A 139075-nucleotide genomic window follows, 5' to 3' on the forward strand; every position below is an offset into this window, starting at 1 on the left:
ATGAGCGCTATAAGACTTAGTCTTTGGTCTTAACTCACCTTATTCTTATGAGCATTGATGGAAGCATATCGCACAGTTCCTCTAAAGCCTGCCACAGGACGAGGCTGAAAGATATGGAAAAGAGTCACTGAAACACAAACAACACACTCTTTGTCCTTTACAAAAGGTTTATAGGCCCTGACTGGTGGGTGAGTCCCAGGCATTTAATTCTTTTTTAAGTTCTTTTTTAAGTTTATGTCACATGAGGGACATTGAGGTCACGTGAGTTCTTAAGGTCACACTGCAGTCACTGGATAGTTGTTACTTTAATATGGTGTGAAATGTAAATTTGCATGCTTTTAACTTTGTATTTAAAGACATCCTGTCACCTGGACGACTCCCTTGTGCTGGAGGAGTAGGCTTTGATTGACCTATGATTTTACTAATAGACCAACAAATGTATAACGTCATCATAAAGCAAGTATGTCTCAGTATATCGATAAGGAATTATAACATTTCCATAAAATCAAAACACACATTTATATCACACACAGTGTCTGACTGTATTTTCTTTTGGATCCATTTTGTCACAACAATATTTTGTGTTAACAAAAAAACAAATACTTCAACAGTCAATAGAGTATGCTTTAAAAAAGCTTTTTCAGAGGATAAGTAACTTGTAGGAAGTTTGATTATAGAAGCTAAAACAATGCTTTCAGGAAGCTGGCACAGAGTACTCACTGGACGGACTTCCTGGCTGGAGTTGGTAAACTGACGGGCCAAACCAAAATCAAGCATATAGCAGCATCTGCAGGTACTGGCTAGTCTTCCCATAGCAAAGTTAGACTGAACAGAGATAAACACAAACAAGTTCAAATTAAACAGTAAATTGACAGCTAGCACACAACGACAACTGATTAACAAACAATCAAGGGTTTCGGGTCAACTTACTGGTTTAATGTCACGGTGTAGAAAGCCTACAGAATGGATGCTTTCGATGGCCTCTAAAATCTGCTTGCCAAGTCTCAAGGTTGTGGAGACAGAAAAGGTGCCACGGGTCATGGTTCTGCGCAGATCTGCCAGATTCCTCCCCTTTAGACAGGAAATCAGCGTAGCATAAAACATTCATGATATAGGGTGATATGTTGTCAGAAGCCAATTAAATACTTGACCAGCATTCACTGGTGAAAATTCCTACCTGGAGTTCCATCACCACATAGTTGAAGCGATCATTCCTGCCACAGCCCACGAATCGACACACGTGATCTTTGCCTGTCAAAGAAATATATATTTATATGCATCAATAAGTTGATTGGTTGATCACTGCTGTTGTTCATGACGGACAACACCTCTATTTTGACTATGTGTGCATTTCTCAGTACTTAAAATTATTGATACTGTTACAGACACAAATATTAGGTATAAATTTTGTGTATGCAAATTTCATATACCGGTTGTAATAGTGTGCATTAATTGATTTATTGAAATATTAAAACCACTGCTGGAATACTTCAGCATTAGCAGACCACCGCTACTTACGTAATAAAAAATGTATTAATTTTTATGGAATGAAACATTAACCATTATAAAAAATTTAAAAAACGAGCACAGAAGCTATTATAAAACAGTAAATGTCATCATTTATTTCAGGGTTCCTGCAGAGTTCAGCAAATTCAAGACTTTATAAGATTAATTTAACACCTGATAAAAGGCAAGGTCTACACTTACTTATTAAGACCTTTAATTTATTTACATTTATGTCTCATTTTGGTCTGTACTTCCCAACTGTATAGAACAATAACTCCTAATATAGCTTATCAATTAATATGTCCTGGATCCATACTAATGGCAAAAAATTGATGTATTTATCAATTTAAAAAAATTATTTCATTTAAGTTTTTCCTAAAATTGACACTTGCTGATTATGAATTGATGAGATTCATAGTAACTGTAGCTAGTAGAAATGGTCTGATAGTGCTGACTGAACCGCCACAGAAAAGAGCAGAACAGCCTCCTGCGGCACATGCACTGTCACAGCAATCCGGCTTTTAGTCTGTAGATATATAACATCTCTGGACAGCTTGCAATCGGATCCAAAAATATCTTATAACATATATTATCACTCATGGCAGGCAGGAAAAACACATTCAACACCTTTGTTCATTAGATTTTAGATGTAATACCTTCAAATGCCTTTTAATGCTTTTCAAAACCTGCAGATACCCTGGCTAGGCCATCACCCACTTACCACACTGACAAAATTAGTCTTGATCTGGGTGTTACAACTGGGCTAAACGTGTTGCACAGTAATTCTCTGTGACTTTTCAGGTACTCTGTCACTGACAGGATCGAAAGCATCACTCACCCTGAAGCTTCTTCAGCACAGCTACCTCCATCTTCAACACCTGTTTGGGTTGCTGAGCGGACTCCACCTTCAAGGCAACAGTGGCCTGGCTCAGCTGATCCAAGACCTCGTAGATCTCCCCAAACCCACCTCCACCTATCTTCCTCAGCTGATGGGAAGGGATTAATTATTATCAACCCAAAACACAGATGTGGATAAATGACTGATCTTCATTCAGCTATCTGTGTTTTATTGAAATGACACTTACCACTTTCCATCTGTCTCTGACCACGTCTGCCACTGACAGGATGTCTGTGTGCTCTCCAGCCCCACTCATCCTGAGTGCTCTCAGCTACAGCCTGCACCTGGCATCAGTGGCGCAAGCCCTTCACTGAAAACAGGGAACAGATTTTAAGACACACTTCAGCTTTCTATTTTATAACTACTGTATGCTGCGGAGCCTGCAGCTGATGGAATGCGAAACCATTCCTCGTTAGTGATTGTAGCGAAACATCTGGAGAATAACATTTAAAGGTTAGTTAGCCACACCTCAAGTCTCCAAGCCTCATAGAAGACGCTAACCGATGCTAGCTGGTGGTCCAGAAAACACAGCAGTTAGCATTGTCTGGTTTGTTTGACTCTGTGCCAAAACACTACCATGACTAGCGCAGCGGCCACCACTGGTAAATCTGGAGAATAACCGGTCGTTGGACAGGATTCGCTGTCAAGGTGCTAGCCTCGCTGGTTGACCGTGTTCAACGCGGCAGCTCCGGTGGTCCTGTAAAAACAAGCTAACTAGCATGTTTACTAACGATAACCACTGTGTAGCGAACCTCTCTCACCTCGCTCCGTTGCACCAGTGCGATCCCAGTTAGTGTGTGAAATCCAAACAGCCCCCATGCTCCCGGTTTGGCTGGTCAATCAAAGCGATTGTTTATTTCAGAAATTAGGTAACGGTAACGGACCATAGCTGACGTTCGCTACAGTTAGCCAGTTAGCCTGCTAGTGGATGCGGACTGATGCCCCGTGCTCTGGCTCAGCGGCGGCGGCGGCGGTGACGTCACAGCGGGACTAAACTCCTGCATCCTCCGCTGCTGCACCGACGGTGTGGAGCAGCACCGACTGAAAGGCACTGACAGATACCTAAATGTGGTCAATACTCTGTACATTAACACATAGCACAGGGGTGTGAGGCACCCACAGGTGCCTGAATGTGGTGTCAGTGACGCAGTGGACAGGAAATAATAGTCGTACTGCATCAAAAATAAAGCAGCAATTGCGTAGCAAGGAATTTTGGTGCACCCATCAGCCCCCACACCCCCTGTCACCACCACAGCCCAGGCACGCACATCGCATACAGCCGAGAGTGAAAGTTCATTGTTGACCTTGAAACAAATTAGATGAAAAACAAATGACTGCGATTCTTACCGAGGCTATGCTCCCACAGACACCATGCTGTCTTCACACCATATTGTTTAAACAGTAATCATGAGCAGGCAAGTGGGAAAAAAAACTATTTACCTCAGCCTCTTATTTTGAGTCGGAGATAATGGGGTCTTCTGTCACCGGCTACATCTTCTACTTGGTGGGAAAAAAACTACAAACATAATCAATAAACTGTAGAATTGCAGAATGGCTGCAAATGCACCATCGATGGCGGTTACAGTTTAGCAAAAATAAGCTACCTGATTTATTTTGCATTTATTTCCTTATTGTTTTGACGCAGTGGGAGATATTAATGTCAGTGAGTACTGTTGATGGTATTGTTCGGGAGTTTTTTTTTGTGTTTTCCTGTGTATCTATACGATGAATAGAATATTTAATTTTTTTTTTCAACAAAATACTGTTACGTTAAACATAAAAAATCTTTATGTGAACAGATGTAAACTTTTACAAAAAACATTAAGTATAATGTTGCCAGGGATTCAAAGTGACACTGTAAACTTTAACATGAGCCCCAATTTTTTTAACCCTTAATGTATTTTTTTCTTTATTTCTTTATTTCTTTATTTTTGATTAAGTAAGCCGAATTAGCTATTAACATATCCCTGTGTACCATTGAATGCACTGACAACTGTGAATAAATCACGCTGATACTGAAGAAAATGTTCAAATCTGATTATTCCCAGGAATGTTCTGATGTGCTCTAATTCTTGTCCAATTAGGCTTCATTAACTCGTAATCCTGGAGTCATAATTACGAGATAAGTATTTCTGTAGTAGGCTGATGAGGCCAGTAGAACTATACCTTATTCCTGACATTACCAAACCAGACACTCCCTACCTATCAGCATCACCTTGAGATTTTGCCCATAAAGGAACCAGGCATGCACACAGATGTGTCTATATTCTTATGCAAAGATGGGTGCCTTATGTCAAAGTAACTGTTTTGATAGATGTTTTGTTTGAAAACTTCAATGTCTCACTAAACTTAAGTGGTGCAGCAGCAGGACAAAAAGGAGAATATAGCCTACACATCAAGCAGATGAATATTGTTAATTTATTGTTTGCATCCAGGTTAAGAATGAATGGTTTTCTTGATCAACCTTTTCAGAGTAAAGATCTTCCTGATTCAGATTTTCCTTAATTCTTTTGTTGATGTTTACTAGACTATTTGCAGTAGAGACGTAATAACCAAAAGTGAAAATGTGAACATATACTGTACATACCTTTATATAAGGTAGGCTACCACAAGTGAATTATTTTGGAATAGCCCTCCTCATAATCATTACCATAAAGACAAACTTTAACAAATGTGGTATAAATAACTAAAAGAAAACACCACAGGTTTGCAGCTACCACAGTGGACACATAGGTCATGGTGGTATTTTTGCTGAGAATATTAGGGTCCTGAAGTGCAGATAGTGGATTTTTATGAAGGCCAACACCAAGATTTTTTAAGCTTAGTGTCTTTAAGTTTTAGGGTTTGTAGGCCGAGTACGAGGGAAATGAATAAATATATAAATACAACGATTAAACAGTTTATCAGAAAAGTATATTCCTGACAAAATCAAGCCATGTACAGAAACTCAGAGAAACTAGAGAAAGTATAAAACACGAATTTAACAAGGAACAATTATCTGAATTAATAGAACATTTAAAAAAAAAGAAAAAAAAGTGAAGTTATCTTCTAAATTATCGGGGGGGAAGAGACTGAATGCTGGACTGAATGACTAAAATCCTGGCTAAGGCCCTCAACCCACCACAAACTGTTTCCGTGTGTTGAGCTGTGACTCCGCTTTCCGGTGCAGCCATGACAGCAAAACAAACGTACACGGATACAGCGATGGGAGTGGTCAGACAATCGGATTGGATAACAGGATGTGAGTTGAGCTGTTTTGGGGTGAGGCGGTGCGTTTGGGGGTGCACAACTTTCTGCGTGTTTGCGCAGTTTCGCGGCGTTTCACACACTGCGGATAGACCGAAACAGCGACCTTTAGACCGACGGGGCTCCGCGGCGCAGTGTTGAAATCAGCGGAAATACCAGCGCGGGCCGATGCACGGCAGCGTTTTCACACTTTCGCAGTCTTATGTGTGGTTTTACTCGTTGATGCGGGGAGAAAGTTGTGGACATGTTTTCCTGGAAGTGCACGGCTTTACGGACACACTGTGCAACATTGTAACTACGGTGTTAATGAGACTTTCCAGCTCGTGCGGACTTTGGAGTGTATATTTGTTCCTTTTGATTGTAAAGCCGCCTGTTCGCCATATTGTGCGCTGTGAAACTCGGGGGAAAGTTGTCAGAGTTATGACATTTGCTGCGCACAATCCCTTCATGGAGCTGCATGCAGTCGACTTTGATCGAAACCAAAGTGACTCCATGGAGCTGGCCATGGAGAGCTCTGTGCACCATTGAACAGGTATATACACTATGTTTAACTTCTGCTCACTAATCTGCTGTATTGCCTAACTGCATTTGGCTCTTCAGGCGCTTCCTTATTGCTGATTTTTTTTAACATAACATCACTGGCTATCGCTCGGGTGATTGCACGAGCCCCTTCGTTTCCTGTATTTCTTGTTATGCCAAATGGCAGCTAAACAGTAAGCGCCTCCTTGTTGCTTTTGGCTGACGCTTCAAAAACTTCTGCTTATAAAATACCCTTCACACGCACCTGGACGTTTATGTCGAAATATAGCCTTTTCTGAGCCTGAGCTCACTTCACCAGACGCGCTGTCTGATTCATTTCTACTCTTCTGATTGGGCTATTTGCTTGTGTAGGCCTCAGTTTCCTCTTTGCTGCAGACGAGTCAAAGCCGACTGAAAAGTTTGTGTGCTTGTCTTGAGACAAAAAGAAAGTGTCTAACCCCTCCTTTCTCTCATAAGGTCCTGCACCCTAAAGAGGATGAGAAGAATGGACAACAATCCTCAGATTTGATTCTGGAAGGAGGGTTGCGTGTTCCCCACCCTGCACTTTCCTTTGGGATTTATATTTCCTCCCAAATACCTCTGTGTACACAATTAAACAAAGAATTTCAAAACCACAGGCAGTGAAAACACACTAACTCCGTTTTGCACACTCATCAAGACTTAGACCTCTGAATTATTTTCATACCTTCCAACATTAGTATGAGTCTTCCTCCTCAAGTTAATACTGACAAGAGCGGCAAGCATCGGGCTGCAGCCATGAAAGAGCCTGTGCAGCATTCAGGGGAGGTTTATTACGGTATGGCGCCTCCGGCTTTAGAGTCAAGCCACAGTGACTCTGCAAGCAGCTCTGGTGTTTATAACCCAGAGAAAGGGCCCCAAGGTGTACAGCACTATCAACAGACTACTCCAGTAAAGTGGATGCAGCAGGACTCCATACAGGCCCCTGGCTGGTCTCAGGAAGCCCCTGTGTCGGGCTGGGGTCAGAACTTTGGCCCCTATATGGGCGGAGTGAACGTCAGGAGTCAGATGGTGTTCCATAAAGGAGTCCATGAAGGCGTAGCTCTGCCGATGGGGGGAGAAAATCAACTGCCAGGGGGACCTGTTCAGGTTTATAGAGATGCCAGCCAGAGTCAAGCTCAGGGAAGGGGGCTTGAGTGGGAGCAGCACAGTGCGGCTGGAGTGCACCAGCTGCAAACCTATCAACACGGCCACAAAGGTGTGGAGATCCAGGGTCAGCCCCATGTGCCATCTCACACTTTGCAGGGGCCAATGCTGCAGCCCTTCCAGCCAACATTTAGGCCCAGCAAGCAACAATTCTCATCTGGTTATTACCCTGTTTTTCCGGCAAACAAGGCAATGCCAAACCTGGCCTATGGTGAACAACCTCAAACTCAACAACAGCTGCTACACCAGATGCAACAGCAACAAATGCATCAACAACAGTTGCAGCAACAGCATCACCTTAAGCTGCAGCAGCAACAACATTTACAGCAACAGCAAATCCAACAGCAACAAATGCAACAGCAACAGCAACAACTGCACCAGATGCAGCAGCAGTATCACCAGCAACAGCTGCAGGAGCGACAGCAACAAATTCAGCAAATGCAACAACAACAACAGCAGCAGCAGCAGCAACTGCAACAACAAAATGTGCAACAGCAAGAAACAACACAACTACAAGTGCAGCCAAAACAGCAACAGACCCAAAACTTTGCAGCTTATCAGTCTCCTGAGCCTTGTACGCCTGACACGGTGTCTAAAAAGGAAGATGTTCCGTCTGCGGAGCTGCAGCAGGAACCAGAGGCTCAGACCTGTGATGTGTCGGCCGTACCTGATCCATGTCCTGAAAAGGTCGTAGCAAATCCCGCAGAGAGCTCAGATGCACAGCCGGCAGCCCCTCGGCGCTCGCGGCGCCTTTCCAGAGAAGGACAGTCCCCACTGGGTCCCCCTTCGACAAACATCTGGTCTCAAGCCTCCAAAGAGCCTCCACCATCGCATAATGGAGTAGCAGGTGGACAGAGAGGAGGGGAAAGCCAAGTGACTACGGGAGGGGTCATCCAGATCACCAGCAGGAGGAGGAGGGCGTCCAAGGAGATCAACTTGGAGACTCTTGCGCATACGGCATCAGAAAGACAAAAAATTGTCAAGGTTAACAAATCACTCATTACTCTGGGGCTGTAGTTCATTTCCTTTTTTATTTATTTATTTTACAGCAAAACAGCATTTAAATATTTGCTATAGGATCAATTCACTTGAGAAAGCTTGTCGGTGGGTGGCTAATCTGTGCAAGTGAGAGCAAAGTGGCTCATCTGGCGAAATTGGCAAGCAGCTGTACAAAGAGGAAGAACCGTGTTTCTATGCTGAACTTCCTTATGGTTTACAAAATCTTTTTCTTGGGCCTGTTTATTTGATTCCTACAGCTATCGAGTCTCAGCCATAGCAAGCTGTCTTTAAAGTGTGCACAGTCCTTTTGTCATGCACCAATGTACTGGTGTAACCTGAAAAACGGATATTATTATATAAGATCGCTCTTTTTGGATTTTAAAGATTGTTCATTTTTATCGCTGTGAGAAAGATGATACCCTAGCCTTGTTATTCAGGATTTATAATGTTTATATTCTAAGGGGCACACCCGTGGAACTACCTTCTTTATTTTTTCCTTAGCAGCTCCATTAAACACGCACTAAACAAGAAGTTACATTGAGTTTTCCTCAGTTTTTTTTTCTTTTTCTCAGCGCAGGGATGTTCTGTGCTCTACCCTTGGGGGGGGGGTTACCAGGCTTGTTCGTAGGGTTTTGTGCAGAATGAGCATGCTGGATACAGTTGGAGCAGCTGCATGTCTGCACACCTCCACATTCCTCAGGCTCTTTCCTAGTCATTCAGCAGAGCCAGGGAGGGGCCGAGCTGTCAACCTGCACAGCTACACTCCTATACTCAATAAAACACGCACGTACGCACCGGACGCACACATGCACACACACGCACACACACGCACACACACACACGCACACACACCAAACAGGTTTAATATTGCTATTCACAACCCAGAGGTGTCACATTGTGGTTGGCAAACAGAACTTTTGTGGGTTACGAGATGAGATTCACATGTCTTAGCTGTGGCTCTTCACTTTGCCCGAAGAATAAATCGTAAAAAAAACTGATTTATTTATTTCATTGCCCCTAGTAGAATATGTGGTTTCTGGAAATGTTATCATCTTAATCAGCGAGACACGGTACCGGGGAGGCGCGCGCACGTGAACATTTCTGAATAGATATATGGTGGTAATAAAACGTGCTACATTTGACTGCTGCAGTTTTTAAGCTTGTTGGATTGTAGGGAGTCAAAATCTACTTTCTGCGAAGTGAATTCAGCATTTATAGTGAAGAAGGTGATCATTTGCTTCAGGATTTTGATTTTGCAATTTAGAGCTGAAACAATTAGTTGATCAATGGATCAGTTCATTGACAGAAAGTTAACGCATAACAGTTTTGATAATCAGTTTATCCTTCAATCAACTGAAAATGCCAAATTTTCACTAGCATCTTACATGTGACAATTGCAGCTTTTCTTACCCTTTATAAAATTAATTTGTGGTGGGAATTTTCCCCTTTTTTGAGTTCATTGTTTAAACAATAAATTTCAAAAGATCAATCTACAAGGAAAAAAAAAATCTGTAGTTGCAGCCCTGATGTAATTTCTTATATTACACAACATATGAATTTCAATGAAGATGAAAATGAATGTTGTAGGTGATCTGAAAACGAGCCTTTATGTGTAGATGACCATGTGTCCTCACACCCATCTTCCTCTTTTTTATATCTTAATCCTTTTTCCATTTTCCCTGCTACTTCCCCAATTTCCCTGCGATGGTTCTCATTTCTCCTCATCCTCCCACCTTTTTTTTTCTTTTTGTGCCCCAGCAGGAGGACGGTCCCCCGGGCAGACAGGCCACCATGGTGCCCCTGGTTATCCCTGTGTCTGTGCCAGTGCACAGGAGCCAAATAGATCCTCAGGGTGGCTGGTCTCAGGGACGACTCGGCCAGGGTGAGCGGCCTGCAGGACAGTCTGACCGCAAACCTTCTGTCATCGTGGCTCGCCGGCGATCGCTCCGTAACTCCATGACTGAGAGTTTTGGTCAGGTTAGTCCTGTGAAGAGATATTGGTGCCCTTTCAGTCAGTTTGAAACTAGTGGTGGCAGCTTCATTATTGCAAGTATGTAGGGAGATCAACAGGGAAGAAACCCTGTGATTTCTAGACTTCATATGCCACCACGAACTGTTTACAAAAATCACGTTTGGAGATGTTCATGTTACAGACCATGTTACGTAACTTCCTCCCCTTTAAAAGGCAGGTTTGTGGTGAGTTGTAAGCAACCACAATGTAATACCACAATTACACGAGACACCTCACAGTTCTCATGAGTACAAACGGCCAACCTTAGATATTTCAGTCTGGAAAATGTCCACTGAGGAACGTCTGAGGTCTGCTGCTGAAACCTGGGCCAATCAGTGATAACTCTGGGTGTGGATTTAATGATAATGTGACTCACCAGCGTTATAAAATTCTGAACATGTACAGCTGTTTTTTTAAGTGGGCGTTTAGGTTCACAATGAGGTTTGATTTAGCAAATGGACATTATACTACTGATGTCATGGTCAGGAAAACATTTTAGGAGCAATGTGGTCATGTTTTTGGGTCAGCAATTTATGTCCAGTTGTAAAAGTGAGAAATGAAGACCAATGACAGCTTCACAAAAGGTGCGTCATTCCAGTCAGGTGCAGGCAAAGTGCATCTTGATTCTGTCTGTTTAAAGTTACACTCACTGAGCACTTTATTAGGAACACCATAGTAATACTGGGTAGGGCTCTCTTTCCAAAGTTCTTTGTGGCATGGACTCAGCAAGATGTTTTCTTTTAGATTCTGCTCCATGTTGACGTGACAGCATCACATCATTTCTGCAGATTTGTCAGTTGCAAATCCTCCTGTTCTGCCACGTCCCAAAGCTGTTCTACTGGATTCAGATCTGGTGACTGGGCAGGCCACTGAAGTTCACTGAACTCACTGTCATGTTCATGAAAACAGTTTGAGACGACTTTTGCTTTGTGACATGGTGCATTATGACGCTGGAAGCAGCCATTAGAAGACGGTAAACTGTGGTCATAAATGGATGAACATGGTCAGCAACTATACTCAGATCAAACCATGATTTATTGGTATTAAGGGCCTGAAATGTGCCAAGAAAACAGTCCCCATCCCATCGACACCTCCACCAGCCTGGACTGTTGACACAAGGCAGGTTGGTTCCATGGATTCATGCTGTTGACATGAATCGGCATGAAACGGCATGACATAAATAAGCAGTTGTACAGGTGTTCCCAATGTAGTGCTCGGTGAGTGTATAGTTTTTAAGGTTTCAGTCCTGGTTGATTTGGCGACACCCATAGTCACGGAGAAACCGGTGTATCAGTAATGCTCAATTAAATGCTTGCATTGTTTCCACTGAATCCCTGCACCTCAATGCTTCTCCTGTCCAGGATGGTGAAAACGATCCAGGCCTGGACGAGGATGGAAAATCCAAATTTAAGCGCCGACCCCGGCCAGAGCCTCTCATCATCCCTCCGCCCAAACCATCCACCTTCATCCCTCCATCCATCTACTCCAGCATCTCTTCCTTCCAGAGCAACCTGCGCTCCCCAGTTCGTCTGCCGGACAATCCCCTCACCCTCCCCCCGTACACGCCTCCACCCATCCTCTCTCCTGTGCGCGAGGGCTCAGGACTCTATTTCTCCACCTTAATGACCAACATAGCCGTAAGCAACCAAATCCTGCCTCCGCCGGCTACACCCAAGTCTGCGACCCGCAGCCTGTTGCGCTCCAGTAAGTCTTTTGGCCGTCTATAGTTACAGTCAGAGGTTAATTCTACTAGTGACGTTTTCTCAGATGATGTGTAATAACTTATTTTATTTTATTTTTTTTATTTGGGTTTTTCAGCCAGTTCAGAAATTACACCTCCTGTCCTGCCCTTGATCTCTGATGCCACACCTGTTAGCCTCGAACCGTGAGTACCACCTTAAACATCTGAACAGGCTTCTGAGGTTTTTCAATACTTGTTCTAAAAACAACAGAACTTTAATAACATCTCCCTAACTCTTCTCTCCGCTCTTACTTTTTTTTTTTTACTGTCCAGGCGCATCAATATCGGGCAGAAGTACCAGGCAGAAATTCCAGATTTGCAGGATCAACTTTCCTCCCAGTTTGACCAGCACAAAGCTGACTTGGTTTGGGTCCCTGTGGATAACTCCCACCTTAAATACGGTGACCAAGAGAGCAGTTAGTATTTTACTGTACTTGTCATCCACTGAGTGTTGTGTCACGTATTTTATGTGAGCTTTTGTTCACCATCTCTCTGACACCGTCTTTTTCTTCCCAGTAGAGGATTTGATGAACATGGCGTGTTGCAGTGTGCTCAGAGGTGGAGGAACCAATCAGGAGCTGGTCTTACACTGTTTACATGAATGTGGAGGTGATTTTCTTGTAAGTACAAGTTGGTCAACTTACTGAAATGCAGTTTGCACGGACAGGTTTCGGCAAAAGGATCAAAATGAAAACAAACTCCTGAGAATGACAGCAGCAGAAGCTTAAAATGTATTCATTAACACGCATTATTGTTAATATTTGATTCACTCAAATGAGTAACACTGATCATGTTAATGAATGATTTACTCACTGTGATGCTGATTTCAAGGAAACACTGGGACGTCTGATGTTCCAGGAGCCAGTTTTCCCTAGAGGCCATCACCTGGCAGGTTATCACTACTCAGGTGAGTATTTACTTTAAAAGAAAAGGCTTTTCATTATATATCACCTCTATCAAAAAAAAAAAAAAAAATCTCTAAACAGATTTCCTGATTACCTTTTATGTCTTCCTCTTCCTGTCCTTTTCTCTATAGTTTTATTTATGCCTCTTTAAATGTTTCTTCATTCTCATAAGAACACATTAAATTATAATGCGTCTGAATGAACTCACAGGCTCTGACAGCTGGACCGCAGAAGAGAAGCGCTACTTCAATAAGGGGATCTCTGCTTACAGGAAGGACTTCTTCCTGGTGCAGAAACTGGTAAAAACAAACATCAGAATCAAAATGAAGATTTTCAGTCATTAGTGGACCCTGACTGTATTTTATTGAATGTGAAGGCAGAGTCAGATTTATTGGAAAATGTGCACGATTGGAAACAGGAAGAGGCATCTCTTCTTTCAACACAAACAAAACTAAAACTTAAAAAAAAGAAAAAAAGAAAAATGAGGAAAATTGGACTAAACAAGCCACATCCTCTTTGAGACAGGAAGTAACAGGAATTATGGGAAATGTGGTCTTCATTTTATAAAAAAAAAAACATTAACAGTATCAGTACCTTTGGGATGAGACAGAGTCTGTCAGTGCTCCAATTTATACGTTTTGATCCTGTATATAGGAATATCTCATTATTTGGCAACAATGACTGGATGTCAGAAAATCTTACAAATGCACCTTGTACAACACGTGTGAATGAATACTAGCCTGAATCTGCCTGTGCATGTTTTTTAAAGGTGCGGACCAAAACCGTGGCTCAGTGTGTGGAGTTTTACTATACGTACAAGAAACAGGTGAAGATCGGTCGGAGCGGGATTTTAACCTTCGGGCCTCCAGATTCACCAGTGGAGAAGCACACTGAGGCCGTGGTGGATGTCAAGGTAGAGTGGAATTAACTTGACTCTACTGATTTTTGTGGTTAAATATTTCAAATATTAAGTTAATTATATATAAATGTATGTTGATATGTTAAACAGTAGTTATCATTTGTGAATTTCTACATTTAAAATTTTCTGTAGTCACGAGGACGAGTGAGGCCAAATAATCATTTTTAAGCCTTTAAAATGTTCAAATCAGAATTTTGAAATGAATTTCTAATAATGTGTGTATTGTATTTGTATTTGTATTTTTCTGCTATGATTCATTACATAGAGTTCACAGCAGTCGAAACTGACTAAAGGAGAGACGGATGCGGATGACAAGAAGGATGTTTCATACGACCAAAGCTATGAGCAGGCGAGGGTCGCTCGGTCACTACAGGCTCATGATTATGTAAGAGTTTCACTATATATTAGAGCTACAACTAACATTCATTTTTATTCTTTTCTTGATGAATCAATTAAACGTTTTGTCAATAAAATGTCAGAAAGTGGTGGAAAACTGGCCGGTTGAGGCTGAGTTCCACTGATGTATGAAGTAAGAAAACGTCACAACAACAAAACTACTTATTTTTTTTCGTTGCTCCAGGCGGGAACAGTGCTGGTGATCAAAGAGGAGTCTCATCACCCGTCAGCAGCTCACAGGCCTCGGGCCGAACCTGCAGCAAAGAAGGGCAGAGCACCAGCGAAGCCGCCGCAGGATCCGGACGCAGTATTTCCATGCAAGAAATGTGGCAGGTACGAACAGATCAGCACAGAGATTTACTTTGTTCTCATTTACAACTGATCTGAGAGAGAGGCAGAGAGGATGTCTCTGTTTTGCTGTCATCACTAAATGGTTCTTTCTTACGGTTAACGACCGGAGATTTTAATGGTCAAAGGTCAAAGGTTAAGGTCACTTTGACCTCCCAAAACACTGTTTAGGCCTTGTGAACACAATATCTGGGGAAGTCCTCAAGGGAATCCCTTTTGGCACAAATGTCCATTTGGACTCAAGATTAGATTTTGGTGGTTAAAGGTCAAAGTTAACATTCTGGTCAATGTGATATATATATATATATATATATATCTATATGTAAATCTCATGTGTAATAATCTGCGCTGATAATCGCGTTATGAAATAAAATAGCAGTGTGACATTGAATTAAGAAATGCTGCAGTAAAACTAAAAATAACCTGCAATAAATTGCTACTGTGAAAATAAGCAGGGTGAAAATAGTTTGATTATTTCTTGAGAATTTCTTGGACTTTTTCAAGGTTTTCATGGTTATATAATAAACAATACCATATGATTATGTATTTTATAATGACTTATTTATTTTATGCTTAATATTGTGGATCTCCATGCAGAAACACAACCAAAACAGGCAGCAGGGGTTGTTTTTCTTACCATATCAAATTCAAATAACTCATTATAGTAACTATTTTTGAGCTCTGATGCCCTGACTGGCTGCTCTGTACACTCTTTTTCTATTCCTTTCATGGTGTAATTAGAGCTTGAACAAGAAATCGGCCCATATACTGGCTGGTGGTGTTAACGCCTTGCAGATATATTGTTATTGGCGTGAATTTGAGACAGGGCATAACAAACAGTGTGAAACAGAAAAGCTAAATGTGCAGTATGTTTGAGGTAATTTAGAAACACCGTCGCTGTTACATGCTATATCCACCAGAGTACAGACAAGTTTATTTTTCAGCTCCAACGTGTATTCTTTAAAAAAACAAAAAGATATTTCTCAAAAGTGTTTGTTTATGTGACGTGTCAATGTAAAACCAATTGATAAATCATTATATTTTTTTTTACCTTTTATTATCATTATGTGTATTGGCCTCAAAATCTTATAATGTAATAATGCTTGGGTTATAGTTTTTAACTAGCACAAATATCAATGATGTGCTTGCCTTAATGACCCAGACCACTTAGACATACTGTAGCTGATTGACAACATCTTCACATGGACCATGATTGATTATTGAAATGGTTGCACAACTTATGCAGGCTGGGACAGACTCCAGCCTCCAATGACCCTAAATAGGCCTGAAGCGTCGACGCAATAGTGATTATTTATGTGTATTTAAAATTCAATGCACCTCTTTGCTGTACAGTTTAGCAGACATGGTGATTTTCCTCTGTCAGTTACATGTGGCGTGCTGCATCATTACAAACAGTTGCTATTGTGTCTAATGTTGCATCATTTTTCTTCCCGTGCTCTAGGGTGTTTTATAAAGTGAAGAGTCGAAGCGCCCACATGAAGAGTCACGCCGAGCAGGAGAAGAAGGCCGCAGCGCTGCGTCAGAGAGAGGAAGAGGAGCAGGCAGCAGCCGAAGCTCGGGCCAGGAAGGCGGCTGCGGTGGCGGCGGCAGCGGCAGCAGCATCAGCAGTGGCGGGTCATCAGGGAGGAAATGGGAACGGAGTGAAGGAGCAGGAGGACGCCGATAGCCACGAAGACTCATCTGAGGGAGAAGATGATGACGATGAAGACTGGCACTGAGAGAACAAAATAAACAAGGAGAAAAATCAATGGGGAGATGGATTGATGGGTAAATGGAGGGTGAAGAGATTGAATCCGAGAGGGAGGAATGGGGGGGGGGGAGATGTACTTGGCCACAGACAGCAGCACAAGAGAAACAACCTTAACATCTTCCTGTTAATCCTCACACTCCTTTTTTGGCTGAAACTGTTCAGCCAGGCAGTCACACTCCAGATTGTCACCTTTGTATCTTTTAAATATTCAGAGGAAGTTTATTTTTTGTAAATGCACTTATACGGTATGCTTCTGCTTTTGCCAACATTGCCTTTTTATATCCATTATTTAATTGAATATGTCAAAAATATTTTACTTTTTCATTGAGCGGACTTCATTAGATAATCAGGATGTCTCTATAGCAATAAAAGATCAAGATCAAAGCAGTCTTTCACTTTATAGTCACAGCCGTTTTGAATAAAGATAGCTTGTATTTAAAAACTTTTCTTTAGGAAAATACTCTGCAGAGTTTTTCAGATTTCCATCAGAACTTTAGGTTGGTTGTACACTTACTTTTGCAACTAAAGGACCTTTTGAATATGTACAAAAAAGTATATATGAGATTGCCATATATTTATGATACTGCATTTTTCAATGATTTTGGTAATATAAAAACTAATCATGTCAGCTGCAATATGACTTGTGAATTGAAAAGTTTATTAAAATCTCTACTGTTTCGAAAAACGAGTCTTCATTTTCTCAGTCTCACAGGAAGTGTGTGATTGCGAGACGTTGATGAACCAGCAGGGGGAGGTAGAGGTTCAGTGTGTTGGATATTTTCCTCACACATGGTTGTGTGTAGATTAATGGAAATGTTGTGGTTTATATGGATTTAGACACACTGACATTTTTTTATGGATTATGTCAAGATCCATTTTTCATTTTATCTCCTTAAATCAAAATCTTAAAAACGCTGTCCTCACACTGACACGTCTATCTACTCAGCAGGAGAGATTTACCACAATAAAATATAACGGCTCTGTTTCAGTATGCAAGACAGACTCTACAAAGCTGTCATTTTCAGATTAAAGGCCAGGGAACCAACTCATCTTCAGACACCAGGGGTGTGGTGAAGTTTGGCACTGATCAATGGTGACATAACTCAGCCATTTTGAGATGTGCTCAGCAAAGGGAAATGTAGCTTGTTGCCCTCAGGAGATGAGAGGCAAGGCTTATTGCCCTGAGATCAGGGAGGACAAAGTGGCCCTGTCTCTGCCTCCCACTCATCATTGAGAAGTTGGACTCTGACAGCTCTCATTTTCTTCCCCTCTACTGCAGAAGTCAGCTGGGTTGTGCACATGTGTAGCTGCTTCTTGTCCCAAAACAAGAACAAGCGGAAAATCTACTTCCTCGTGATACTAAAGGGCCTTCAGAGGAATTAATTATCACACTATGGAAGTTAAATCATTGTCATTATATCAACTTCAATTTAACCCTATACACACTTAGCACTCAGTTAGATGTCCTGTTAGTGGTGCCATCATTTTCAAAAATATAGCTAAACTAAGAGTCTACCCTGTGAGGTTGTATTAGTGACAGCAGTGCTTGGAGCTAACCATGCTTACATGCTGATGTTTATATGTCTGTACATGTGAATCCAGCAGGTGTTGAGACGTTACATTAAAAGAATAAAAATGTCAACCTCATGGTGGTTCCAGAGGACAGAGGTCAGGGGTCACCAAAGTCAGGATTCATCCTCTAGGACAGTTGTTCCCAACTAATGGTATTGCAAGTTGGCCGACAAATCATTTGCAAAACAATACAATTTTGAAACTCCTTTCATAGTTTTTTTTCTTCTCGTTTTAAAGCGTCTCATTGTGATAAGTCGCTTGGAGACTGTCGAGCTTCCTACGTGTTTCCCCCGCTTTCAGTTCAGTCCTGAACGTTTGATTATCATTAGAATAAAAAGTGTTCTGAGAACGCATTATTTGCCTTCTGTATTGTTATGGGGTTGGATGTGGGCTGCCAACATTTTTGACATTGAAGTGGATCATGAGTTGGAAAAGGTTGGGAGCCGCTGCTCTAGGATGAATGTCTGAACAAAAGCTCATGGCATTCCATCCTATATAGTTGTTAAGCTGCATCAGTCTAACACAGTGGTAGACTAATGGACCATTACTATCCCATCCAACATTTCTAACCACAGCGCTATCGGCCAATTACTTCACTATATCAGTTGTTCTTACAAATATGAAAACCTTACAGCCCTCCACCTTTTCTGAGTCTATGCCACTCGTTTTAGTTAATTCCCTTTGCTGTTTTTGGGGACAGCTGAGATTCATTACAGGGTTCAACTTGTTTTTTTAATTTTTTTTTATTTTGATTCAATTCACTGCAACTTTCAAACAGAGTTTCATCCTGGAAAATATATGAATGCAGAGACACCAAATTAATTTAATTCTGTGGTGTTTTATTCTGTCTCTAGCGAAACCTTTTTTTAATAGACTGTAGACTGAAGTTTAACAGCTGCTCATTTGACACGTCCACATCTGCATTTGGAGATAAATGAAGCCGACGGTGTAGTTTACTCAATGTCGTCAGTGTCGTTTTGTCCCTGAGCTTGTGACAATGTGTTGGAGGTTTACAGTGAGGATCATATGTCTTTCCTGAGCACTGGTCCTTCTAATGAGGTCCTATTAGAAACCCCAGCTACGAAGACATAGTAAAATATGTTAGGAATAGAGGAGAGGATAAAGACATTACAGGGCAGACAGGTGTGGAGTGAGGGAAACAAGGGCAAAACACTGGATCAATGTCACTAAATGCCTGGAAGACAAATGAGAAGATCGAAAGTTCTTCTCCAGTTGGGCCGTCGTTACATCTGATGCCAAGAAGAAATATACACTGGAAAATGCAATTTTTAAGAAAACGCAGTGGGATCGCTGACTTCTGAACAAGCTGAAGCTAAACTGTGTTGCTGGCTTGGATTTGTATGAAGAAGCAGCAGAAGTGCTGTAGTAGTAAGCAGTGATAAAAGTTGGTGTGAGTCATATCGTGTAAGTGAGTTAAGTACATGCTGGGGGGAGGCAGCGCTCAATCACTGAGATAGCTGCCGGGGGGGAGACTAATCCCCCGATTTAAGATTATTTATGGTCAGTCACTCAGCTATAAAACTGTTCATTTTCTGGATGTGACCTGTGAGGTTGAAGGTCAGTGTCATTCTTGTTAAGTACACAGAAAGAGGCAGAGGTAGGGACACGGAAATGTAAGAAGAAAACAAGGATCACACTTTGCTCTATTCATTAAGATGTGGTGAAGATGTTCAAAAGATTCAAATTAAACAAATATTCTTCTGATCCATCAACAGACAGAAATTGAATAAACAGCATTTGTGTCCATGTCACTTAGATGTAAGAAAAGTCTGCTGTCAGTTTTAAAACATTCAGCCTGTCTGAACCTTTCTGTCCATCAGAACTGATGTAGATCTGGCAGAGACAGATATATTGATAGTCTTCATCAACTGGAAAACAATTAAAAACAAATATAGACATAACCAACAGAGTGGTGTTGCAGCACCACTAAACTCTCCTCAGTGGATACAACACAGCCTGATCTGAGCTCTGTTGTAATTCCATACTGTACACCAAGAAGTGTGTTAGTGGTTAATAAATAATTTACTAATGTTTTATAGGCCAGTTGTAAGCCATTAATAGAAACAAATTTAAGGTTTCCACGTTGAGTAAAATACCTTTGGCTGGTTCTCATCCTTTGTTTTCAGCAGTACTGCAGTTATAAATGTTGGTGATCCATCCCAAGTGCTCAATAAGTTGTCTATAAATATATTTGGTGCAGATTCTCTAAAGCCTTTTATAGAACATAAATGGCCATGTTTTGAAAGCGATTTTTGAAAACCTAATGACCCAAATGTTGGTCTTATTAATGGCTTATACCTGATCTATAGAGCCATTAGTTATAACATACAAAACTTTTACAACGCATGCCTTAGAAAGTGCAGAAGCAGTATACAGTGGAGAGTACTGTAGTAGTACATGTAGCAGTGAGGAACTGGGACATAGCACTTGTTTTGATTCATTTCCTTCACTTTGCATTTACTAAAATCGTTCCGATCTGGCACATTTACAGCCTTTGAAATGAAAACCTTCAGTCAAATAAAAATGAAATAAAGAGGCTGCTTCCCTTTAACTTCCTGTGAAGGCATTCTGCTGCATGGAATGCACATAATCTCCCCAGCATTGCTTACATCCAGCTGTCCTTGATGCCGAACCAGAATCACTTCATGTAATGAATATAGCGACCATATAACTGCCAAACCTCTCAGCTCAATTTCAATGTGCGGTCAATGGCCTTGAGGGATGTAATCTGCGTAGCTGACCTCTTGAACCGTGACACCTCTCGCTATGATTGGTTATCTGTCTGTCATCCTTATCAACAGCTCTCCAGCATTTTACAGTCAAGTCCAGTGCAGTGAACATAAAAGAGCCCCGCACTTTGCTGTAGATCAGCTGTGACTCTGTCCTTACACAGTAGCTCACTTAATGGAATTAAAGCCATCTGTCAGTATTTTAGCTGAAGTCAGCAGTTGCTCTTTCACAGTTATGCAAATAGCCCTCCACTACAGTCCATTCATCCCTAGTGCAGCGGGGGGATGTGATGCCTCAGAAATACGAGGTGTTTGTGACTGACACCGGTATGTTTTGTGAGATCCGCTTCTGTTTCTCATTTTAATGAAACATATAGATCTAGCCTTCAAGATACATTGTGATGTGTTGCCTCTGCTTTTGAGTGAAGAGGCTCTTTTCCCAGTTGCCAGCCACAGCAAGAGGAGATTTTGTCTTCTCCAGGGTACCAGGTCCATCAAGTCCTGAGAGGTGGTATTGGCTTCCAGCAGCTTAAAGGAATAGATTTATTTTAGGCAACATGCTTATTCAGTGTCTTACTAAGATGGATGCCTCTCTCATGTCTGTACGGTAAACATGAATACCAGCAGATGGTTAGTTTAGCTTAGCATGAAGATTGGAAACAGGGGGAAACAGCTAGCGTAGCTGCTGTCCAAAGGTAACGTTCTACCTACCAGCACCTCTGAAGCTCACTAAGCTCAAGCTATATCTTGTTTGTTGGATTTGAACAAAAATCAAGTGTAAAATAAAGTTTTTGTGGTCTTGTGGGGGTTATGAGATATGAAGAGTTCATAATTACCTTTGGACAAAGCCTGGTCAGCTTTTCCTGTTTGTTTTCAGTCTTTATGCTAAGCTAAGCTAACCATCCGCTGCCTGTAGCTTCATATTTACCATATCATCAATATATATATATATCGTCTCATTTAACTGTCGACAGGAGAGAGAATAAGTGTATTTCCCAGAATGTCAAACTGTCACTTTGAAAACGACATTGCAAAAGTTTGAGGGGTAGGCTCCACTGACAAGTTTGTGGCCAGAGGTATGAGATGGATACTACACCTCTTGTTATATGCACATGCAGTAACTCTTTGAGTGATTATTGCAGAAGGTTTGAATTTAATAACTTTTGTGGTTTTGTTTCAGTGCAAATTGCAAGTCAGCACTCTCTATGAATGGACATCATTGGTCTTTGTGCAGTTATCCACCACCTTGGTCTAATGTACGGTGGCCCAGAGGTCAACACAAATACAAAAGCCACAACACAAATAAAAAATCAACAGTATGAGTGCAAATTAAGCCACAATGCAAATGCAAAAGCAACAACATGAATGTAAATTAAGCCACAACATGAATACGAATGCAATTCTTTTGCATTGTGTTGACCTGTCTGGGTCAAAGACTCATACCCAAGTAAGTCCATGAACACGTGGTGGCAACACTATGGAGAGCGCCCCTTCTTACAGCATGGTGAAGAGGTGGGCTGCTGAATTCAAATGCAGCCAGGAGAGCCTGGAAGATGACTCTCACCTTGGAAGGTCAGTGACTAAATAGAAATACCACAAACGTTATTAACTTAAAACCTCCTGCATAATCACCCATGCAGTTGAACTGCATGTGCCATGTAACAAGAGCTGTGTAAGTTATTTACTTCTACCTAAGGCCACAAACTTATCAATCACCCCTCGTACTGTGCTGTGCTGTGATGTGCTGTGATGTGAACAGAGGGCAACTTGACATTTAAATGATGTGGTCACCAGCTGTGAAGGAGTCAGGGAATGAGAATTTAATCTAGCTTGAATACTGAGACACATTTAAACAGAAGGATTTAAGTCGCTCAGCAAATATTAGGGAAGGAAGAACCATCTGCACCATCCTTGTCCCCAATAAAGTCACTCATTGTTTATTACAGGAGATGCGTCCTTTGTTATGACTCTGCAAAATAAGCAGCTTGGGACCTTGCACCTTGCTGAAATATGAAATTATCCATGAGTGAAAGAGGTGTTGTCTGTAGTCCTGCCAAATGCAGTCCCTCACTGTAAGTGCTCTCAATTCAGTCCTCATTTCCTGACTCCTGCCAATCTTCCCATGAGAGAACCATAGCTTTTGGCCCATCCTCCACTGAGTCCCCGCTTTAACAAAGACGGTCTCTATACAAGGACATTATTTACTGCTTATGCTGCAATAAAACAGGCTTGCTTCACCAGAAATAAGCAAAAGAACAGCACAAAAACAGGGTTAGGGTTAAGGTAATGTGTTTTCGTTTAGCTGCTTGAGGCAATAAATGTTTGACACTTCATAAAGCCACATGGCTCTTGAGATAGCATTGTCACCTGGATGGTCCACCACTTTGGTCCAAACCTAAATATCTCAAAAACTATTGGATGGATTGGCACAAATGTTTGTATAAACCATCTTGGTCCCCAGAGGATGTGTCCTGACTTTGGTAATCCTCTTCCTTTTGTTCACATTTGTGTTTTTCAGTGAAACGTTTTAACAATTTTTGGATGGATTTTCCATGAAATCAGTCATGTCCCCCACATTTCACACCATCATCATCTTAAACTTTCTTTTTTTCCAGTAATAGTATTCGAGAAATTCCCATCATCCTCAGCTGCAATTTGTCAGAAAGATGTGGGGGGTTTTGAAGCTATTTGACCACCCCACAAACAGTTCTGATAGAGTACACTGCCGCCTTTAGTCTTGTTATTTAATGTCCATAATTCATTATGTACAGCACTTTAAATTTTTTGAATGAAATGTGCCCTAAAAATAAACTTGTCTTGCCCAGGCAGTCTTGCTGCAGCTGATTATCGTCATGGATTTATCCCCCACCACACTGCCAGTAAAGCATTAATTTATCGTGCTCAACAGGCCCTGTCCTCAAATAACTTACATCTGTTTAATCTGAAAGGTATTTCATCTTGCCAAATAAAACAGTCTGCACATAAAAGTTTAGGTGGGTTTACCCTCCACTACATCTCTGTCTTCTGTGTGTAAATCAGGTTGTAATGTATTCTGAATAAAACTCTAGTTAAATACCTTTACAGTCACATCCATATTAGGTCATTTTAAAGATGTTTGTTGAGTGGAAATATGCTAAATATACCAAAACAGTCTAACGCCCCACTGAACTTACAGTTGATATACATAAACCACATCAGCATGTTTTCTTTCTGCACAAGGATGTTTCCTTCAAATCCCTGAGCTGACACTTTAGCTTGGCCAATGTCCTGTTCAGTTTTGCTGTGATCCATCACCAGATCTGATGGAAATTGAATCAGTCATCCATCACAAAGTCATCAACATGCAGCCTTCTCCTCTCAGAGGGGAGGTGATGTAGTGGCCGGGATGTTCTGATTTATCTGTGTGATCCACTGCTTTCTGTCCGTCCCGTGTTCGCCTCCCCCGTCCGTCTCACCTGCACATTTCCCCCAACACCACCACCACCAGCACGATTAAGCAGACTTCATGCATCCAGGCATGATGGAGTGTCAGCCTGCATCAATCGGGACGTAAAACTGCAGTTTCGGTCCTGATTCGCTGAAATTGGGAATTCTTCAGCCTTATGGCCCGGTGATCGATCCAGGCATGCAGCCAGAGCTCCATTAGTGAACAAGCTGTACTGAGAGCTGCTTGATGAGGGACCACTGCTATTTCTCAGAGGGGCTTTCCTCAGTTTGCCTCTTCACCATTATTCATTAAATGCAGTTTTTAGCATTACATCATAAATTATTGAAATTGCATATGGGCTTTTTACCTGTTTTATTAAAGAGGAACATCACCCATTTAGGAGCATATACTGTATGTTATTTCTGCATACGGGATAGTACATACAATTTGAATTTAAAAAAATGCTAAAAAATAAAATATACACACCCTGAAAAAAGTTATCAGTTAACAGTAAAATTTAAACATCTTACTTTACAACAGAACCATCAGTGTTGTCAAGACATACTGAATATTCTGGACTCTTTATTGTGCAAATGTTTTAATTTCATGTCAAAATCAAAATTATGATTTTAAAGCTACGCATGCAGAAACTGCATACTTCCAGTTTGTAATGTAGGCTTTTGTCTAACCCTGATGACATGATCTGGGTTATTCCCCTCAGCCATGACAAAGAGACACTGTACGAATGTTTTCACCAAAGACTTTACACATGATTCCTTTAACCTGTTTTATCTAGAGAGTATTTCTTTTCACACTCTTCCTCTCCAGATATTTTCCAGTTGTAGGTCTCCTTGCATGTTTCAGACAAGCCTACATTTTCAATAATGACTGGATTTGAGGACAGTAACAGTCATTTTGCAGAATCTTTATTTTTCTTTATCGCCAGCACCTCGGTTAAGTATGAGGTAAATCTTCTTAATTGCCTTGATTGCCTCTCATAAATTAGCTTTTTGATATTACCTGTCCAATATTTCCACAGAAAGTGTCCTTAAACACCTCTAAAGAGGATTTTTTTTTTTTTACAACAGCCCCTGTCTGCTACAGCTAGATATGAATAATGTTACTGACTAAAAAATAATGGTTCATGTTCACTGGAATGTATTGCTTAGTTTTTAAAGTTTCCCCATCTGTTATGAAGGTGATTTTCATACTTTACTGGTCTGAATTATAAAAGCAAGGTTTGCTTTTATAATATCTGGCATAACAGTTTAAGGTTCATGGACTAATAGATGTAAATTCACAGCTGTAGTCCTTCATATCAACCAACGGACTTTATGTCTTCTTCCAAAACAATCTGTCGCTGTTACTGTAGTTGAATCTTCACAGCTCCAAAGTCTTATTCAATCAGGCAACAGAGTTTATATATCTACAGGGAGGTTTCAGGTTTCAGACTATATCTTTGTTGTAACAGGAGGTACCTCAGTTTGTAAAACACGATACGCTTCTTCCGCTGAGCAACATGATCCTGGCTCAGACCCCCCACCCCCACCCCCCCATCCCACAAGGACAACAACAAATTATTTGTTGTAGAGTTTACAAATCTACAGCACAACTTTTGGTCTATAACCTTTCGGCAGTGGTTTTCTGATAGACCAACACTCTGCTGATAAACAGTGTTCATTTTGTTGTTTTGACACATTTGTATGCAGAAATGAAGACGACGTCCCATACATCTTCTTTTAGGTTCACTTTATTGCACAGCCAATCAATAGCAACATTTTCTCTGGTGCCCGGGAACAATGTAAATCAGACTGATTGTCGCCTAATGACCGCACAGTAAGCTGTTATTTTCAGTCTCTGCTCCGTGTCCGCATTTTGCACCCAGTGTGTTATTGGACAAGACAATTGCTCTGTCCAAGAGCGCTTTCTCTGTTTACATATTCAGATAAATACACGGTGCCTGTCCATTACACAGAGAGAGACTTGTTCAGCTCTTATTTAAATTGAACTGACAACTCCAATAACGTCCATATCTGGACTCCAACATAAACAATTGTGCTCATTCTCTGCAGCCACAAAGATTCTGTGTTTGTAATAGTATACGGATTCTGGAAACATGTTATGCAATATGTGATGAGGATGAAGTGGTGACTTTAAATGTATTCTCTTGCTGGTTGACTACATGATATAATTCAGTGAATAATAATAAGCAGCAGTAGGTTGCTGAGTACAAGCAAAGAATACTAAAATACTTTCCTGTGATAAATGTAGCCTGTGAAGTTCCTCCAGTAAATGTATGAGATTGTGGGGGAATCAGGGTCATCTTTGCTTTGCTGAAGTCTGAGGAAAAAATTGCATTAGAAACTAAGATAAATTGATTACATTAATCAAGAAAATGTAAATCAATAGCCTGCTGACAACAGAGGAGAAGTTGCTGCTTTCATATCTAGGCTTTATCTTAAGAAAACGGAGCCAAAATGCCCCAAAATGAACTGATTTATCACTTTGGCAAGACCCCCCAAAAATAATTTTATGGATCACCAGACCAGAACAGCAGTCCAGGATAGCTGTGCCTTATTTTAAATGACCTTACTGTGTTCAGTTATCACATGTTAACAGATAAAAGCTACTAAAAGGAAAGTAGAAACAGGGGCATGAAAATGAGCAGAATTAGAGAAGAACAAGTTGAAACCGCACACAGTAGCTAGATGTACTTTCACCTCTGCAAATAAGATTTGTAGCAGCTTTTATCACCCAGCAAGAAATAAAAATTCACTCATCAATTATCTACAAGGTCATCTCGGACTAATCAAAGCAATCGCTGGGGCACAATAACGCCAAGCAATGCAGTGGCCAATTACTCAGCGAATAATGTCTTCAGAGCTTTGTTAAGTGCTTTTGGTCTCACAGCACACCAAAGTCGATTTCCATTTTAATGTCAAATCGACGACGCAAAGCAGCGCTGCTTGTAACTGACACTGACTCACTGACACCTAACAGGGGCAAAGCGACCTTGAGAGGCTGATGTGTCATAACAGGCAGTGTAAAAAGAAAATAGTAATTTAGACTGGGGGAGAGAGAGAGAGAGAGAGAGAGAGAGAGAGAGAGGTGACCCTGTGAGGCAGAGGCCAACCTGATCTCAACTACACAAAAGGAACTTTTCTGGTGGTTTTGGAGGTAATGGAGACGGCAATTCCCCGACTCTCCGCCATTACTGTGGTTATTCAGCAGGTGCTCTGGATATACCTGATAGTTTGTCACCATTAAAGTTGTCAGCTTCACTCACTTCCACATTGTTTCTGTATGATTTGCAGATTGTCTTTATAGCGCTTCATTCATCACTCAATGACAGAAGCCCTTTTTTTTTTCTTTCCCATAGAATTCGCACATTTTCTCTATCTCCATCACTTTTGCAGAAACTGACAGATATCAAGACTGCCCTCATTCAAAAATTACCTTTAATGTGTCGCTTCTTTTTTCCACTTCTCAAAGCACTTGTTCAAGGATTAAGGGCAGTGATCATAATTTCAGCACCATCCTTATTAGATTTATTTGATGGATGTTACTTCCCTGAAACAACTGCCAAAAACTGGCCATTGTCATTCACTCCAGATCCTGCAGTGAGGACAAATGGCACAAGATCTTAATAAAATAACCCCTTTGACATAAATTAAATCATGTTGCATAAAACGGACTGAACTGCAGCTAAAACAGAATTTAATAAAGCTTTAGATTCTCATTGATTTTTAATTACAAACATTTCTTAATGCTCTGAAAGGCTGAGTGGGCACAATTTCCGAGAACATGCATTACATGGCACCAGCAGTAATATCAGATGACTATAAAACCTGCAGCTGAGGTTAAAAAAAAAGAGGCATGCTGCAGTAACTTTCAAGCTCATCCTGGATTTTATGGGTGCATTTCATCATTATGGGCCTAAATAAAATAAAGTAATAAAACCTTACATCTTATATACTGTATGACTAAAGTGTGAGACTTTATTTACTCTCCAAATGCACTTGTTGGGGAAATTTTATTACAGCTGTTCTGCAATTGTTGATTCCTAAAGTGTTAATTTGGTTTCTTCCTGAGGGATCATGCAACTATTTTGACAGTTTACTGCATGGCAATTATTAGTGGAATTGATGAATTGTGTAAATTAGTAAAAATGCTATGAAACATGATAAAATTACAGCTTCTGAAATGTGACCATTTGCTGCTTATTGTGGTCGTACATGGTGGTAAATTGATTATCTTTGGGTTTTGGGCTGTTGGTTAGAATCTGGGGAAACTGGGATGGCAAGTCTTCACTGTTTTCTGATGGTTTATAGACTTATAGACCAAAACAAGTAATCAGTCATCATCAATAATGAGGCTAATCGTTAGCTGCAGCCCTTTACTGATAAATGTACAATACCTTTTGGTCTAACTCTTGTTTATGGTGTCTCATCTTTCTCTGGTTTTTAATCGCAATCATTGAATTTGATGTCAGATAAAAATGTTTTTCACAGTTTCAAAATTGCTTCCAATAATAAACTTCGAGGGCTTCAACCTTTGTTGTAAGTGCATTGAGCTTTATCAGCGCACCTATATGAGTAGTGAAGGCAGAGGACTTCCATACGTATCCATGTCACAGTGATAATCTGCACATGTGGTGTGTTTGTCGTCTTGTCTTTCACTGGCCCATCCCTCCTCTGCTCAGTCCCCCCCCCCCTCTGCCTCCTCCCTTCCTCTGATTCATTAGCAGGACTTGGAGCCCTCCTGCCCTCTTTTACTGCCTCCATTAAATCCTTGCTCTCTCCATTGCAACTCTCCATGGATAGCGAGGGCGTCAGTTCATCATCTGAGCTAAGAGCCACAGCAATGTACTTGTCATTTTTCAACCTATCCACTTTATCTTTACTTGGGCCCTGCCTGGCCCAGCTCAGCTCTCTGTCATTCTGAAACACATTAATGAAATGTAAATTCAATTCATATAATGCTTGTGAGCCTGTGATTAACTGTGAGAGATACAGTCTCTCTGCAACTCTTTCAACAAGTATTTCACACCTGCTTTTGTTGTACCAGCTGTACAGACAAATTTTTTTTAAATAAATAACATTATTTGTTCATAAATACACAGTGTTTATTGGAGTAAATAATGAAACGGGGAAACATCAATAAAATGCCCCATAAACATTAATTAAGGGGAAGTAAATGTGCAGTATAACCCAGTTAATTTCAGCTGTTGGGAGAGATAGTGGTGGGAAATCCCTGTGCACAGAGGCGAAACAAGGCTTAAGATTAAATGCAAAACCGAAGCAGGGGAGCACTCCATGTAGAGGATAATGAACTCACAAATAATGGTCAATTGTGCAGCAAAAATACGGTTTACCTGCTGGAAAAAAAACAAAAAACAGTTCACGGTAGAGGAGTACGCAGTTTCCTGAGCTTGATTTTTGGCTGAAGCAGAACTTGAGTATTAAAAAATTAAGCAGCAGCCTGTTGCTGGGTCGATCCAGTCAAACTCCTGCTGTGCAGAAAGAACATTGTTCTGACACTTGAAACTTTATTTTAAATTCCAATGAAGATCCAAAATGTTCCCAATGATACCAAATGTGTCTAAAATGATGCACTAATCATCTAGAATATTAGTTTTTGATGTGATGGGACATAATTTTCTGTTAATGTCATACAGCCTCAACGAAAAGTTGGAGCAAACCAGTACAGAATATATGTATGATACTGTAAGGGGAGCAGTGGAAAGTACAGTTTTAAATGACAAATACATTTGAGCATTACAGTGTCTCCTTACTGCTTGTAAACTTGGGTGTTTAAAGCTCTGCAACCTTGCAGTGTTTAGACTGTAACCTCATTTAACCTGTCCAAACAACCAGGAATTGAATCTGTCTGCAAAGGCAAATACCACTGGTCCCAGTGGAGCTGATGCTGCTGTGCGTGGTGAACTGGAGTTGTGCTGAGAGCAGAGGACTGAGGTCAGGCTGTGTAAAGGCCTGAACCCACCTCCCCGTGAGAGGGATACAGGGCTACACATGGGACACTGGATTATCTGCTTATCTCTCCCTTCGTAATTGCTGAGGGTTTCCTGGGCATGACTGTAATGGTGGACAATAGGCATGCCCAAACAGCCTAATTGAAATGCTCCAGTCTTCCCTTGTTCTTTAATCGGATAAGTCACACTGCAGTGTCCAAGGTGAGGTGAAGGTGAGTTTGGCCTGAGCTGGTAATTTTTTTTTTTTTCTCGAGCTGGGACAATTGAAATGTGAATCCTCTGCATTATTTAACAAAGGCAAAAAATGCTACATGTACAAAGATCCAAGTCAACAGATTTATCTCCAAACACGAGGACCACAATCATGTGCTTGAAAGCTCCAGGTAAAGCTAGTAAGTGGACCTTGAGTTCTGATAGTTTTTTGTCAAAGTAGATATGTTAAATTTTTGATTGTTTCATTAAATCTAATCATAAAAATCGGTGTGCCTCGTGGCTCACCTGGTAGAGCGTGTACCATCAAGGCTTAAATTGCAGCGGCCCACGTTCAAATCCGACCCACGGCCCTTTGCTGAATATATCACCCCCCCCTCGCTCCCCAACTCTCCTGTCCGTCTCTCACTGCATCTACAATAAAGACATAAAAAGCTAGAAAAAAATAACATAGGAAAAAGCACTTGATTATTTCATGAAATTTGCTAAATATTAAACTTACCCATGAATGTCTAAATAATCAGGGTCCTCAGGGTGCACCAACAGAAATTACAGGGTTCCTTTTCATGAAACTGTTCAGGAGATCAATATGTGCAATTTGTAACCCACAGACCTCAACCTGCTTTATGTCTCAGATCATTTTAAATTTGTTTTTAAAGCAGATTGGTCGTGTAGTCATATATAACCAGACAATTTTCATTATGTTTTTATTTTACTGATGTCTGTGCCAGGGGTTTTCCTGTCAGTGTGTATTTATATTAGGATCCATTTGGGACAGGCATTGCAGATTAGCTTAGGCTATAAATGCTGTGTGTGTGGCATTGGTCCATGTTAGTGTTGCTACAAAAATAAACATTAAATAAATAAATACTGTATGTTTTTGGCAAAGACAGATTTTTGTTGGTTTGTGATGGAAAATAAAGTTTTTTCTGTGTCTAAGATGCAGAGGAGTACGCAGGTTAAAGGATGACTACAGTAAGTCATGGTTTTTGCACATTGTATAAATAAATGTAAAAGGGTAATGCCTGACTGAATTACAGCAGATTTATGGGTTGCCTAGCCAAAACCTTAGCCTTTGTCAGTAATAAATGGTTATGGACATGAACAATAACAATATCCATCCAACCTCGGTGTAATAAACCTGCATGAGGGGAAAAAAGCAGGATCCAAATATAAACAAAGTGGCTTCGTTGTTATATCTGACCCTTAGCTGAAACCACACAGCTGCTGGTAATGGCTGAGTGAAAGTGATATGGCTGTACTCTGTGGTGAGCTGTACCATGTAATGACTGTGATGCAAACATAATAAATTAGCTTACATACAGAAGCTAATGGAAACATCAAAACTGTTTCTCCCAGCTGGGGTCTGTACAGTCTTTGATTCACTTCAGGAAAAAACGAAAACACAAAACTTTTTTTTTTTTTTCCAGACAAGCATCACAGAATCATGTTCCAGCTCATTAACATTTTACAATTTAGAAACAAGTCTTTTCTTTTCAGATGTGGGTCATTATTTTGATAAATGTATCTTTATTACACTGTACCACCCCCGCGTTTCTCTCAGGTAATAACACATTTTTATAATTGGTCATCAACTTGCTGATAAAGCCTGTCAGGTAAAACTGATTGGGAAGCATTCCTTCACATAAACATAAACACTAGGTTTGTATGTAAAGTTAGCAACTACTATCTAAAACTAAACACTTAAGATGTGTCTTAGGGAAAACTATCTTTTACTAGAAGACCAACTTCCAAAACATGTTAAAACTGCCAATTCTTTGTAAAACTTTGGTTCACAGTATTCATATGTGCTCACAGAGTTAGAAGTATTCACTGTAGAATCAGTGGGAAACATCTGGTTATGCTAACCCAATTAGCATAATGTTTTGTAATTTGTGGTGATGTGTTTTTTTTGTTTTCTTTATGAAATGTCATTTAAAATCTTCCCAGATAACCTCTATATTAAATACCACTTTGATCAAGAGTTACATCAGATGTCAACTGTATTTTATAAAGCTTTTACTCTTCAATCTAAAAGGGTCATATGTTAGTGAGGTAACGTTAGCTACGTTAGTTTTGTTAGCTACAGGTCAGCTACAGCTGGCTGTTCATGTGAGGTATTGTTATTTTTGAGAAATGTTATTTAAAATCTTCTGTTTACATTAATATCAAACACCCTATTGATGAAGTGTCAGATACGTTGACTGTATTAATATTAGAACTCTTTTACCCTTCTTCCTCTCTCTCTAATCTTAACAGGTCATGTTAGCAATGAAGCTAATGTTAGTTTTATCATTTAGTTCTGTTAGCACCTTAGTTACACTGGGCAGTTTTTAGGTGTAAATTTTGTAAGAACTAGTTTGTGTGGTGCAACCAAAGAATGTATGTATGTATGTTAACACTAATGTCATAGCCAACCTAAGCTTGAACTTACAAAGAGCTGGTGCAACAGTGACAGCAGTCCCATTTGCCTTTTGCACATTCATCACTGCATGCAGTGACCTTCTCCTTCTGTGTGAGGTTCAGGGACAAATGCCTCTACAGACCCTTAGGCTTTATGTAATACCGAGTTCATACTCTTACCTGAAAACAAATGTCAGTTTTCAAGGAAAGATTTTTTTTCCTCCTCAATACCAAAAACTGCACACATGAACAATGTGAGAGCCTGGCATGTTTAGCTCTCTCCATCACTCTCTGCAGTGACTTTTGTTTAATATTAATGTTGAGCAGACTCTGCAGAAGTGTCCCCTCCTGACAACAGTGCAGAGTTGAGAAACATCACTGTCTATTCTGCACCCAGACAACTCACTTCAAATCAGCATCAAAGTACTGGCCAGATTACAAATATACATCTCAAAGAGAAAGGAAAAGAAAAAAGTGTTTCAATGAAATGTATTGATTTGTTTGTACCCCCCACTCATGAAACTGACCACAGTGTTTCTGACAGGAATTCAATTGTTCAGTGACACCTTTTATCCTAGTACTTCAATGCTCCACCACATCCACAGCTTGGATTATTCATTTGACCCAGCAGCAGAATTGCTGTAGGCAACTTCACCTCAGCCTTCATATAATGAAGGTTATTGTTTCATTAAAGAAAAAAAGCCTAAAGGGGAAGTTTGAAACATAACTCTCCCACAGTGACATTTATGCTGACACGCTCACTGTGACCTTAACAGGTAATTTGGCAGTTTTTTTTTCCTTTACATTAACAACAACCTGACCAATGTCCTTCACTATCCTGTACATACAGGAATCGCCACAATATGATACAGAGTAAAGCCACACCTGTAATAAGTACATTTCCTTTTTGTTAAGTACACACAGTACAGCTGACAAATTAAAGGAACTAACTGAGGAGGTCACACTTAATGGTTTGATACAGGGCTGGATAAACCTGCAATGAGGGTTAGGGCATCGATGAGCTGTGAGCCCCCACTTCAAAGCGTCTCACGACATCTGTACTGCAGTAATGAACCCAGAAGTAGATCTGTCAAATGTCCGAGAATTGTGGCCGTCATGGATGGTGACCTCAAAAAGAGTCAGAAAAATACTAACTGTCAGACAATGTGATTTTGAACAAGATACACATGTGGGTTTTCCCCATATTACCATATTTCATGTTTTACTTAGAGAAGGCTTCAAAGATTGTGCCATATTCAGGGTAGTACAGTGTCTTGTTTCCTTTAAGTACCCTCCAGGTCCAGCCTATACTGCAGATTATGAATAACAAACCAACTGCAACAACTACAACAACCCTCATAATAAAGTTTGTGGAAGTCAGATGTCACCAGCAGCTGTGGAAAATTATGGGAAATATAAAATACCCAGCCTGACATTTGTTCTATATGTGAATGCATTCTTGCCGGCAGCAAAGTGACAGAATATTGAAATCCACTTCCCTCAACAGAAGGGAAGCCTACAGTCATGAGCCTGAGAGTAATGGTGAGGAACACAGAAATATCATTATCTGTTGCCGGTGGTGCTGGATCGTCATCAGCAACTCGTGTGGTGGATTCCTCAGCACAAAGACTGGTATCACTGATCGCACAAACATTGACTAAAGATTACAGATTTTCCCCAAGAGTCTTTACACCGAATATCTGAGTAGAAATCAATTCATGTTGTTTTCCCACAAACACTGCTATTCTTGTTTTCACCTCACATACTGTAGCCAGTGTGTGAAAGTTACAGATTTCTACGCTGCTGAATTAGTCTTTTATTCTAATAAAGGTGTCCTGGGATATTCATTGCATCAGCATTAGTCAGTGTCAGTCTAGCAGCCCTAATGATCATCATCTGCATCCATTATCGTTTCATGGCAGCCATAGTTCATTTTTACACTTTTGTTTACACTTGAATCCAGCAGCGCCTCAAGCACTGTTCCCTCACTACCTACACTTTTATTTTGTCATTTTAATCCATATAAAGACGACACTACGATACTCAATGTGCTCTGCATCTGTAATCTCTGCTTGTCTGTACCAGTTCTTCGGGGGTTTCCCCTTTACCATAAATGGCAGCTGATAAAATTAAAACACAGAAAGTGTGGATAAAGCAATATGCTAATCTCCTATGTGACACACACCTGAAGCCCAGTGATCGAAACTCATTTACAACTATTAACAAATAACCAGAGAGTAATTGGCTTATCTGTTCACGTTAGTCTGCAGTTACCCTTAACACAACCTGCTGTAAAGTAAGAAGTGTGTATCTTTACAGAAACCAACCTCCTCAGCTCCTCACTGATGTCCGTTTATAACCTTTTGCTCAACTGCCATGAGATTCGGCCCGTAGATAAGAAACCATCTGAACATGCAATCAAAAAATAATTGGTTCAAGTACAAGTACATGTTAGCTTTGAGAGAAGACGCTTCTGGTGAACTGTGTGAGCACCTTTGAGACCCCTGCATCTCTGGCTCTATAGGACAGAAGCTCGTCCAACCGAAGATGATAACACAGGACAGGAAATCCATGGAAAGGAAAGGAATGGGTAGGTAAAGTTTCCTCTATATTTTCAATACATTACATATTTTCATACTGAAGAAAAGACATTGTTGATGATTTCCATTTAGATGTTAAGAGTCACTGTATCCAGGAAGAGCTGCAGTGGAATCCTGCACATTGTCTGATAATTTCAGATATATGGTGATGAATAAATGCCGCAAACCTGAATTTAAAAACCTTTTCCAGAACGAGTGAGTAATACGACTTATTGTATGGCCTGTGACAAATGAGAGGCATATTTCTTCTGATTCACTTCACTGACTTTTATTTCATGTCCACATGAGTTAGCCCCCAGGAGTCACCCAGCATGCCAACACAATGTCCATAAGAAAAATTTTATAACAATAACCTGGCATATCATTGCTTTCCACAGTGCTGTGAGTGAGATGTGTGGCTTCTCTTCATCAGCATCAATGATATTGCATAATTCTACGCAACTATTTATATTACTTTTATTTTTCTTCATGCAGACTGTGCAACATCAGTCAACTTAAGAGATCTATAATGCCATTTTCAAGCATCAAACAGTGTTGTTGTCATTCTAGACTTTTGTATTTGCCAAACTCTCAGACAAATCGATACAGGACATTACTTTGAAAAACATTAACATTATGGCCTCCTACATGCATCATTGCAGTTTTCTCAAGCAGAAAATGGGCTTTCAAACCTCTGAGCAAGGTTCAGATAATTCCCTTTAGATTTCCGGGTTTTAGCGAGGCTGTATATTTCACAAGCTATTCCCTTGTAAAAAAAAAAAAAAAAAAACATTGGCCACGATATTTCTCTGTAAAATATCAGGAGGAAGACAGTGTAGGAAGGCAGGGTCAGTGATGGAGCGCTCTGCCCTGAGAGGCACAGAGTGACTTGCAGTCGTAAAGGGAGCGACACTTGGTGAAATGGCAGAGATCTCATTTTGTTGCCCCATTTTCACAAGTGTCATTATCATACACCTCTATGTCCTGGAGACTGGAGGCATCTGTATCGTCCCCTGCACTGCTCTCACTGTTCCTGAAGGCGATACCTCCAATGAAGGGATACACGCTCTCTGTGAACAAGTCTCTGATGTTATAATAAGGGAGTTCTGGGTCCTGTCTCTCAGGCTTAGGGATACATTGTCCCTCCATGGCTTTGTTCCTTTGATAGTACTTTGAAAACTTATTGAAGATGATGGTGATGGGCAGAGCCACCACTAACAGGCCACAGATGATACACAAGGTGGCCACTATCTTCCCTGCCAGTGTCACCGGGCAGGTGTCACCATAACCGACTGTGGTCATGGTGATGGTCGCCCACCACCAGCCTGAAGGGATGGTCCCCAGATCTGTCTCCGTCTCCTCCTTCTCTGCGAAGTAGATGAGGGCAGAAAAGATGGAGATCCCCACCGAGAGGAAGAGAAGAAGAAGACCCACCTCGTGGTAGCTGTGGCGGACGGTGGCTCCCAGTGCTCGCAACCCGATGGAGTGACGAGCCAGTTTGAGGATTCGGAGAACCCTCATGAGGCGCAGAACCTGCACCACTTTCCCCACGTTCTCTAAGTCCTCGTTCTCCTCCGCGGCCTCCTCATCGGCTGTCTCCAGAGCTAAAGTTGCGTAAAATGGCAAAATGGAAGCAACATCGATGATGTTTAAGGGGTTTCCGAGGAACTTCCTGCGGGAGGGTGCAACAATCAGTCTGATGATGAACTCGGCGGAGAAGCAGGCAATGCAGATCTCCTCCAGGACGGCCAAGACAGGGTCCTCGATGGGCCTCTCGTTGTCGTCCACACGCTGGAACTCAGGCATGCTGTGGACGCACATGGCAACAATAGAGGTCAAGACCACGCTGAGGGAGGCCACGGCGATGATTTTTGAGGCTGTGGAGTGACCCGGATCCTCCAGCCTGAGCCAAACGTAGCTCCTCACTTCTGCACACCAGGCACCTTTAAATTTGGCCAGGTCCTTATCGAGGGCAGAGAGCTCCTCGAAAGAAGAATCGAAGCTTGGCTGCTGCTGGTCGTCACTCCGGATGTCCCAGTCTCTGTCCTCGATGTACTCCTTCCTCTCATGGTACCAGTTGCTGCAGCAGGGGCTCAGGTGGAGCTCCTGGATGCCCCAGTACTCGATCTCCTGGCTGAAGGAGAAAACGCACAGCTCTTCCATCATGTGGATACGTCCCGTGTGGTAGAAATTGAGAACACAGAGGAAAACCCGGGGATTCCTGTCGAAGTAGTACTCCTTCTCGGCCGGGCTGTAGTCATCACACAGCTCCAGGATTGCCGCCTCACTTTGGCAGCGGAGGAGACGAGCCAGTCGTGTGTGAGGGAAGCGGAGCAGCATGTCTGGATCCACTTCATGTCGTACCCCTCCAACGTTGAGGTGGACCTGGTCCTCCTCATTCCCACGCTGGTGGAGGATTTGCCCATACCCCATGGTCCTGATGAAACGTGCAGAGACATTACAACAAAAAATGAAGTCTGTCAGTTTATAGACTTTGTTTCTGACAAGAAAATGAACCATAAGCATCTAGTCAGGACTGTGAGAGGTACATTTATGTGGACGGATGTCTATCAAGACATATTTGCCAGCACAGTTTGTAGAACACATTAGTCCTCTGAAGGGAAAAAAAAATCAATACTGCACACACAGGAAGTGGCTTGTACTGGAGTGAGTGAAGAGGCGTGAGGTACTGTCACTTCTTGGAGGGCTCAAGAACAGGATTATCACCAGAAGAATCAAATTACAGAGCGGACTAGACTAACTCAGAGGAAATGAGAGGCAACAAGTTGAAACTGAACCCGCACATCATCCCAAGGACTGTTTTCCAGTATGTGTAAATTACTGTATTGTTCTGTGGGCATTTCCCATTCTCTCCTGGATAAATCAATGTGCTAGTTTGCATGCACACTGTGCTGACCTTTGCATTAAGCGTAGATCTAACATTTCTTTGTTTTCTTTTTCACCAAACCCTATTTGCAAATAAGTCTGTTACTTTTAAGTCTGTTTGTAAATCTGAATGGAAAATATAAAACTGCAGCGTACCTGCACTTGGAGCCTTTCTTTCCATGAAAATAACTTTTATCCGGTTGTTATAGTTTTCACATTTGTGCCGCAAACAGCAGGTCGGTGGAGAGAGTGCGGAGCTGCATCTTCACGGACAGGACAAGAAGAGCTGAAGGCAGGACAGCCGCACGGCAGCAGTTTGTTCCCTTTTACAGGGAACAGGGAGGGGCAAGAGAGGAGGAGAGGAGAGGAGAGGAGAGAGGGGAGGGAGGGAGGCTGCACACATGTAGGAACACCCTACTGTAATATTACAATGTGTTTTTATGGTATTTGTATAAGAGTATAACATTTCTTAAGGAATCTATAGTGCAGTTGTGATATTTAACCTCTGAAAGATCATAGACCTTCTTTCTCTAAAGGTTGCACCTACTGTCACTTGAATGCATGTTAAACGTTTAATCAAAAAAAAAAGAAAAAAAAGAAAACACACTTGGCTTGTGTTTGAGTGAAACTACTGCAAGTAAAGGCAGCTGACCACAGCTTGTCTGCACGCTGGAGGGAGTAAAGAAAGTAAAAATCACACACTGACATTTCAATCCTCTGTGAAAAAGCACTGCTCGCAGGCTAACTGCCAAGCCAGGCAGTAACACTGGATTTGGCAGCAAAAGCCAAATACAACATACCTTTATTGTAACAGCAGATGAAAAAGCTGGTGAGAGTGCAGCTACAACCAGTTATAAACCAAACTGGTTGCCAATTTGTAATCTACGAGACAATCTGACAAGTTCTACCGACAAACCTCTCTGTCCCAGCTGAGAGCTGTTTCAATCTTTTTATTACCTCAATAAAAAGACATCCTCAGTATCTCCCAGATGTGCTGCTTATGGCTTAAAACTAATTCTTCTTCCCCAAACGCACCAAACCCTGAGTGTTATGGTCTATTTCTGCACTACTCTTAAAATTAATGTAGCATTTTAACATTTGTGTCTCATTGGGGGAAATGTACTTTTCAGATCATAATTTTTTTGTGGCGCATGTGGCTGGAAGGTGGAAGGAAGATTTTATTTATTTATACTTTTTTTTTTGTTTGATGAATGTTCCAATACTGCACTTTATAAAGGTTCATGACACAAAAACCTGAAAATATCCCCCCTTTGTTAGAGCATGATCCTGGATAATTAACTTACATCTTTAACTTATTTTTTGACATATTCCTTTCTTTTATTCCTCTTACCAATAGTTTATCATTTAAAAAGCACATTTAACTTTGTTACACATATATATATTTTTGTCCATGTGTGATTAAAGGAGCTGTGGATGATCAAAATAACAAAGTTATAATGAGATGCACATTTTTAAAACTGAAATCAAAAAGGCAGAAATGCAATCTACCTCCCTCATAGTGCTGCGGATGAGATTCGGTTCAGGCCAGATCACAGGACACTCAATTATCCCCATCAGGCTGTAACAGGATCCACCTGTGTGTGGCTGTATTTCTTCAGCAGAAACCTCCCTCAAGGCCTGTAGAGTTTACTCCCAACAAAAACTTCAATAAAAGCTGCAAAAACAGGGGCTCTAAAGTGACCAGTTTGCCACGTCTCGTGCCATGGGTTATTTAGTCGGATTAGGGTTTGTAGTTTTTGTTCTTATATGTTGTTACATGTTCCCAGTTTCAGATTTCATTTATTTGAAAATGATTCAATCTCTTTCAGGTGGATTACTCTCCTGATAGCAGTGGTGAACATTGAAGCTCAAAAGAAGCCCTCTATAAGTATGTTTTGTCTGTTTTGTCCATTTTTCAGCTGCTGCAGTGCAATTTTTAACAATACTGTTTTTAACTTTTTTTAATATAAACCTTTAATCGCAGATATCGGCTCAACATGTCTGGGGAACATCATGCGTGTGGATGTTGGTCCACTTGGAGGGAATCTGCTTGAAGTTGCAGTTGTCATAAGTAGGTTAACAATTCTGAATTTTTATTTTTTTTAATTTTATTTTTTTTTTAAACTGTCTCACTTTTTCCCTAACTACCTTCTTTTTCTTTTCCTCCTCAGATAACTCCGCCATCCTTCTCACGCCAAGTTTAGTGTCTCAGTGTGGCTTCAGCATGAAGACAGACCAGCTGGGGAACACCGTGATTTATGCCTCCCTTCAAAACTGTTTTGCTCAAAACCTGGTAACAAGACTGGAGATTTTATTCTTGTAAAGCAGAACCAAATGTGTCCTAATGTGGCTTTGAGTTTCCTCTCTGTGCGTTTGCAGGAAGATAGAGCATACAAGACAACACTGAATCTTCGATTGCATGGGAACCGGATGGTTGAAGATGAGCTGTACCAGGTGGCTGAAACCTGCCACTACCCTGCCTGGGCCTCCAGGGAAATAGTCTGTAATCGTAACTATATGGAGGCAAGTGAACGCTGCAGGACTCTCAGGGGTCATGTTCCCTTCTGTATGATAAGTGGCTTTATGTCCCATATAGGCATCAAGTCTGGTACATTTGAAGTCACTGTAGAAGGGAGAGGGAGGGAGGGATGGATTATCACTTACAGAGTTGCCTATCTCTAGGTGTCTGTGAAGAGGGCAGCTCCAGATGATTATGCCCTGCCTGGACATCCCGTCCCAGCAGCTAATTCAAAGTTTGGTGATCCTCGACGAGCTGCAGAGGTTAGATGAGCTGATTTATTTTATTTATTTTTTTTTAAATCTTTTATTTATTTATTTCTAAATCTGGAAACGTGACATTTCTTCACATTTGCCTCACAGAAAACGCCAATAGATGCTGGATTCAGAATCACAACACTCGTGTTCTTCACTCCTGAGGAACAGACTATGACGGTGACTGAGGCCCAGAGAAGTGGTTATGGGATAGCAAACACTCCTTCAAGGCTGGTCCTGCGAAGTCTGAAGACTTCGCCTCAAACATACACCCAGAATGTGAGTCCAGTGCAGTTAAATTTCAAACGGCCAGATTTTAAATCTCATCCCTCAGGCAGGCTCTGGTTACATTACTTGCAGCCTGAGGGGATGACATAACTTCCCTACACTTGCAGCCTTTTGGATTTAGATCACACAATGTGATCAAACTGCCTTTTAAATTAATTACTTTGTCTCAAATCTAGTTGGCACAGATACATACATTGGTGGGCTACTTTTTATATTTGCATTGCATTATGCATGCATATCCTACCATTAAAGTGTTGAATGGACTAAACGAAGCATTTACACATAATGTTGTGTAACCTCACCCTGCAGGTAGCAGGAGTGCCTATGACCGTGCTCAGAACCTCTACCATCTTTGAAAAGAAGTGGCTGGCGACTCAAATCGATGCAGCGGCTGCCTGTCCGATACTGGAGGGTAAAGAAAATATTTGGAGAACTGTAACTGGGGCCAGAGCCATCACTCAGGACACTGAGATCATGTACTCAGTATTTTTTTTTTTTTTTTTTTTTTTTTTTTTTTTTTGTAGGGCATTTGGAAGAAGTTTATAGTCAACAATTAAACATGTTAAAGGTGGATGTTGATGATTAGTGTTTGACTTAATAGTTGAACATTTCTGGAAATCACCCTCATTAATTGAATGAATAAAATGAAAAGTAATGAGTAATACTTTTTAAGGAGAGTGGACTTGAACTGGCCCTCAATGTAGGTCCTAAAATCTGCCACTATAGTTTTTCAGTTCCTACTTCATGTGTATTCCTTCTGTACAGGCAGCGTTTCCTTCACTCCAAACAAAATCACCTGGCACCTGCCCCGGCACATCGACCCGCTGATTTCCTCCGGACAGTTCAACCTGTTGGAGGTGCACATGGGCGTAGATGGCCAGAGACTGGACGCTGCTGAGATGGCTGCCAGACAATACGCCTTGTTCATCAGTGACATTCATATCGTCATCCAAATTCCTGTTGGGGCCGTTGGTGGCTACTTTAAGGTCAGTAGTACTGACACTTACTCTTATATATTTTCTTTATATTAGGTTTTTGTGTCATGCATATAACTCTGTCCAGCCTGCAAGAGTTCCCATGACTCCATACATTTATATAAAACAGATTTAGAGAACTGAGCATAAATCTTCAAAAGTGCAACAATGACAGACCATTTGAAAAGTTGAGGTTTTCAAATCTCCATGTTCAAATTTTAAAAAAAATACTCAATGATTTCTCTTTAAAATGTCTTTTGGTATGTACAGTCCAAAAGCAAATGGCTGACTTTCCACTTCTCTGAAATCCGTTCTTGTCAGTATTCTTTTTAAATCTTTCTTCAGTGTCAAGAGGAAGAATAAACGGTTCTCTTTGCAACTAAAGATTTAGATAAGCAAGATTCAGGGCGAGGCCAGGTTTTTGTTCAATGTGCATAATGTCATGACATTGTTTTTGCAGAGTCATGTTCAGGATGATCAGTACGTCACCTCATACACGATTGAGCCCATGCTCGAGTTGCTCTGGACTGAAGACGCCACTAACGAGGACACCAGATACAAAGTCCTCCTTCCCATCACCACACCGTTGCTGTCTCAACCTCCACAAGTTATTGACAGTGAGTGTTGTAATTATGGTGCTTTTGTGATTATTAAATAGATTGCAGTTGCCTTCATTCATTTTGTTTTTCTGCCTCACAGACACTGTTCCAGAGGAGTGGATATTTAAGGTGCTGCTTGGGCCTTTTGGTTCAGATGTGGCACTAATGAACATTACCTTCCCCTCTGAGGTTTTGTCCGTGGCAGACTGCAGTGCCAGAGGCTTTAAAGTCCTTGAGCACATGTCCCCTAACAGCAGCTCAAAGGTCTTCACACTTGAAGTGCCCTTCACGGACCCTGTCGTTCAACAAACGGTACGCTTTAACTTCAGCTTGGGAACTGAAAATACTGTGTGGTGGTGGCAGCTTTTGTTTTGTTTGCTCATCTTTCTTTCCATTTCCCAACAGAGAGAAATGGGAGTAACGGTGTACTCTCTTCACCTGACCTTTGGTTTGCTGGTCCTGCCAGAGTTTGCGCCATTTTCTCACACGGCTTATCTGGAAGCTAAATTGATAGACACAGGTCTGTACTCTATGATAGATGTTTCCAAACAGGTGAACAAGAGGGATAATTTGTCAGTCTTGCCAATGTAGTATGCACAAAGGGCTAAAATGAAATTAATAGTTGCAACTTAAATGAATCAAAGAGCTGTAACTGCCATTTTGACTCTTTACAAGAACTGTAAACCAATGCAGTGTCTTCTTTTAAAATCTGCTTTTGTAGTTCCTCCCTCTATCACTGGTGGCTGTGATTATCAAAGCTTCTATGTCCTCGTGAAATATGGGACCGAGGGCTTCAACTTTCAGACGATGGTGGGTAAACGACTGTTGACCCCAGGTCTGGCTCAGCAGTACGGCTTCTCGGAGAACGGCACACACTTGAGTTTGGCAGTGCCGTTTTCAGCCCCTGATGTTGTGTTTGAGGTAAGTTCAACAGTGATAATTGTGACATTGCTGATGAGGAGATTATGCTCCATATAATGTCTTTTTGTAATTCTTGTGCTTTTGGTTTCTGACAATTGTTCAGGCTGTTGAGTCGTCATCCATCAGGAACAGACTTGACGTGGTTCTGAGTAATCCGGAAACCAACACAATTGTCCAAGAATTCTCTTTAGCCTGCAATTTTGCCTCAATGCTGACCGGTTTGTTTTAAGAGAAAATAGCACTTTTCACTGAGAAAACGCACAACACATCCTTAACTGGTGATCCTCCTCCTTTTTCAGAGTGTTTTCCTAACGGAACCATAACGGCTCTGGCTGTGAAATTAGAGTCGGTTCCCAGTCTGAACCCCAGTCAGCTCACCCTCAGAGACACTAGCTGTGGTCCCTCCTACAGCAACGACCGCTACGCTTACTTCGTCTTCACTGGGAACTCCTGTGGGACGACCAGAAAGGTATGGTATGCTGCTGAATGTTTTTCTGATGCAGACTGTTAACTGTGAGACTGACCTGCTCAATTTTAAGTTTTCCTTCCACTTGTTTTCTTTTTAATTTTTAGTTTTTTCCCAATGTGATGCTGTATGAAAATGAAATCTCCCTGCCAGATGAACTTCAAAAGACGAGGGATCCAAAAACAGAAGAGCCTGAGTACGAGTGAGTGTCTTAAAAATTTAACATATGGAGCTCAAACAACTGATCTATTTTTTTGAAAGATTAATGAGCAACTGTTTTTTGACATGACCAATTAATAATCAAAATAGGTAGTTGCATCCCTATAATGGCATGAATGTCCACCTAGGATCTGTGAACTGACACTATTATTCTCTGGTATGATCACAGATGTAAGCAAGGCCAAATGAATGTAAAAGTCAATGTCAAATGGAGATTTTTAAAATAAATTTTGCCACTCTTGACGACATTTAAAGTCTATCACATGGGTGTCTTTACTCAGGTTAAGGATTTCTTGTTACTATGATATCAACACGACCCATGCTGTAGCCTTCCACACCAGACCTCGAAGGAGTGAACCTTATGCTGAAAATGCAAAAGGCGAGCTGCAAGTTGCAATGAGACTCGCTACAGGTAAGGGAAATTGTGAATGCATTGACACTAATTTCCCAACATTTCCTTCTCATTATTTTTTTTTATTTATGCACATAACTCTTGTTCACTCAGTCTTAATGCACGATAACGACTCGTGTCAACATGTATTGTCTCTCCTCACTCAGACGACTCCTACAGCATGTTTAGCAGAGTTGAGGAGTATCCTCTTGTGAAGTACTTACAGCAGCCACTGTATTTTGAGTTTGAGCTGATGAGGGCAACAAATCCCAAAGTATCGCTGGAGCTTGAGAACTGTTGGGCGACACTGAATGATGACAGGACCTCCAAACCCAGATGGAACCTCATCATTGATGGGTAATTTGAAACTGGGAATTGGTGTCTTCCTATATAATGTGGTGTCTGTGGCAAAGGGTGAGCAAGAGTGAGAAACCTGCATTTGGTGGCTAAAGTGAAGAAAGAATGATGGTCAAAGTACAACTAATAGCAGCATTGTTTATCCAGTGTAATAGAAACAGACAATTGGGCACTATTTTTATTTTTTTTTTAACTGTGCTTTTCTGTTCCAGCTGTGCAAACCCAGTAGACCCGTACCAGGTCGTGTTCCATCCTGTTTGGGTTGATGCCAGAGTTCAGTATCCCTCTAACTTCAAACGCTTTGAGGTCCAGATGTTTGCCTTTGCTGAAGATCAGGATAACTTAAGTCACCAGGTAATTTAAACTCTAAGAATACTCATGGTTTACAGACGAAAAAGTGACATAAACATGGAAATGTCAATCGCAATAGTCTTAAATGTGTTCTTACCTTGCAGCTCTTTGTCCACTGTGATGTGATGATCTGTGATGCCAGAAATCCACTGGGTGGAGTTTGTAACGGGCAGTGTTCAAACCAGCAAAACAAGATAAAAGGTAGGACATGTCATGCAATGATATCATACAGTTAAGCCTTGCAAGCACTAGTACAAAGAGTATCTATCTCTAGCTTTGCTTTTATTCAAATCTGTCAGTGTTTATCTGATTTGGAGAAGTGAGCATCTTTTGAAAATATTTTTTCTCTTCGTCCACAGGTCAAAGACGTGCCGTTTCAGATGGACACAGTTTCAAACATCTGTCGTCAGGACCCATACTTATAAGCTAACAATCCTAATAATAAAATATGATTTTACAAGAGTTCACACTTGGCATTGTCTTCTTGGAAATATTACCCCAGAGGTGGAGGGGTGATGTTCAATTTGGAGAACTGATTTTCATAATGGTATCGCGTTAGATTGCTTGTGGGCTGAATTTTCTGTTTGCTATAATAGTATAGTTTTTCTACAGTAAAAAACCCAAGTTTTAATGAGATGAGCTCTCACTGAAATCTTTGAGTGGAAGAGGTTCATTCCAGTGATACTTAAACTATTTATTATTATTTTTTTTTTTTTTTAAAATAGCCAGTGGCTACAGCAAGTTTACAGTCTTCAATCATAAGATTTAAGGCAGAGTACAAATCATACAGTGACAATTGAGGGGGTCAACTTTTGCTCCAGGGAGAAAGGGAACCCAGAACAGGCACATGCTTCAGTAAACTGAACTTGCAGTATGTTGCTAGTTGAACTAAAGCTGTCAAATATAGTGGAGTGGAATGTACATATTTTCCTCTGAGTATCTCCACTGCATTTCAAAGTAGAGGTACCTAAAAATTCTAACTACAGTTCTTAGAGTAAATGTACTACTCTATCTCCACCACACATTTTATATTGTTCAATTAGGGGAGACTGGGGATGGTTGTAACGGCATCACTTTCACCAATAAGGGATAACATAAGAGTCATGTGATCAATTTCATGTATAACCACTTCCTCCCTGATCTTGCATGTGAATTTGCATGGCTGTGAGAGGAAGTGTGCAGATTTTACAGTCAAAACATAAATTTTCAGGTAAAGTAATTTTTGGGACCAAGTCTATATTTTGATTAGTACTGATACTGTTGAAGTTTGAGTTCTGTAACTTGTATCAGGTAAGATAGTAGGTTCTTATGTAAAATGTGAGTCATTTCATCTATGCTAATTTCAAACCACCATGCTGATACAGCTAGGTAAACATTGGCTGACAGGGGTGGGGATAGTTGTAACACCATATAAGAAAATGTTACAACCATCCCCATAATCACAATTCACATATCTTCTCTATCCTACTCCTTTTTTTCAGTATGCCAAGACAGTGGGTGAGGAAAACAAATAGGGGTGTGCCTGCACATGTACTTAGTTGCATCAGATGAAGTGAGGCAGGGAAAAGCCGTGAGGTCAGTCACCAAAGACTACTCCATCTGCCATGTGACACTGAGCAGATACTGCAAGAAATTGCAGAACCTCAGAGAACAAGGTTCAAAAAGCTGCCCAGTGTGGGCTATCACAGCAGTCAAAAAGTCTTCAATGCACAGTAGTCCCTCTACTGTAAGACCATTTCCCAAAGCAGGGCCAAGAAAGACCACTGGTACGACAAGGAGAAAGTCAGACATCTATACAGATACACCAGTCAAGCAGGCCTTGGAGGAAGAAGAAAAGAAGAGGAGTAGTAAGAAGAATGTGAAAATGGCCATATTTGGAAAGAGGAAACGCAAACAAAATAATGCAGAGAGAAAGACAGCCAAAAAGAGATCCAAGAAGAACAAGGATAAGGGTGAGGACACCCCAGATGAAGATGATTTTTGAATTGTGTGCATGGAGCCCTTTGGAAACTCCAAACCCAAAGAAAAGTGGATCAGATGTGTAAATTGCAAGTTCTGGGCCCACGAAAACTGCACCCCTGGAAAACCCACATACATCTGTCACCACTGTGACTCTGATCACTCTGATTAGATGGATAACACACACAGATACACACACTCAAGTTCATGTTTTATCATTTAAGACAGACACAGTGTGCATGTTTGTTGTTTTACTAATTGTCAAACGTCTTCCTGTAATTTTGCGTGGATTATGAGCTACTTCTGACCTCCTGTATGTGTAACATTCATAGGTATTATCAGAATATGTTCTTTAAAAAAGCTCTTTTAATGTTAACACTGACACTGTTCTTCATTTAGCCATCAGTGATGAGTTATTTTTGTTCTTAGTGAAGCACAGGAAGATGCTTTAGTGTTGGCACATGCACAATAAACTTATATAGATGTATATTTTGTGGTGTAGTCTCAGTTTTTAGTTCTTCAATCTTGCTGTTACAATTTACCCCAGGTTGTGTTACAACATACCCCAGGTTGTGTTACAACATACCCCAGGTTGTGTTACAACATACCCTGGTAGTGGGGTAGGTTGTAACAATGGAACTCCTTGCATTTGACATCAAATAATGAATTGTGTGATATAGTTGGAGAAGTTAAAACATTGCTATTTGTAGTAGACAAAGTAGGGTACTTTGTGTCAAAATTTGAGTGCCCTACCGCAAACATTCTGCAAGTTATAGGAGCTGAGTCAAAAAGTGTTACAACCATCCCCGGTCTCCCCTACTCAACCAGCTGAAACACCTGAAAACAAAGGGGGTGCCTAGTAACTTGAAAAGTTAAGACTAAACCAGAGCCACACAAGACTTAGTGTAAAACTATATTGATGTCAATATTTCTACAGCCAATAACTTTCCAGTGTTTCCTAAAATTAATGACTTAGTGCACCCGTCCATTACCAATATCAGCTAACATTCATAAGTTAAACTAATTTAAGGCAAAAGGTAGAAACTAGCACACTAACATTTACCTAGAGCGTCTGGATGACGCAGGAGATTTGAAGGCGAGTCACGCAGGCACGTTTAACATCACGGTAAGGAACTGGTACGGCCCACTTTAAGGGTGTCAAATCGTTGTGCAACATTCTTCCAGCCATGAATATTATTTACAGTTACATGCAAGGATATATTTCATTTGCAATCTGATCCTGGTTTGCCACAACCTTTTGTAGACCCTTGACAGGTACATGCTAGTTTCTTTAAGATTTTGTATGATTGGGTCATAGTAAAATTTGAAAAACTTACCTTAAAGTCTAGTTAGGGAGTGTGAGAGATAATTACTGGGGTGGGTGGGTGAACTAGATTTTAATTTAAAGCAATCATTTTCTTGGAATTAGATGTTTGTCTATAAATGTGGAATATATCTTGATACAGAGATAAGGTCCTGTTTACCATTCATATGGTCAAAAAGCACTCAAGTGACAAATTTAGACTATCCTTTGAGAAAAGGAATAAAAACCCTAATTTTTGGACCACTCCCCACAGTTCCTTAATTACCATTATGGATTGTTTGGTGCAACTGGTTCCACTTCAAAAGGAGTTTAATATGACAGTAAGTCAAATATTGCTTTTGGAAATCTAGGGTCTCTGAGCATGACAAATGAAGTTTCATTAATCCACTACTCTTGTATCGATTTGGAGGCAGAAATTTCCAGATGCAATTATCAAAACCTCTGAACTGAAACTCCATGCGCTACAGGGAATCCATAGCGTAGTGACAATCGTCTGAACATTTAATGAAAACTTCTTGCTGCTGCCAGTGTATTTATCTGTATACAAATGTAACCCATTGTTGATCTGGCCAATCTGAAACAGCATCTCCAAAAGTAGGAACAGAAATGCTGCTTACAGTAGTCCAAGGTCACAGACCTCAAGTTTGCCAGAATTCACCAATGACTGGCTGTACAATAAGTAGGGTGACATGATGTAATGCAATTTGGAAAGCAAGAGATATTCAGCGCTTTAACAGAAGCATCTTAAGAAAAAGGAAACTGGAATATTTTTTAAGAAACATTTATTTAGAAATTTGACTGAGGATTTAACAGAACAATAGGTCCAGATGAGATCTGCCTTTGGTTGCTCGAGTCTGTACTTCTTTGCTCTGGAAATGAGACGAGTATGAGTCACAAGTTGCATGTTTAGAATCAGTTTGACCAATGTTTCTCACCATACATGTACATTTGAACACTTACCCCTTTTTACTTTTATCCCTTGTTGTCTGGAGTTACTCATGCCTGTACGATGTGCACACTGGCCTCTGCAGGCACCATCTGCTTGGCTGTTTGTGTCACAAATCACTGCATCACAGTGGACATAGATCTGTGGACAGACAGAAGGATTTAGCATGGAGGGCTACATGCATCTGCAGCATGTGTTGTGGCTCGTACATTTGGAGTACTTTACCTCATCTTTCAGAACCTCGTCATCTTTAGTGAAGGTAAACATCTTCATAGAGAAACGTTTGAAGTGGGATGGGACAGCAACTCGGGCATCACTCACAACAGGATGGAAGATGGTCACATAACTGTCGTCATGGTTCTCACAGCTGGTGGAAAGAATGAATGAAACTCGATGCATTTATAGTGTCTTAAAACCATGAAATTTGGATTTAAATTTCTGCGTCTGAGCCGTCTTCAACCAGTTCTTAATATATTTTTACCTACATTAGTTTCTTGGTGATGTGGAAGTTTACTTGTGTGAGCTTGTACTGCATATTACCTGTCCACAATGATGTCCCAGCTGGGCAGCGATGTCCTGTCTTCATGAAGAGTCGCCCAACAGTTTTCCAATATGAGCTCCAATTGGGGGTCAGTGGATTGCATCAGCGCCACCTCAAAATACAGAGGCTCCCTCAGGTACTTCACTACTGGATAATGTTCTGCTTCATAGAAGTGTTCGTATGAAGAATCTGGAGGAGAAGAGTCCCATTTGAGAAAAAGGCACATCTTACAAAATAGTCACTACACTAAAATTTTGTGCCAAGAAAAGGCTTGTCCACCGAGTTAAATTCAGTCCTTACCTTGGGCTAGCCTCATTTGCACCATCAGTTGTCCTGACCCAATCTGTGCTGCAGGGTTATTGCTTCTTGGTTTATAGCTGAACGCAACAGTCTGAGTCTCATTGACAACATAGTAGCAGGAAACCGTTTGCCTGCAGGAGAGAACGAATATAATATTAAAGTCAAATTAAGCTCAGAATAAAAAGATTGGATCACTCTTCCTACCTGTATTCAGGATCAATTGGTGATGTGTAGGCTCCTTTGTTGCTGTCGTAATACAGACCAATTTCATTTTCATACAGCATGTATTGGTCAAAGAACTGAAAAGACAAGGCAGCATTAAACTATTTGCCAAAGGCACTTAAATTAAAAAAGGTGACAGTAACTTACCATTCTAGTGGTCCCACAGGAATCAGCACTGAAGGAGAAGTAAGCAAATCGATCATTGCTGAAAACTGGTTTGCAGGACTTGTCCTTTAGAGTCAGTAAACTTGGTTCAAGATTGGGGACTGATTCCACCTTCACAGCCAGAGCGGTCATTGTTCCATTTGGGTAGCAGTCTAAGGGTAAGAACAAACAATTGTTATGTTTTATAGCAAAGAAAAGATACTACATTTTTTTTTTTTTCCTTTTTTAATAAAATAAACTACACTGAATATTTAGTGTTGTATATCACTTGTAAGTAGTTTTGGATAAAAGCATCTGCCAAATGAGTAAATGTAAAAATCTTACTAGTTGTCATCAAGGGGAAACTGCAGGCCAAATAGAAATCTCCAAGCAGCCAGTTGTTGATTGGATCCCATAGTAGAATGTCAAGTCGGGCTCTGACTGAATCGGAGTTAATTATCTGCAAGACAGAAAGTGAAGTTATCCAGTGCAGATGGATTTAAGCCAGTTTGGAGTTTCCTGTACTTGACCTACCTCAAACACAGTGGCCTTGGCCTGGTATGGCACCACAAGACTGAGGTGTGTGCTGTTGTCTTTCAAGTTGTAGGCCTCACCCAGCTCAGGGGATAGCTGCAGAGGCCCAACCATGGTCTGGAAACTGGAGCCTTGACTCCCGTATTTCACATGGATGTAAAAAGCATTCATGTCACAGGTGCCAGTGATGGTGGGTAGCACTAAAGAGAAAAGGCATCAACCATTATATTCTTGGGAGGGAAAAAAAACAAAAACAAAACAAAAAAAAAAAGTCATTATGATCAAGATGTCTCACCAACATCCCGCAGAGATGCCTCTAAGTCTACTGGATGGGCAAAAGGAGTTTCTTCAGGCAGAATGAGGAATGCAAAGATCAAAGGGAGGGAGTAGACTGTAACCAAGGGTTCAGGATTCTGCAGAGTCAGAAAAGCTCAGGTCATGACCATAGAACAATCAATGGTATGAGTAACACTTTGCTAGCGCATATATATAAAGTTGTAATTTCACATACATGTTTCAGGACAACATCAGCATCAAAGGGCACTTGCAAAGAGAAGCTCTTTCTTCCTTGGGGGAGGCTGTGCTCCTGGACAGCAAAACCTCTGGCATTGCATTCCTCAACAGTGAGAACACCAGTAGCAAAGGTGATGTTCCTGAGCACCACATCATGGAGAAAGGTCCCCAAGTGAACGCTGAACATCCTGTCCTCTAGGATAGTATCTGAGGAACAAAAAGTGGCAGATTTACACTTTTCCCACAAAGCTTAAGTTATGTCATCTCAACCAAAAAGGGGACTTACTGTTTTCAGCCTGGGGAGGTCTGGGCATCAGAGGGGTGGTAATGGGGAACAAAACCTTGTATCTGGTATCATCTTGGTTGTTATCTCCCCTCCACAGCACATCAAGCATGGGCTCCACACTGTAGGTGATGTGGTACTGGTAATCTGGGGCATGGCTCTGCAATTATTCATGGCATTTTAATAAAACATGCAAATGGACTAGTGACCTGAGCATGGTAAATCTATACACTTCCCAACCTTGTAGTAACCATCAGGCGAGCCCACTGGGATCTCAATAATGATGTGAAAATCTGTTGCAGATAGCGTGTACCCTCGTGCAGCCATCTGAGATTTATCCAGCCTCTGCCCATTGATGCCCATGTGCATTTCCAAGATTTTAAAGCTGCCATCTACCAGGGGTGTCACACGGCGAGGTATGTGCCAAGAGATTACATCCTCAGTGAAGAGTGTGCCACCTGTTCATGAGTTAAAAAAATAAATAAATAAGACAAAACTGCACTGACTTCAAAATAATCTTGGTGCACAGATTTGCTTGACACTCACCTGTGGGACAGGCAGCTGCCAAGTTCTCAACACTCAAACCGTGTGGTGCCTTGTAGTAAACACTCGCCCTGAAAACCTCCATGGGGACTCCAGCCACCTAAGGGATGTTTTAACACAAAAAAAAAAAAAAAAAAAAAAAAAAATATTATATATAAGCATGAAAAAAATTAAATTAAAGCAAACCCAGGAGAAGTGGGTGTGTTGCTTACATCCTCAGAATAAGTCTCTGCTGTATTGTACGGGCTTCGCATAACTAGACGGGTTGAGGTAGTCATGGCAGTGTAGCCAGCTTGTTCAGCCTCCATCAGCACCATCGCCACTGGTTCTGGAGTGAAAAACGTCATCTTCCAGACACCATGTGCTGCACCTGACGCCTAAGGGAAAAAACCACAAACACCTTATTCTTCTCATCAACTTACATCTGCATCTCTGCTATTAGGACGGGATGCCATATGGTGCAGGTTAAAAATTAACACAAGTGAACTGCAACTGAATTTTTTTTTTTTTTTTTTTTTAAAGCATACGTACACCAGGAATGGTGTTGCTCTGCAAGTCGTCGTTAACATCCTGAGTCTGCCCCTTAGCTCCAGCATCAGGTGTAGCCATGTGTTTTGACACCTAAAACAGGAAAATACCCAATTTATATACAGTTTCAGTAACTGAACAGCCGTCAATGTAAAGCGACCTACTTCCATGTAGTTCCTGTCACAGAGAACCTCTCTGGAGGCCCACCGAGAGTAGCTGCATGTCTGAGTCACATCATGACTGGCCACATCTGATGGATTCTGGCCGTACATCTGGAGTCTCAACCCAACATTAAATGTCGTGTCGTCCTATAAGTTAACAAATACAGCAGTTTCCATTAGCATTTAATCAGTCAAGTAAAATCCTCAATCAATTCTTTGGCTCCAGCTTCTCCAAGGTGAAGATTTGCTGGTTTGTCTGTTGTATCAAATTATCTTCAGGTTTAGAACAAACATTTGAAAACCTCACTTTCAACATTTTCTGACATTTACAGACTAAGCAATGCATTGATTTGAGAAAATATTTGGCTGATTGAGTTATGAAAATAAAAAGATTCAATAGCAGGCTCAACATTTTTACATTTATCCATGTCACAGTAAAAAGTGAAGTTTACTTGGTACGAGACACATGACATGATCAGCTTTGGTTCCAGTATTTGGGAAGCACAAAATTGGGAACTACTGCCTGCATAATCATGCCAAGAGAATTTAATCAATTATAATCAGTCACTTGAGAACTAAATTCTCTAGGGGGGGGATCTCATTTCAGCTTATCATACTTTGTTGTCCACATAGCAGCCCATCAGAGACGTGTAGATTCTTGTGTTGCCCCATGGGTCAGACTCCATGCTGTACCCACACTGAGCAGCCAGGCTGGGTGTTAACACGATGTGCTGGGTGCCATCTGGGGAAAAGAGAGACAAACATGACAGGGATCACTTCTCTCAGTGATGAACCAATCTGCTCATAATTAGCAGAGTTTATACTCACTGATGGCTTCCACCTCAAGCTGGTTCCCCACTGCTAGAGCCTTGTCCAACGACAGCCTCATTAGGTTACCTGCACAGTCTGACCTTAAACCACTGCCTGTTTAAACAAAAAAAAAAAAAAAGCAGGTCATGTGGAGCATATAAACTGACTGAGGTGATATAAAGTAGTTTAATGCAAATTAATCTTACTTGACTGCAAATTGAGCTTCACATTTGGCCTTGCTTGACCCAAGAGGATTACTGCAGCCATCAAGTTCCATAGTAAACTTAAACAATAGTACAGCAGTTAGATACACTTGGAGAAAGGTTGCAAGAAGTCACTAAACAAGAAAAGAAAAAAAAGAAACAAGACAATAAACTTACATGTTTTTGAGTCCCCTCATGTTACAGTCTGTTCGCAGCCAAACAAAAAGCATAAAGGAGTCAAACCACTATCAGAGCTTGGCACTGAAACCCCAGCAAGCCCCACATACAAACCAACTCTCAAGTGGCTGACTGCATTAGTGAGCCATCACCAGCTGTTTTATATAACACCTAATCACCATGCACAGGTGTGGTAAATCAGTCGTCCTATACCTGCCTCACACACAGTGGATAAGCTTGATATACTATAAATGCATATGTGCAAATAAACAAACATGAATCAGTAATGTGTAGTGAAGATAATTTATTGTTTACTGATTAGAAACATATTTACATGTTACATGTCTAGAAATGTTTTTTTTATTATTCAAGAAATCCATTGTCAAAAGAAATAGGAAGTACAATGGATTATACCATTCCTTAAAACCTAAATCAACTTGTCGAAAGACACTCAACATGTTTTTCCTTTTCAGCTGAGAGACTCTTCATTATTACTCTATGTTAACACTTTATTATGGTTTGTTTATGGCCACATAAACAAACCTTCCAGTGTCTCCAAGATGGTGCACTAACTTTCATGAACAGTAAACCCCAGATTCATCGTTTTACCTGGTGCGCTTGGGTCGATCAGTCTGCACTGTCCACTCACAGACTTATACAGTGATATACTTACATTTATGAGGCCATTACATTTTTTCCAGCTAAAAGTCTTGAGACAGTGTAGGAAAGGAATTATCAATGCTCTGCTTAACAAAAATCCATATATGTGTCGCGCCTGGTCTAGTGGGATGTCTCTTTCCTTTTATGCGTACAAACAGCAAATGATTTCATCTGATTTGCAGCTGTACATTTGTTTGTGCAGAATGCTTTATAAGGTTTGTGTGATACCTAATAAATCTGTTCATCTTCAGTTTAAAAAACATCTTAATTCGTTATACAACAAAAGAAATAAAATAAACATAAAATAAACTGACAATGGTTGACAGCATAGGTCCAGCTTTTGTTTATCCACCATACTGCAGGATGTATGAAACATGCACTCTGTAGTTTATGACATTGTCAGTATCCCCTGTTTATCTTCTGTTGCTGGTCCAGAAGTGTCTGTTGCAGACTCACTTTGGCATCCTCAAACTCTGGCTTGAGCTTTAATGCTTGCTGGAAGTCAGTCTTTGCATCGTCAAAAAAACCTGTAAGATAGTAATAAATACAATTAAATAATATGTATAAGTTTATTATGTGTAATGCACTACCAGACTGGCTTGTTAAGAGTCAGCAGTTTCAATTTCTAGGCAGCATGAGCAGAAGGGCTTGCAAGCATCTGGATTATAGCTCCATCTAGTGTCCTCTGGAAGAACATACCTAAGTGACTCCACACTGCCCTACAGCATCATCCCAGATAATGTTGTGATGATCATGTATGTGGTTAACAATAAATAAAGAACATGCTTGACATACTTTTAAAGGCAGCTGATTGAGTATGCAAGCAGCAACAAGTGCTAAGAAACAATTACTGACAACAAGACACATTTTGATGAAGATGCAGAAGTATTGTGCAAAAAGGGTCAATACGAATCTTACGTCTTTTAATCCTGACACTGTTTTTGTAACACTGTTTTTATTTTATTACTTTATTTTTTTATTTTATTTCATAAAACAGACCAGTGCCATGTTTATTTCACCAATAATCTCAGTGTCAAGTCAAACCACTTAATAGCATCATCACAGGGATGACTAGCAGTTTGTCTGATATGTCTGAGAAAAGTTCTACAGATTTCACTGTTCTTCTTTCACATACTTAGGACAAGCTGATTCTTTTTTTCTCCACTGCAATCCTATTACTAACTACACATTTTCGTGGAACTTGCACATCTGTCTGCCAAGTGTTTTTACCATTTCCTCTTTTCAATAATGTGTCTTTGGACTGACTAAACTGAACTTACTGACCAGACTTAAAGATGGGTGACATACTAAAATAGTTTTGTGAGGTCTAAGTTGGGGTGACGACAAACAACACAAACTGACAGAACAGCTTCAGTGCACCTTGGCAGAGATTCTACCAGTGTCTCCGACTCCACTGACATATCATTCACATCATTTTCAGTCACCGGACTGGTCAAACTATTCAGCAGCCCTCATTTTTTCCTTTAATTTGTCACCTGTCTGTAGCCACAGATTATCTTGTCTTTGGTCCAAACAAATGTAATCTAATTTACTATGATTTTTTTCTTTGAATAAATGTAATTCTCAATTTGGACTTGTTTTAATTACAAAAAAAAAGGCAGAAAAAATGTTGGACACATCATAAATTAGACATTTATTCTGAAAGTCCTGGGCGGAAGTCGTTTATTTTATTGGGTCGGACTTGCTGAAAATTAGCGTTAATATTACTGTTTACTCTTATCAGAGAGTTCCTACTCTTACCTAGTCTATAGTGGACGAGTCCTCTGTTGTAGAAAGGTATTTCAAACTGACTGTTAGCCTGTATTGCGGAGGTATAATCTTCTACTGCTTCATGAAAATCCACCCGGAGGTACTTTATCTGTCCACGGTTGTTATAAGCAGTCGCCAAATCACCAGCTTCACATACCCTGTGAAAATATGACACAGTCGCAGCTACGTTTTATTACAATGAAGATAGAGAAACGGAATCAACGTTAGCTAAATGTTAACACCGGTGCAACTACAGTATCTGACTGTTAGCTAATTTTACTTCGCTACGACAGACAAGTACCTGGACTTTAGGCAGGAGGAGATAAACTCTGTGTACAGCTCATCTGCCTGTTTGAAATTCTTCTTTTTAAACTCAGAGTTGGCATGTTCAAATATTTGGGAATTGTCTTCCTCCATTGGCAGGCTTCTGTAAAGGATTGTAGTTTGTCAATACATACATTAGTTTATCGTATTTCTCAACCACGGATGTGACGTCATGCAAAAGTACGTCCAATCACGTATTAGTGCGTCACGGGTAGGCGGGGCTAGGCAGGTCTCACTTTCCACTGGCAGGAGGGTCCTCTGTGACCTTTATTAGGTAAAAAAATATTCATTGTAAAGAGGCATAATACTCTTTCCAACTGCACACCTCGTATTACTTAAATAATACAATTTCATTTTATTTAATTACTAACATGCACTATTATCATATACTGTACCTCACACTCACTGTTGGTAACTGCAGTTATTTCTACTTCTACTTTTTATCACATCTACTTCCTGCAACCTGTCATACATATCATACAATTTTTCCAAGTTACAAGTTATTATAATCCATTCATAATCTCTTCTATGCTTATATTTTTTAGTAAAATATGGTATAATATTGATCCACTTTTCTTTCACGGTGCATAAATGCACCTGTCACTACATTTTTTTTTATTGCTTGTAATTTAATAGAATAACCACTACCCTGCACTTTTATTAATGTTGATGCAACTCCATTCATTCCATGTGTATTTTTCTACTTTTATTGTATTTAAATGTATTGTGTATATTTCATTTTATAATGCATGGATAAAATATATAGCCTACTATTTATATATTTATGTTTATTTCACCATGTGCACGCAAAATCTTTCTTACTATTAATTGTGATGATAATTGTGATGATAAATGTTCATATCGATTAAACATAGATTAAAAGGTATGTAAACTGTTATGGGGAAATTAGCCTCCAGTCTGCCAAGATCAATCCCCCTGTTCAATGGTCCAGAATAACATGATGAAGTAAGTGTACTTGTACATTTGATTTCTGATATTTAAAATCTTTTTTCTTTAACAGCAGATGGCAGACTTGACTCAGACCTCATTAAAACAAGGCATTGAATGTATGTGAAAATACAATGAAGTTTATGTGAAGTTTATTAGTTGAGATGGTAAAGGAGCAATGAAAATAAACTCATAAACAACATCCAGTTAGCCCGAAATGTTAACATAATATCCAGTCAGTGGCTGATTACTGTCTGGAATATTATCTTGATAATGTTAAGATGGAGAGGTATTCAATCTGAAAGAAAAACATTGGACTGCAACAGACTGAAACATCTGTCACACCAGTCGCAGGACAGTATGGACATTCGCTACAGTAAATACACAACAAGGAGGCCAACCCATAAGCAAACTGGTGAGAAATTCTCAGACGATCTCCCAGGTGAGGAAGTCAACTGTCCTGGTGAAAAGTGACACCTTGAGGAAGCAGAGGTCAGTCAGGAGCCGTGCACTTCCTTTTCTGCGGCCCATTTATCTCCAGACTGTGTGGACAAGTTGACACAGATCAAATGGAGACCAGTTTGACCCAGAGGGAAGAGGTTGGAGGCCACTGGCTGTTGACACTACTGAGAAAATGGCAATAACATACAACCTGTGGAAATATAGATTAACTACCTTCCATTAAATCAAAATAACCTTTATCAATTGTTTTCTGCATCTCTAAAAGGAGTCAACATTACAGCATTTAAACGCAGTTAAATGCTTGCATTCAAATGTGACAAAATCAGGAATGTAAAACTCCTTCAAGCTTAAAAATGTTTATTTTGGCAAGGATAGCATGTACACATGAAGCAAAGATTGTTATGTTCAGCGGCCTCGAAGCTGGTGTTTCTTATAGCGCTCTAAATGTTGCTGTTTGCTGAGAGAATTTGCACAAAGTATCAAAGTCCACTTCAGTCTGGCAGAACCAGGACAGACATCCATCACACATGCCTTCATCTCCCCCTCCTCACTGACAGACCCACAGCCCTGCACTTATCCCTACACTTCACCTTTCACTACTGTCAACATGCCTCAATGCTTCAATTCATTTGTGTCCTTCTACGAGGGAGTTTGAGCAAAATTTGTGGTTGTTTGGATAAGACAGAAAACTTTTAAAAATTGTTGTTGAATTGATTTTACTTATATGAAAAAAAACCCCCAATAACTTTGACTCAAGGTCTACTTACTAGCTTTTTCTGCAGCTTTCAGTTGCTCTTCTTCAGTGGAGGGATTCGCAAACAGGAGTTTCCATGGTCAGGAATGAACTCATGTTTAATTGGAAAAAAGGCTCATTTAAAACAGAACATTTAAAAAAAAGTGTCTCTTTCTCTTAACAAAAATATTCTTAAGTGATATGTAAATATCCATAACTACAGTAATACAGTGATACAGTAGAGCAAGTTTTCTTTATTTTCACCATACAGTGGCAAGTTTCTTGCACATTTCAACAAAATGTACATTTCATTTATTAATCACAGTTTGTCTTTATTTCAACGATTTCCCCTTTGATGATCCTCTTATACACAGCACGTTTATTTTCACAGCTTTTTGTGAACATGGTATCCATGTTGTATCATAGCATTAATGTCAGAATATCCTGAATATTCAGCCATTAGTTTCAGTGGCCTAGTTTTCGAACACTACAGTCACTGCAGTGAGACATTGCAATAAAACAAGGCTTCACAGTTTGACTGTTCATCTGTGTAACATCTGATTTAAAGGGTGAAACAGGTCGTGGCAGCACATTAAAGAAATAGTTTGACATTTTGGGAAATATGCGTATCTATTATTTTTTATTATTATTTATATTTCTTTTAAACCTCCTCAGTCTGTTTCTCATCTAATTATAGACATTTGTTAACACTATCAAAATGTTCATTAGAAGGACACAGGAAAAACATTACATTATGCCCCGTATGACCCTTACAAACACACAATTACGAATCAAGGCACCTTAAAACATTTTTTGAGATATCGCTGAAGATTAAAGTTTATCCTCAACTTCTCTAACTTAAACCTCTTCAACAGGGACCCATTGCACCAAACTTTACGTGTCTTTTCCACTTCTCAAAGGCGTGTGAGTCCCATTCATCTTCTTCCACTGAAACACTGGTGGGCTCACCTCTCTGACCACCTGTGTGTGTGGTAGCCATGAAAGCCAGTGAAATAGCAAACAAACATAAAACAGCTGTCTGGTTAAAGGAAGGAGGGAGAGGGTCCAAACCAGACGTAGAGGTAAACGTTGGCATGTTGACTCTCCACCTCCACACAGACTTCGCAGACAGAGGAGCTCTGTTGTCAGTGCTGTTTCAGGCAAACAAGCCAACTCATTCCAGAGGAAACACGATGACCCCTGTCTGTTGTTTTTTGGGCAACACTGACGGTGTAAAACAGACGTGATGGTGATAACAGGGCACAAAAAAGAGACCGTGGTGTAGTTTAAGTAATTAACTTATCAAATCAGGTCAGTCAAATTAACAGCTCAGCTCTGTCATGGGTACATTTTAGACTTTAATCCAGCTTTATTTGTTGAATTTTTGTTTTAAGTGGCACTGTGTTTCTGAGCAAAAAGGGTTAGGGGATTAGGCAGGAACACCCCCACCCCCCCCACATGTCAGAGCTTCACCATTATATTTATCTTTCTATATTGACACAGAAATACATACATGTCACAGAAATCTACAGTAATATAAAAGCAAGTGATATAATGCCTCTTTTGTATCTACAGAAGCAGATTTCAGTGACATGTCAGTTCTCACAAATGATCTATAGATAGATGATTTATAAGGTTGTATAAAGGTACAGTACAGTGTCACATTTATCATAATAAGTCCAACTTGAAACATCCAAACTTATCATAACTCAATATAAGGGGCTCAAAGTGAATTGATCAGGAGTTAAATAATGTTCATATTACTTGTTATTAGTTAACGTATTAAACTATTTAAATAAATAGGAGGATATAGGATCGTAATCCTGACAGGTAAAGTTTAAAATTATAATCCTTAAAGTCTTCATGAATTCAAACCATGATTTTGATACTGTTTATCGTCAACATTTTTAAGTAATACCCATATATTGTATTTACTGTTTGTCCTTACCTCTCTATATAGTAGATTTCACTGTCTGTCACAGTCTGCCGTTCAGATTCAGCTTTCACAGGAACCATGGATTCACAGGACATGATGTGTGCATGTAATCCAGGGTGAGTGTTTTCATTTTATCTCATTGTCTCACTTGTCAACCACACAAGATTCTGAAAGTGTGATTTGACTTATAATATTGTCAGTATCACTCTCTTATAAGGGGGAAAAAGTGCAACTCCTGTATGATTATTTTATTGTCCAATTTGTCTCTTTTATTACATTTATAAATCTTAGCAAACATTAAATGTCATGTCATATGATAGATGATGACAAACACATATATATATATATAACCTTCGTAACAGAGAGTATATAATGAAGAAAATATGCAAAAAACACTTCATGTAAGAAACCTTTTGCTGTTCTATTAAAATCAAATCACTTCGTCAATCCAATGAGACATTTTCACAAATAACTACTATATACAATATGCATCTTTGTACAGACTGGACACAAGACATACGTAATACAGTACAGGATAACAATGAAAATAGTACTCATTTTCTTTGGTTATTTAACATCACACCATGATCATATTCGTGTTAAGAAAAAATATTATAAGTAGCTTTTACGGCAGTTTCAAAACATTGCATTCACTGTTCATAAAAAAATCCCAGATCAACTGTGGATATTGTGGCAGCAGTCAGTAATTTGAGGGATACTGGTGTATGAATCACAGCTTCACTCGGCCTGTGGTTGAAGTACGTGCAGTAGTTATGGGTGGAGGCAGATGACAGGAAGCAGATGTCTATGTTGCAGTAAGTCCATGGCTCTGCAGCTGACAGGAAACAAACCAGTTAGCTGCCTCTGCAGAGAGTAAATAAACATGAGGTCAAACTGTGAGGTGGGTGGGAGTTTTTTTAAAAATCCTTTTTATTTTTTTATCACCAATCATCCCAGAAGAAAAAGCTTCCAACACTTACCACTGTGTCCAGCTTTAAGCACGGCCCACCATGTTCTCCAGACGCTCTATTCTCCCAGACACATCGGCCAGTGAGGTCAGTCAAGGGAAACTCATTTGCAAACACATTTACAGGGACAGCTAAAGGTCGAAAACAGAATAAGAAATGCTGGTCATATTGCCCTCTTAAAAATAGACGAGACACAGTGTTAATTCATATTCCAATAACAATCCCAGCAGTGTAGAAATAACCAGCTGCTGCCAGCTCAGTGAAATGTGCTGCAGAGACTGTTTATAATAAAGTGTCTTCCATCTGAACCAATAGAAAGGATATGCTTGGCTGTGAGCTGCTGGATGGCCGCCTGCGTCTGCTTCTGGAAAGCCAGTCTGGCTTCACATTTACAGGGATCCTCCACCACCTCCACCTTCACCTCTTTGCCAGGAGAAAGCGAATTTCACATCAGTGTAACAGATCATGCGGGGAGTGAAAAAGCACACACAACACCACCCACTCTACTTTTTCCAACCAGTCTGCTGGGCAAGAACAAGAACCAAAGATGAAACGAACACACACACACATTTAAAAATACACACTTTCCAAAAATAATCTACATTATTAATTTACCATTGTCATTGTGCCACAGCAAAAATACAATTGTAGTGAAACAATTCTATAATATTACCTGATAATTGTCCAACAAATGTCACATTCAGCAGTGAATAATAGAATCAGGGATAATGCTCAGCTGGTTGTGATATTGCTTAGAAGCAAACACATACTGCACAATACTCTTTACACACTCTCTCACGCTCTTAGACTGCATTAGTATCACAGCAAGGACTTTCATATTTACTGCAGGAATCCATACGTTGTGCTCTTACGTTTCAGGGAACATGTTTTCTTGTCCGCGTTCAAGATATAACCATTCCGGCACTTGCAGTAATAGGAGGCGTTGCTGTTGACACATATGTGTTCGCAGTCATGTCCAATGGCACAGGGGTCCAGACCTAGAATAAACCGGGATTAGGGGATGGAGCTGTCAAGGCGGCACCCATGGGAACGGTTTCATGTGCTAGTGTACAGTAGCTACAGTATATAGGTAGGTTACTCTGCAGAGTGCAAAAATCCACCAAAGATGTTGATTGTTAAAATGTAACCTATATCTTTTTTTAATGGAGGACATATGCTGACAAAAATGATTAAAATAGATATTTGTGTCTGTGTGTGTGTGTGTGTGTTTTTTTTTTCTTTCTTCCAAAATTCATATTTGCAAGCTTTTCTAAAGTGTTTGTCCTTGACCACATGTCACTTGTGGTGGATAACACCTTCACCTCATCTAAGCCAAGGTCATTTGAAGAGCTTAGTTTCACTGTGTGTTGAACAACACAGGTAAAACCACAGGACCCTGAAGTGCAACAGTTGTGACAGTTACACAGACACATGATTTCATAAACGAGGGGGACAAGACAAACATCAGACAGTGACATGGAAAAATTTCAAGTTCACAGCAGAATCTCACTTATATTGATATATATATATATACTATAATATCAGTAAATGAAAATTATTGACAAAAAAAACAGTTGTATTAGCAAATTGTTTACAATTACTAATATTTGATCCATGTCCATATTACAATGTATTTCAGTTGTGCTGAGTTGTTTGGAAAAGTGAGGTTCTACTGCACATCTAAATCATTTCACATAAAAAGGAGTAAGGTTGAAGCAATCTACAATAATGCATTGATTGCGAAACAAATTACTAATGATCACCATATACAATTTTTGCTTTTTTTTAAAAAAAAAGAAGCTGAAAGTTTAGGGCTACATGGCCCCAAGACTTTGCATGGGTTTAGCTTAGCAGCTACAGGCAGGTTCTAGTGCCGACATCTGCAGTCCATGTGGGGGTTGAGAGCATCTGCTGATTTCAAAGTTTATAATTCAACAATAGCAAAGTAAATGATCCATAAACTGAAACAAAACCCCCTGAAGACTGTAGGTGCCCCTTACAAAGGAACTAGAACTAGGGTTAATGGTGGGAAAACGTCTTGCTCCTCTTTGTCCTACCGCACAGGGTCTCCCTGAACTTGGAGGTGAGCTTCTCAATAACGCCGTACGTCTCCACATAGAAGACGTGGTCCTCCAGAGGGATGCTGGCCATCAGCTGCAGGGAGCGCATATCTGCACGGTCCACCCCAACAGCGTAGATCTCGATGCCTGAGGCCCGGGCTGTTGCAGACACTTCCTCCACCTGGTCTTGAGGTCTCCCGTCCGTCACAATGATGGCCACTTTGGAGATGTTCCTAGAGCGAGGTCGGGCTCCAGACTGCTCAGTGAAAGCTTCGTTCACTGCGGTTTTGATGGCGAGGCCGGTCATGGTGCCAGCCGCCAAGGGCTCGATGCGGGAGATGGCTTTCTTCATGTCTGGCTTGTTGAAATGGTCTTTGAGCAAGAACTCGATCTTGACCGTGCTGGCGTAGTTGACCACAGCCACTCTGGTGGCCTCTGAGCCCACGACCAAAGTGTCGACCATGTCGGCGAGGAAGATCTTGACCTTCTCAAACTCACCAGGACGCACGCTGCGAGAGCTGTCGATGATGAAGACCAGGTCCAGGGGACGGCTCCTGCACTGAGAGTCTGTCTCTGGTGATTAACCAAACCACGGCAGGATTAAGTCCATTTAACACTCAAAACCCAGTTCATCATTCAAACAGAAACATGTAAGCCTTTTGGTTGAACTTTCACTGTGAGAGAGATACAGTTAATAATCAAAAACAGACAACTTTGGGATGCACAATACCCATTCCTACCCATTTTTGTGCATCACCACAGAGGTGAGATAAAGGGTCCTGGTGAAACGATGTAGTATGCCTTAAGACATACTGTGCATCATTTCAGGGTTTCAACAGTCCATTAGGGACTTCTCGTTGATCTTATCCTTTCATCTCATTTCCCTGAATGAAAAGGATGCTTGATGCCCACACATAAAAAGTGGCATCACACCTAAAGATGGAGATGGAGTGTTAGGAGCCCTGCCTGACCAATCACATACAGTAGGCTACACTAAACTACATATCTGTAGCTAAACATCAGATTCCCTCTGCTTTTTCAAAGTAAAATACAACTAAAGTTCTAACTCTGCTTCTATGAAATCAGTTTTAGTTGATGCTTCAAATAACTGTTTCAAAGTGGCCTTCTTTTGTAGCTGCGGAAATTAAAGGATGAATATGAAATGATCAAAACAGACATTCAGTCTGATTATTGGGCTATCTGCTTTAAAGCAATTCAACATTTTGGGAAATACCCTTATCAGCATATTTATCCACTCTCATGTCTGTCTTCTTTTTCTTTTTTTGTTATTTAAACTTTATTTAACCAGGAAGTATCTAGCATATTAAGTATCACATAGTTACATGCCGGTTGGTAGGACGGAAGCTTGGTTTCCAGTTTTTATGCTAAGCTAATCTAACCAACTACTGGCAGTAGCTTTATTTAACAGACAGATAAGAGAGTGGTATCAATCTTCTCATCTAATTCTCAGCAAGAAAGAGAATAAGTGTATTCCTCAACATGTCGATTTATTCCGTTAAATGAAGTGACATCTGCTTTAAGCACCTAGTTTCTAAACTGACACAAAGAGATCTGGAAAGCATTGAGGAGCATTGGTTTATGTTGGGAAGCAAAACCTGACTGGTAATATTCTACCTGTCTCCACAGGACTGACGGTGGTGATGGGGCCGCTTTGGGTACTGACCGGTAGCGTCACAGGAGCGGGGGTCTCCACTGGCGGCTCTGCGGTCACCACCACTGGGATGATGGTTGTCAGCGGTGCCGCTGTAGTTGCTGGGAGAGTTGGCGGCAGTGTCGGCTCTGGTAGAGTTGGGATGATGGTAGGAAGGTGTACCACAGGTGCTGTTGGTACTGTGGGGTCTGACTTTATTGGGCACGGACCTTTTACTTTGTAATGAAACGGGCCTTTGACCCTTTGATGTTGATGGTAAGCTACAGGTGGAGATAGACCTTTGTATATGTGGTGCGTTTGTGGCCCTGTGAACCTGTGGTGATAGGGTGGCATGGGGACGGAGGGTCTGTGGTAAGTCACTGGTGGAGATAGAGGAATAGGTCGATACACTACCGGTGGAGGGATCCTTGGTGGCTGGTAGTGGTAGTGATACCCTCCTCTATACGTGTAGTCACTTCTGTGAACTACAGGGCCACCAGAAAGGAAAAGTGATAGAGAACATTAGTAGGTTGAAAGACGACAAACAGGAAAGCTGTGTAAGATGACTCTGTGTAGAAAGTTGTTGTGAAATATATAACATTCACTTTTGCTTTCTTGGGAGCACAGGCAAATGATTAGTTAAAGCATGAGTGTACATTCAGCCACCTGGTTGGTTTCAATTGTACTGTACAGTGCTTGTGAAACCCCCAGCCGAGAATTTAGATTTCATGCATGTTGTGCTTGAGAAAAGTATAAAATCTTGTTGTTATACTGTTGGTTAGATTAAATTATTGAAAGATGAAATATCTGGTCTTACAAGGCTTTAATATTAACATCCAAAAGTAACTGTCTAAAAGTGTAATCAGCAAAAACTGACTGACTTACATTACAAAACAATTTGCATTATTCTTATGGAAACAAACTTTTGACAAGAGACTTCAACACGTATAATGTGGCCAGAAAGCAGTGTTTAAATATAAGAAAGTACATTACTCAAGAACAGTTTTCAGCTGCTTTTCCTTTGCTTTAGTACTTCTACCTTATAATTCAACTTAACTACATTAAAGAGGGAAATGTTGAACTTTTAACTCCACTACAATTACAGTTACTTTACAGGATAATATTTTATAAGCAAAACCAATGATGAGTTCATTGAATATGATGCATTGTTGTAAATTAAACCAGCAAACAGTACATAAAGAGGTTAAAGTACGCACCGTTGTGATATTACATTAAAATGCTGCTTACACATGCTGTAAATATATCATATACTTTAGTATACTGTAAACTAATAAATACTGACAGGGACATTCTTCTGCATTAAGGGTACTTTCTACTTTGCTGAACCTTTGAACTTTACTTAAGCACAATTTTGAAAGCAGAACTTTTACTCATCAGTGTTTTTCAGTGGTGAAGTCATAAGTTTTATATGTTACACAAGTTATAGTAGCAACACAAGTAAAAGTTCTGCACTCAAGTCAAAGTACAGAAGTATAGTACGAGTATAATACCAGTAAAAGTACTCGTTCTGCAGAAAAATCAAACCTCTGTGACTGATATTATTATATATTATATACTATATTACTACATAGAACATTATTAGATTGTTAATACTGATTGATGCACAAGTAGAATTGTATTGTTGCAGATGGTTGAGGTGGAGCTACTTTGTCCAGTTGACCTCGACGTAAGGATCGAGCCCTTCCACAGGGACACACCATAAATCTGAGGGGTCGGAAGAGGATTAATGTACTGCTGCACAAATTTGTATTTATTTTGTCTTCAATCTAATTTTAGCTTTTTTTTTTTTAAATATTGGATAATTTATTTGATGACATACATGTCTGAAACTTGTCGAGGGGTCCCAACTAGCTAATTTTTAACAGTGTATTTAAACTTATAATAATCCTTTTCACTTATCTTATGAATCTTAAATGAAAATAAAATCAGTTAAGTGAAGAGAGTATTTCTCTCTGTTGAGCAGAAGAATGCTGTAGGATAGAAATACTCAAGTAAATTACAAGCACCTGTAATTACCTAAGTACAATACTTGAGTAAATGTACTTTGTTACTTTTCAGCTCTGGTGTTTTTTGTTTTTTTTACTGTGGTCATTTTACTTCATTTCTTCCACCAGTACCAGAAGCTACTGGCTGAAACTGTCTTTTCAGCAAGAGTAAAAAAGTATTTTAGAGACTTCAGTAAAACTTACTTGCTGGATTCAGGGTCCTGAGTGGTGGTCGACCGTTATTCCTGGTTTGAGCGTAGCTTTGTGCAGCTATCAGGTGAGGATCTCCTGCATTGAGGTGATATGTGCCCAGTACATCAGACAGCAGCAGGGAAGCGCAGTACAAGAGGCTCCAGGGGAAAGACTTCATCATATCTGCACAGAGTCTTCTGGTGGTCTGTCCAGTGTCTGTGCTCTGTCTCTGAGGGTCCTGCTCAGCTCAGCAGGGGTCTGACCGCCCCCTCATATGAGGAGCTCTCAGTGCAACACGTCAAACTGTCGACCCAATCCAAAGGTGGGACATGACCTGTAGGCCACGGTAAACAATGGTATGTGGAGGACTTTATACAAAAAGATTTAAATAATCTATCCTAATCTGCAGTCTGGGGGAGCTTTATAACTTTATAGATATTTTTCCCCCTTTCTTCAATTGCCTCATTTATTTCTGAAAAGCTGATTTCCTCATTGTGATCAAGGGTGGAGCCAGGATTTCAGAAATACAGAGCTAAAGCCTCCCCAGTACCACTCAGAGATGTAAGAAATTCTGAAACCAAAAAGACCTCAGTGTTTGTAATGACTGGTTTTAACATATTAAATAAAATTAACTCCTCAATAATACATTTTTTTTTCATGAAGATGTAAATGCTAAAAAAAACAAACAAACAAAAAAAAAAACAACTAAAATTTGGGGTGGAATTTCAAATTATAGTTCAAACCACTTAAAAAAGAATAATGAGGCCTAAACATGTTTTATATCAGACTTTATATTGTATAATCAGTTTTTTTCCCCTCTGACTAAAGGTAATTCTACCTTGTGAACTTCTTGAAAAGCCAAACGCCTTTCATATGCATTTATTTTGACCTACATTATTACTATGGTTAAAGTGCATGGTAGACAACACTTGTACAGCTTTCATCCTCACTTCCCAATGACATTAGAAGATTTGATCTTCATAGTTTAGTCTTGGAAGCAGCAGTTGGAAAAAAAACAATTTCATCTCAAGGTCCATTTAATATCAGAACAGCTACTTTTCAGCCAACATGAATGAAAAGTCTGCCAAGAAATGAACATTTGAACATTTCTATTTCCATGACAACCGTGCAAACTAAAAAGTTTGAGCTTGAGCTGAGATTTGTTTTTGTCAACAACACAACACATACCTACTTTGCTATTAATCTCTTTATTGAATTTACTTCAGCATATCTGACATGAACAAAAGTCAACTGGAGATATAAATGTTCTGAAATGTTTATTGAAGTCAAATGTGTTTCCACTAGGATAAAATCATATTACCAGTAAAGTAATGGGGTGTGGGGGGTTTGATAAGCATGCAACTACTTATGTTCACAAGACTAGCCGTTTGCTCCAGATGTTAGGTGAGAAGGAAGCAGAGGCAATGATCCACCATCAGTGCCCACTGCTGTTTCTTTCTCTCGCTTTCAGACTCAGCTGGAAAACTGATCACTAGCTTTGCTAACACATCAGGGCAGCAGAGAGTGATGAAAATGTTTGCAGGGGGGTGGGGTGGGGGCGGTGCGTGAACTGAACCACAGCAAAGCTAAATAAATAACAGACAAAAAAGAGCTACAGACTCCATTCAAGACTGAGAACGAATAGTCTAGATATTAATAATCAGGGAAAAAATAACAATTCAACAATAAAGAGCTATAATAAGTGGATTGTCATAATATTTTTTTAACACTTCATATATCAATCTATAGATAGGATGGTGCTGGATTGATGAGAGCATTTCAAGCAATTTAATTAAATTTTCACATGTATCCCTTTTACTAAGACATAAAAAAGGCCAGAGGGGAAATGGGCTGGTAGCTTCCGTTGCTTTTCAGTCATCACATTCATTCATTTATTTCACACAGATCTCTATCTTTCCCACCTTCCTCCTCTCACACTTCTATAGACAGTCTATAGAAATACAGCGAGCCGGGTAGGGTTGAACAAAGCGTCTTCAGTGGCCTTACACATACACAGTAGGTCAGGGGAGGGGATAAGGGCGTAATGGTGTTCAGAAAGGTTTAGTGAGGGAACGTAGGAATGCATATGGGTGTGTGTGCAAGTGTGTGTGTGTGTGTGTGTGTGTGTGTGTGTGTGTGTATCTGTGTGTGTGTGTGTGTGCGTGTGCGTGCGTGCGTTTTGGCAACAACTGGTGCTTAAGCAGGCATGTAAGGAGGAGGAGGTTCCTTCTCTGGCATCTTCATTGCCATCTCGTAAGTGGGCAGGATGTACTGGAGAGAAAGGGAAAAAAATGTTAAAGATTAAAGATGTTTCTGAGCAGAGGAACAAGGGTGCACACACATCATAAGGTTGTGTTGGTACACCACTACAAAAATGTGTGCTTCACTGTAGGGCCGGGTGATAAAACAATCTTTACAATAATCACTAAAGTAAAAATCCCACAATAACAATGACAAAATGATTAGCAATTTATGATAGATGACTCTGTTCTGCTTTTGGATTAACCCTCTTCCGCACAATGACTTTATTAGGCTGCAGCAATAGAATAGGCTAATGTGGCTTTTCAGACCTTTGCGTGTGGACAGCATGCCACCTGCTGGCTACACTTAAACATCACACATTGCTGCATCTGTGTCCAGTGCCTTATCGTGACATTAGATGCTCCTGATAAAAACCTTAATGGTCAATCACAGGGCATCACAGGTAGATTTCGTACCTGGGGAGGGGTCTCAAAGGCAGGGTAGACAGCAATCTCTGGCATGTTCCTGTTGTTGATGTACTTGTAGCAGTTCCACACACAGTTGATCAGGTAAGCCTGCAAAACAGACATAAGATTGTATTTGGATTTTTAGAGTAATTAAACCATCAGTAAATAGCTTCAATCCTTCGATTTGCTAAACCACAACTCCTTGTTTTTTGAATTCCTACACGTTAAATAAACCAGAAAAATGTAAATATAACAGCTCCAGTGTTGTTAGTACACAGAAAAATGTTAGCCATAGCCTAGCTCTGCAAACCATGTCTTGAATTCACCCCTTTACTAAACGCACAGACAGGCAATTATTATCAGTTTTCTCATTTTACTATATTTCATTCCTTTTTATATTTGTTTGCTTTAGGAGGACATAAATTAAATAAACCAATACTGAGTAAACCAGGCTTTACTGTGAATAACCAATAGTTTCACCTTGAGGATGATCAGGAAGGCAAAGAAGACCAACACAAAGAGCAGCAGGCAGCTGGAGTCCAGAGAGAGGAGGTTATCCTTGTACGGGAAATCCGGCTGAGGATGAAAAGAACAGACAAAGTCAGATAATCAATAAAACCTCTTCATACTTATTCAACTCACATCACCATCAATACTACCACTGAACTAATAAGCAAAAAAACTGATGATTTCTGTGGGGATTTGGGGCTGAGGAAACAATGTAGTTTGCTGCTGGCTGTTTTCGTAATTAGTTTAAGGGACTTGACAACTGCATAGTCAGCAGCTCATTTGCATTTCCCCCATTGTTCTCCTCGGTTTCTTTAAATGTGGAATCATACTCTAAAAACAGTGTCCTTTTTTAGAAGGAAACAATTAGTTAATGTGTAGGAACATAAGATTCACATTAAAATCCTACGAAACAATTGGCAATTGGTTATAAAACTGTATTCTCCAATATGTAGACTGTGTCATGGTTCTCTGAGGTAAAACTAACACAGGAGGGATAGTGTGATTGAGTCGTGTCATTGAGTCTGGAAATATCAAGAGTGTGGGCTGCTGGGACTGACCAGCTGGTCCAGGTAGTCCTTGATCCTGGGTAGGTAGGTGAGAGAACTGATGGCCACCAGGCAGCTCAGAGCAAAGTCAAACAGCTGGTAGCAGAAAAACGGGATCAGCCATCCATCACGATGCTGAAGAAATCAGAGACAAGAAATCAGAAACAGGTGCAGAAGAATAACTAACCAATTGGGGTGATCTGATTTAAGATAAAAAAAGAACCATGTTGCATTTTATTTCAACCTCATCTCTACACATTTGTTTCAATTTAATGTGGTTAGCTTTTATTAAGCGTACAGCTTGTAACTACTGCCGCTGTGGCGTCTCGCAATCAAATCAAAAATAAAAAACTCGGTTTGGTGATATCGTGAGGTTCCTGGTTAGGATTCCTTCAGTGTCTGTCATTCAGGAGGTTTTGGCACTATTGGAATTATCCAAAGAGGTCTCCTCCTCCTCTCCAAAACAAATGAAACAGGGGATTAAAACTAGTAAAACATTGAATAAAGCAGTTTAACGTTAAAAATCAGTATTTCTCTGACACTGTTCAGCGAGCAGAGGATGTCTTGGGGGGGACTGGGAGTTGAGCCGACACTAATGTTTGCTCAACTTGTTTCTCTGATAACTTATGATCCAGATGTCCGATGACTAAAATCCTTAATCCAGTTAAAATATATAGTTAGGACAACTAAGATCTAAAAAATGTATGTATGTATGTATGTATGTATGTACGATGCATGCACAAAGGCGATATGACACCATTGACAGATGACCGGATTGTTACCATGATTAAAATCACGGATTTCTCGTTTGAAAATTTATGGAAATGTATAAGATAAAGCAAGTACTCTACTCTACAAAGTCACTTTTAGACATTTTAATGACATCTACAAATCCTGAGGATGGACTCACATCCTGAGCAGCAACGAATACTTAGCTTCTCAAGAATAACAATCTAAACTTGGCTTTCTTGGTTTAAATCTTGAGTGTTCCGAGATTGAAAACTATTTTTTCCTACTGCTCAGGATGTGACGGCACCTTCAGATGTGGTTTGGGATAAACGAAGACAGCTTGCCCACAGAAAGGGGAAGAGCTGACTCTGTAAAGTGTATATTTGCTAAAATGTAACAAATACATAGAGATGGTTGAAAAAATCCGCAGAGCAGTCCTTTTACTTAGTCACTTCAAAAGAAACTCTACAGGTATTCTGGGTGATTTTTCTACCAAAAGCACAGTATACTCCAGCCTTGACAAAAATCTACTTCACTCTTCATTTCTACTTTATGTAGCAAAGTAGTGAATATCTTTGGCATTTATAAACATTGAGGGGCATTTCACTAGGACTCTACACCAGCACACTCTGCACCACCACGCTATACTAAAAAGGGTATCTGCTACATTTGTCCAGGAGCAAATAGTTGCACAGCTAAAGCATAAATAACCGGCATGGACAGTGTACAAAGCTGGCAGATGTGTGCCATAATTTAACTGTGCAATCATCCCAACTAGCAGCGCAATGCAGGTCCACGTCAAAAGGCTACCAAACCTGTAAGTCTTGATGCCATCAGGCAGGCCTGTGAGGTAAAGATGAAAGGCAGTGAGAACATAGCATTGAGCGCTACACCCCCACTGCAGCAAGATTCTTTTAAACATTCAGCTAAAATGTACTGTAGTTAAAAAAAAAAAAAAAAGAGGAGGGTGCTTTGGTATTTCCTGTTACTCACTCTGGTGCTATTATTATACAACTTGAAAGCAATACTCTTTATACAGCATAATTTTGGATTACAGATTTGCATAAGAAGCCATGACAGTCCTTTAAATTAAGTGCATGTTGTCAAAAGAGAATTTTTAAGAAGGCACCATATCTACAGTGCACACTTACAGTAATGGCTCCATACACCATCATGGCACTGATAGTGAGCATCAGCAGAGAGATGGCAAATCCAACACAGGCATTCTCTGTATGAGACAAAGTGACAACAAACAACATCACCACATGCAGGCAAGATTTATTATAATTTTATTTCAGCTTTAGCCTTGTATACGCAATGCAAATGTATAGTGAGTGTGGATGAATGGATGTTTGCTTGTGCTCTTTGAGGCAGCTGTAATTTGCATATAGTGTAAGTCAACAGCCTCCAGGGCTCCTCTTTCCAGTCAACTCTGTTTTAAAGGCCAACTGGGAGCATTAAGCCTCTCCCTCTCGGCTGCAATGAAACTCAGTATGAGATAATTAAAAGGCCTGCCTTTCATATCCTCTTTTCCCTCCATCGCTCAGTCTCTCACTTCCTCAAACTGTTCTGCCTGTTGCACAGAAGAGATGTTGCTTATGAGAAAGCTACTGCAGCAATGCGGTGCAGAGACACTTCTCTGTTGTTCAGTTGCTCAAGTGGAACAATTTGTACATCAATGGATGAAAATGTCAGAAGACTTTCTGGAACTCATCTCTAGGCCACTGTACACAAAATTCACACAAGGTTAAACTCTGACATCCATCAAATTATAAATATGAAGAGTTGATATTATAGTTGGTAAAAATACCATGTTTGTTTCAATTGATTGATCGATAAATAACTTTTAAACATGTCCTGAATTGTGGAATACAATGAGTGCAGCTTGATGAAACCACACTTATAGTCAGGAGTAATGACAACTTAACTAGTCTGAATGCTAACATTGTCTCTGCAGGCTGTGGACAACCTCCACTGCCCTGTGTGCTGGCATGAGCCTGCTGTGGGAAGGTCAACCCACCGTGGTTGTTTCCCTTTCTATCCCGCTGAGTCACTGTTTCAGAAAAATGAAGACGCCTTCACCAAGCCAACTAACAAAACAACCCCCATCTAGAAAGAAAGGAACGCTCACTGTCCTGCCAGCCCTGCCCTGGCACATACAAATACAAACACCTAAGACAAACTTAAATCCTTGAGGAAATACAAAGGAGCGACACCAGTGGCATCACACCAATAACAAAATTTTCGGACGGCACGTAAACAGCACAGCAATGTTCTGTTGTCCTCATGGGTAGTTTTGTTTAGCAGTCACTGGGGAGTTGTGCTCCCTGTGGAAGATGAATCACATGTTCAACTTCAGCATAACAGCAGCCCCTGGGTTAGTGAAAGGCCCTATAAAGAAAAAGTGGCTACACAATGAAAAATCCAATGAAGAAAATATCTATTCAGTGGTGTTTCAATGAGCAATTTATCATCATCATCAAGACACAGTGGAATTCAAAGGCTAAGCATAACAGAATGAGTTGTGTTTGATTAAATTAAGAGTGTAACTGACAATTTCATTATCGATTAATCTGCAGACCATTTGCCCATCTTCTGTCCATTTTCCAAGAGCCTTTATTGACATAATCTAATGTAGTGCTTTACCCAACAGATAGTCCAAAACCCCAAGATATTCTGTTTCCAATTACATAAAAGAGAGAAAGAGAAACAAATCCTCACACTGGCAAAGCTGCATCCAGGGAAGTTTTGGCATTTTTCCTTATAAAAATATCATTAGTGAGTAATCCATTATTAAAATAGTTGCAGATTAAATTTTTGTTGGTTGACTAATTAAACGCTCTAGTGTAAACATGTGTTATAGTGAATAAAATGTAATTGTTTTTACAATGGACTTTTTTAGCCAATACAGTAATTCTTATGCAGATTTCACAGCTTACCAGACATCCTGTTGGAGGCAAAGTAATGGTCAATGACCTCATACTGCAAGTCGATGGTGGGCACGTTCTCCGGGTGGGTCACAGCTACGGTCAGCAGGATGCCCATCAACAGGTTGACTACCTGAGGAGAGGAAGTGGGAGATTTAAGCTTTACAAAAAAAAAAGACTATAGCAGCGGTTTTGCATATTTTAGCACATCAACTACTAAAAATGATGTATCCTTAACATAATTGACAATACTTTCAAAAAATAGAATGGAATATGTTTTAGCTTAAATACCTCTTTTCCAAACAGCTGGTTTCAGTTCATGTCAGTATTGTGCATAAATCTACTTGCAGAGACATGCATGAGATACTACAGTGAACAATTTATCACCCTTTTAGTTAAATTAGCTTTATCATTATGTGGGAACACATTCATGAGGAGGAACCATTCCAGGACTTAAGGACACTCCATTGTTCAGGCTAAAATGTACTGCATTCACAAGATACAGCACATTATAGAAAAAATAAAATAAAATTTATACAACAAACTAATTCTAAATACTATGAAAACGAATTATAAGTGTAAGTATAAGTATAAGTGAAACCAATGGTTACTTGGAAGAAAGAAAATGAAACTTGTATGCCATGGGAATAATTGGTTATTATGTAAAAAATGATGTAATGTGTTATTTAAAGAAATTAACAGAAATAACCCTTTAACCTCCTAAGACCCGAGCTCTATTCTGTGCTATATAGGCTGATTGGGACCTGAGAAAAATGATGTCCACATATGAGGACATTAGTTTTAAATTTCGATTACTGAGTGGCAGTATAATATCCTCATATGTGGTCACCAGGCCCTTGTTGAGAAAAAGTTAGTATTGTGGTCTAGAGAACCCAAAAATGTGAGGTACACATATGTGGACGCCAGGTCCTAGGAGGTTAAACATGAAACTAACTTTTGAGAAGTGGAGCTAAAGATGCCTTAAAAAGGAAGAAAATGTGAGTGTAATGCTATTCAACAAGGTCAACACCCTATATTATATTCAACAATTCAACTCACAACAGCACAAAACTATGCCTTCTGCAACAAATGTCTGATCATGCAGGATTTAACTGCAGAAAAGTATTGTGTAGTGAGGAGGTCATTTGTGTTTACTGCTTTACATATTCAGACAACTTCAAAAGGGAGAGAGTTGAGATAAAAAAAAATTCTAGTGAGATTCAATCCTGGTTATTTAGGTGAAGACAAAATAAACACTGTGAGATTAAGTGTGTCAATCACACACTACTGTACCAATTCAAGTGCTAATAACACTTGGTACAAGTGGGTAAAATAATTTATGTCTTGCACTGCCCAAACCAGTAAGGACAGAGAGGCAGTCTTGCCTGCACCGCAATTATGGTGTAACATTATCTATCAGCGATTGTGTTCTGCTTTCTTAGCAACTGTTTTCACAACTACCCAAACTACCCAGGTATATAGGCTTAGATTTAAAGTCTTTAGTCAAACAGAGGATTTTTGATTCTTCTCATGAATTTAAACAACAGTAACAAACACAAACGAAAAGAGTAAATATTCTCAAAAATCAAAGTAAAATGGGAGTTCTCTGAGTAATAAAAAAAATTACCAGCCTCTCCTAAATGTAACAGCTGGTCTTTATGGCCCAGCCTGCTCCCTTCGGAACTGCTTGTCTGGGTGTCATTGTTGTATCAGATTGAAATGTCAATTGTAAACAACCTAGAGTGTTGTACAATCACTGCGAAAATTGTGATGTCAAATATTGTCCAGCTGGCAAAAAACTCATGCCACATTGAAAACGCAACAAAAACCAGAAACATCTGTTATGTGATGTGGGGAAATGAGAAGGGGATTAATCCAGCTGTGAGTTTAGAGAAGCTGCAGGGACAAAATGTGCTTAGGACAGCGGCAGCTAACAGCCAGATGCTTCAGCGTGCCAACGAATACCGCTTCCTAATTTAACCCGCAATAACATTGAAAAGTAAATGCCTTTAAACAACAATCTGCGTCATGTTAATAGAATTGAATGTTACTGCGGATCTCCTCTTAACGAAACTTCTTCTGTTATGATTTGACAGCCGTGACGTTAGCACGTCTGCCCGGGGTCGGCTAGCTACTGTGCTATCCAAGCCAAAGTCACATATTTAAAAAAAATTTTAGAGCCCATATGGTTAGGAACGGATAGATCACAATTTTCTGTTGTCGGTTTTATAACCACAATTACAAGGTTGTGAGACAGTTAGACAGAAGTTATGGACAGACGCATTTAGCCAAACCCGGAATTATAGCAGGGTATTGCTAATGCTAGCGCGTTCTGTGTCCGTTAAGTCGACATGTAATGACTGTTTTAAATAGTAAAAAGTAACATTTAGCTCATATAAGAGTTTATGATAATGATCACGATACATCTTCGGAAGCTGTTAATGTTGCCTAGTTGTTGCTGATTATATAATTCCCTACTTTAACGAACTTAACACAACTGATACTGGTTGTGCTAGCTTCCGTTAGCGTGCTAACCTCCATCAACCATTTTACGTACCATGTACCATGTTCCCAGGATGATGGTCCCCGTTCGGACATGGCAACATCCACAACACCTGGTGGTGTACAGTCGGTCTCGACTAGGCTTAAAATGATGCATGTCCTCTACAAGCGTAGGGAGAAACATCGGGAGAGTTGTTGGTCTCGAACGAGGAAAAGCCTCTCAGCATCAACAGTCAGCTAACGAACACGCAGGAACGCCCACCGCTTCCCCCACGACGAGCTGCGCGACACCGCGGATAAAAACAAACGCTCTGACAGGGAGGAAGAGGCGGGACCAGGCCCAGCTTTGACCGACAGGAGTTTCCGCCAGTGAAAAGTAAAAAGTTCAAAGTAATTTGAAGATACAAACATGTTGGAGCTACTTTAACAATATACCTCGATTCAATGATGACAGTAAACTAACGGAGTATTTTTGCACTGTGTTATTGCTACTTTTTCTGAAATAATTCTTCTTGAACCACTGTCCCAGAGTCCCAGATCCTCTGGAGGCTGTAGGGCCCCATGCTCATCGTTTGACAATCAGTTTGTGGTATTTCATATAACTGCAAGTGTGTTTCTTAATACTGTGTCAGCATTACTTCTACATTAAAGCAAATTATATGGCAAAACTTGAATTATCACTCAATCTTAAGGCCCCGTCTTCACAAAATAATTTGCTAGGGTCAGGGTTACCTAATACTGACCAATGATTACTAATACATACATACTAATATATACCACACATACACTCTCAGTATTTGCACATAACATACCAAAGACATTGAGGATTAAAATAGTTATAGAGCTAATTTATTAAGAATTCTACATAAAAAAAAAATAGTACAAATCATTATATGGCAGATACAGTACATAGGCAACATAATGTGTTACATTGTAGCAGATGATTGTCATTACTTAATTATTGTAATTAATATTTAATATAAAACCTCAAATGAGAATCCCCTAGATTCTTATTTCATATCTCTTGATTTACTCAGCTAATTGTCGTTTCCCTGCTCAACACAGTGGGTCAAGGGATGTCAACAGATATATTTCACAGTAGACGTTTTGAACGGTGGTTCTGATCTTTTCAAGTGTCCCAGAAAGACATGACAGAGTTACAGTGAGCCAACATTCGAACAGGACCCTAAAACTCAAGCAGCATTTCATTTAAGTTACTGATCATTACCCTGGCAGACTATTCCCTGGATACGATTTCCAAAAAATGACACAAAACATCACATCAGAGGACCTGGCCTCAGTGTCCTCAGCCTATGGCCCTGGGTACAAATGAAGCCATTTCAAAGCATTGTAAAACATACAAAACAGATAATCATCAAATTAAGACAATTCTTCATATTTTATCATCAATAAATAAATCATAAATAAACAACAGATACATTTCCATTAAATGCAAGAATAATTGTCATCCCCTGTGCAGCCCCAGCACCCCTGAGGCAAGAATACATTTACAGTCGCTCTGAAGGAAGGGAAATAGCATCATCAGCCTTGGTGAGACAGTTTTTAAAAAGTGTGGACTGGAAATTTAAATGACTCCTTCCCTGTGGGTCTGCTGGCCCAGAATGTATCCTCCAAAATCTTTGTTGTGCCATTTGTAGATTAATATTGCTGTCAGTATTGCAGCCAGTGTCCCGCCTGTCACTCCGCCTGCAATAATAGCTGTGAAGATAAATTACTGAGTTAGAATACTGATTCACCGTGTATGACTTTGTTAAATTCAGTGTAACAAACTACCTGCAAAAAGTTGTTTGTTCTCCAAGAGGCTCTTGCTGTTTGCCAAAATAATATATCCTGATCTGGTATCTTTTGTGGGCCAGTGTGTACTGTCAAACATCCAGTCGTTGCTGTTGGGGTCATCCACATCGTGTGTAATTTCACCTGGTGAGGGTGCAGACAAGAGGCATGATTCATGTTGTATGTAGTTTTTGAGATAATAATGAGATAAACAATATATACTTTGTAAAGTGGATCATGAGATATTCTGTAAATCATCAATTTTATAGTCATTGAACATGGTAAAAAGCATTACCTTGTTCTGACCAGTCCCCTGAACCTGAACCTGAACCAGAACCAGAACCATCCAGGTTATACGCTGATCCCTCAAACCCTTCAGGAAGGGCAGACATCTAATGTCATGGACAAAATGAATGAAGATATTTAAAATTAAGAATGACTGCTTGTTCCTGTCCCATTTTTAGACACATTAAAACAAAGAGGTGAAGGAAGCTTGTGAAGGTACTTTCCTTGAGAGGGCAATAAAGAAATGAATCATGTCCTACATACAAAGTCCCATTGAAATAACACAATCCTAAAAGCACACTGTAACTGACAAACCCATAATGACGCAAGTGATCACAGTTTTATCACCAATAAAGAGTCATGGGTAAAATACAGTTCAGATTAAATGATAATGGCACTCCAGACATTTGCCAAAGTAGGAAACATATACGGACAGAATATTGTTAACAATATGGTCTCAAAGATATTAATACAACAGAAAGAACAATACATGTGGCAAAAGCTTCTCTTATATGAGCTATTTCTGTGACAGAGTCAGTGTTTGATAGGAGCACATGATAAAGGTAAAAAGCTCTGGGTCTTTACATGAAAAATACATATTCTACTATTTACTTTGCATTTACTATATGAATTTTGGAGGTGCTGAAATAATATTTTCTTGAACATGAGGCATTTCAGTTGAGTAAACTGTTCTTGATATTCACAAGCAAAACTCATTGATGGGGACTGAAATGGCCTGTATCCATTGTACACAATATACATGACTTAAAGCTGCTGTTCTTCATCAAAGAAACACTATGAATGTTTTAGAGCCAGCTTTAAAGATGGAGTGCGTGTGAGGATAAAAAGTTGCTTTGTACATTTTGGAACAATCTGGAAATTCATACATCACATTTACCATCAGGTAGTTCCTGTATCAGGGGATATTATCATAATCCCAGATGCAGTTGAGCTCATAATGATGTTTACTATTAGGAATGTTTACAGGCTGTAGTAATGGATAATTACACAGATGCAGTAAACCTTGTGTTTAACTTGTAATTGATAATAATTAACTAAATCATTAGTCAATTGTAGATTTAACAGGTGCAGCAACAAAGTGTTGAGCAGTTTCACGCGCAGAAGGCTTGGTAAACTGGGAGGTCTAAAAGTTCAGTAAGTGTGAATGTCTTGGGTTGTGTGTGTCAGCCCTGTGCCACAATGGCATCACAAAGTGCAGACTGCGTCTTGCATATTTCACTTCAAGACTCAACATGGATTGATTAACCCATTACTATGTCAACAGGAAATTAATCTTCAGCAATTTTGAATATCTATAAAGCAGCGGAGTAATTTGTTGAGAGAAAGAAAACACCAAACATTCAGTTTTATTTGATTATAATCTGAGTATCTGTGGTTTCTGCATTGTGGATCAGTACAAACAAATGATGTGAAGATGTCATCTTGAGCTCTGGGAAACTGTTGTGTCAATTTTTAACTATTCTGCGACATTTGATAAACTAAAAGATTAAAAAATATCTGTACTACTAGAACAACTACTACTACTACGACGACTACTATTACCGTATCATACTTATGTACTTAAATTAGATTTTGAATGCAGGGCTTGTCTTGTAATTTTTTTGTCAACAACAGTTTGTTTTAGTTGTTGTAGATTATAATTTTACACACAATACTATAAACTGTACAACAGTACAGCACCAACTTGACCAAGTACAGCTAAATTTAAGTGCTGCTTACATGTTATTGAATAAAACAATAAAATATTATATTCAATAAAAAGGAATGCAGTGGAAAACAACAGGGCCATTCTGCATGATGAGTACTTAGTAAACTGATATTTACTACTGGTAATGCTTTTTATGTGCTTTTATCATCAAACATGCAAAATTATGAATGTAGACTTTTACTTGTTAAGGAGTATATTTTATATTGTGGTGTTTCTACTTTGACCTCAGTAAAGAATTGAGTACTTACACCACTGCCAATAGGGCGATAATAAAAGATATTTAATGATGGCCCTATTAAAAAACAATAAAAATAGAAATGAAATTACTTAGTTCTGCCCCAATATCATAAATAATTTCTACTAAAAGCCCAAAAGGAGAAGGAGTAAAAGTAGTAAAATCCATATAATAGGAAGTGTGTTCTTTATTCTGCTCAACTGACTTAAATATCTTCAATTCTCTGTGTACAGCACTGTACAGTGCTCCTTGCATGCAAAACAATCACTGCTACACCCACTAATAAGTTTCTAATGAGTTGTAAGAAGCCATTCCTGAAATAAAATAGACATGAACAAGCAGTGAGCAAACTCGACAACTGTACATTAGTTTTAGATAACGGCACCTAAAACTAATTAAGCAAACTTTAAACAAAACTCAAGCTCCAATAATGAATAAGCGTGTTAAAAAACACACCTTGAAATTTCTTAATCGAAACCCGGTTCGTATAGACACATAATCACCCAGGGCAGTCAGGAAGTGAGAAAGGTGAGCACCGGGACTGACGCAACGACTGTACCATTAAAAATGTGTCTTACCGGCATTAAAAGGACTTACCGAAATGTGGAATGGATATATTAGACCCAGAACAAAAAATAAACGCACTGTCAAAGATATCCTCATGTTTCAGGTGAGTTGAGTACAGTCTGTCCTCTTCACACAAACCTCCTCAGGTGTTTTGACTGAACCTCTAACCCCCGCAGTGCTGCCGAAGCCCCGCCCACCAATACAATTCCTTGTGGTTACCTGGTGGTTGCAGGTGACAGTTTTTACAGAGCAGTGTGAGAAGACAATCATTAATTTCTTCTTTAAAAACCTGTTAGATCCTCAATAAACATGAGATTAAAAATAGTAGAAAATGGGTTGCAAGAAAACAAATGAGATTACATGTAGTTTAAATGATAATTTGGCTTTCTTATAAATCAGAACTTTTTAAGCACACAAGAATTCAGTCTTTAAAGTATGTTAAACAGAGGCTCTAATATGATGTACAATATATTATATAACTGGATTATTGCTATTGATGGAAGAATGTTTTGAAGTTTTATACCTATAACACTATATTTTATAAAATAACCATGTGTTTTTATATCAAATCTCAATGTTGTCATAAATGTAGCAGACTACAAGTAGTGATAATGTATTATCCCTGACCTGTTTAATAACCAAGTGTGTTCTATTAAAAGGGGCTGAAAATTTATATATGCAAACAAATACATTGTATTATATATTTAGGGCCCCGAGCGCACTGAAGGGATTGAAACTGTAGTGATTATTATTAATCGACTGGAAGAGAAATCGCCTTTTTGAGTCTTATTTTATAGGTCTCGCCCATGGTCGTGGCAAAATGGCTCGATAGCGCCAACTACAATAATCTCAGATCATGTTTGTATTTAATATATCCATAGTTTGATTGATAGCAAGTAATTGTTCTTGTTCACTAGGCCTACCATACTAAAATAAACCTTGACACAACTTCTTCCCTAGTTTGGACAGACTATATAGTATTAGTTTGATTCTTGAATTTCTTCTTCTAACCCTAAATCAACATTAAGCTAAACCAAACATGAGAAAAACCACAACAATGTGGGTCAAATGTTAGAAGAACAGTTTAATCATACATAGTCACAATTCTGCTTCCAAAAATGAGTTTGTTTTCTTCATCTAACATCTGGAAATGTACATAAGGCCACCTGAAAATGTACATGACTTTGACAGTGTGACAAAACTCATATGTTCATATTTATATAATTGACAATATTTTACATTGCTTTTGCTTACAAGGTAGTAGCTGTTCCAAAATACAGCACTCTTCTGTACAAAAATAATTCTTGTCATATCCTGTGAAGTTTCCATGGTAGCAGAGAGGACTAAATGCAGCCTCGGTTTTAGTACAGAATGTTTTTTTTTTTCGCTTTTTAAACTGTCACACATCAGAAAGACTATCAACAGTGGATGTTACAGCTCCAGTACAAATAGAGGCTGGCCTTTCCCATAACGGATTAAAAACAAAAACCATGCCAGATTGTGAAGCCATAAAGTTTTTTTTTTTTTTTTAAAAATTACACTTGATCAAATAAAACTGTATACATTATATTCAGGGGGAAAGGAGTGATGAATATACACACATCAAAATGCACATTTTTGCCTTTTTCCCCAAAAAGTGTAAAAGACATCCCATTTACAGCATAAACGTTTACAAATGTACAACTGTACAGACGAAATAAAAGCATCACTACAAATTTAGAGCAAGGCCTGTCAAACACCACAACTAGACTTTTTTTTTTCAATTAAACTAATACTCTTACACTTATTAACTGCACATATACTACATGTATTCTACAATTATTCATATGAAGCAAAGAAGCCATCACTACGAGCATTACAGGTGAATTGTGTAGCTTTTGATGGCCCCACCAGCCTCCACCGATGCACTTGCATACCCAACCAAATGAGAAAAAAAAAGAAAAAAAAAAGAAAAAAAAGAAAAATCAAATCAAATCTAAAAAACAAAAACAGGATTTTTTAAAAAAAAAAAAAAAAAAAAAAAAGTTCTTTCAACATCCCTTTCTTTCTCTTCTCCCACTAATTCTATTTCATTTCACCTTAGATGTACAAAGCTGAGATAAGCTCCACTTCACAACATTTAATATTTTTTTTTGACTACTCTGACCTTCAGGCGGTGGGGATCCCATCATTGCTGCAAGCCCCCTACCCAAAAGCAACAATTTACTCATACATAAAGATGCTATACGTCACTAAACTACTTCTACGCAAGAGATGATTATTCAGTATCAAGATATCAAGATACTGATTTCTAGGGCAGTGTTCATCTCAAACTACAAGACAGATAGGATGTTACACAAAACATGAAAGAAAAAAATCATTCCAAGGATTAAAACCTGTCACAGCATGCCAACGCATACCCCACTCCCACCCCACTATTCCCACAAAAAGCTCCCTACTCTGGTCATTTCATGTAAAGATTATACCAGGTTACACGCCCGCTGTACAACCAAACCTCTTGCTCTGCCTCTATAAGTTATTGGTAACTTTTCGCTTGCATAAACCCCGAGTGATCACCTGGATGAGGGAAAAAGTAAGATGGCTAAAATGGGGCTCAGTGGATGCAGCAGCTCAGCTTCGTCAGGCTGTAATATTTAGTACCGAAATGTTAGGCAGACTACAAGCCGCTGGGGTAAACACACGCCCCCCCCCCACTTAGCCAGAAAAAGGAGGCAAGAAAAAGCCACCACTACTGGAAAACACAAATCTAGACTAAAGCACCAATCCCCGAAGCCAAGCTCGCAAACAGGTCTTGAAGACCCCTGAGTGACTGTGGCACGTGGCACATAGTACTCACCTGTGGACGGAGGAATTTATATCCATCCTTACTATGTAGTGCTTTTTGAAAACTAATCCATCAGCTGCTTTGGCATGGGAAAACACTTTTACTGTGCATGGGATAATATACAAATATAATATTCAATTGCCTAGACTTAATTAGAACAGTTGACATAATAAGTCTGGTTACAAAAACAAATGGAATTGTTTTTTTTGATTTTTTTTTAAAAGGATCTCTCAGTTTAGCCTTATAAAGTCACTTGCTGGTGTTAATTGTAAGAATTGTAAATTTCAGCAAATGTGTAATAAGTTTTTTTTCTACAGAGAATTTACAAGGTAAAAAACTAAATGTACAAGATAATATGAAAACCAGTCAAATACATCAATTACATCATTAACAATGGGCTTGTGCTTTACCCAGGAAAAATCGGCCTGCTGACTGTGCGTACCCTTGGGGCCACACTGGGGTCCTGCACCAGGGGTGGCAGAGTGGCAGGGGTCAGTTGTCACAGCGTTCTTACGTGAAGTTGACTTGTCTGTTTTTTTTTTGGTAATTCCCCCAAAAAATGGGATGTCAGAGGGTGTCAAAGGCCCTATGGCTAAGGAGCATCTCTCACAGAACAGGGGGTTTGGGGTGACGACTCCTCCTCCTCCTCCTCCTCCTTCTTCCTCAGGAGACCCGGGATGTTGACAATTACATGAGGCCATTTGTGGGGCCGCCGATGGGACCCAGTTCAGATCCACTCTTCATGTAGTACTTTTCTAGCTTGGCCAGAATGTGCTTCCCGTAGGTGTACTTGCGCAAAGTGGCAATGTGAGGCCGGATCTAAAAAGGGAGAGGACAAAGATCAGGAACAAAGTCAATTTTGTGTAACCTGACCTAGACTTAACTTATTTGAATAAATCTAACATATGAAAGATATAGGAGAGGCAAAATATGGCATATCCATGTTCAAAACAATCTCCATGTTTACAGAAAAGCAATGAAAAAATATTATATTAAAAAAAAACAAAAAACAACTGTTGCCACAACCAGATCATGCACTCAAGTGAAAGGGTCCACCATTGAGCCAACCTGACCCCATTATCATTTCCCAACTGGTAACAGCAGAGGTGTAATCAGCCAAACAAACAGACACTTTTGTGCAGCTTCCTCACACAAAATGTTCATTTAATCCAAATATGAATTCACTAGGACAAAGGTTGTACCCTTATCCTCTCCATATCTGTATATGCACACATTTAGTAGTTGACCTACCTTGTGCATGATGATTTTGCGCTGAGCAGGTTCTGCCATGTCGATCATTCTTTGGACAACATAGTTAGCGTACTGGTCCTTCATCATGGTGTACAGGGCGCTGTGAGGCCCGTCTTTCTGGCAGCACACTTCATCTATCAGCAGAGCTCTCTCAGCACGCGAAGAGTGGATCACACACTTCTCAACAACATTACTGAGGAAAAACCAGGTGAGAAACTTCTATCATACACATAGTAATTCATAACTGAGCTGATAAAAGTCAGGGAAGATGCTTTTGATTAGGTTACCCATTAGGATTGCTGAGATGTTGGAATCAGTTTCCTTTTTTTTGTGGCATGATGTTGGACATGACAGTGAATGGGGTGTGTGTCAATAATGATGATGCAAGGCACATTGGATAAAATGTTCAACTGTCTTATTTTGTTTGGAACAGGATGGAAAATTTCTGAGTACAACTATTATGAGTCTCTATGACCTAACTTCTGCGGTCGTGAGCTGTCCTATTAAATTAAAGCCGCTAGATAGAAATCAAGATTTTTTTCCTCTTAGGATAGCTCAAGGCAAGACTTAACTTGACAAACCACAGGACGTGCAAACAAACAAACAAAAAAAGCAGTACCCTGTAATCCAAAAGACTCAGATTGATGTTTGTGATTAAATGCTGACTGGCTGTTTCCAAATGTTATTTACTTGCAATGGTTAAAAGGTAAGGTGCATGCTGCACATCAATATATATATGACTTGTTTAAATGCACATGCTGTAAATCTGTGCTTGTCCACAGGGCTTAGGAACATGGTTCCTAAGTAAAACTGATTCCTAACACTAGTCAGTGTCTGGTTACCTTTAACTGGTTCCTACAGTGTACCTGTGGTCAACTTTCAGTCTGTCATATTGCTTGACCTGTAGCTGGTTGGCTTATCTGCAATATTGAGGTTTCTGGCTTCTATATTAACTCTGTATAGTTTATCGTAGCTATCAGTAAGAGCATAAAAAGTTTTGTTGAGAAAGAAGTCCCACTTACTACTTGTAATTTAATGATGAACCTAACCAAATATTTGATTGTGATGTCCTATAACACATTAGCTGTTTTCCTTTTTTTCATAAGCGAATTTAGAAATCTGGCATGTGCGTAGTTACAATAGTGGATAGTGTTAAGTGTTGTTTGTGAAAACTTGAAACAATATAAGGTAGGCGAGATGAAACCCTGGTAGTTTGACATACTCCTGGGGACAATGAAAAGATTGCCCTCAGGCTAGATGTCTCTCCCAGTGGATTTAAAAAAAAGAAAAAAAAAAAAAAAAAAAGAAAAAAAAAAAAAAGAAAAGTTAAATAAAAACTTACCTTGCAAATTTGTGTTGGCTCAAGACAAGAACCTTTCCACGAACCTCTGCCACTATCTTGCTCTTATCTTCTGGTCTACCGTGCTCCAAAACATGCTGAATGACGTAGTTACCATATTGATCCTGCAGGAGGCAGTGGAAGTGTAAGATCAAGGTAGGCAGGTGTTTCAATACTTATTAAAAATCACCAAGAATCAGTGCGACACCCTTTTCTCTGATTGATACTCATGCACTACTTTTCACCATTGGTCTTAATTGGTGTGAGACAAATCATGCAGCTCTACAATGATAGGTAGACGACTGAGTGACACCCCCATTTGTAGTCTTACAATACCCTTACGTCATCACTGCGGAAGGTCAGACAAAACAGATGCTGCTGGTTTGGAGTGTTGCTGACCAGACAACACAACCAATAGCATCTTTGCCCCTTCAGAAATGGGTGATAGACAGTTATGGGTGTAATTTTAGTGTGACAAGGTGGAGACAAAAACTCACCTGACCAAGCAACAAATAACACCACTCTTGAATTGATCTTGTTAAAGTAGCAATTTGTTGGGTAGGTAATATGATCTCCAACTTTAATTGGGAAGTATTTGCCTTCAAATCCATTTCCTGTCAATCTGTTTTAACAAGAACATTATTTTGTTCTTGAACTTGACTTAAACTCAATGTGAAGTTACAAGTGTTTTCAGCACCACTTACAAACACTTTATTTGTTCAAAGAGTTCCAAACTCTTTCATACTCTGAAGCAATTTCAGTGAAATCAAGGAGACGAAAACAGAAAAACAGATTGATCAGGAGATGCTGTAGGCAAGAGAGGGATCATCAGACAACAGGGAAGCATGTGCCTTGTGAATCCTCCGTGGCATAAAGCAAGAGAGAGGAAAAGGGCGAGAAAAAGGCGGCTCAGTGGGTTAGGAAAAGGCCTGTAACAGTTGGGAGTTGGAGAGCTATCTAAATGTTAAATCAGATCGTTTACAAAAGAAAAAGATAAAAATAAAAAAGGGAAAGAGGAAGGGAGCACAGGGACATCCGCGAGAGAGAGGCAAATTGCTCTGACCTTGAACAGTGCATCGCGGGACACTGTATAATATGTTTTGGGTGTCATCTCCAATGAAACGCCTTGATATTTCTAGATGGAATAAGTGAGGGGGCAGGGTGGATGTTTAAATAATCACATATGTCAGATGTAATGACAGCTAACAGTACAATTACATTCATCCTTACACTTTTCACTTAGCAGACCACAACTACACAGGAACAATGACAGTCTAAAAAAATATGAAATGTTCAACCATGAAGGAGACATGCAAATACACAAGACAAGCACACATCTCAACAATGATCAGTCACATCTAGAAAACAAAAAAATGAGGCACATAGGAGACAGATGTGCTCACCTGGCCCAGCTGTTCAGAGTGCTGATGCAGCTCTTCCAGGATGGGTAGAGTCTGCTCCTGGGTGCAATGCTCCAAAATCCTTTGGATCACTCTGCAGCCGTAAGGATGTGTGGACAGCACAAACACCTGCAAAAGGAGGTCAACGCAAGAGATCAATATACATGTAGTTTCTCTAACATTACACCACAGACCCTCATACTGATTCTTCTGTGGAATAAAGCATTCTCAAGGAGAATCTTAAATGTCCCCTGAGGTGTTTTTGAGTACTACTAGCACTGTGGAGCAATGTTTTCAAATATGGGTCCTTGATCTGCACATGCATGGGTGACAATACACATCCCTGCCTATGGTTTCTCATTATTCCACTGATGTACAGTAAAACTACAAACAGACGTTTGGTTTACTGGAAAACTCCTCCTTTTCCATGCATAACAGACATTGAACAACCCTTAGATTATTGATTCTATTTTCTGCAGTTTCATCGTGTTTCACTAACGTCTGATCCGTTTGCTGCTTCTTCATATCATGTTCTTGTATTTACATAACACAATGCCACTAGTCAAACCAAATAAGGGTATTTGGATTCATGAAAAGGTCTTGTAAGCAGATCCAATGCTGTTGATTCAAATTACTTTGAGAACTTAAATGACCTTGAATTTAAACTATTAATGGAGGAGCTTTAAAAGAACATGCACTTCTAAAAAGAACTAGCGAGGCTGGTCTAGGACAAATGGAAGTTTGAGTAGCAGTTACATTTTCATCTCCAACTCTAACTGTAGATTACACAGAGAATGACTGGCAGCTGAGCCATTTCTCATAATGATAAACCCACCTGGCCCTGGAAGGCATCAATAATAAACTGGAGGGCCTGAGGCTGGACACACTCAATGCACTTCTGCACCACATGGTTCCCATTCTGGTCCTTCACACACTTCAATACGTGGCCATCCAGCTCGCGGACAATGTCACTCTGAAATGAAGAAATTAGGGAAAAATTGTAACAGATGTCATGATCTTAAAATTTAATATTGAAAAAAAGAAGACAATAAAACAATGTCTGTAAAACTTTACTTAAAAAGGATTGAAATCTCACTTACAATTACCTGCTGGTCTGAGGAAATAGACTCTAGGGCTTTCTGGATCACCCTACAACCATACATCTGCAAAGCCAGGGGGAGGACGTGCCCACGGATACGTGTCGCCAAAGCCAGCTTCTGGTCTGCGCTTCCAAACTGCATGACACAAATCCAAGTACACTGTTAATACTGCACATAGTCACTGTTCTAGTTAATATTGTGTGGTTACTAAATTGACACCAGGATGAACTCTTGGATAAAGTCCTGACCTCAAAGAACTTTTGGATGACGTAGTTCCCAAATACATCTGTCATCAGTTGGTATGCAGCTTGCAGAATTTCTCCAAATACCATCTGCCTCTCAGCAGGAGTGGCCCTCTCTAGCTTCTGCTGGATAAATCTAGATGCAAGATTTAAAATCAAGATAGGGAGAAAGAGTAGAGATGGAAAACAAAGAAATTAGTCACATTGTCTTACACGACTGCACTTGCCCTTTGGAAATGCACTCCCTGTGTTAAGGTATCCGATTAAAATGCCCTAATAAAGCACATCTTAAACACCTAGATCCATGTTGGTCTTGAGAGAACTCCACCATGTGTCCTGGGAGGTCACGGAGCTGGAGGTTTGGGAAGCGGTTGTTCCTGAAGTCTTCCAGTAGGCGGCTGCGTCCGGATGGCATGACATCAGAGCGACTGTAACGGGGCCGAGACGGAGGGAACAGCTGGCTGCTGGAATTGAACAGACTGGACGTACCACCGGTGCTCCGGTACTTTGCCTCAGCACCAGGTGCTGCAGAAATGTAACGCCCGCTGCCATTCGTCAGGCCACCTAGGATTAGAGAGTGATTAAAACTATGACCAGATGCTGTTGTGGTGTTGGTCATAATATGAAATGTTATGAAGTACAGGGTTGTTGCTTTTGGGACTACATAGTTAATGACCTTAAAATGAATTTAACACTGAGGAATTAAAAAAAAAACAAAAAAAACAAACAATACTCTTACCCCACACAGGTCAAAAACAATTTCTGTGCAAAATGTCTTATCTAATCCATAATTTTAAAGTGGCTCAATACCTTAAGTACTAGGCTTACCTAGGTGAAGGCTGGAAGAAGATCCATGAGAAGAGGGCAGAGAGGGTGGAGGAGTGAGTGGGGAGTGACCCGGTGTCAGGCCAATGGGGCTGGGTGAAGAAGAGTAACCCAGGCTGTTGTAAAACGGCTGGCCAATGGGAGTTAAACTGCTGCCACCACGTTTGTATAGGTCAGAACTTGCCAACAGGGAGTCCCTGCGAGATACACTGCTACTGGTTGAGCTGGATACTGTAAGAAAAAGAAATAACAGAGCAAGTGTAAGACAACAGACTCCTAAAACAAACAGTTTTTTCAAATGGTAGTGTAGCCTGTAGTCAAGTCACTGACCAGAAGAGCCGAAGGCCCCGAGAGCAGAGCCCAGGCCCACACCAAGAGAACCGCCGGTGCTGCTGAAGCCCAGGGAGGAGCTTTGTGGTGGTGGGGCAGCAGAGGTGTGTGAGAAAAGGGAACTGCTCTGAGAAGTGTTAGGGACTGATCCAGAGCCATAGAACGAGCTGGAGGGCAGGCCGCTGCTGGGTGGGGGAGCCTGCTGCTGCTGTTGCGGCTGGGGTTGAGGTTGAGGCATGGAGCGGTACAGCCCGTTGGCTTGAGGACCAGATATGTTGTTGCCAGAACCAGATGCAGACACCGCAGCTGCTGGTGGAGGGGAGAGTGTGAGGGGGTGAAAGGAGAACTCAGGTCAGAATGGCCCAGATTTGTAAAGAAGTAACAGGGAGGAGTGGATGTGTGGCTTTCATGTAAAACATCATAAAGGAGGACTGAATTTCATTAAGTGACATTTCATTGAAAGGACACACTCCTACATTCCAATTATGAGCACATGTACAAGTCTTGAAGTTTCATCCATGGTATGTCATTTATTTCAATGGCTACAATTATTTCCACTAAGTGCGACTGACACTAGAAATCTATGCGAACCAAAAGAGGCCGAAAAGACTTTCAGCCATTACTAAACAAACTACGCACAGAGAACAGCTGAACTTTCAGATAAATGTTTTGTCTAACCCCGATGCCTAAATATTTATGCAGGCAGAACTTCATTGAACAAAACAAGGGTCTTTAAAATGAGGGAATGGCCGACAATGGGTTTAGACAATCACTGACTCGCAGTGTATTTTCCAAAGCCCTACAGTCACATATCGAAAAGGATCTGCTGTAACAGATGAATCAGTACTTACCAGCCTGTGCGGCAGCAGGGTTGATGAGGAGAGGGGTTTGGACTAGACGAACTGGTCCACCTAGACCAGTTCGGGCACCAGGGCCCATCACCAGAGCTCCAGTCTGGTCATAGTAAGCTGCAGGGGCCAACACCTGATAACCTGAGGAGAAAAGGGACAAAAAAGGTGAGCAATTATAGATTACTGAATATAAAGCAGTTGTAAATCTTGTGACAATTATCCTCAATCAGAAGAAACACCGTTTTCAATCAGTGATAATTATGAGAATGAACATATATATTTCAACAGAACATATCAAAAGGATGGTTGTTTCAAGTACCGTTATACGAACCCCAAAATCCTGCTCACAAAACATGAATGTGTTTGGTTATTAGTATCTTTGGCTTGTATGAGGTGGTCCACTCACCAGGCATTCCTGCGTATGCCAATGCAGGGTTTGCAGCAGCTGCTGCAGCTAGAGATTCTTGCTGACTCTGCTGGCCTTGCCCAGGTGTAAGAGGTCGCTGGTTGGCTCCTGTGCGCATCACCTGGAAGAGGAGGTGCTGATACTGTCAAACCCACAGGCTGCCAAAATACTGGATTAAAAACTCTCAAGCATATTCTGTAATTGAAGCCCCTGACAACTTTGTTTCATATCTTGAGTATTTCTATTTTGTATTGAATATTTATGGCTAAATGGCGAACAGTCACGGTTAGTTTAGCTAATCTACTTTATCAGGACTGCATGGGTTTGGTTTGATCAGATTTGATTGATAGCTGCCTAGCAACATTAACAACCAACTCCACAAATTACATCACATTTTGATTCAAATGTGGCTTACTCTGATTGGTGCATAGAAGTATGTGATATCAAGGACATGCATACAAATACGAACACCCTTCATTTAGAAAAAAAAAACAAACAAGTGTTTTATATTTAACAAAGTCATTGTGTGTTGATCTAGGACTCCATTACTCATATTAAAAAAGCTAAATGAGAAAATAGATTTCAGTCAACCCAAACATGTGAGAACATCACTTTACAGAAGGTTTATTGGAAATGCATCCTGAACATAAATAATTCCTACCTGTGGTTGGCCAGGCCCTGGTCCCTGATTGGATGCTTGCTGATTAGCTGAGTGATTGGCAGTAGATGCAGCCTGTTGCTGGAAAAGATTGGCCGGGTACACACCCCAAGGGACTCCGTAGTACTGTGGTGGAACCACTGTGGGCCCTGAGGAAAACATTTTGATGTTGCATACACCTCTTATACAACTGAGGAAGACAATACTTTTTAAAACTTGACACAATTGCATTATGCATCAAAAGTCCACAGGCCTCTCAATGAGAGCTTAAACTGAAAGATCACAAGATCTGAAAAAAATGCTGTGTGATCACCTGCAAGCGTGGCTGCAGCTGCCAGCCCAGCAGCAGTGTAGGGATCCGCTCCAGGGGGGGCAGCATTAATGATGTAAGGGTTTGGCACAAATGCAGGAGCAAGGCCAGCTGGGAAATATGAGGAAAAGCCATGTAATTTATATTTCCATATCAAATCTCAATCAAATGACTATGCAACTGTAAATACAGATCTCTAGACATCTTCAGACTCATAGTACTATAATTGTATTACATGCCACGTTGTGCTAAACCATGAATAAGGCCAGCAACTGGACTTACCGAGATGCTGCTGCTGGGCTGCAGCCAGGGCATATTGTTGTTGCTGAGCTGCAGTGAGCTGTTGAACAGTCAGGGGATTAGACCTCTGGAACAGCTGAAAAAAAACAAACAAACAAAAAAGGATCACAATCTGTTGAGCAAACTTGCAGTTAGATCTCTTAATAGATAGATTTTCTGTTTCAACAGACCTGCTGCTGAGAGTTGTAGTCAAACAATCCTACTGGAGTCCCTGAGGAGTCCACCTGAATCTGGTTCCCAGCATAGTCAAACTGGAGGGACTCCACTCCGGCTTGCTGCTCCATACCTCCCATGTTCTGGGCCTCCTGGTTCTGGAAGTCCTCAGCTGGGGCCTTGTTTTGGGCGGGATTCTGTTGTTGGAGGCCATGGGGGTGGTGCTGTCCCATCATTTCCAAACCTGTCTGACTGGGGCCCATCCTCTCCACAGCTTCCGTAGGGGAAGCTTGACGGCTTCCAGGGGTTGGACTAGATAGCAAATAAGTTCAACATCAGCACAAATGCCATGTTAATACAGAACTTGGCCTCAGACAGGAAGCCAAGAAACATCAATAAACCTAAAAGCCATCGTATTTTTATTCCCTCATTCATTTAAACACAATGCAAATGTGGGCATTTTCAATATGTTCAAGTGTCGTAAAATTTGCCAAAACCAACTAACTGCATCTAGAAATAGGTGGTTGTTCGCTTAAACCATAAAAAGGAAAACCTACTTGAAGTCTTTGCAGTCTCTGTCCATGCCATTTAGTAGACCTCTTCCGTTGGCTTTAGCTGGATCACTCTCCTCTCCCACCTTCATCTCTGGGCTCTTGTCCTCTTCAAAGGGCGATATTTTCTCTTGGACATCACCTTTCTCTCTCCCATCTTGGTCAGCATCTCCTCCACCCTGTATTCACATATAGATTAGGTAAGACTACATGCCACCCTTGAGAATAAGGTTTAAATAAGCAAGAGAAACCCCTCAATTCAAGTTAGAAATGAGACAAAGTCTTGACTTACATAGCCTCCGTTCCTGTAGCGACTATCCATCTTGTCACCAGGAGAAGAGCTCAGGACGTACTCCACCATGCTCACCCCCAGGCCTCCACCTTCTGAGCGAGGTGAAAGCACAGAATTGGCATCACCATTCCCATGGAAACTCTGGCCTGGACGCCGCTGCACCATGATTGGCTGAGACACTGAATGATCTGAATGAAAAGCCGTGATCAAATATCTAAACCTTTGTGTATATAAAAAGGTATAGCTTGGTTTAAAAAAAAAAAAAAAAAAAAAAAAAAAAAATCCAGACAGACAAAGGCAACAATGCAAAACATGATTAAGGCTCATTCCAATCACACAATTGGAACAAATTCTTTAAAATAGGATTTTACTGACAAAAACAGTAAAAAGATAAAGAAACCACTCACGAGATGATCCCCAGGCATTGTCTCTCCACTCCTCTCCAAGAAGCATCCCTTTCCTTCCATCTTTGGCCAATTCATCAGAATCCCAGAGCTTTTTTGCAGGCAAAAGCTAAAGAAAAAAAAATTTAAACATTTTCTACACATCACTAAGATGCCCAAGTAATTATTATCAACATTCATGATTTATTAAAAATTTGGTGATTTTAGGTGTGGTGGTTAGTTCACAATTTTTAAGTTTAAATATGAGTTTTTATTGTAGTCTTGGTTCGCTCACTTTAAATGATAGTCCATCAAAATCTGTCTGAGCATTAACACTTATGTTGGTAGACTTGAGGGTGGCTGTAGAGATATTATAGTTTGCTCCTTCATGGAGAACTTTATCAGTTTCATCCTTAAAGATTACAACTGCTTCAGTGCACAGTTGCTTTTTAAAATCGAATTAAAATCACTCACCCCTGAATTAGTATCCATTTGTTCACTGTCCATATGTATGCTCAAATGAATATGGCTATATGCACTTTTGTAGTCTCAATCCTACTACACAATCCTGTCAAGCTTACAAGTATGAGTTGGTTCGCGTTTGTTTGAGCACTGGCCAAAATTTCAATGTCCACCCTCACAGACTTGGAGGTGTGTCCCCGGAAAGTTCATGAGGATTTAGGACTGTCCCACTGTCAAACCATTCAAGGAATGAGGGCTCCCCAGCAGACGTTTTGAGCCCTTTATGCACACTTTCTATAAGTCTGCATTTCTGCAGTCTTTGCCTGAGGGAATCACCCAAAGTTCATGCCATTGTGACATTAAACACGGGGTTGCCATGGTTATCAGGGTAAGCCCGGAAGTGTAAAAATGGCAAACGATGATTCAGAGCCTGAATTGTGTAGTTATTTGTCCTGTGATGACATGATGATGAACTCCAAATGTCCAAATTGGATCAGATCTGGTCCAACATTATTTTTTTGTTTACAAATCAGGGAGAGATGGGAGGGGATAAAAATGTACAATCAGAAAATCCCAAACCCACAATTCAATGCAAATGTTTTGCTGTTATCAAGGTAACGTGATACAAGTGCTGTCCCATTCCTCTTTATATCATTTTGAGCCCCTGTACCCTCTTGCACTCAATCACTCACCAGGTGATGTCAATTAAGTCTGTGAGGGTTCAGGGCTTAGGGGGGACATTGCGATTTGGCCGTTGTCTCTCGCTCTTCCAATGGTCACAACAGCTGCTCTGTTGTAGCTCAATCTAATCTCTGTAAAGTACCAAACTAAACATGACTTAGAGCTACCTTTCAAGCCTGGACGGTAGCGTTTCATAAAGATATCCATTTTGGTTTATTGCTGCACTATAATGGAGAAAATGTTAAAAACCCAAAACCCCATTACCTCTCCCATGCCCCTTGACTCCAAAGCAAGGGCTTGAAAGTCATAGTTCATTTCATCCACAGCACGAACCTGAGACAAAGGGGAGACAAAGCTTTTTGAGATACAATTCATTGACCAATGATTTTGATTTAACACTATCCAAATAAAATTACTAGACTGTACACAGAAAGCTAAAAGCACCTGATGGAAGACCACGAAATAGAGACTGTAAAATATATCACATTCGTTCTGCTCATTGTGGTTCACAATAAACTAACATATGTTTTTTAAGATTTGTTTTACCTCAAACATTGTGGTTTTGTGAAATAATAAAAGCCAAATATTTCAAGAGGCCCCTCAGCCAACAAAAGATTACTGTTCTATGGAGAAGCATTCAACATGAAGTTTCTAAATAATCACCATAATACAACCACAAACAAAACAAAAACGATGAAGAGTTGTGGTTGGTGGTTCTTGCCTTCTTCTACCTTCAGTATTTCTGACAAATTGTTTTAAGTCTTAAATCTTATATGTCTTCATTCATACTGTCTTTTCTTTCTCTTTTAGCCAGATCTCACATGCTGCATGAAACTGAATGAATTTATTAAAAAGTCTGACAGACGTTAAAAACAAGAAAATCAACTTTCTGATTTACATTTGGGAAAACAAGAGGTTCATGTTGGGCTCAGTGTTTAGCACTGATGCCTCGTACAAAAAGGCTTCAAACTACAAATCTAGGGTACAGTTTGGGGCCTCTTTGTAAGGAGTTAATTTGTTTTCCCTTGTTCCTCACACAGACCAAAGACATACAAGTTAGGTGAGTTGGGTGTGTTGCTACAGGCATCAGTTGGAACATCACCTTTAATCCAGGAAGGATACTACAACTCATGAATAGGATATTATAACTCGGGGCAGTTATTGCAGTGACTATCTTACCCCTGCTGTGCTGAGGCAGTGACCAAAGCACTGGCCTCACATGCTTCGCCCACTGCAAATCAAGAGACTTTTTTTGTGACACCGTACTACTGCTATCTTAACACACCTTGTGACAGACAGGTGATCTGTCCAGTGTGTACTCTACACTTCACCCAGTGTGTGATGGGATAAGCGAATACAAACGGTGTTTGGACCCAAACTTAGGTTTGCCATCGTGAAGAAGTTCTCAATTTTCTAAATTCTGCTCTTCATTTCTGCTGAGTAAAGAAACAAGACCATCCTTCATAGAAAGCCTTATTAACTTATTACTGTTATAGACAAATTAAAGCATCAACTCAGGTGTAACTAATATTATTTCCATTTTTGTTTCAAGACTCATCCAGTGAAATATATTAGATGAAATATCTAGTTCATAGACTAATTATTTTAACGGTTATAGTTAATGTCTTATGTCTGCTGTGTTCTCTCAGCAACAAACATTTTTGAATTACCTGTAGTGTCATTTCATTTCTTTCAGAAGGAAAAAAAAAAAATAGAGCTTTTGATGAATATATATAAAATTATTTCTACACAATAAACTCCCGTCAAACTGGATTTTCAAGAATTACAGATGCAAGCAACCTGCTTAGCAACCTACATTTTCCCCTCGAATAAGTTCTTGGTTTTAATCAGGAACTCTTACACCCTGAGCAATTATGTTGTTTGCAATGTTTTGTATTTACTGACACTGTCATTAAATTTTTGTATTGCTGCAGCCCATGGCAACTAAAGCTGCTGACATTTTTCATGTGCTCTAACTTCAATAAACAAATCTAGAAAAAAAGGTAATTAATGAATGGCTGGCACCTGGTGTAAAGCATCATAGATTAATGGAGTATGTGAAATATGTGACCTGTCAGAGTGAATAACAGACTGTTATTGTCTAGCCTCGACACCACATAATGCGTCCAAACACAAACTGATACAGAGCAGTTACAATCCCACTAACAATTTATTCTGTGGTTTTAACATATTCAGCATGCAAGTGCTGAATTCAACTTCATTTCAGTTTTGTTGCTTTCAAAGTTGACATTATCTAATCTATATGTCCAATAGGCAATCATGTTGCAACAATGTGCAGTATGAGAGAAATTGACGACCCCTCTGCCACCCCTCTTCACAAAGAATAATACATAAAGAAAAGACAATGGGTCTAATAACTGATACAATATTCAACGAAACTTGTGGCCTCTGGGGATACAAAATACTGCCGTCAGGCAATCTAACCTACATTGCAATGACCAGTCTCTGGATGAAGGCTCTTTACCTGGTCAACATGATTGGCATCTCCAGTTGGCCAGCGATGCTTGCTGGGTGTGCAACCTCCAAGCTGCTCTCCAGGCTGCCTCTGAAAGAAGTATCCAACTGTGGCGTCATCCTGAGATCGTCCACTCAGTGGAGGCTGTGGGGTACCTGGGGTAGGGTTGGGACCCCTATCCATGCCCTGTAAATGTGGAACTCCAGGAGCTTGTACAGCTCCCCCAACTGAGACTAGGGGCACCCCACCATGAACTCTGACACCTCCAGTCTCAGGAGCACCATTTGCATGCAGCATCCCACCTCTTGTCTCCTGCCAGGCCACGTCATTCATACCTAGGATGCTGCATGGAACGCTCATTCCACGGGAAAGCCTAAACAAATCACAACATGATGATTTAGTAAATGATAGTTGTCATTCAAATTGACCTGCATCAATTTTAGAGATACAAAATGTATTAATTATGACGACATTAATATGCAACCTTATTTGAGGACATTAACCCATTTGTGCTGATCTGCATTATAACATAGTGACATGGTAATCTACGAGGGTGACTGTGTCACACAAATAACTCAGATATATGATTTAAGTTACTGTTTATAACTGCCAACATGAATTTAGCACCTACTATAACAAGATGCTTACTGCATCCTGATGGGGTTTTAAGTTTTAAGTTTAAGCTGTCAGTTAAAATATTTAGCCCTCCTCAGTCATTACTCTGTGAGCCTTTACATAAATCGAGTTTTGGAATAGACTTCAGGAAACGGATGCACCCAGAAATACTGAATGGACAATTACAACATAATTTAATTCGCCGGGACATGGCTAATTCCCGTGTAGCTAACTCCATGCTTTGGCTGTTCTACGGGAAAAGATTGAAACGATAAATAATGTTGCCTGAATATCCTATTTTAGTTACATTGCCTATTAATCGACGGCGCATTAGCTCTACATTGGAAGTATAATTTATGTAAAGTTTGTTAATATACGTATGAGAGATGAACGAACAAAACAAGTAACGGGGATGTCGATGGCTTGCATTACTTAGAATGCTAGGTGGATAACGTCGTCCTAGTGTTAGCTGGTGACCATAAAGCTAATGTAACGCTACCATTAATGTAACGTTATTAATGACTAAACGGACATTTAAAGGCAAATCACTTAAGGTTACCAATTTAAGCCATAGTGAGCGGTGGCTGGCTTTTAAAATTATCGGACGAGCTGCAAAGCTACATCCAACATTACCTATTGGTCGTTGTGGCAAACCGACGTGCTAGCCTTTTAGCAAACTGGCTAATCTAGCTAGCCTAGCCAGCAAGTCCGCTGCTAATAAGGGAGCTAACTTTGCGGCTTTAACCACGAATTTATGTAAATGTTTATTTTAAGTTGTTGATGGCTTAGCACGTCGTACACTTGTTGTCCATCATTATTTGTGTCAATTCATTTATTCACACTAGAGGAAATCGAACATGTTTAATGTAAGCTAGTACTACTGGATTGGCGTGAGCATTAGCAACATCCTTAGCGAACCAGCTAAGGCTAACCGCAGCGGGCCTGCCATTTATTATTGCTAGACATCAAAGTTAAATTCACGAATTTGCCATTGTTTTACAGTAAACTTGTGGGTTCCCACGTTGGACAGAAAACACGCTGTTCTCTTGACTCGAAATACCACAGTGGCTGCTTGCAACCAGACAAATAAAACCAAAATAGCTAACGTGTGTGCTAGCAGGCGCTAATTGCCTAGTTGGTGTTGTGTGAGCTAAAACATTAACCAAACACTCAGTGGCTAAACAACATGGCCCCCCTTCAAGTTCCAAACAGAGGGGCCTTAACCGCTAAACAAAAGGGGAAATACTGACACCACGGCAGTCGCCTTCAAAGCAGTCGCTTTACAAAGCTTTTGCTTTCGACGTGGACAAATAAAGAGTATATACTCACGCGTTGTCGTGTCGAGAGAGGGTCTATGCTTGTTGCACGCCGTCAACCCAATTCTATATTGTTTTGTTTCCTTGGAGAGCGGTGATTTAGCAAGGCTTGATAGTCAAAGCTAAGAGTTTGCCTACGCCAGTGCCCCCTCCCTGTAAATAGCGTGAACTGCGTAGACATGCGTATAACAATGTCAATGTAAATTTGCCTTCCCAACGTACGTTTTGTACACTACATGTAAACGTAACACACATTTGCTTCAATGTGTATTAAATGTACTTATCAACCTGTCATCCATCACATTATGAATTAGCACTGTATCATATCCTTTCCCCCGAAATGTGCACTCACGCTGCTGCTGGATACCCCCTGAAGTAAGTTGTTTGAATGGATGTTTATTGGACAGTCTAATTTAATTTTGCGGAAAAGGTTGAGTCGGTAACAAAAGTAACAAAAGGCTAAAACAATGTCCCTGGTGTGGCATTGTGTTTTTAATGACGATGAGTTTATAATGACGATGAGTTTATAATAGAAGTCGCTTTAAATACGAATTACAAAAAAATGTCGCGTAATGCATGATCATGCAGTTAGATTTGGGTGATTCTGGCTGATCCTGGATCGGGTGGGTCCTCGTGGTCCATGACCCTCCTCTGTACAAGGGAAAACTGATGAGATCCAATCACCTCCTCCTTTACAAACTGTGATCTCACCTCCCTATTTCCGATTGGGTTGCTATATTTAGGAAACCACCCTGTGCTTTATAAAGAGCAGCGGGTACTGGTATAGGTTGTGGAGTTAGGAGACGAGAACGACTTACTGGAGAAGGCTGTCCTTTCTCATTTAGAGCATTTAAATAGTGGGAGCGGACACAGCGGGCATATATGTGTTTTGGACGCTACGTCTGAGCTAGAGCTAGGAAAAAGGAAGGGATGGCAGACATACGCAAGAAACTTGTCGTGGTGGGGGACGGCGCATGTGGGAAAACATGTCTACTGATTGTATTCAGCAAAGATGAGTTTCCTGAGGTGTATGTTCCGACTGTGTTTGAGACATATGTGGCGGACATAGAAGTGGACAACAAGCAAGTCCAGCTAGCTCTGTGGGACACCGCTGGACAGGAGGACTATGACCGGCTGCGCCCCCTCTCCTACCCGGACACTGATGTCATTCTGATGTGCTTCTCCGTAGACAGCCCGGACTCATTGGAAAACATCCCTGAAAAGTGGGTCCCTGAAGTCAAACACTTTTGTCCTAATGTACCAATTATATTAGTGGCCAACAAGAAGGATCTGCGCAACGACGAGAACGTAAGGAACGAGCTGTCCCGGTTGAAGCTGGAGCCAGTGAAAACAGAGGATGGCCGGGCCATGGCCATGCGCATTGGCGCATATGACTATTTGGAGTGCTCTGCCAAAACCAAGGAGGGGATCTGGGAAGTATTCGAGACTGCAACACGGGCAGCGTTACAAAAACGAACAACACCCCCAGGTGGTTGTCTCAAATGCTGTGTTTTGATGTGAATCGATTCTGTCTGGCGAACCATGAGGTGCAGACAAGACGTTACCGCCGCTGGGATCTGTGTCTGAACATGTATGGGCAGTGACCATGGTTTGGATACTCCCTTTTGATCAGACGACCTTGGCTGAACCAGAACGAAGGACTGCAAAGAAGTTGTTTTGAACACACTCGATAATCATCTGATATCGTTGTGTGTGTCCGTGTGTCTCTGTGTGTGTGTGTGTGTGTGTGTGTGTGTGTGTGTGTGTGTGTGTGTGAAATGCACTGGTTACAGCATGTTCTTTGTGGGTCACATGATCCCAGTCTGACTGGTGGAGGGGTAAAAAGGACAAACCACAAACATTTCAATGGACGCCTGGACCCCTGTCTCTTATGTGGACAAGGCCTGCTTTCGAGTCAAGATTTCACTTGCTCACTTTTTGTGTTTCACAGTGTTTGCTTAGGCCACTGCCTTACTGCCAATGTTATACTTTGTAATAAGCAAAGCAGTAAAAAAAATTGCACTTGTTATTTATGTCCACTTTGTATTGTAAAATGGCTGTATTCTTTTGAGAAATTGCACAGCATCTGCAAACTACAGTAATTCACAGAACGTTTTATACACCCTTCAGTGTAAGGATAGCCGTGGTGTTCTGTATAGTTCCTTCTGATGTTTGATGCCATTTTGGAATTAACCTTAGCTTAAGTTTACAGTTCATGAAATTAGCTGTCTCAGGTTTGTTAGTTGGAACAACGTCCACATTGTATGTTTTGACTCCCCAGTATTAAATGCCTAGTTTAATAGTTGTTAGGCAACATGCCCAATTTCATAACAGGTCTTGGAGAGTACACATCATGTCTGGGAAAGGGCTTAACCATATAGTCCAATGTATTGCAACTTTTCTGGTTGGTGTTTTGTTAGAGTGGACAAACAGTTAAACAGAAATATTTTTTTTTTTTAGGCTTGCTAAGCATGCATCTACCATAAATGTAATGCTTGGCTGTGGCAACAGTGACACTGATGAAATAGGTGCTTTTTGAACACAGATTAGTAAAACAGTGAAAGGAAAGTTACACAAAGGCACTGTCAACTGTAAACAGTCAGGAAAGGAAAAATGTTTTTATTTTATTTTACAGCTCACCTGAACCAAATCATTTGAAGCAAATACAGCATCTCACTATGTTTTTGAACTCTGAAATCCAGGTTTAGCTATTTCACAGGCTGGCATATCTCAGCTGTCTCTAAGACCTGCTTAGCATTTTACATTAAGATACAGCTTCATCTGCAGTCCTGTGGGTGATATTTCTAAGAGAAGATTGAGCATGTGAGATGGTTTAGCATGTGAGTGCTTTGTTCACAGAAATATGTTTTATTAGAAAGTGTCATGAAAAGAGGAGTGGGCTACATCAGAACTCTATGAGCCAGTAGCACACTCACATGGGATTAAGCCATGGGATGACAATTAAAAATTTCAATGGAAATTGATCATATGTTATGTTATTATAACCAGAATCTTTTAATAATGACACAAACTTAAAAAAAACAAAAGGGTGTCCCTATTTTTTTCTGAAGCTATAAAGTTATAATTCAGTAAAACTGAGTTCAGTAAAACTGAATTATGACTGACACAAATCCACCTTAATGTCTTCCTTTATGACTGTGAATGTAGCTCAAATTTATGTGTTCAAACACATAGTTGGAGCTTTGTATGTCAGCTAGATTTCAATTCTTGTGAAATAAATCCAGCTCATGTTTGATCTGTGTCTACACAGAAGTGTTGTGTAACTGTCCTCTTACATGATGGTGGGAGTGCTTGTACAAATGACAGCTATGATCATCAATTACAGAGAGTGTTGCTACACTGAAAATCCAGGGCAAAACCCTGGTGGATGTACAATGTGAGTTATTCTTTTAATGATAACTGAAGACAAGAAAGCTCAATTTCACCTTAAACATGTCATTTTTCTGTGGTTCAGAAAGCAACTATAGCAAAGATAAATCTGAGTCTAAAAGAGTATTTCTAAAAATCCAACCAGAGTTACGACGATGTAAAAGTCACATTCCTCCCTGCCTTCTGTTGCTGGGCTTTTTGCTGACTTACAGAGCAGGAATGCATTGTGTTGGATTGGTTAATTTTCCCACATTGCTCCTCCCTATGTGCCTCCGATTTCCAGTGTTGTTAGGTTATAATTCAGTGATGAGTGCTGAAAATGTGCCAAACCTATCTGTTTGTAAGTGTTGATCAAATTATGACCACATTAATGAAATCACGCAATACTTACTAGGTTTGAACAGTAGATGGCAAACAATGGAAATTTTTGTGAGGAAAAAAAAAAGAATGTAAGGGAACAATCGGTACTGTTCTGGGAAACTCAATAAAAAAAAATCAATGTGTGTCACCATCTCTACTTCTCCATTCTTTTGCCTCATTTTCTCACACTGCAGACCAGTTGTTATTGGGCTGTTGCAGCCACCATTTCTTTTAATATGCTTGAAACAAATATAAATTTATTCGCAATTATACTTTGAATTTGGTTGGTATATTTTGCAAATACCGTCATCCCTTGAATTTGTGATTTTATTTTTACGCGTAACTTTAAGTGGTGTAAAAGTAAAAGAGTATATTTACTTAAGTAAAGTGTTGAGGTACTCTTACTAGTATTTCCTTTTTATGACACTTTGTACTTAATAAATATTTTACTTTTTATCTGGTAGCTATAGTTACTAGATATGCTGATTAACACTAGGACATTCCCTGAATTAAGTATTTATACCATACCATACCATTTTGATAATACTTTTGTGCAAAAGTGAGATTTTAAACACAGGACTTGTAATGGAGTATTTTTCCCACTGTTGCATTGCTACTTTTAGTTAAGTAAACAATCTGAATATGTCTTTTCTACCACAGCTTTAGATCCCAGAGGGGGAGATAAATGTTAGGGCTTGGCTCTTTACTATTGTTAGCAACACCTGCCAAACTGATTCTGTATTCATTCTTCTCATTCTCATTGTTTTATGATCTGAGAGCTTGTGTGTCACAGAAGCTATTTATGTATCTGCTAAATTTATACCCGAGGAAACTAATGATGAATGAGCATATGACAGGGGTGTATAAGGGACTTAAAAATAATGCCATATCATTACTGTGTTTTTTAACAAGTAACTATACAGTAGGCTATATTTGTGAGTTTGAAGGAAGCACCATCTTGTAGGAATAACCAGTGTGTAAATTTCATATCACCTTTGCTGTCAGTCGTACTCTATAAGCCATCCAAAAAGTTAGATTTTTAGAAATGTATGTTAAATTATATGTAAGAAATACACAGAGTTGCATGCAGTACACACTGTCTTTATTGAAGTCCACATATTTTTTTAAATAGTACAAGACACAAAGGGAGCACAGTAGGATCACAACTGGGAGTCTACTGTGAGATAATAAACAAAATTAATAATTTGAAAAACAGAGTACAGACAAGCATCTTGAGTACAGACAATACCTGTTAGCATGCAGTTTTACATTTTTTAGTAGAACAGATTTACTGTGGTCTTGATGGTTACACAACAGATATAATCAATGCAAACACTGTATTATATCTTTTTAGCCAAGGTCAGTTAGTTGAATTTAGCAACAAATGGCAAGGGAATGTCAACCTCCATCTGTCTGTCACTTACTCTCACAAAGGATTCAACAATTTTGCTTTTCTCCTTTAGGGTCTTAATGACATTGTTGTGGAATGCATTCATACGTTTTACCAACATGTCAATCCAGGACTGAATGTCAGCCTGAAGCTGTTCACTAGACACATCAGCCATAATATTTTGGATTTTAGCTCTCACAGTTTTTAGATATTCCATAACAATTCTGTAGGCCACCTCAATCTGATTGGAGATATCAGCCAGGACAGGAGAGTTGATGGCATCTCTGTACACATCAGCGACAAAGTCAGAGAGTTTCTCTATGTTCTGAGATTTTAGGGTTTGGAGAAACTTCTCACTTTGTTCAGTGGTAAACTGCATGAATGCTGAGAATTTCTTAATGATATCTTCCAACTTGATTTGTCTCAATTTCCTCACAATGACAATAACTTGGTCCTGGATTTTTCGCAGAGCTACAGACAAATCTTCAAGAATTTCTCTTCCACTGACAATATGGTTAGAGCCAGGAAGGGTGAATTCAATGGCTTGGAAATAATCGAGGACTGCTGTAAACATGCTGGCAAAATACTGTGGAATCTTTTGAACAGCTTCCTCAAATATATCGGCAACAAAAGCACTAAATTGCTGGTAGACCTCAAGCCCAGACAGCCTCTGTTCGAACCCTGGGATCTGGAACTTGGTCTCTCTCAGGAATTTGACAACAGCATCAAGAACAATTTCAACTTTCTTTTGGTACTCCTTGAGGATTAAAATGGTCTTCTCTGTGACAGTTGTCATAACATCAGAAGGATTTACTGCAGCAAGGTTGTCAACAGCCCTCTTGAACATCACTTTGCCCTGCTTGCTAATCTGTTTAATATACTCCCCAAGTACTCCAGCATTTCTGTAGATTTTGTTATATGTCCTGACAGCAGGATCAGACACCATTTCAATAACTGCAGGCACCTGTTTCTTCAGTCCCAGCATCACCTCATATGGCATCTCCATATTCCAGGTTGTCTGAATGTTCAGCTTCTCAGAGTTCATCACTGACATCTTCAGACCCAAGATGTCAATGTCTGTTGTTGGCTCAGACTGTGGGAAAAAGTAAACATACAACAAAAAAATAAATTACTAAAACATAAATACAGCATTTAAATTGAAATCACAATCATAAGTAATTAGTAAGCAAAAATATAACCAAAGGTTCTCTCACCGGGTAGCGACCATAGAGTCTTCCTTTGACTTGTGCTGGGCTCTTAGCCTGCACCTGAACTGCAATGAGTCCCGCAGATGGAGTAGACATAGAGACAACAAGGCCTTCCACAGGATGTCCAGTAATCTCCTGGTAGATTTCCATTGTCACTTCAGGTAGCTTGACCTTTACTGAATTGGTGATGGAGGTATCTATATTTTCATAACCTAAGATGATGCTGCTCTTATGGTTTCCCTCTACCATTGCATGTTCTACAGAGAGGGTAGAGGCCATTGGGAACACACCAGCTCTGCTCAGGCTGAAGTCACCCTTAACCCTCCCATTCAGAATCTCAAATTCAGAGGATGAGGAAGTATCAAGTGTGAATGTGGTACTAATGTCCTGGTTGAAGACACGGGCATCAGCTTTGAGTGTGAGCATTGCTGTTTTCATGGAGAACTCATGGGTCAGATCACCCATTACTGGGATCTTGATGCTTTGAATTTTTGGAAGAGTGATTTTTGGAAGAGTCAACTTGCTCAGGGCAGATGGAACATGCAGAGAAGGCGTTGTTATGAGACTGAAGTCGGGCAGGGGAATGGTAAATGTAGACATCTCAACATTCATCACTGGAACTCTGTAGGCAGGCACTGTAATGGTTTTCGGCAACTCAATGCTATATCTTTCATACTCTGCCTTTGCTTTGTTAAAAGATGTAGCGAGGATGGCAGCAGCCTTATCCTTGCCAATGAGTACTTGCTTGTGCAGAGTCTTGGCATTGGTGTTAATGACATTGATGATAGGATCAACATTAATGTCAATGATGATCACCTCAGGGTTCTTCGTATACCTCAGCTTGGAGCTCATGTCAAGTGTCTGCTGAGTTGTGGTTAGGAGGTTGCTCAGGCCAGTTTCTTCCCACAGTGAAAGGTAGTCCACACTTGGTGTTCTAATACCAACAAATGGCAGTGTTATTTCAGGAATTGTGATAGGTTCAGTCAGTACATCAAGATTAGCTTCTCCTTTAATCTGGGAAAATATGTTAATTTCTCTCTCGCCATTATCCACGGTGAAGTAATGGGAATATTTGTACTGGTTGAATCTAGCCAGGCCTGTCCAGCTACCTTGCTGAACTTCAGAGTTAAGGACAAGAGTGATGTCATTCTGGAGATCCACCTTTCCAGACAGCTTGAATGGAAGGGCAACCTTGGCATTTCCCTTATTCTTGGTGTCAAACTGAAGCTCATTAGGTGTGATCAAAGCAAGGGCAGAGCTTGACAGAGTTCCCTCAACCTGTCCTGTCAGGTCTGCATTGTGAGAGGCAGTGAAATCAATTTTCATGTCTTCAACCTTAGCTTGGAACTTGACCTCTGCAACACTGCCCTTCATGAAAGGTGTTTCTGTCTCAACCTTGGCATCAACAATTATGTGCCGGAAGATGCACACATCAGCAACAACATTTTGATTTGTTTTGAGGTGGCTGCAGCCTGTTTCACCAATGAAAGTTACTTTGGTTGTGTGGAGATCCATGACCACTTCCAGTTCACTCTTGTGGGTTGCCTCATCTGAGAAGTCTTGAATTGCATATTTTCCATTGGCCAGATTGTTAAAGGTCAGACGGGCAGTGCCAGCCTCAAGCAGGAAAGCGGTCTTTTGATTCATCGATGTTTCACTGAAGATGTTGAAGAATGGCATGTTAAGGTCATGCTTGTATTCAGTCTGTACAGTGGCAGAAACTCCATTTTCCGTGGCAAAGACTGCATTGTTGACAAGTTCTGCGACATAGCGCTCAGTTGTGACCTTTGCAGTAGTTTCAGCAGAAGCCTGAGCTGAAAAACCATAGAGATTCATTGTGCCCTTGTGGTCAAGTTTGAAATTGGACTGGACAGCATTGATGTTCTCAGAGATGGACAGGTGACTCATCTTGGGAGCTGCAAAATGTGCACTGGCATCCACAGTGAAGTCAAGGACTCTCAAAGTAGATGTAGCCTGTGACTTAAGGTTCACTTTGAACTCTGGTGTGACTGATGTAGTTGTGGTGTTCTCCAGGTCAACAGTGGTTCCAAGTTTGTAATGAGGTGATGTAACCCTGAACTCTCCATAGAGCTTTCCAAAGCAAGGAATTTTGGTCATATCTACCAGCTTCTCCTTCAGCTCCATGGTGAATGTGTCATAATCAAAAGATCTGATTTTCTGGACCATTCGAATGAAATAGTCACTCATGTCATCAATCAGCTGTTTGAAGTCAAAGGAATACAGCTCATTCACAAGCTCTTGAACAGGTACCATAGCTTTTTTGAGCAAAGGCTGGATGTTAATTGACCTGAGAGCAGCAAATGCAGACTGAATCTTTTCCCTCACCTGAAACTGCTTCATCATTTTAACAACCTCATCCATGATGGCTCCAATCATCTTCTCAACCTCATAGCCAGAGAGGATCTCTTCTATTTTGGCATAAATTACATTGAACTTGTTTGCAATGTTGTACTTCTTGATCCAAGCCATGACAGTGTCCTTGATGGATTTCAGCATCTTCATGACTTTGTCAGTTGGGAACTTGGCTGTCAGGTTGGTCATGACATTTTCCATTGAGTTGGTAAACTTTCTCAAGTCTTGGACAAAGAGGTTGAAGTCAAAGTTGTCAATGACCTCTTTCAGTTCTGACACTTTGTTCTGCAACTTGACACTGAACTCATACCTGCTGTTGATGTCTTTCAGCATCTCAATGCTGTGGTCCATCAGCTTCATCATTGTGGTCTTAACATTTTCAATGACTGCGGGCAGGTGCTCAATGAATGGGATCTGGAAAAAGTGGCTGTCGCTGTTCTTGTCATATTTCACAAATCCAGAGATGGCATAATCTTGGCTGGCTTCACTGAAGAGGGGGGTTGAGACTGCTCCTGCCATCTCAATACCCATTCTCTCTGCATTGTTATAAGCACTAAATTCTTCATCAAAAGTGTGCTCGTTTACATTGGATATCATCTTCAGTCTGACACTTTGCTCTTTTAGGCTGAGCATGCTGTTGAACTTGTTCTCCATGGTGGTCTTGATAGTGGGTCTGCCTTCCAGTTCATGGGTGGTTGATGCTCTGTAATCAATTGAATGTGTGAACAGAAGGGGTTCTGCTTTCAAGAGGAATTTGCTGTACAGTTCACCGCTGTGTTCTCCATACAGATACACTGCACCATCTGAGTTGAAAATGGCATCAATGTTCAGAGTGAAGGGTGCAGCAACAGTTTTAACTGTGCTGTCCAGACGAAGAGATGGTGAGTTGAAGTTAGCCACATTGTTGAACTTCATGGTCAGACCAGCAACCTCCATATCAGTGGTATGTGTCATGTGAGAGCCCAGGAGTTTACCATTGGTATTGCACTTTGCAGACAGGACCATGTCAACAAACTTGATTTCATAAGTGTGCTTGAGCTCTTCCTCTGAGAAAGCTCCCATCATTGTTCCAGTCAGCTCCATGTTGTAGGGCTCTGCCTTGAACTGGGCATCATTCATAAAGTTAACCTGCATGATCTTCAGGTCATTTTTCACAATAACTGAGGCAGTAAAACGCTCCATGTTAACTGTGATGTCATGCATGTAGGAGTTGCTAGCGTCAAGGACGTTGTCAGTCTTGGAGCGGAGGGTAAAAGATCTCAGCGCAAGAGACAGTGAGTGGGTATTTTCAGTCCTCATCTCGTTGAAAGATCCAACCATGTTGTTAGAGAGAATCAGGCCATCTTCACTCACTCTAAGGTTCACTCTGTTCCTGGTGTTGATGTCAAAGAGGTTACCCTTAAAGATGCCATTGAAATAGACTTCTGTGCTTGCAATCTTTCCCTCAACATTGAGCTCAGCTTTGTTCTCTTTAATGGCTCCCTTGGTGGTGAGAGACATGGTGGCACCAGAGGTGTCAACTCCACCATGGAAAACATTCTCAAAGGTCATTGGGCTGTGCTGAGCAGTTGTAGTGCAGCTGGTGGTCAGGCCATTTGTGTTCAGGGCCAAAGTTGCCTTGTGAGAAGCAAGGCTTGAAAAGATGTTGATGGAGGCATCGGTGTTGATCTCCAAGCCAGAGGGGTTGATGGACCCAGTGAGCAAAGAGTAGGCACGGTTCTTTGTATCATCAGCTTGATTCTCTATCCTGAGGCTGGCCTGTCCTCCAGTGGCAGAGAGCTCCATCTGGCTACGAAGCATTCTCTCATCAGCCTTGGTCACAGAGTCAGACTGGATGGTGAGCCTGACGTCCTTGTAGTTAAGACTAATTTTGGTGGTGTGCTTGATAGGGTCACTGTTGATGTTGGTGTTAGACTCAATCAGAAGTTCCTCATTTGCATATGATGCCTTCACCTTGTTCACAACCTTCAGGATTTCAGAGGTCACTCTCAGTGTACTCTCCAGCCTTGCTTCTTTCTTCACTGGCTCGACAGAGAAAGTGTGGAGATAGGTGGTGCTGGCAGTCATGGGTCCAACAGAAATGCTTCCATCTGTGTTGACATCACCAGAGAGGATGTTTGAGTCTAGGGTGAGCTGGGTGGTAATCGTCAGAGAGGTGTCCAGACCCACAGGGCTGTTGGCATAGATGTTGTACCTTCCTGTTGATAGTACATTGTCTGTGACAGCAATGGTTTCCAGAAGATTAAAACCTGTGTTCACGAGCATGTGATTCAGCGAACCATCAATGGTGAATTTCATAGTTTGCTCTGCTGTGTCGATTATTTTTGTAGCTCCTTTAAAACAGAAAAAGATAGGAAAAGATTAATTAGTATCAACTTTTGTGCTGTCCTTGTGCAAAATAACAAATGTATAATTTTTAAAGAATAAAGATTCAATTACCCTCAGTTGAGAAGGAGAGAACTTTAATTGGGCTGTCAGCCATGATGTTGAAACTGGCGAGGTAGCTAGGAGACTCAGCAGTGTTGTTGCCAGCAGAGACTGAGGCCTCCCACTTATAATAGTTGCTCTTGACCTTGGCAGACACTTCCATCATTCCCATCAAAGGCAGGGTGAGATCATATTCAGAAGGGATGGTAAAAGTGGGGATTTGGATTGCCCTTGGGGCAAGCTCCATGTCCACCTGAGGCAAGGAGATGCGAGGGGAGGTGACCGCTGAAGGTATCCTTAGCTCCTCAGATGATTTGCCTCCAAGAGGCAGAGGGATACTGATGGTCAAACAGTTCTGGTTGAACTGGTATCTGAATGTGCTTTCACTGGTGAAAGGATGAAAACATAACATTTGTTAAATTTAAAACAAACATTTAACTGGAGAGAACATGTTGTACCCAATTTATGATTTAATCAGGGAAAAACTGCAATTTTCTAATAATCCATATGAAAAATGATTTAGATCCTGATTCAGATTATTGTGTGTTACACTTACAGGTCCATGAATAGGTTTTCAGGCATGGAGGGCATTTCCACCTCTGCTATACTGTTCCTCAGAGTCTCAACATAGGGAACATCAGTTTTAATCCTGTCCATCCAGTCATTGCTGGCCTGATGAAGAAATGCCACATTTCTCATGCTTTAGTCTGAAAAACTTGACATAAATCAAGGTATTTCAAAATATTTAAAATCTTTATACTTGTTTCACCTCAACTGCCTTGTTGAAGATATGACGCAGTTTCATATCAGTCTTGACAACCTGCTGGTCCATGGCCTCGTCCACAAACTGCCTGAGCCAGGCCTGAAGGGCTTCAGTGTAAGGCACCAGGATCTTAGTATCAGCTTTCATGTTTGACATTAGCTGAACCTCAGCCTGGTCTTCACCTGAGATACAAAGCATTTAGAAATTTACTTTTGTGTTTGAGACGGTGATTGCATTGATCAATCTTTGGAGTCCATTAGCACTATTTGCGAACATACGTACCATATTTGAATATGACTGCCTGAATGGAGGAGGTCTCTGAGAGCTTGACATCACTTTTGATCTCCATGGTGAGTCCATCGGTTTTGCTCATTTTAGCTGTGATGGCGGCATCAGTCTTGAGTGAGGGGACTAACAGCTGAACCTGCAGCATGCCATCAGTCATGGCCTGAATCCTAGGATTAATAAAAACATGATCTAGTCAATGCCTGTATATGAAAAATGCATAAAGGCTGTTGAATACAGAAATGAGTACCTAGCTTTAAGTACATTATTGACAAAGTGTTTCAACAAAGATTGAAGTGGGGTTTACTCACTTGGCACGGCCAATCAGAGAGAGCTGGGGCACGTTCTTGTTGGAAATCTCGAAGATAATGGATTTGCCTTTGGTACTGCTGTCAGTCATGCCAACCTTAACGCCAGCCTCGACATCAATGTCAGGTATCTGGACTTGGGTGGTGAAGACATTCCTGTTCCTGTTGTATTTCATGGTGGCTGTAGCCTCGGTAGCCTGAGCACCTGAAGTGACAGAGAGTATAATTTGATTACTGATGCAGGTAGCCCTACAAAATGAAAAAGAAGACTATGGCTCATAGAAAAAACATAGGTCGATAAATTTTTTTCTTAATATGATGATCATACCTTCAGCTCTCAGGGTCATCTTCAAAGAATCAACCTTTTGGTGGCCGTCCTTTCCTTCGCTGAGGAGCTTATAGGCAATGGTGGCTGTGTACTCAGAGACCTCTTTAGTTGGTTTGATGTCTACAGCAAACCTAGAGTGAAAGGAACAACTCACTGACGAGTTCTCATATGGTCTTTTATGATAATGTATTATATATGTAGAAAACATAGTATCAAAATTATTTACCTACATACTAAACAGTATTTTCGTCCTTAATGAATGACATTCCACTATATGTATGCATACAAGTCCAACTAATAAAACCACCTTTGATTTTCTAATTTCTTCCCTTATGCATACTTGCCCTGCTATCATATTAAATATATTATGTCTTAATGCAAAGTAATATGAATGAAAGTGGTGCTGTGTTGGTTATTCATAATTTTGGTCAATTTCAGAATTAATGTATTTTACCACATTAATTCCATTTCAACCAACATTCTCTATCACACTGAAATATTCTTCATTACTGAGATGAGACACCATCTCTAATCATTCAATATATAGCAATCAGTGATATGACATTGACAAAACAATCACAGTTTCTTCAAAGAACAACTTACGTAGTCTCCCCATTCAGGGGGAAGTAGGGCACAGCGGTCATGTCACCAGTGTCAGCACGAAGTCTCTTGGTGCAGTATTTGACTCCAGAGAAGAGAGGGCTGCAGTTTGACTCACCCTGTGTGTGTGGGATCATTGTAGCGTAGCCAGAGCCCACAATCAGCACTTTATTGCTATTGTGAAGGAAGAACAACAAAATCAGTTTCTATCCTCCATTAACTTTTTTTTTTAAATGCTTTATGAAAGATTACAATATGGAGTAATATGGTGCCACATGTTGTAACACTTTAGCAAAAAAACACCATGGTAATGGCTTTGTTTTATTGCTGATGAATCTGGTTGCAGAAACACATTTTTCTTTGGGGTTTTTAGCAAACCTGTATATGACCAAAAGCAGGTTCACAAAAGCAGAAACACAACAAAATTAAATAAGGACATTTCATCTATTAAATATAATGTAGGAATGTGTTTTATGTTGTTTATTACCTGATACTCAAGAGCTTTGTGGTGCCCTGTGGGGCTGGGATGGAAAGCTTGACCTGGTTCTGCTCCATGGTGATCTTGGCATTGATTGCGCTCTCATGGTACATGCTGGTGTGCATCTCAACAGTGGACACAACAAACTGAGGGACATGGACTCCCATCTGAGTCACAAATTCAACTCCAACAGAGGGCATGAACAGTAGCTCCTTCTGTGAATGAAAACAGATGGCATGAAAATTAAATGGACTGCAGAGGCATGAAGAAACACTTAAACGAATCTTACAGCCACTACTGCAGTCTTAAACAACAAGATCTACTTTTTACTACTATTTTAATAACACGCACTTTGTGGGATATTTGACAGGATGTAAATTAGCAAACCAGCAATAAGATAATACAGACATTACAACTGACTTTTTTATTGAGGTTGGGAGACAAACATGGATTATTTACCATATTTGGATCAAAGCGAAGGCCTCCCTTTGCTCCAGGAGTGAAGGTACCAGACATAGCAAATGTCAGAGGCAAACCAGATGCTGTTGACATGCTGAATTTGTTGTCCATGAAGATGTAATGGGCAAAGATCTCATTGTCAGTGCTGGACATCAGTTTAGCCAGGACCTGATAATAAGAATCAGTTATTTTTAATGTGCTCTTGTTGAGGGAAAGAAACACAGTTGTAAATTATTAGATCGGTATCACATTAAACGGATAACAGGAGTATAGAACGGTACCTTGGAAGGAATGATCCTCATGAAAATGTCTGCATACATCATTGCGTTGTCAGCCATAGACTTCAGTTCATTGCCTTTGATGTAGCCAAGCTCAGCTCCCATGATCCTCAGGTAGGCCATGGCCTCTGGAGACTCTTGACTCTGCAGATCTCTTACCAGTTTGTTGAAGTTGCGAACAACTTCCCTCACAAGGTTTTCGGGGACCTTGGGGAAGAGTTCCGTTGTTTTAGTTGTGGTGATATCAATGGAAATGATAAAAGTGTTTAACAGAAATAATCACACATAAGATATACCTTCTGTCCTTCTGATTTCAGGGGAACAACCCATTTCTCCAGAACCTCTTTGATCTTTGGTGGCATCTTGTCTTCAGCCCAGTAAAGAGCCTTGGACACAGTGTCGGGGAAGAACCCGTTCTGTCCAAACAAAGCATCGATGGTTGGCTCAAAGCCTTTTCCTTCCATGCCAACCTACCAGGAAAATAAAGCAGTTAGATTAAAAACAAACAAAAAAAAAATTTTAAATAAAAATTTTTCTCTGCTGGTGTTTCTAGTCACTGTAAAGCTACAATTTGAAACAGCAACACATTACTACCTACTATGACTTACATACCTCCCACATGTCCATGCTGTAACCAAAAGCTTCCAGGGTCATTTCCAGCAAGGCCTCCCTGGGCAACTGGTTACTGGGATCAAAGACAACGTTGCCCTGAATGGCAGCCTGCATGCTGTCATAAGCCACGCCCAGTTTGTAGTTGCGAGACTTTGTGGTGTATTCGTTGTGTGTAACAACATCAGTGTCCTGCAGGGCATCCATTATCTTCTTACCAAGCCTAAAGGAAAAAATAAAATGTAAAACAATCAGCTGAATATAAGTAGTTGATGTCAACGCAGAGTTTCTTTCAAATAAAGCATAAATTGTGAGGCCAGTCAAAATGTGCTCCGTCCTTACTTCTTGGTCTCTGAATCAGTGGAGGAAATGATGTTGTAGATGTGGGAAGTCACAAAGCCCTTGATCTGCACGTTCTGCTCCTGCTTGAGCAGCTTCTTCACCATCTCGATGTCACTGTCCTTGGGCTTCCTCATCAGAATCAGGTAAGCTGCCAGGCGCTTCTGCACAGCACCTTTGGGGTACTGGCTGACCCTTTGGAGGTTAGAGCGAACCTGGATAGAAAAGCAACAGTAAGTTGTTTGTTTCTAAAAAAGCTTGCAGTGCAAATATGGGAAATTGGGATACTGTTTTTCTCTGGTGGGGGATGTTACATACCTCATCTGTCACAGACATGCGTCTGAAAGCCTGGATGGCAGCCAGCTGCACAGACAGTGTGGTTGTAGGCTGTCTCATGCACTTCAGCAGGGTATTCTTTATAGCAGCGTCAGCTTCCTCCAAAGCATCTCCCATATTGCCAACAACCTGGATGGAATAGTACACAATTTTAGAAAAAATATGGGATTGGAAATCACCATAAAAATGGTATTTTCATTGGAGATCACAGCTGGTCACCTACCCTCAAGGTCAGGAAGGTCAGGTCTTTGTCCCCAGCACAGTCTGCACCAAGAAGAGAAGCCATGTACTCAGACACAGCACTGATCTCAGGGGTGACTCCCTCTCTCTGGTACAGTCTGGTGACAAAGGTAGACATTCGTGATTAGATACAGTAATTTACCACAGAAACCACCAGTCAATGTTACAGTATTGACAAGGATTTTCTTCCATTTACAAGGTGATATGTGGGTTTACTTACTTCCTGACTGCATTGCTCAAGGCATACATGATGGGTTTGCTCTGCTTGTACTGAGCCATTGCCAGCATGTCCTTCACCATGAGGCGGGAGGGATTAGACAGCAGACCCAGGGCGGAGACAGCAGCATCAACCTCAAGAGCAGCTTCGTCAAAGGTCCTGAGAACCTTCAGAATGGCGCTGGTGCACTCTGGGGTACCACACTGAACCAGAGCTTGCCATGTCAGAGAGCTGGACATGTCCATCATCTCATCAGCAGCAGATCCCAGGACATCAGCCTCCAGGCCACGGAGCTCAGACACCAGTTTGTGGAAGAGGCTGGCACGCTCCTCGCCCTTAGTGGTCTGTGACAGGGTGTTCAGCTGCTGCATTGTGGCAATGACAGCATCCTTGTTCTGCATGGGGCACTTTTCATCAGCAACATCCATGGGCAACAACCTGAGGTTGGGTTCATCTGTACAGAATTACAGCACAAACAATAAGAAAATGATAGGGATAGGAATTTGACATACTTTTATATTTTACAACATATTCTAAAAACTAAAACACTCACTGTGCTCAAAGATTCTGTCATTGATCTTGGCGGTCTCCTTCAGAGTCATAGTCTGCTTCACCATAGCAGAGATTCCATATTCATTCCTGTTTACATTAGACAATAGAAAATAATTACACCGGGCAAAAATCAATCTACGTTTATCAAAACTGTTTGGAAAAGTACAGAATGTTTATACCAGCATAAAATAATTCATACAAATACACCAAAAGTTAAAGGCAAAAAGAAAAGAAAGGAAATTCCCTGAACCCTTCACAATTAATGAAAGTACAGTTCAAATCGTTCAGTTTAGCTCAATAGAATATGGTCACTCTAGAAATGGGTCAGTTAGGACTTGGTCAATTTGATACCACTCAATTTTTTTTTCCAGCACTGCATTCTTACAAACTTACTGGTGGGAGAGGGGCAGGAAGAGGTGTTTCTCTGTGCAGGTACCACTGGTCATGTGCTTCTTCTGGTTGTCAAACCTATAGTTGCAAGTCTGGGTGCTGCTAATCATCTTGGACAGAGGGTAGTTCTAAGACAACAAGACAAGATCCATTTTTTTGTTACATTATGAAGGGGATGTTTTTCTGACAGTTGATCTATGCTGTGAATATAAAGATCCTTATACTGAGTAAGTGGGTGTTTTTCATTATTTCTTTATCCACCATATTGTTTTCTACATAGGACTAAACCCCTACACCAAGCGCTATACACAATCTCACAACTCATGGATGTAGTTTGTGATGATGACGGCATTAGGTTGTTGCTTAAACTCTTACCATGCCAGAGATGAGGGCCAGTGGACTGGTGTCCTGCCTGCGAGCAATGAACCAGTCACATTTGGAAAGATCCCTGGTGACAGTCACATCAGTGGCAATGTCCTCTCTGGAGTTGAGAGTGAAGTCGGTGGAGCAGACTCCATGCACGGTGGGCTGAAAATGATGAGAGGCTATCATCAATACTGAAGGGATGGGACACAAGTAAAAAAAAAAAAACCTAGCAGCAAGAGCCGGCATGGTAAATGTGCTTTTTGTCCTTTGACAATCTGATAATCAATTGATCCTAAAGATTACCCCCCATCATGAGAGCAGATGATGCCATTAGAAAGATAAAGTTATCTAGGACTTTGACCTGCTGCAGAATTGTCTATGTGAGAACATGATGTTACAGGCGTGTATTTATCACATGTGACTGGGGCAGCTTATCTGCTCATTGTGAAACTTGTTTATCTTTGCATGACTCTGCTCCAACAAACAGAAGCAAGCTCTACTTTGTAACTCTGGCCTGAATTAATTGGTAACTAAAACAAAAACAAGACAACAAAACAGGCAGGCAAACTACCATTTCTTTGTTCCTCTCCTCTTCCATTGCTGGAACCATGAGAGCAGAGACGATTCCCCTCTTGACGTTCAAGATGTTGACTGGCTCATTATCCTCAGGGTAGAGTTTAACATCAGTCTGTCCGTCAACTGTGATCTTCAACGGGTACCTGTTGACGTGGCAAGATCATCATTTACAACCTGCCCTTTAAGCTCATCCTCTCCTTTTATATTTCCTTAATTATTGTCCTCAGTTTTAGGGCCTAAACAATACAGATGATTAATTAATCTTTCCTGGAAACAGAATAAGGTGACTTACTTGGCCATGGCATCTCTGAAAGCCTTATCTTGAGCAGCAGGACGATACACTGGGCTGCCCTCAGCATCCACATCAAAGATCTCACTCAGAGAGCACTCTGTTGTGCGCAGGATGAATCTGCAGGTCTGGGGCACATCAACCTCAACCTTTGCGGCAGATCAAACATTTTTTTGTTAGTGTTTTCAGGATCACGAGACTGTTGTATTTGCACTATTGATCAGGGCTGTGTGACATACTTTGCAGGAGACTTTGGGGCCACTCTTGTTGTTGGTAGCTCCATTCACCCCGTTGAAGGTCTCAGTTTCATAGTCGTACACAAACCGCCTGAAGTTCTTGAATCTTTTGGCCACTGAAAATGATTAACATCAGTAAGAACACTGCAAATGTTTTACATACTGGACATCTTTGTACACTAATATGAAAAAAACACAGACCTTTAATTACTTTAAATGGATCGTAAAAAAATCACATCTCATAAATTTAATTAACAGTAATTTATAAAAAAAGGACACAACAAACAACTTACAATAACAGACTGGAGATTGTTCTTCAACACCCACATCTTGCTCTGTAAAAGATGAAAAGCATATGTGCTTGAGTAGGCCACAACATACTCGAATCTCATTTTTAACACTAACACATATTTAAATTATAAGGCATCAACAGAGTTTACAAGTATAATTACAATATTATTAATTGTGTATTCTTTATATTTGTGCTCAAAGTTTTTCAAAGTTTTTTTTTCACAACTAAGTCATCCAGAATGACAAAAGTAATGCTTGACTATCAAACATGCTATTAAATATTATTCCAGTTATGAATTTGTCACATACAAAACAGCAACATCTTACAGGAAAGTATCTGTTTTTCCACTAAGTAATAAGAATCCACTAACTTTTCTTTCAAATGGATTTCCCTTTAAAATATAAAACCAATTCCTTAAATTCTCTTCGATTCAAAATAAAAACATAATACTTACGGGCTAGTGTGTATGTGCCCAGAAGCAGCAAAATGCAGAGCTTGGTACCCCCCATGATGGGCTTAGTAAAGCTCCAAGAAGCCTTAAGGTAAGGAGAGTCCTCCTCTTTCAGTGAAGACTAATCCTTGCACCCTGGTCTCTTGGCTTTTATAGTTTTCCAATCTTAAAGTATGTGATCACTAGAACTTGCAAATGTGTTGCCCTCGTTCCAAAGTCTGAGCAGTCCTTGTGGCAGGCCAAAGGTAAAAATGTTTCACAAACTAAGACTGGCTTACTCCGTCAGCACTGGGTGGGGGTGGTCTGTGTGATTATGTCAGATTGTCTCCTCCGCTCTTGTTTTATTATTTGGGGCTGTTTTCAGAATTCATTAGACTGATCCTGAGGTCATGTTTTAATGGAAAAATTAATATATTAATCTTTATAAATCCAAGAAAATCACACATATTGTTATCTTAAAAAACATTTTGTAATCAGATCAATGTCATATAATAGCAAATATAGCTTCAATCACTAACTTTGATTGCTTTGTAGTGCTCAAAGGGCAGTGCACAAATAAACTTATTTGGTAGTACCAGCAAGGGGAAAAGTAAGGGGAAGTATTTTACCTTTTAAAGTTTAGCTGTGTGGGTCATTTTGTTTTTCATTCTAAATGTTGTCTTCAAGTCAAATGATTTTCAAAGTTTTGACCATTTCACAGTTGCGATTTCATGTTGAAAGACACTGTTTTAAATTGATTTAAAATGAAACAATTACTATGCAGTTCTTTGTTGGAAGTTTTTAGTTCAAAGTTTATTCTGCAGTATCCTACACATCCACAAATACATGAAGGCCTCTAAAAGAAAGTAAACCTTTGCCCGATGAACATGAATCATATTGACGCCGAATTGAAACCTGAGTCACCTGCTGCTTTTGTTACCTACTTTGAATGTGCTATCACTGTCTTAAAGTATTGGCTCTTTAATTACATGCACATACTTGTGTCTTTTTCATGCCATGCAGATAATCAGATTCTAAATATTGCGCACAAACAACATCACAAGCACAGATTACATAACATTAGTAACTTGGCCCTGGTATGGTGCACTGTGTCTAATACAGCATGGCTTACTGGAAAACTTTAAAGTAGCATCATTAATGTTATTAGTTCCACCTGAGCTTTTCCTGCTATGACCAGTCAAAATGTCTGCCATTAGAAAGGCCTCCTACAGCAAACATAATTTACTATGTGTTTGTCTGTTAAACTCTGTTGATTAGAAAATATGTTGTCTCAGCATCGGTGTCTTAACACTCTGGACTAACCTTTTACCTCTCAGGAGAAGTCTGTGAAAGCTGTTTGATCAGGATTACAACACAAGGAACTCAAGATAAGTTAATCAAGCAGAAGACAGTAAACTAACAACAGCACCTGCAGCACAGTGGTTACAGTACATACTAAATATCTTACAGGGCCTTATACTGTATGGCCTATATACAGTATATGTATATGTATATGTATAAGTATAAGTCTATATATATTTATATGTGTGTATATATATACTGTGCGTATATGTATATATATAAATTATATATATATATAAAAGTTATATTAATACAAAGATAATGCAGGACAGTTAAAACAGCAATTAGAAATAAGTGCTGGACTCTTCTTGTTGGAGTTATTGTTCTGTCTTACAAGCTTTTTCAATGTTAAAGAGGTGGCCACAAAATATAAAACATCCATGGATCATACAGATATCTTGTAAAACTATAGCCTACATGTTCTCCTGAATAAAACATTTTTAATTACAGAAAATAAAGTAGTTTTGTAAATACAACACAATAACACAATGATACAATATTAGAGTTAGCCAACACAAAAATACAGAAACAATGATTCTCCTAAGAGAAATGTTGACTGCATTAGACACTGTCTATCTCGTCAAAACATGATCCACAAATAGGGCTCAATGAGAAACCCAAATGATGGACTTCTGAGCTCAATGCAAAGTTCAGCCTGTTAAACTGGGCATCTGCTGTAATGTGAGCACAGTGATCGCTCAGTTAAGAACTCATTAAATCAATATAACTCAACAGCCCTACAATTATACATGGTCATTGTAGGGCTACAGTGGTCCTCAAAGCCGCTGTGGATGTTATGTGTCTGACCAATGAATCTGGACCAGGTGTACAATAGATAAAAGGGGGGAAAATTATATTGTTTGACATACGGGTTATGTGATAATATTAGTGAGCAAAAGACAGTAAACAAAAACATGAGACACAAGCAAAAATAAATGCGAATGTAAAAAAGTAAGCAAAGTGCAGCAAAATGTGGGATTAATTAAGGGGAAGTTATTAATAAAAGAGATTTTACATAAATTAGCAGGGAATCTCTAAAAGTAAATCTGATTTATCTGATGTTAGATTGAAGGCATCACAAATTCAGTAAGGCCTGTGTCTGTGTCCTGCTTGTAATCTGTGTTTGGACTGCTCTGGACTTTTACAGGATTCATTGGAGCCAGACCCATCATTGCTTTTAGAGTATACCTACTCAGCAAATTCAACTCACCTCTATAACCGTAGTGATACAGAGTTGTTGATGCAGTAGGTGTCATAACGACTGGACTAAGTACAAAACTGAGATAAGATGCTTCGACTGAAATACAGAGAATGGCACAGAGAAGAGATAAAACACATCGGTCATATTTTCAAACTACCAGATAGAAATAATTAAAATCTACTGACAAGCATCAACAAACAACCAAATAAATGAAGATGTACTGTATGAAACAAATACAATAGACTGATCTAACTATTGCTGCTGCACGCTGAGTGTTACTGATTTAAGAGAAAATGTGTTTTAAATTGCCATATACTGTATGCAGGATATTCTAGACCAAAATATCCTAATCCTTCATGGAACTTTTGGCTTTTATGCAGCTTCTATTTATTAGGTACACCTAGCTAAAACTAATGAAGTTGTATTTATCACCTTGCAATCCTACAATAAACTGTACTTTCATGAAGGTTGTAGTGTTCAGTTTTTGATGCACAGAAAATATTAGAAACATCTCTCAGTATAATACTATATAGGACAATTCAACATACAACAATTGAACATGACAGTATAGGGCTGAAACTAACAATTAATTTCATTATCAATTCATCTACTGATTATTTTCTTGATTAATCAATTACCATCCTCGCCTAAAAATGATCAAAAATTGGTGACAATTGCTTCTAATAATTTCTTATATTTCAGTCAATTAATTGTTGAAGCTCTATTACCTTCTTATTGGTAGTATTAAATGCAGGGTTGTTGTATTTTAGACTGGATACGTTTTAGTTAGGTGTACCTGATAATATGGCTAATGAGTGTAGTTTGTGAGAGATGTGCTCATGTTCAATGTGAAACTTAATATAGAGGAATTAGAAACTTTTCTATCTGGTGTCAATTCATGCAGCATGAATTGACACCAGATAGAAAAGAGCAAGAAGTGTCTCAGCTTTCTTTTAGCCAGCACTATAAAAGGCTGAGACAACTCTTGTACCTAATTACCTGATCTGTTTAATGTATGTTTGCTGCAGGGGTTGTATTTATTTCTTTTCACTTAAGCAATCAACAAAATATGTCATTTGCCTAAGGGTTCCCAAAATTTTGCACACAGCACAACTGTATCCGTTACTGCATTGACGTGAATCACAACTCTTGGGCTGAAATCAGATTCAACAATAAAGATTTGCTCAGTAGATTTTTTTTTTGACTTGTCATGGCAGGAAATGCACAGCTGTCATTAAAACATTAATGATGTTATTAATTGTTATTGTTATTAATTAGACCTGCACTTTTTCTGTTATGACATCTCTGGCATATGACAATGTCTTTCATTAAGAGAGGCCATCACACATTAAAACTGTAATCTCAAGAGCTCGGTCACAGTCAAGGCTGACAAATGAAGTCAATACGGAAAGGCCAAAAACTGAAATTCCTCCAAAGGCCACTTGAGGCTGGCTCCAAGGACGAGTCAATCCCCAGAGACTCCCATGTTAAAATGCCCAGGTGAAATTTTATATAGCCCACCCATTTAAATTTTATTAAGGCTTAAAGTTTCTAATTAAGGCTTGAAGTCACTAATTAGCTGGTATGGGCGTGTGTGCTCACCATACCTGGCTTGTTAGCTTAGCTCAGTACCTAGCTAATTAGCCACCAAAATGAATTAGCCTTGGGTTAGCCTTCGAGTAAAATGTCCAGCTGTGCGAACAATGTTAACCGGATCGTATGTTTACAACAGGTATTAATCCGACTTGCACCGAAGTCTCGGCTCCACACACGCCCAACTTCTTGACACGTTTTAGGATTAGCCGTGAGTTAGGCGGAGTCAGGCACTGTCAAGATGGTGACGACAGTGCAGCTCACTCTGAGGCTGTGGTCGAAAAGTTAAAAAAATCGCTTTTCCTTGCTGCTTTTCCTTGAATTTGATGGAAACTTCATGAGGTCAAGATGTTAGAGTTAGAAGAATTCATGAGTATATAGGAAAAGGCTGACTGACTCACTCACTTACACTAGGCTTTTTTAAACCAACTTTATTTATAACACATGGATGATAAATACTCTTTTCCTAACCAGTCACTAAAATAATAATTTAATGAAAATCAGTAACTTAGTAAGGGGCTAGTATAAATTCTATTCTATATAATAAGTATATAGAGTTTCTTTCCATAGATGTTTTGGCCTTTTTTATACATTTGATAAGATTCATTTTTTTATTGGGGAATTTAGTAAAACAACATGTTTATAGTATTGTTATGATGATGACAATGATGTTGTTAACTAGAAATATTCAATATGCTTAATTTCCTTGATAACTCCTACCTGGACAGATTTGAAAGCGAGAAGATTTACATTTATGCATTTGGAGCTCAGCTACTCATATAATGATGTCTGTAAGTTTTGGATCATGTCATAAGCATAAAACAGGTGCTCTACATTCTACACTTACATGGGTCTGCTGTGGTGAAACTACAATGGTGCATCACTGTAAAGGAATTGTGGGATGCCATTATCTCCTTTCCTTTCATAAAGGAAGGTCCAGTGTATCCTAAAAAATAACATGCTAAAGGAGATAAGATAGCAAGCATTGGAATACCTTTCCTTAGCATTTAGAGACTTAGACCAGCTCTTACCATGGCTGCCACTTAGATACTTATGGGTCATTTCACTCAGTTTAAAACCTTCCTAAGCAAAAAATACTTTTCATCTGCAGCTTGAATTTAAAAAAGCGCTCTTCAGAAACGTATGGGTGCAGTCACACAGATTACATCCATCTTTATATACAGTCCATGGTGGTAGTAAGGGTAGTGCTCAACAACAGAACAAACATGTAATGTAGTGTCCTAGATGGCTGCATGTGTATTTGCAAAACTGGGTATTGCAAGACTATTGGGCACACTATTTTAACAGTGTTTAGGCTAGAAGTTCTCCCGTGTTTTTCCAGTTGTTGTGGGTGTGACTGAGTGAAGTATTGCTCAAATATTAAAAACGTGTATATGACCAGTCTCACTTCTAGACTATACTTTCAAAGTATGAGGAGTGGCCCTTGCCTTTCTGTTGGAAAGCTAGAATAACATTTATGCATGTTGTTTAGTAAAGCTTTTGAAAACATGAAGAAAGTTACCATGTCATTAGTGAGTGATGGGTGCATATACTGTTTCTTGGTGTCAGAGGTGAGAACAGTTTGAGATTTTAAAGGTCCCCAAATGAGCAGCAGACAAGCCAGCTTCAGGAGAACTTTGCAGTTTCCTTGCTTTGGACAAATCTGAACTTACAAGGAATGTGCTGGAGCTCTGGATGGCCCCTGCAACACCAAATCAGGGGGTAGGGTTAAACAAAGTCAGGTAGATATGTTGGCAAATAACCTTATTTGTTGTTCCCCATCAGTTGATAAGATATTTTAGCTGTTAAATAATATGTTGAGACAGGTGGTTATAAGTAATACCTTATACTCTACAGGCATTTTGTACACAAGACCTGGCACAAGTGTGTGTGTTTGTCTGTTGACAAACGGCAGGACTTCTATGTCGCATAATTAGTAATAAACCAATATCAGTTGACCTAGCTTCAGTGTTGATCTGCCAGCATTTATCATGCATGTTGGGGCTGACTGTTCTTTACAAGGTGTTTAATTTATTGCCTGACCTTTCATAAGAAGAGCTGGCAGTTGCTGTGTAACTTAAGTAATATCACTTTGCTTGTTTACAAATATTTCTGGGCTGAAAAAGTAAGTATGTGTAGTTTTATTGCAACGCATATTTTATTACTCTGTACTTGTTTAAGTGCAGAGGGCAGCACCCTGAAAACATTGCCCTACATCTCACTCACTGGTATCTTCTAGTATCTTCAGGAACTACTTGATAACATGTTCCAGTACTGTTAAGAAAAGACAATCATATATCAAAGGTTACATTTTCTGATAAAGGTTCAGTCAGCTGAACTAGGCTTGCCTAGTCTTGTTTTCAGTTTACTTGGACTATATGGAATGAATCAAAAACTTGGTGGCAGCTTTAGCCAAATTCATCTGGAATACATCTTTTCATCTGAGGTTAACTTGAAATAGCTGATAGTCTTTGGGAATGTCAAGTTATACAGCATGCAGAATGAAATCTGCAAATAATCAGCGCATAATCTATTTTTGCCATAGTCCTAGCTCCTTTGGAAGCCCAGTTCAGGATTTTACAGAATGACATGCTACCATAAAATAAGTGATGGACATTTGGTGATGTTTTTATAAAACTAAATGACCATCACACAAGCAGCCAAATTAGGCATAGTTATTGACCCCAGCCCCCACCAGAAACACAAAAGTTCCTGTCCATTTTTGGCACTGACTGATTCACCAACATGTCCACTCTTAAAAAGTAATAGTCATGTAACAGCAGCATTATGGTTTACAAGGAAGATGTTCCAGTGACACCCTTTGGTTGCTAGATGACATTACATATGTTGGGCTTTTGTTTGCTCATAAAAAACATCTACAGATGGGTGACAAAGGAAAAAACAACCAAACTAAGGTTTTGGGCTGCCACAAACCGCCAGAACAGCTTCCTTCCCTCTGATTCTATAAGTCTTTGGAACTTGACTTGAGGGATGAACATAATTCTTCCAAAAGATACGCCGTCATTTGGTGTTTTGATGATGGTTTTGGAGAGCACTGTCTAACACACAGGTTCAAAGGTGTTCAAATCGGTTGCGATCTGGTGACTCTTAAGGCATTAACATATAAATTCACATTGTATTCATACTCATCAAACCATTCAGTGACCCCTCTTGCCCCATGGATGAGGGCATTGTCATCCTGTTTCTCCACTTATTTTTCCTTTAATTTTTCACTCATCTGTATGTCACAGGGAGATTCTGCCACAGATTCAACAATGCTCAGATGGATTTTAACTTTATCTTTAAACAGTAAACCATGTTTTTGAGACACATGCATCGATAGATATATTATGTAAACCAATAACATACAAATATCTTGACAAGATTATAACATACAGTTTAATTTTCACTTCATTTTATTTTCTTACAAAGAATTAAACATAGGATTTTCATTCAACCTGTTAAAAATGTTTAACTCTCAGTAACTGTTAATGCACTCGTATTGTGGTTTATTAACATAAGACATCTATAATTGGTTGCCAATGTACATGCAGAGACATGTAAGGAGTGTATTTGGGGAAAATAAAGGACTGTTGCAAAATGCTTTCCAGTAAACAATATACTTTATTTCACACCATCATCAAACACAAACAGAAAAATTAGACTTGCAGCACATAGGGTATACAGGTTGTTATTTTTGCTGCTGTAATACATTATTATAGTCATTCACAATTCATAATTTTCAACTGAACAAGGTATTTAATGTTCACTGAGAGTGCATTTACTTTTTAGATAAAGTTGAACATGTTTTTAATATTTGTACCTTTTGTTTAGATAATAGTTTAGCCATTCAATTGGTAGCATTTCAGGCTTTTAGCTTACTGGTGAAGGTGGAATCAAAGATTAATTTCCAGTTTTGTTCCCTTTACTTTTACATAAGACCTGTAGTCTGCAGGAGCCTGCTGCAGATAGTCAGTAACAGTGTATTTAAATGCATTCACTTCAGATCTGAAAATATCCAGAATGTAGTTAATCAGGCTATTTATAGACTCAGTGTTCACAGCTGTGTTTGCATACTTGGACATTGTTTTCATTAAGCTTACATGTTTATCATAGAAAGCATTAATGTAGACAGCAATGGCATCAAGTACATCTGACTTTAGGGTGTTGTCAACAAAGTCCTGAGCTTTGTCAACAAAGAATTTTAGGGTGTCACCCAGTTCATCCAGGAAAATGTCTAAACTCTCCAGATGCTTCAAATAATCCACAATGGGGTTAGACATAGTCTTCACTCTGTCCCTAATCTGGTCAGTTAATTTGGCTATAGCCATGACATCCCCAACGGGCATTGTGACCTGAATTTTACTGACCATGCCAAGCATGACATTTAAAGCATATTCTACATTAACAGCCACTAGCTTCAATGCCTTCTCGAGCATAGTAGTAATGCTGGTCATGGTATTATTGAGCACCTCAATGAGAGTGGTCATCTTGTCAGAGCCAGGCAGTTTGACCCGGGTCTCTCTGAGAAACTTGATGGCTGCATTCAAGAAAACCTGTACAGTCTTCTGGTACTGAACAACAGTGTTCCTAAAGAGGATAGACACCTGGCTCATATGTGGGGCGTGGTTGTTTGCAATGTTGTGGGCCTCCTCAGTATATAAAATGATAATGTTCTTCAACTGAGCAGCATGCCTGAACAGTTGGTATTTCTCAGCAAAGCTAGACAAACAAGATGTGATGGCAGGAATTTTTTCCTGCAATCCTTGGATCATGATGTCTGGGGCATCCATGTTAATGGTCATCTTAAGATTAATTTTATTTGCATCCTTGGCAGAGGCTCTGATAGTGAAAATATCCACATCCTTCCCAGGATCAGACTGTTTGAAAAAAAGAATAGAAAATTAGATGTAAAATTCTTGATCATTGTAAATGTACAAACATAACAGTAATATCAGATCCTTACAGCATAGCGACCATAAAGCCTGGCATTCAACTGTGATGGAGCCCTGCCATGAAGCTGAAGACCCAGGAGGCCAGTAGATGGAATAGAAATTGTAGCACTGATTCCATCTTTGCGGACAGCATAACGTAAGTTCACATCAGTGAAGGCAGGGCTGGTTATGTCCATATTTAGTGTGAGACGGGAGTCACTGTAGAAACGGGCAGGAATGTGTCAGTTCTCTGTAGTAAAGCAGGCAACTTTACACAAAAACAATTCTGAATATCTTTCATCATATATTGTCTTTTCCTGGAATATGAGTAAAATGTTACCTCAGTGTATGGGAAAGAATGTGCTGAATGTCCATGGTCAAATCGCAATGGGTGAAAACACCCTTTCCAGTAAGGCTTAGGCCACCATGTTCAAAGTTTATGGTAATGGAAGCTGTTGAAGCACATTGATTTTAGTTAGACTTTATAATAATGCTCTTTATTTAAGATACAAAACTAGATTCTGTGAAAAGAATAACTTACAGTCCAGGTCATATTCCAAGGAGACAATGACAGAGGCGGCAGAGGACTTAAAGGTGACTATGAAGACAGGAGCGTTGCCCTCTATTTCTGCTGCCAGGTTTGTGGTGTACAGTGGGCTCACAAACTTAGCATTGGTAGAGATCTTCTGCTTGGCAGCTGTCACTTCAGCAACAGTTTTCTCAGACATGGTGAGTTCACCCAGGCTGCTTGGCTGAGAGATATCAACCTCAATATCAGCCGTCAAAGATGACATTGTTGCCAAGTCAATGGTTACCTTGGTGATGTGCCTCCCGTTGGTGTTGAAATTGAACATGTTTGCCTCGTTGTTGCAAGTATATTTCAGCACTGCATACACACGTCTCAAGGAGGCTTCAACAGCAATATTCTCATTTACGTCCAAGCCAATGAGTTTGTTGGTGCCATAGTTAAGTTTGGCATCGGCAATAATCTTGGAGGTAAAGCGTAGGCCATCATTATTCAGATACTGATTAATCTCATTATCCAGGACTCCCAAAACTAGATAGTCCTCAAGCACAGTACCATCCATGTTTACTCTGGTGGATGACTCCATGGAAATGTACTCAAAGGTTCCCTCCAGCTTCAGACTTTGGTCAGCCTCAGCCTTTCCAATAGCCTTGATCATTGGGATGTTGAAATCAGCCCTCATCCTCAAGGTGGAGACAGCATTTGCTTTGGTTTTAGTGTCTGCAACAAAATTTTGGTTTGCTTCCAGACTGAGTATAGGCAGGGCAATCTTTGCATTAGTAGCCACAGAGACTGTAGGTTCAAATATTTCAGTACTCATACTGATGGTGCTGTCATGAGTGCCTTCAATGTGACGATTTTCAAGGGACAGGGAATTGGCCAACTTGATTCCTCTCTTGGTGGTCAGGCTGGTGGTGCCATCCAGTTTGGCTTGTAGACCCTCAAACACAGAGGCTGTGGTAGCTCCCAGACGGAACACAAGATCATCTTCAGCATTCAGTCCAGCATTGACATTCAGATTGAAAATGGCAGACTTGAAGGACAGTTCTGTGATCAGGTTACCCACAGAGGGAATCTGGAACAGACCCATCATATCGACAAATGGGGCTGCTTGGCTTTTTTGATAAACAATCTTGGCATCCACATCAACAGTCTGTTCAGTTGTAGTCAAAATGTGTTTCAGCCCAGTTTGGTCATACAAGTCAAGATCACTAATGGCTGGGGTACGGAAGTCAATAAATGGAACATCAATCTCAGGAATTGTGATGGGCTTAGCCAGGAAATCAAGGTCTGCTTCTCCTTCTAAAGCAGTAAGAATGGCAGCCTCCTTCTCATTGTTCTCTACAGTGAAGTTCCAGAACAGTTTGTACTGATTAAGACGGGCTAGAGCGACTGTGTTGATGTATTGTTTGTCAGGCCTGAAGGTTGCAGAGTAATCATTCTGCAGATCAATTTTGGCTGTAAGAGCATCATTGAAATTGACTTTGGTGTTTCCTTTATTCTGAAAGATGAACGCAGCCTCTCTGGGACGGACAACAACATCGATCATATTGTATAAGGGTCCATTGATTATACCAAGTAGATCTGTGTTCTGGGTTGCCTTCAGCTCAAGCTTCATGTCATGCAGATTGACATTTACTGATCCCACTAAAAGGCTGTTTTTGATTGTGGAGCATTCTGTTTCAGAACGAACATCAAACTTGAAATAGTTGAAGGTGACAAAGTCAGCACTCAAGGTCTGTCTCGTCTTCAAAAGGAATGTATCTGTGTCACTATTGAAGGTCAACTTGAATATATTCGGATTGACTGTGACTTGCAGGTCACTCTTGTGTGTACTTTCTTGAGAGTTGAACATGGTTGTACCCTGGTTTCCAACAGTTATGGTAATAGATGTACCTGTCTGACGAGCCACACATTTTTGTGTCACAGATGCCTCACTGGTGAGGTCCATGATAGGGAGGTTGAGCACATGTTTATAGGAAGTGTCAATAGTCGTAGATAAACCACCATTGGTTGCTAAGAAAGCTTCATGTAAAAGTTCAGCATTATAAGGTGCTGTGGTGGCCTTAACTGTGGTCTTGGCTGAGGCCTGGGCTGAGAATTCAGTAAATTTCACAGATGCATGGTGGTCCACTGTGAGAAAATTGTGAGTGATCTTAAGGGTCTCAGATGCAATCAGATGATGACCCTTGGGAAGAGCAACGCGAGCAGTGGAATCCAGATTGAAGTTAAGGATTTCAAAGCTAAGTGATGTCCCTTGGGAAGTCAGAAAAGCTGTCATTTGGGGAGTCTCATCTCCGTTCAGAGAGGTTTGGACTTCAGCGGCATTCCTAATAGTGTAGATGGGGGTGTTGACTTTCATCTCGCAACTCAGTTTGCCAAAGCCTGGAATCCTGATCTCACTGGGAATGACTGGCAGCTTAAATGCTGGGAGTTGGAGAGTCTTAACAAATTTCTCTGATGGAAAATGAGGCAGAGTGGGAAAGGAGAACTCGGGTACAGAAATGGCAGGAAGTGAAAATTCAGGGACAGCAGGAATGTAGTCCATAGTCAGGTCTCCAAACAAAGCACGCATATCAAACATCTTCATCTCAAAGTTGAGAATGAAATCAAGCAAGTCAATGATTCTCTGCTTAATGTTATTAGTTGAGATAGTAGTGGCTTCCACTGTATGGAATCCCAAGATAGTAAACTCAGGGATGTCCAGCTGTGTTGGAATTTCAAACTGGTGAAGATTATCCATGCTTAATGTCATGGAAGGCACAACAAGATCAGTGAAAGGAATTGTGAAAGGTGGTATGTTCAAATTGGCTTTCTTTAGTTGTGTAATAAGACCCTCAATGATCTGCAATAGCTCTCTAAATATTTTTTGTTCAGGTGCCACTGTCATGATCATCTCAACCATATTGGTGAACATGTCAGTAGCAAAAGTTAGAAATTCAGTATAGCACCTACTTGCCAACTGCAGATAAGATGTAATTTCAGCATTAACATCCAGGTTTGACATTTCCTGCTTTACAATGTCAGCAAATCCCCTCAGATTATTAAACACAATCTGGTCAATTACTTCCTGAGCAGTTTTCATAATTTCTCTCAGGTGTTCCATAGAGCCTCTAATAGTGGATATGACAAAGTTGGCAAAATCTCTCATTGCCCCAAATTTCTGGGGTATTTCAAGAATCCTGATCAGTTCATTGAGGTAAGATGTATACTCAAGAATGATTTGATTGGCATAATCCACAAAGTCATTGTAATTCAGTGAGTTAAGCCTTTGTACAATTGTTTCAATGTACATATTCAGATGTTGAATTATATCCTTGGCCTCAGTTGATTTCAAGTAGTTGATAGCACCCTGGAAGACTTGCATGAATTTGGTAGGTATGTCTGCATCCCTCACCATCATGACTAAAGCATTGATGGCTTCCTCAATTCTAAACTTCTTGATGAGCTCCACGGCCTTTTCCAGGACAGCTTGAACCTTTTTGTCAGCCTCAAACTTTACAATTATCTCTCTCATCTTGGCATAGAATGTGTCGATCTGACCTAGGATGTCAAGGTCCTGAATCATTTCCCTAATGTAATGTGTTATATCAGTGAGAATGTCTGTGGGAATCTGACTAACTAGTTCCTCAATGTGAGCTTTGAAGTTGATCGATGAAATATACTTCTTCAGCTCACGAGTAAATTTCTGCATGTCAAAGGTCTCAATTACTCCTTTCATATCACTCATGATTGTTTGTAGTTTAGCCTTGATTTCGTACTTGGCATCAATGTCATGCAGGAATGCAATGCTGCTGTCCTTCAGTTTTTCCAAGTCAATTTGCTGGACCATCTCTCTTATGGTATCAATCACATACACGACCATAGCCCTGATGTCATACTCCTCATTAAAGGCATTCAGAAGTTGCTGGATATTCTGAATGAGGGTTTCAGGGACGGTGCCACTAACAATAATCTCCTTCATCATACCAGCAAAGTGTTGGATGTAAACGGTGAGATCAGCCAGCAGTTTTTCAACAGCAACCTTCAGGTTTCTCAAAGAGGCCTCCACATCCTCCTTGGAGATAGTATATTCTTGGGTAAAATCACTGAGATACTGGTTCAGTTGATTTACCTTGCCTTCTATATTAAGTTGAGAAACAAAGTCATTTATATGCTTGGGGAGAGCCTCAAATTTAGCCATTATCTCCTTGTTGTTGATGTAGTCTTGCACTGTCTCTGAAATATGCACAACAAAGCCCTTCATGCTTTCCAAGAAAGCAGAAAGATTTTCAATTATAGGAATCTGAATGATGTGACTGTTTGTACTCTTGTCATACTTGAGGAAGCTAGAGATGGTGAATTCCTGGTTGTCTGTGGAGTCGGTGTTGAGGACGCTTGTGAGGATGGTGCCAGAAAGCTCAATTCCAGTTCTCTCAGCAGTATTGTAAACACTCATGTCCTGATTGAAGGCATGCTCATTCATTTTGGACTTCATTCTAAAAGTAGTCTTCTGCTCTTGGAATGACAGAACAGTGTCCATCTTGTTGTCAAATGTTGTCTCAAGGGAAAAACCATTATCTAGAAGCTGCATGACTGATGCTCTGCACTCATGTGAACTAGCAAAAGCCAGGGGTTGTGCTTTAAGGAGGAACTTGCCATAGAGCTGGGCACTGTGCTTTCCATACATGGTGATGTCTCCATCAGCATTAAAGATGGCATCAAGGTTGAAATCAAAAGGAACAATGCTGCAATGGATGGTGTGATCAAAGCGCATTGCCTGTGAGTTGAAACGGGCATCATTGGTGATCCTGGCAGCAAGACCGACAACTTCGAGCTCGGTGTTGTGGTTCATGTGAGTTCCCAAGAGTTTTCCAGTGGTGCTGCATTTTGCATTAGCAGTCATATCGGCATAATTTACCTGATAGGTGTGTTTGATCTCTTCCTCGCCATAGATAGCTTTCAGGCTTCCAGTCAGGTCCATCTTGTAAAACTCTGCCTGCAGCTGAGCCTCGTTAATGAAGTTGGCAGCCAGAACTTTCAGGTTGTTGTTAACATTTGCAGAAGCAGTGTAGGGTTTAAGGTCGATGGTGATATCATGAGCATAAGTGGCATACTCAATTGCTGTGGCTTCAGCCTTTGAGTTAAAGTCAAGGCTAGAAAGAGTAATGATAAGAGTGTTGGCATTGTCAACCTTGATGTTCTGCATTGCAGCCTTGTTGGTAATGGATAAAGTAGCTCTTGAAGTGTCAAGCCCAGCATTGAAAGTGTTTTCTAGGGACAGGGGGCTCTGCAGGGTGGTTGTTCCACTTGTGGTCAACCCGTCCTTGTTCATCCTCAGGGTTGTCTTGTGATTAGCCTCATTCTCAAGAAGCTTCATTGAGGCATCACTGTTTACAGCCAGACCATTGGCATCAAGAGAGGCAGTCAGCAGAGAGTAAACCCGGTTTTCAGAGTGGTCTGCATTTGTCTCCATCCTCATGACGACTTCACCGGCACCAGCAGAGGCTTCAACCTGGTTGCGGATCTTCATGCCAACAGCAAGGGCATTTGAATCACTTTTCAGTAACAGCTTGCTGTCTTTGAAGTAAAGCTCAACAACATGTGTCAAGACATTTTCAAAGGCATTAGTGTTGGACACAACTGAGAATTCACCATTGGCAAGGGATGCTGTAAATGTGTTTTGGCCCCTAACAATTGTTGAGTCAACCTGAACAGTAGAATCAATCTTTGCCTCTGGCCTGAATGGGAAGATGGTAAATGACTGGGTTGAAATGGTCTTGCCGTACATAGGTCCAGCTCTGAATATTCCCTTAAAGTTGTTACCAGCAGAGATTTCTTCAGTATTGATTCCTGTCATACCTGTGTGCTCCAGTGCAAAATTGAGACCAAATGGACTTGTTGCTTCAATTTTGCTGTTTGAGCTCAAATTGATTTTGTCAGTGATTGTTGCATGCTCCATGATGCTAACACTGGCTTCAATGAATTGATGGGCCAAAGAGCTTTTAAAATGGGCCTTAATGGAATCAGTGGTGTCCAGCATTCCTGAGCCTGAATCAAACAAAAGAAGAAAATATGCATAGTGTGATTCATTCACAATATACTACCAGAAATATACACAATCCACTATTTTAGTGTAGTTTTATCATAGATAAAGCATTGTGACTAAAATGACACCTTGTTTCAAATCAGTGGGATTATTAAACTGTAACAGAGAAATGTCCCACCAAGAGTGAAGAAAATGTCCTTGTAAGCATTAGTTAAATAAAATAATTTAACAAATTTTGACTTCCTGAATGACTTTTGCTCTGAAATACCTTCAATCTTTATCGAAAGGATTTCAAGTGGGGAGGTTCCTTTCACATCAAACTTCGCTGAGTAGCTTGGAGTTTGCACAACATCTTTGCCAGCGGCCATTGAGGCCTCCATGTCATACAGGTTGCTCCTCATCAGAGATGAAAACTCAGCTTTGCCAAAAAGAGGAATAGACAGAGTAAGGCTCTCAGGGACAACAATCTCTGGGATGGGGATCTCCATGGAGACAATATCCAGTCCAAACTGGGGTAGAGACACACTTGGTGTGGTCAAAGCTGGTGGGAAGTTAAGCTCCTCTGTTGACTTTCCTCCAAGAGGGAGAGGGATAGCAATGGTGAAGTGCTCATTGTTGAAGTAGTAAACAGCCTTTGCCTCACTGTTAGAAAAACAAAGGTAAAATACATTTATGTTTTTGGAAAATACGTAGATAATTTACTGGTTTACCATGGAGTTCATCACACTTACGTATTCAGGAACAGTGTCTCTGGCAGGGAAATCTCAGGCATATCAGGTAGTCTGAAGTTCTGAATGTAAGGGAACTCAGCACCATATTTTTCCATGTAGTTGTTTGCTGCCTACAACAAGACAAGCAATGTTTTATGCAAGCTTCAAGTTTTAACAAAGATAACCTGAACCATTAAATCCAAGACTCATACCTCCACAAACTTCTTGAAGATGTGATGGACTTTCATGTCGGTCTGCCCAACCTGCATGTCAAGAAGTTCGTTGCCATAATTCTGAAATATGTCAGCGTTTGGCAAGATGGTGGTCTCAGTGTTCACATTAGACTTGAGCTCAACCCCAATCTTGTTGGAATCTGCAACAAGAGAGATGAATGAAACTTATGTACTCTAAACACAATAAAATGTTGCATTTTTTCTTAAGCAAATGGAAGGTTTGCAATGAAAAGGTTATGGCTTTCATGACTGATAACAAATATTTAAAATGGTCATTCTGTCTCATTAAGTCTCCCCTCAAATGGAGTTACCTTTATATGGCCAACAGTGTCAGGTGACTTGTTTTGGGCCGCATATTTGGGTTCCAAATTTTAACCATGTTTCTTATGGTGTTACATGTTTCTACAATTAGAATGTGACCTAGGTTTTTATGCACCTGTCTAAGAAGTATTGACTATGAAATTAATTGTTATATAATATTATGAAAAAGGGTAAAACACATTACCGTATTTCAGTTCAATTTTCTGCTCAGATGTGGCGTCCATGAACTTGATTTCACTCTTAAGCTCCATTTCCAATTCTTCATCACGCTTCATGTTAGCTGTGACAGTGGCATCGGTATTGATTGATGGGACAAGAAGCTGGACTTGCAGCATACCTTCCTTCATGGCCTTCAGACTGAAAGATGTATCAGTTAGTCAGTGTCATCTCAATGATTAGGGTGACATTAATGTTTTGTCATGAGGATTTCTTACTTGGCACGGCCAACCAGGGAGAGCTGAGGGATATTCTTGTTTATGAAGTCCAGAGAGACTGAGTGAGTTCCTTTGCCCTTGGTGTTTCCATCAACAACACCCAGCCTGAGTCCAGCCTCCACATCGTAGTCAGGGATCTGGATGTCAGCAGTGATCACATTCTTCCTTCTGTTATATTTCATGATTGCCCTGGCTTCAGTGGGATCTGCACCTGTTGTTGGCCAACCAAGAGATTAATATTACACAACTCAACTGAACTTCAGAGTGGTTCCAAATTGTGCTAATAATAAGATGGAAAGATTTTCAGCATTGTACTGTACCTTCAGCCCTCAGAATGAACTTCACAGAGTCAACCTTCTGCCGTCCCTCTTCTCCCTCCCTGAGGAGCTCGTATGCAACAGTGGCTGTGTACTCAGTGA

At 40.2% G+C, this 139075-nt stretch overlaps 12 protein-coding genes across 25 annotated transcripts in view; 3 read left to right on the plus strand and 9 right to left on the minus strand.

The window, feature by feature from the left end:
- ttbk2b (tau tubulin kinase 2b) overlaps positions 1-3536 on the minus strand; it is a 9143-nt gene extending 5607 nt beyond the window's left edge. Inside the window, exons 1-7 of the mRNA XM_023415057.2 lie at positions 3166-3536; positions 2592-2714; positions 2345-2492; positions 1178-1251; positions 931-1071; positions 721-825; positions 39-104 (exon numbers count right to left, since the gene is read on the minus strand). Coding sequence (XP_023270825.1) covers positions 39-104; positions 721-825; positions 931-1071; positions 1178-1251; positions 2345-2492; positions 2592-2660 — 603 coding nt within the window. The 5' untranslated portion in view covers positions 2661-2714; positions 3166-3536. The remainder of the gene's footprint in view (positions 1-38; positions 105-720; positions 826-930; positions 1072-1177; positions 1252-2344; positions 2493-2591; positions 2715-3165) is intronic.
- Positions 3537-5652: 2116 nt separating this feature from the next.
- On the plus strand, positions 5653-17129 carry mideasa (mitotic deacetylase associated SANT domain protein a). 7 transcript variants are annotated; one of them, XM_023415071.2, is made up of 13 exons: positions 5653-6182; positions 6647-8338; positions 10112-10330; positions 11726-12068; positions 12174-12249; positions 12379-12521; positions 12622-12725; positions 12937-13012; positions 13221-13309; positions 13780-13923; positions 14195-14314; positions 14510-14658; positions 16136-17129. In XM_023415071.2, exons 2-13 carry the CDS (start codon positions 6890-6892, stop codon positions 16410-16412), a joined length of 3189 nt encoding a protein of 1062 aa, XP_023270839.1. In that variant the 5' UTR covers positions 5653-6182; positions 6647-6889; the 3' UTR covers positions 16413-17129. The 7 variants fall into 7 exon arrangements, with proteins under 7 accessions (XP_023270839.1, XP_023270841.1, XP_023270844.1 ...); XM_023415073.2 differs by having other exon boundaries at positions 12625-12725; XM_023415076.2 differs by having other exon boundaries at positions 12379-12506.
- Positions 17130-35650: 18521 nt separating this feature from the next.
- Positions 35651-38543, minus strand: LOC111661425 (delayed-rectifier potassium channel regulatory subunit KCNS3-like). The gene is made up of 2 exons (XM_023414990.2): positions 38420-38543; positions 35651-37814 (listed from the first exon to the last, which is right to left on the minus strand). The coding sequence occupies exon 2, from the start codon at positions 37808-37810 to the stop codon at positions 36311-36313; it is 1500 nt and encodes a 499-aa protein (XP_023270758.1). The 5' UTR covers positions 37811-37814; positions 38420-38543; the 3' UTR covers positions 35651-36310.
- Positions 38544-39899: 1356 nt separating this feature from the next.
- On the plus strand, positions 39900-46053 carry LOC111661437 (uncharacterized). Its single transcript, XM_023414999.1, has 21 exons — positions 39900-40009; positions 40093-40151; positions 40248-40334; positions 40435-40556; positions 40643-40786; positions 40946-41044; positions 41144-41314; positions 41633-41735; positions 42089-42309; positions 42758-42914; positions 42997-43208; positions 43302-43416; positions 43618-43817; positions 43921-44035; positions 44117-44286; positions 44391-44485; positions 44784-44914; positions 45061-45250; positions 45463-45604; positions 45706-45802; positions 45961-46053. The coding sequence occupies exons 1-21, from the start codon at positions 39987-39989 to the stop codon at positions 46029-46031; spliced, it is 2724 nt and encodes a 907-aa protein (XP_023270767.1). The 5' UTR covers positions 39900-39986; the 3' UTR covers positions 46032-46053.
- Positions 46054-49670: 3617 nt separating this feature from the next.
- On the minus strand, positions 49671-54912 carry LOC111661575 (uncharacterized). Its single transcript, XM_023415192.1, has 21 exons — positions 54790-54912; positions 54616-54692; positions 54428-54523; positions 54217-54341; positions 53603-53746; positions 53442-53531; positions 53123-53287; positions 52914-53010; positions 52608-52825; positions 52371-52527; positions 52083-52291; positions 51867-51984; positions 51572-51771; positions 51383-51497; positions 51041-51210; positions 50876-50970; positions 50672-50802; positions 50371-50560; positions 50056-50197; positions 49845-49971; positions 49671-49753 (listed from the first exon to the last, which is right to left on the minus strand). Exons 1-21 carry the CDS (start codon positions 54840-54842, stop codon positions 49671-49673), a joined length of 2802 nt encoding a protein of 933 aa, XP_023270960.1. The 5' UTR covers positions 54843-54912.
- A 166-nt stretch (positions 54913-55078) lies between these two features.
- ttc32 (tetratricopeptide repeat domain 32) lies at positions 55079-57715 on the minus strand. The gene is made up of 3 exons (XM_023414968.2): positions 57521-57715; positions 57211-57377; positions 55079-55976 (listed from the first exon to the last, which is right to left on the minus strand). Exons 1-3 carry the CDS (start codon positions 57634-57636, stop codon positions 55849-55851), a joined length of 411 nt encoding a protein of 136 aa, XP_023270736.1. The 5' UTR covers positions 57637-57715; the 3' UTR covers positions 55079-55848.
- Positions 57716-61855: 4140 nt separating this feature from the next.
- On the minus strand, positions 61856-69072 carry matn3a (matrilin 3a). 3 transcript variants are annotated; one of them, XM_023414871.2, is made up of 7 exons: positions 68512-69072; positions 66286-66786; positions 64648-65223; positions 63463-63588; positions 62915-63013; positions 62603-62672; positions 61856-62486 (listed from the first exon to the last, which is right to left on the minus strand). In XM_023414871.2, the coding sequence occupies exons 1-6, from the start codon at positions 68678-68680 to the stop codon at positions 62617-62619; spliced, it is 1527 nt and encodes a 508-aa protein (XP_023270639.1). In that variant the 5' UTR covers positions 68681-69072; the 3' UTR covers positions 61856-62486; positions 62603-62616. The 3 variants fall into 3 exon arrangements, with proteins under 3 accessions (XP_023270639.1, XP_087032426.1, XP_023270641.1); XM_087176300.1 differs by lacking the exon at positions 66286-66786 and having other exon boundaries at positions 61856-62457; positions 68512-68754; XM_023414873.2 differs by lacking the exon at positions 66286-66786 and having other exon boundaries at positions 68512-68753.
- Positions 69073-69763: 691 nt separating this feature from the next.
- Positions 69764-78707, minus strand: laptm4a (lysosomal protein transmembrane 4 alpha). The gene is made up of 7 exons (XM_023415111.2): positions 78476-78707; positions 75931-76051; positions 74143-74219; positions 72275-72397; positions 71688-71783; positions 71217-71315; positions 69764-70770 (listed from the first exon to the last, which is right to left on the minus strand). Exons 1-7 carry the CDS (start codon positions 78602-78604, stop codon positions 70696-70698), a joined length of 720 nt encoding a protein of 239 aa, XP_023270879.1. The 5' UTR covers positions 78605-78707; the 3' UTR covers positions 69764-70695.
- A 5387-nt stretch (positions 78708-84094) lies between these two features.
- pum2 (pumilio RNA-binding family member 2) lies at positions 84095-101963 on the minus strand. Of its 6 annotated transcripts, none has more exons than XM_023415134.2 (23): positions 101809-101963; positions 99874-100237; positions 97653-97721; positions 96270-96375; positions 95863-96050; positions 95577-95749; positions 95037-95331; positions 94849-94942; positions 94570-94677; positions 94260-94405; positions 93599-93719; positions 93193-93333; positions 92342-92650; positions 92015-92242; positions 91483-91750; positions 91193-91322; positions 90951-91079; positions 90680-90817; positions 89848-89973; positions 89508-89579; positions 88448-88569; positions 87106-87298; positions 84095-86673 (listed from the first exon to the last, which is right to left on the minus strand). In XM_023415134.2, exons 2-23 carry the CDS (start codon positions 100222-100224, stop codon positions 86542-86544), a joined length of 3639 nt encoding a protein of 1212 aa, XP_023270902.1. In that variant the 5' UTR covers positions 100225-100237; positions 101809-101963; the 3' UTR covers positions 84095-86541. The 6 variants fall into 6 exon arrangements, with proteins under 6 accessions (XP_023270902.1, XP_023270905.1, XP_023270900.1 ...); XM_023415137.2 differs by having other exon boundaries at positions 90945-91079; positions 95863-95954; positions 101809-101962; XM_023415132.2 differs by having other exon boundaries at positions 90945-91079; positions 92342-92647; positions 101809-101962.
- Positions 101964-102566: 603 nt separating this feature from the next.
- On the plus strand, positions 102567-105698 carry LOC111661528 (rho-related GTP-binding protein RhoB). Its single transcript, XM_023415138.2, has one exon. It carries the CDS (start codon positions 102726-102728, stop codon positions 103314-103316), a length of 591 nt encoding a protein of 196 aa, XP_023270906.1. The 5' UTR covers positions 102567-102725; the 3' UTR covers positions 103317-105698.
- Positions 105699-106625: 927 nt separating this feature from the next.
- LOC111661593 (apolipoprotein B-100-like) lies at positions 106626-121572 on the minus strand. The gene is made up of 26 exons (XM_023415213.2): positions 121339-121572; positions 120886-120927; positions 120596-120708; positions 120360-120505; positions 120063-120210; positions 119501-119653; positions 119129-119253; positions 118737-118822; positions 118187-118637; positions 117950-118064; positions 117709-117855; positions 117394-117605; positions 117055-117274; positions 116739-116912; positions 116446-116649; positions 116165-116332; positions 115715-115920; positions 115231-115401; positions 114628-114758; positions 114303-114504; positions 113989-114161; positions 113713-113888; positions 113500-113615; positions 112956-113329; positions 108150-112849; positions 106626-108028 (listed from the first exon to the last, which is right to left on the minus strand). Exons 1-26 carry the CDS (start codon positions 121391-121393, stop codon positions 106910-106912), a joined length of 9927 nt encoding a protein of 3308 aa, XP_023270981.1. The 5' UTR covers positions 121394-121572; the 3' UTR covers positions 106626-106909.
- A 7291-nt stretch (positions 121573-128863) lies between these two features.
- LOC111661577 (apolipoprotein B-100-like) overlaps positions 128864-139075 on the minus strand; it is a 15668-nt gene continuing 5456 nt past the window's right edge. Inside the window, exons 13-22 of the mRNA XM_023415193.2 lie at positions 138977-139067; positions 138657-138867; positions 138407-138579; positions 137881-138041; positions 137690-137799; positions 137227-137600; positions 130946-136960; positions 130745-130856; positions 130437-130623; positions 128864-130350 (exon numbers count right to left, since the gene is read on the minus strand). Coding sequence (XP_023270961.1) covers positions 129367-130350; positions 130437-130623; positions 130745-130856; positions 130946-136960; positions 137227-137600; positions 137690-137799; positions 137881-138041; positions 138407-138579; positions 138657-138867; positions 138977-139067 — 8418 coding nt within the window. The 3' untranslated portion in view covers positions 128864-129366. The remainder of the gene's footprint in view (positions 130351-130436; positions 130624-130744; positions 130857-130945; positions 136961-137226; positions 137601-137689; positions 137800-137880; positions 138042-138406; positions 138580-138656; positions 138868-138976; positions 139068-139075) is intronic.

The sequence above is a fragment of the Seriola lalandi genome, unplaced genomic scaffold (assembly GCF_002814215.2).
Source record: "Seriola lalandi dorsalis isolate HSWRI2012SDOR001 ecotype SW California unplaced genomic scaffold, Sedor1 jcf7180002054544, whole genome shotgun sequence".
Taxonomy (NCBI): Eukaryota; Metazoa; Chordata; class Actinopteri; order Carangiformes; family Carangidae; genus Seriola; species Seriola lalandi.

Excerpts from the sequence above, each read along its gene's own strand:
- mideasa (XM_023415071.2), top strand. The coding sequence starts at position 6,890 with ATGAGTCTTCCTCCTCAAGTTAATACTGACAAGAGCGGCAAGCATCGG. Across the intron at positions 14,315-14,509 it reads CACTACAGGCTCATGATTAT|GCGGGAACAGTGCTGGTGAT; the intron begins GTAAGAGTTTCA and ends TCGTTGCTCCAG. Across the intron at positions 14,659-16,135 it reads CCATGCAAGAAATGTGGCAG|GGTGTTTTATAAAGTGAAGA; the intron begins GTACGAACAGAT and ends CCCGTGCTCTAG.
- LOC111661425 (XM_023414990.2), bottom strand. The coding sequence starts at position 37,810 with ATGGGGTATGGGCAAATCCTCCACCAGCGTGGGAATGAGGAGGACCAG.
- LOC111661437 (XM_023414999.1), top strand. The coding sequence starts at position 39,987 with ATGGGTTATTTAGTCGGATTAGG. Across the intron at positions 41,736-42,088 it reads TGCCTGTCCGATACTGGAGG|GCAGCGTTTCCTTCACTCCA; the intron begins GTAAAGAAAATA and ends CCTTCTGTACAG. Across the intron at positions 44,486-44,783 it reads ACAGAAGAGCCTGAGTACGA|GTTAAGGATTTCTTGTTACT; the intron begins GTGAGTGTCTTA and ends GTCTTTACTCAG.
- LOC111661575 (XM_023415192.1), bottom strand. The coding sequence starts at position 54,842 with ATGCTTTTTGTTTGGCTGCGAACAGACTGTAACATGAGGGGACTCAAA. Across the intron at positions 52,826-52,913 it reads GGCAGCTGCCTGTCCCACAG|GTGGCACACTCTTCACTGAG; the intron begins GTGAGTGTCAAG and ends ACTCATGAACAG. Across the intron at positions 52,528-52,607 it reads CGCCTGATGGTTACTACAAG|AGCCATGCCCCAGATTACCA; the intron begins GTTGGGAAGTGT and ends GAATAATTGCAG.
- ttc32 (XM_023414968.2), bottom strand. The coding sequence starts at position 57,636 with ATGGAGGAAGACAATTCCCAAATATTTGAACATGCCAACTCTGAGTTT. Across the intron at positions 57,378-57,520 it reads TCCTCCTGCCTAAAGTCCAG|GGTATGTGAAGCTGGTGATT; the intron begins GTACTTGTCTGT and ends ATATTTTCACAG. Across the intron at positions 55,977-57,210 it reads ACTCGTCCACTATAGACTAG|GTTTTTTTGACGATGCAAAG; the intron begins GTAAGAGTAGGA and ends ACTATCTTACAG.
- matn3a (XM_023414871.2), bottom strand. The coding sequence starts at position 68,680 with ATGATGAAGTCTTTCCCCTGGAGCCTCTTGTACTGCGCTTCCCTGCTG. Across the intron at positions 63,589-64,647 it reads GTTCAGGGAGACCCTGTGCG|GTCTGGACCCCTGTGCCATT; the intron begins GTAGGACAAAGA and ends GGTTTATTCTAG. Across the intron at positions 62,673-62,914 it reads CCAGCAGCTCACAGCCAAGC|TGGCCGATGTGTCTGGGAGA; the intron begins ATATCCTTTCTA and ends GACTGACCTCAC.
- laptm4a (XM_023415111.2), bottom strand. The coding sequence starts at position 78,604 with ATGTTTCTCCCTACGCTTGTAGAGGACATGCATCATTTTAAGCCTAGT. Across the intron at positions 76,052-78,475 it reads TCCTGGGAACATGGTACATG|GTAGTCAACCTGTTGATGGG; the intron begins GTACGTAAAATG and ends TCCTCTCCTCAG. Across the intron at positions 71,316-71,687 it reads CCTTCCTGATCATCCTCAAG|GCTTACCTGATCAACTGTGT; the intron begins GTGAAACTATTG and ends TCTGTTTTGCAG.
- pum2 (XM_023415130.2), bottom strand. The coding sequence starts at position 100,224 with ATGAGCGTTCCATGCAGCATCCTAGGTATGAATGACGTGGCCTGGCAG. Across the intron at positions 89,974-90,679 it reads TTGATGCCTTCCAGGGCCAG|GTGTTTGTGCTGTCCACACA; the intron begins GTGGGTTTATCA and ends CTCCTTTTGCAG. Across the intron at positions 86,674-87,105 it reads GCAAAATCATCATGCACAAG|ATCCGGCCTCACATTGCCAC; the intron begins GTAGGTCAACTA and ends CTCCCTTTTTAG.
- LOC111661528 (XM_023415138.2), top strand. The coding sequence starts at position 102,726 with ATGGCAGACATACGCAAGAAACTTGTCGTGGTGGGGGACGGCGCATGT.
- LOC111661593 (XM_023415213.2), bottom strand. The coding sequence starts at position 121,393 with ATGGGGGGTACCAAGCTCTGCATTTTGCTGCTTCTGGGCACATACACA. Across the intron at positions 120,211-120,359 it reads TTCAGAGATGCCATGGCCAA|GTACCCGTTGAAGATCACAG; the intron begins GTAAGTCACCTT and ends CCACGTCAACAG. Across the intron at positions 113,330-113,499 it reads GAAAACCTATTCATGGACCT|TGAAAGCACATTCAGATACC; the intron begins GTAAGTGTAACA and ends TCCTTTCACCAG.